The sequence below is a fragment of the Vicia villosa genome, linkage group LG6 (genome assembly GCF_029867415.1).
Source record: "Vicia villosa cultivar HV-30 ecotype Madison, WI linkage group LG6, Vvil1.0, whole genome shotgun sequence".
NCBI classification, from domain to species: Eukaryota; Viridiplantae; Streptophyta; class Magnoliopsida; order Fabales; family Fabaceae; genus Vicia; species Vicia villosa.
In genome coordinates this window covers 157761672-157905850 of record NC_081185.1, presented here as the reverse complement: position 1 = coordinate 157905850, position 144179 = coordinate 157761672, and the positions used below count along the sequence as shown (strand labels likewise).

The 144179-nt window shown below is 33.4% G+C and overlaps 7 protein-coding genes, 2 long non-coding RNA genes and 3 other non-coding genes across 34 annotated transcripts; 5 read left to right on the top strand and 7 right to left on the bottom strand.

Annotated features, from left to right (window-relative positions):
• Positions 1–4813: 4813 nt before the first annotated feature.
• Positions 4814–4887, bottom strand: TRNAI-UAU (transfer RNA isoleucine (anticodon UAU)). The gene has a single exon. It is a non-coding gene; the product is annotated as a tRNA-Ile (tRNA).
• A 25871-nt stretch (positions 4888–30758) lies between these two features.
• Positions 30759–31848, bottom strand: LOC131612945 (cytochrome b5). Its single transcript, XM_058884684.1, has 3 exons — positions 31631–31848; positions 31210–31276; positions 30759–31114 (listed from the first exon to the last, which is right to left on the bottom strand). Exons 1-3 carry the CDS (start codon positions 31712–31714, stop codon positions 30846–30848), a joined length of 420 nt encoding a protein of 139 aa, XP_058740667.1. The 5' UTR covers positions 31715–31848; the 3' UTR covers positions 30759–30845.
• Positions 31849–32505: 657 nt separating this feature from the next.
• On the bottom strand, positions 32506–33973 carry LOC131612944 (pollen-specific leucine-rich repeat extensin-like protein 2). The gene has a single exon (XM_058884683.1). It carries the CDS (start codon positions 33885–33887, stop codon positions 32733–32735), a length of 1155 nt encoding a protein of 384 aa, XP_058740666.1. The 5' UTR covers positions 33888–33973; the 3' UTR covers positions 32506–32732.
• Positions 33974–38749: 4776 nt separating this feature from the next.
• LOC131612943 (uncharacterized) lies at positions 38750–40618 on the bottom strand. Its single transcript, XM_058884682.1, has 3 exons — positions 40041–40618; positions 39300–39459; positions 38750–39105 (listed from the first exon to the last, which is right to left on the bottom strand). Exons 1-3 carry the CDS (start codon positions 40524–40526, stop codon positions 38927–38929), a joined length of 825 nt encoding a protein of 274 aa, XP_058740665.1. The 5' UTR covers positions 40527–40618; the 3' UTR covers positions 38750–38926.
• Positions 40619–49192: 8574 nt separating this feature from the next.
• On the top strand, positions 49193–51078 carry LOC131610767 (AAA-ATPase At2g46620-like). The gene has a single exon (XM_058882811.1). The coding sequence runs from the start codon at positions 49349–49351 to the stop codon at positions 50771–50773; it is 1425 nt and encodes a 474-aa protein (XP_058738794.1). The 5' UTR covers positions 49193–49348; the 3' UTR covers positions 50774–51078.
• A 4136-nt stretch (positions 51079–55214) lies between these two features.
• LOC131610768 (uncharacterized) lies at positions 55215–65100 on the bottom strand. Of its 15 annotated transcripts, none has more exons than XR_009286646.1 (7): positions 64123–64957; positions 63817–63937; positions 63174–63308; positions 59335–59573; positions 57671–57811; positions 57421–57554; positions 55215–55673 (listed from the first exon to the last, which is right to left on the bottom strand). It is a non-coding gene; the product is annotated as an uncharacterized LOC131610768 (long non-coding RNA). The 15 variants fall into 15 exon arrangements; XR_009286641.1 differs by lacking the exon at positions 55215–55673 and adding an exon at positions 62267–62388 and having other exon boundaries at positions 55680–57554; XR_009286635.1 differs by lacking the exon at positions 55215–55673 and adding an exon at positions 55680–57169 and having other exon boundaries at positions 57205–57554.
• Positions 65101–83213: 18113 nt separating this feature from the next.
• Positions 83214–96384, top strand: LOC131610766 (uncharacterized). 6 transcript variants are annotated; one of them, XR_009286631.1, is made up of 6 exons: positions 83380–84214; positions 84400–84520; positions 85029–85163; positions 88178–88416; positions 92861–92903; positions 93187–96384. It is a non-coding gene; the product is annotated as an uncharacterized LOC131610766 (long non-coding RNA). The 6 variants fall into 6 exon arrangements; XR_009286632.1 differs by lacking the exon at positions 92861–92903; XR_009286628.1 differs by lacking the exons at positions 88178–88416; positions 92861–92903; positions 93187–96384 and adding an exon at positions 83214–83373 and having other exon boundaries at positions 83524–84214; positions 85029–85942.
• On the top strand, positions 83283–83385 carry LOC131615275 (U6 spliceosomal RNA). Its single transcript, XR_009287699.1, has one exon. It is a non-coding gene; the product is annotated as a U6 spliceosomal RNA (small nuclear RNA).
• Positions 96385–96659: 275 nt separating the features above from the next.
• LOC131610765 (anthocyanidin reductase ((2S)-flavan-3-ol-forming)-like) lies at positions 96660–99157 on the bottom strand. 4 transcript variants are annotated; one of them, XM_058882810.1, is made up of 5 exons: positions 99052–99122; positions 98708–98874; positions 98419–98640; positions 97957–98339; positions 96660–97876 (listed from the first exon to the last, which is right to left on the bottom strand). In XM_058882810.1, exons 3-5 carry the CDS (start codon positions 98587–98589, stop codon positions 97714–97716), a joined length of 717 nt encoding a protein of 238 aa, XP_058738793.1. In that variant the 5' UTR covers positions 98590–98640; positions 98708–98874; positions 99052–99122; the 3' UTR covers positions 96660–97713. The 4 variants fall into 4 exon arrangements, with proteins under 4 accessions (XP_058738793.1, XP_058738790.1, XP_058738792.1 ...); XM_058882807.1 differs by having other exon boundaries at positions 96661–97876; positions 98955–99157; XM_058882809.1 differs by having other exon boundaries at positions 96662–97876; positions 98419–98637.
• A 3001-nt stretch (positions 99158–102158) lies between these two features.
• On the top strand, positions 102159–102231 carry TRNAE-CUC (transfer RNA glutamic acid (anticodon CUC)). Its single transcript has one exon. It is a non-coding gene; the product is annotated as a tRNA-Glu (tRNA).
• Positions 102232–102340: 109 nt separating this feature from the next.
• LOC131615118 (ATP synthase delta chain, chloroplastic-like) lies at positions 102341–109489 on the bottom strand. Its single transcript, XM_058886618.1, has 2 exons — positions 109263–109489; positions 102341–103217 (listed from the first exon to the last, which is right to left on the bottom strand). The coding sequence occupies exons 1-2, from the start codon at positions 109449–109451 to the stop codon at positions 102462–102464; spliced, it is 945 nt and encodes a 314-aa protein (XP_058742601.1). The 5' UTR covers positions 109452–109489; the 3' UTR covers positions 102341–102461.
• Positions 109490–138812: 29323 nt separating this feature from the next.
• Positions 138813–140157, top strand: LOC131612942 (ras-related protein RABA3). The gene is made up of 2 exons (XM_058884681.1): positions 138813–139253; positions 139423–140157. The coding sequence occupies exons 1-2, from the start codon at positions 139012–139014 to the stop codon at positions 139880–139882; spliced, it is 702 nt and encodes a 233-aa protein (XP_058740664.1). The 5' UTR covers positions 138813–139011; the 3' UTR covers positions 139883–140157.
• Positions 140158–144179: the final 4022 nt, after the last annotated feature.

Below are 144179 nucleotides of genomic sequence, written 5' to 3'. Positions count from 1 at the left end.
CTTTTTTTTCTTCATTTTATTTACAATACTGCCACTGCGTTATACATTTTTCATTTTTTCATATATTTTCCATATCATTGCAAATAAATACCTGATGTAAAATCTTTTAACAAGTATTTTTCACATCATATATTTTAATACCTGATGTAAATTCCTTTAAACAAATGTCATATTTTTAGTAGTGCAAGATTAAAAATTTGGATAAAAACGTGGTCCTGGATAGAACATTATAGAGGGAGCTGACATCACTTAGTGGGATAAGGCTTGGTCGCTATTTTTGTCAGATTTTCGATACCACTTTACAAACATGAGGTACTTGTTAGATAAACAATTTTTGAAAAAGGTGCCAAGAGACTTGACATTATTAGAGAACCAATTTTTAAAATTTTCTACAATTCCTTTTGGAATATCATAATCTTGAACTAATGTGTTCATATTATACCTATTGATCTTAATAGGGTCTTCATAGATAATTTTGAGGACGTCTCACATTTTCTTAGCAGTGTTGCAGTTAAATACATAATTGTACTCATTAATTCTTAATGCACTGAATATTAAGTACTTGGTTTTTTCACAAATCCATTATTTATGGAATGAGCATGAATAAAAAGACCATACTCAATAACATCCCCAAATTCAAAGGTTTTAGAAAATTTTCCATCAAACGGCGGCGGTTGTCTGGTCATGGGAATACTTCTATTTATAGAAGTGTTTGAATTTATTATTCTACCTCATGAAGTGATTAGTCTTATAATACAAGTAAAACTTTGATATGACTTGTTTACCAAGTGAATTCAAACACAATAAAGAGGGTGAGTTTTGTTATTTGGTTTTTGAAAATGTTTTTGCAAAACAACGGATTTTAGGGTTGGTTGATTTTAAGAAATGAGAAAAAGATGGGATTAAACAACGAAAAATGAATTATGGAAAACTAAAAGAGAGAGAAAGATAAAAATATTGCACCATGATTTATATTAGTTTTGCCTTAAATCACGCAGCCAAATATAGTTCCTAACAAGTTTCCCCTTGAGATTTCCACTAAAAAAACTTGAACTTTTACACTAGGATCGTCCCAACAACCATCCTTACACATAGTTTTTTCACAGGTTTAGCTTGTAACCTCAATGTAAATTATAAAATTTTATGAGAAATAGGTTCTTGATTTTACAATTACAACTCAAAATGATCAGACAATTGAGATACATAACTCTCAATATAAGCCTTTCGTTATCTCAACACTAAAGTAATGTATAGTGAGTAAATTCAATTTCTGCAGTGACAGTAAGAGAAGATAAAAGTGTGAAATAAAAAAATTATTACTTTGGAAGAGTGCACAATAATCCTTTATTTAGGAGGAAAAGTTAGCTCAAAAAGAAAATAATTAATGGGCTTAGGTTGCTCTCTAGTTGATTAGCCTGCAATGCTAATCGATGAGACCTAACAAATAAAGAAACACTTAATCCAAATTCACATTCTAATCAATTAAAAAAGTTCCTAAATGATCAGGTGGCGAGATCACTCATAAATCAATTATATAAAGTTCTAATCAATTAAACATAAAGACTTTTCTTTCCTAATTATTAAGGATTCTTCCTTAATCAATTAGGTAAAGGCCTAAATCATATTGTTAAGATATTTTCAAGCAGATGAAGATCTGTAAATACTTGTGTATGGGTGTGAGTGTTTGTTTGTGTATGTGTGTTTGTTTATTTGTGTATGTGGTGTGTGTGTGTGTGCGTGCACGTGCATGAATGGCATTAGTACCTCAGAAAATAATCTTACTTTACATATAACTGATATTTCATAGCTTCAATTCTTCTTGATGTTGATCTTTTATATTTGAACTCTTTTTTCTCTCAACACTGGAACTTGACCAACTTTGCTATTTGATTACTACTATATTTTATAATGATGATGCTTATGATCAAATTTTCTCTTTTGTCATCATCAGAGTCAAATATAGCTTTATAACCTACACAATACGTAGAACTACATTCTCCCTTTTTTGATGATGACAACGTATTTCTCATAGTGGAGGTAAGCCAGAAAAACTAAGATGAAAAGATTGGAGTTGTTAAATCAACATCAATAATAAAGAGAGTATACTCTACATCCTCTAAGATTATACTTCTCCTCTTTTGATACTGATAGAGTGGTTATTATTATTATTATTCTTAGTATTATTATTATTATTATTATTATTATTATTATTATTATTATTATTGTTATTATTATTATTAGTATTGGGCTTTAATTTTAATTGGGCTTTTAGTTTTATTATCCATTATGGAGGTTATATAATGTAGTGTCTTTGACACATTGAGATATCAATGAAAAGAAATGAAGTTTATTTTTTTAATTAGTTTTATCTTTCTCTTAGTTTTATAGCTTTTCATAGTTTTATTAGGTTTAGGGTTCTAGCTTCCTAACAATTGGTGCTTTCATCCTTGAACTTCAATCCTTCCATGGCAAATTCATACTATCAATCTTTCACTCCTCCATATGAAAGCACCAATTGATAGGAAGATTTTCCTATCAAGACTATAAAATTAGGGTTTCAACAATAAAAGAAAAAGACATTAAAGTAAACTAAGAAAATAGAGATAAAAGGATAAACTTTGATTTCTTTGATTGATTCCAAATGTCTCTATGAGACTACAATATATACTACTCTAAATGGATATTAAACCTAAAAGCCCAACCCCTATTAAAGGCCCAAATACAACTAGAATCCAATAACAATAATAATAATATTGTAAATATTATTATACTCCTCTATCAGATACTATCAAAAAATAGTAAAAAGAAGGAAGAAGAAGAAGAAACAACAAGAAGAAGAAATAAGTAAGTAACACACACACACACACACAATCACACCCACACCCTCACCCACACACAAAAACACACGCAAAACCCCCAATCTCTCCTAATTGATCTTATATATCTAACACATTTTTCTCAAAATAGACAAGTTACAAAACTGAATGTTACAAACGCCTAAACCCCTTGACCGTGTTCACAAAAAATCTTATCCTACTTAACCTAGTGAATCTTGCGAACTTCCTCACTACCCTCCAAAAACAATTTAAAACGAGACTCAATTTTAGAAAATGATACTTGAAGAAGCCTTGAAAAACAAAAGGAAGTCAATTGGAAGAGCGGACATGAAAAATCTATAAATAATAAGACGCTCACTCATAGGAAAATTAAATTTCTTCAACTAGAAATTCTTTTGTGAATCCTATCAAATACTTGATTTCAAAACTAAACTACTTTAGGATTGCCACCAATTGGTAACCCATAATATTTAAATGAGAATTTACCCCACTTATAATATAATAGAAAACACGCTTCATCAAACTAAGAATCATTAACATACAAACTAACAAGAAATCTTTTTTGAAATTTTATCCTTAAACCAAAGACCATTTCAAAATAGCACAAAAAATTCACTAAGAAAATTCGCTTTTAGTGTCCGAATTAGAGAACAAAAAAACTTTAAAATTGGTCACTAAAACATTTTCGACTGATTTAGCGACCATTACTTTTCGGTTGAAAAATACGAGTCGCTAAGCTTTTGTGACGAATTTAGTGACCGAATTTATGACTGATTTTAGAGACCGATTTTAGTGTTCTTTTTCGTAAAATAAAATTAAAACTTGTGATACCTAGGAATCAAACTTGTGTCCTCCATGTATTTTAATAAGAAATTGCCACTACACTCCTTAACATCTATTATTATATTTTATATTTAACCACATGTACATATAATTTTATATAAACATATTATATGTTAAAACAATAAATAAAATGAAAATTTTAGTAAAAATTAAAAATTGAAAAAGAATTAAAATCTTTTTAAAAAAATGGAAAAGAAATAGTAACATAATAAAGAGGATTAAAAATTGAAAAAAAAATATTAGTGACCGAAATTTCGGTCTCTAATTTTTTATACTAAATTAAATTGTATATAAAAACAATTTTTTCGTGATCTAATAGGTAGTCACAAAATTTTGGTCTCTAAATTAGTAGCTGCTTTATTTTAGTGACCAATTTAACGATCTTTTAAAATTGATGGTGATAAGCCATAAAAAAAATACATTACTCCAAAAATAAATTTTAATTCATGAGAGAAGAATAATTATTTATGTATGACATAAAATTATTTGTAGTTTCTTCCTTTAATTAATTATAATTTGTAACACATAAAATTTTAAAAAAGAGAAATACATAACTTAGATGATAGAAGTGAAAGGACATTCATTATCTACTTGCTCTATTTTTTCTTTGTCTAGAATCGCCTACAACATCTAGTGGTAAAAATTTAAAAAATTCGCTTTTAGTGATCGATTGAGTAATCCAATTTTTTTAATATATTTATCGAATTAGTCATTAAAATTTGATATTCATGCATCAAGTGGTTTTAACCTCCTCCCGATCGCAGTTGTGGGGATCGATCGAACCGTGGTTCTCCCTATCAAGTCTAGCGTCAATCACCACTAAACCAACTACTATATGTATGATACCACTAATATAATTAGTAAATATAAATACAGTCTCCTCATTTCTCATTTATTAAATATGATTCTTAGAGTCATGAAAAATAATATTATATATGTTAGAAATACTAAATAATTATAAATTTTAATCCATGTTACTTTTATACATTATGTATATTGTTTTAAAAATAATTGCATAACACTTTTTTATTCTCTTTTATGAGATAAGAAAACTCTAAAGTGGAGTCATGTATTAAAAATCATTTTTGGTCGGAGTCTTACTTATTGTGTGAAAATAAAGCTAAAAATAACAATGGTCCCGGCGGGGCTCGAACCCGCGACCTTCGGCTCATAAGACCAACGCTCTAACCAACTGAGCTACGGGACCTATGTGTTCACATTTAAATTCTATCAATGTAATTCTAGCAACCACTTACATAAAATGAGATCTCAAAATGGACTACATCTCAAAACCAACTATAAATTAAAAAATAATACATATTTGAATTTCAAATTACTCTTTTTGTTATTTTTGTAATTCATATCTATGAGTTATGGTTATATTCAATAAAAACCGGGTTAGATATTAGTTAAAAAGATATGATTAAAATAATTTTTTGTTGTTGAAAATCTAAACTACGATAATATAAGGCATTTATACAAATTCAATACAAAGTAACAGAAACCAGATGATAATAAAGGCCCATAACTGATTTGGCCCAAGACCTACACATTGAGACACCACCCAGGCCGAATAGTATCTATAAAAGGATCTACATTGGGATGAGTATAAGGTTAGAAAATTAGAGAGAGAAAGTTAGTAACAAGGAAGGTAGGATTAAATTGAGTTTGACGTGTCTGCAATTCCATCACCTATAAAGGAATACATCACAATTACGATTGAGTTGAGCTCTAAAGACTACAGGATAAGCGCTAGAGGACAAAAGTCTGAAAAAGTTGTTGCAAGTACTGCCACAGGCCGTCTAGAAGTTATTGTAGGTCCTTACCAAATTGTGTTGTCTCCTCAAGGCATTCCATATTCGTTGGGCTAAAACTATTTCTTAGACAAGAACCATTAATAATCATAAGGCCCAAGACCCAATCATTAAGACACCACCCAAGCTGAAGAATGCATATAAAAGGAACTGCATTGGTATGAGTAGAAGGTTCAAAATTTTAGAGAGAGAAAGTAACAAGGAAGGAAGGAATAACAAGAGTCACATGTCTCTACAGTCCCATCACCTCTAAAGGAATACATCACAATTTGATGTGACATTAGATGCCTCTTTCTGGCTAAAGGCTGCAAGTAGTTGAAGTGTAACTCCCAGGTTTATTATTTATTTATTTTTATTTAGAAAATTCCTACTTAGTACATTATTATGTTATATTTACTTTGCCTATCACGAGCTAAACTCCTTGTCTTTTGTCAATGTTAAGTTTAATGATATAGTAATCTTTTGTCTAACATGAAATGTTATTAGTGATATATTTTGTCCTAAGCATTTCCGTTATATATTTATTTCTTTGGATGATTGTATTAGAAATAGATAACCATTTATTAGTATGGAGGAATTCTCTAATAAATGGAAATCATGAGGAATATGGATAAAAATGCAAATAAGAATACTTCGCCACTTTAGTTACTTTAGGGATAAAGAGCTAGAGCCATAGGGCAATGTATAACATATAAAAGAAATGCAAGAATGATACTGTGAGGCTTAAGAATGGACTCCATAGTGAATTAATGCACATACTTTTACATTGTTGGTATACATCACTAGGTCGCGTTCTGGTATCATTTGCCACAACAAATCATATCATAATAATACATAAGGTTAAATCATCAAATTGATCATTGCTCAACATATTGTTCCATTATGTTTAAAATCTTTAGAACTTAATTGTTATTTCTTACACATAACCAAGTTATAACCATCAATTATTTAATATTTTTGCTCATGTTCTTTTCATAATTTCTTGGATTAAGAATAAATATATGTTAGTAGAATTTATGTGGGATTGATACTTTTAGTTTTAACACTTGCTACTAATTTTAACTGTGTATACTTGCACATAGAAAATAGCCAACAAGTTTTTAATGCAATTTCTAGAGATTGTGTCATTAACACTTTGTTTTTCATTGAAATTGTAAAACAGTTGCATTTGAGCTTTTGACATTTTCTATTTTCTCATGTCACGACAAATGCGTGGTTGTTGAATGCGCTTGTTGCTAACCGCTGAGCCATGAATTTTTTTCCAGAATTTTAAGGAGATATCAAGTTTCCAATCAATCCATGGGAACTCATATTCCCGCTCCATTATTTGAAGAACTTGTAGATCCTTAACAAGAAAAAGAAGAAAAAGACATGGCACAAACATATATCACCAAAATTGTCAACGATAGGGCTTTAAGTATTATAGACTATGTTGTTTTTTACCCTAATGTCTTAAGTATTGGTATTATAAGACCATTTATCATTATGGATTTGTTTGATTTCAAGCCAATGATGTTTCAGATGCTACAAGCTATATGCCAGTACTTAGGTGCTGTAACAAATGACCCACACATATATTTAAGGAAATTCCTTGAAATTGATAGTAAATTTAAGATTCCTTGAGTAATTGATGATTATATTTGGCGAATAATGTTTCTATACTCTGTAAGGGATATATATAAAAGTGGGCTCCATTCCTTGGAACCTAATTCCATTGCCACATGGAATGATTTGGCTGAGAAAATTTTAGCCAAATATTTTCATCTCATGAAAAATAAGGAATGGAATTACCTCATATAGATAAGGATAATATGAATCATTGTTTGATGCTTGGGAAAGATTTAAAAATATTCTAAGACAATACCCCCAATATGGAATTCCAACCTCCTTACACTTGGAAACATTTTGCAATGGTGTTATGCCATCATCAAGAAAATGATAGATGCATCCTCTAATGTTTCCTTATTTTCTAATTCCTATACTAAAGTTTATGATTTTATTGAAAGCATTACTACCAACACCTACGAGTGACCAGTTATTAGAGCTCCATCTACCATTGTTCAAAAGAAACTAGATGGTGTTCGTGAAGTCATTGAGATTACAACACTTGCTGCTCAGGTGGATAAAATTCACCTAATGATAAAGGCCATGATGGATGAACCATCCAAATTTCACATGGAGTAACCCTCACAATCAAATAAACCTCAAGCACAACTAATCCCTCTTTGTTTTTAGAACCTAATGAAAATGGGGCAACTAATTAAAATAACCCGTTGGAATCAATTTTGAAGTCCTGCATGCAAGAAACAAATAATCAATTTCAGGCCCAAGGAGTGTGTATAAAGAAATTGGAAACCCAAATGGGGCAGATTGCTATTGCATTAAGTTCAAGAATCATAAAAGCGATGCCTATCACTATTGAGTCACCCGCCTTTATCTCAGGTACCAAAATTATTGTAACATGCAAGGTTATCTCACTAAGAAGTTGAAAATAATATGAAGGACCAAGTCAAGAAGATCAAGATCAAAACCTACAAGGGAAAAACAAGATTACCCACTGAGACATGAAGGGAAGATAATTCTACAATTGAGAAAGAACCTCCCTAGGTGGAATAAGAAAGTAAAGAAAGGCAATAGTTTGCCCTAAACAAGAACAAAACTAATGGCACAAAACCTACTACTATAGAAGTGTTTTCTAACATGCCAAAATCCATCACAACAAAAATATTTGTGTAATAGAGAGAACCCATCTGGAATTTAATGGAGATTTTGAAACAACTCCACACTAACATCCCTTTGATTGATGCCATTCAACAAATGTCAAGTATTTCAAATTCATGAAATATGTGATAACAAAGATGAAATGAACGGGAGAGTTTGATACTATAGCATTAACTAAGAGTACAATCATCTTGTGCAAGAGAAATTACCTCAAAAACTGAAGGATAGAGGAAACTTCTCAATATTTTGTAATATTGAAGAAACCTTATGTGGGAGAGCCTTATGCTGTTTGAGAGATAGAATTAATATTTTTCCCTATCCATATTTAACAAGCATGGCATTGGAGATTCCACAACAACAACCATCACACTTAAACTAGCTGATAAAACGATATGTTATCTTCTAAGGAAAATTGAAGATGTCCTGGTAGTATTATATAAAATTATGTTCCCTGCTAATTTCATCATTATGCATTTTAATACTAAGTAGGGTACATACAATATGCTGGGGAGACCTTTTCATGCAATGGGGAAACCACTTATTGATGTGGATAAAGTATAAATCACCATGAGAGTCAATGGAAAACACTTAGTTTTTAATGTCTTAAATGCTTTAAAATATCCAAAAGAATTTAAGGTTCAATGAAACACAGAAAGGGGGATTGAATCAGGTTTCAAGATTAAAAGCTTTTTTGAACAACCAAACACAAACTAAAAAATAGTAAATGGATAAAGAACACAAGATTTTATCCTGGTTCACCGTTAACTAGGATACCTCCAGTCCACCCTACCTAGGTGATTTTACCTTATCAACAAAGACTTAATCCATTAATCAAATTCCCTTTAATTAAAACCTTAATGAATACCCATCAAAGACTTCTCGAGGATCCTGACTAAACCCTTAGTCCCCTAAGGAATATTAACCAACCTGGGCATAGTTGTTGGTTTGTCTTAGTTGAATTGTAACATTCAACATTCTATAGGATTATTGAAGTTGATAATTTGGGATTAGTGTATGAGATAAAGTGAGAGGGGTTCTCATATTTAGGGGAGTCCTAAATAAAATTTCACTGGGTAGTGTCAGAAAGAGGCATTGAACACGGGGTTGGTGTTAATAAAAAACTCAGTTTACTAATCTACTAACAATAATTTCCTTTCTTGGGTAGAGTTCCCTTTAGACCTAGGTGTTGTTTGCACCTAAATGGGTTATCAATATCTGGATTTATTTACTTTTTTTACATTGAACCGGTATTGTTGTCCATATGTGTCTTGAATCTGGTTAAACATGTTGGACCAATTGTTCTAAAATCGTGTTCAAGATATGTCTCCTCAGGAACACAATTTCAGAAGCAATTCAAGAACATGAGTTGTGGTAAGATATTCACCATATTATGCGATATTTTAGTTTGCTTCTAAAGTTGATAGTCTCCACATATTTTCCCTTCTTCAATCTTAATATTAGGTATGCCAACATTAACCTTCCTCATACTTCTTAGATTCAAGTGACAAAGCTTCTTGTGCCACAACTTAAGTTCGTCAACTTTACAAATTAGACAAGATTAAATTTGATTATTAGAATAAGTTGACCACATGTAACAGTTGTGAGTGCGGCTATCACCCTTCACGATTTAAGTGTGTTGTTTAAATAGAGTTTTTTAATCCACTTTACATAGAGTTTTTAAAGATTCATAAAGAACATCATCGAATAGTTCATCTTCAACACTTTTAGGCTCATTTTACTGAAGATAAGTATTAGCAATAGGAAATTCGAATTCCCTTCTTTGTCAGCCGCATCATCCGAAAAAGTGGCATCATAGTTTTTTCTTTGTTTTCTAAAAAAATCCCAAATTCTTTACATTCAACTTGAAAATGCCCAAATTCTTCACATTCACAAGATTGCATTACTATATAAATCATATTTCACATCAGTTTAAAAAAGGTTTTTACCATGGCTAGAAGGTCGAGGTAAGGTAGGGTATCATGGAAAATGTGCTACTTTTCTTCTCGGGCCACTACTAACTGAAGTGAAAAATGACATTGATCATGAGTTTGATTCCCAACAAAAACCTTTTCAAAATGGCGCGTTGGAATGAGAAGTAACTTTTCCCTTGGTTAGAATGACTTTTCCCATTGGTTGAGACTTTTAACCGAGGAGATAGATGTGAGGGGATCACTTTTCCACTCAGTTGAAAATTTTACTGAGAGGAAATCTAATGCTTCTTATGTAACTACTATGTTTCTACAAATTTTGGACTAAACGAAATTTATTTTGAAGCATAAACATTTATTTATTTTATTAATATATTTATTTCATTAAAACCTAACCATTTGTTCAACAAAGAAGAAATTTCATCATCTAGACAAAATATTGAAACCCATAAAGAAAATGGTGAATGGTAAAAAATCAAAAAGGAATCAACATACTATGTTGTTTCCTTTTTAATTTTTTTTACCATTCACCATTTTTTGTGTTGCAATATCTTCTCAAGATGATACAATTTATTTTTAGTTATACAAACAATTATGATTTTCTGAAAAAGATAACTTAATAATAAAAACAAATGCATATGATTCAAATTCAATTTCCCTGATTCATTATTGATTTGTCGAGCAATTTCATTTCGTTCAGCCTAACATGTCAATAGCACAATAGAGAGACAAAAGATACAGCCTATAGAAAGGCACAGTTAACTCCCTGAAAATTATAAGAAAAATTATCTATATATCATCTTGAGGAATACAAAAATATAACATATTACCTTATCATTTAACCATGTCAATTCCCTTATGAGATCTTGAATTATTTTTTTCACAATGAACTTGTGCAAAACTAATTACCCTGTACTTTGTGACTCAAGGCCAGTCCATGCCACCAACTTATAATATTGAACAAGTGAATAAAATATTATGCAAATATGATTTCATAAAAAAGTTGCACATAAACTATTAAAAAAGACAACTATAAAAGGACTTGAGTCTTCTCCTTGTTGGGGATCAGGGCCGTCTTTGAGGGCGTGCAAGACAGGCTACCGTACGGGGCCTCAAAATTTTCTCATTTAAATCATGGTTAGATAGGGCCTCATAAAATATTAATTATTGTTAAACCTTTGAAAAATAGGGCCTCTATTTATTATTTTATGGTTAAACCTTGACTAACCTACACAGGGTCTCCAAAAAGTTAAGACGTCCCTGTTGGGGATGTGTTATATCAACACCAATTAGAAGGAGTTGATTTAATCTCCTTGATGAAAATATGGGGTTGAAGATTAATGTCAAGGTTCAAGAAGACCATTTACAAGATATATTGAACTTTGACATTGATCTTCAAAGCTAAAATTTAAAGATATTGTTTTTATATCTTTGATGCTTGCCTTCACATACAACATTCATATCGTATAATGTTAACAACTTCCATCACAATATAGAATACTTAATATTTCTAACACAACAACAACAACAACAAAAAACCAAATAAAATCAATAGAATCATCAATCATTAAATCTCAACAACAACAACAACAAAAACAAAATAAAATCAATAGAATCATTAAACATTAAATCTCAACAACAATAACAACAAACAAAATCAATAAAATAATTAAACATTAAACATTAAATTTCAACAAAAACAAAAGCAACAACAACACAAAAAGAATTAATAAAATCGTTAAACCTTAAACTCGTTCGAGTTAGAAAAGAGATGATGGAGTTCCAAAACCCGTTAATGAAAGAAATGATATTTTCCGAGTTTAGCTTAGTGGAGAAATAAATTTTCTTAATGGAAAATGAAGTTTGAAGGTTGAAGATGAAGTTCGTCTAGGGCATAGAAGATTTCCTTCATACAAAAGTGAATGAACGTAGATCATTCTATATTATGGAAAAAATTGAGTGACTTTTCCCTTTGGTTGGGAGTTCGAATCGATGGGGAATGTAACTTACTTTTAATTTTAAAAAAAAGGAAGACATCACTTTTATTATAAATAAAACACAAAATTGCTAGTGTTGGGAGTCAAACTCATGACAACTGCAACTTTTCCCCTCGGTTGGAGAAATGTAATTTATTTTTAATTTAAAAAATAAAAAAATAGAAGGTGTCACTTTTTTTATAAATAAAACACAAAATTGTTGGCGCTGGGAGTCGAACCAATGACTAGTGCAACTTTCCCCCTCGCTTATAAATAAAAAGGAAGGCGCAAAATTTCAAAGGTTTCACTTCAGGCCTATATACAACCAAGGTAAAAAGCTTGTTATGAAATCTATATTCTGTTGTAGTGTTGGATTCCTTTGGATCTATTAGGATAGCTAGAGTTTTTTTCATTAATGGTCTTTACCTCGATGTTGAAAGTAACAACTTTTTGGAGCTTGTTGTTAATTGTATTTCACATTGGGAGAAACATTGTTCCCATGATTTTTGTAAGTCTTCTCATAACCCTGCTAAAATTCTTTGCACGCATAGAAATACATTCAACAATATTTTCATTAGTGACTTTTGATACCTAGTCTCCATGATCAAATGTATTGGCTTTAAACACAATTTCTTTGCTCTTGTTATTAGGTTTGTCATCAATAGCCTTATCAAAAGTGAGCAAAGAGGCGAAAATTTCATAAACTTTATGTATGGAAACATCTTGAGTTTCCTCAATGACGGTTACCTTCATGTCAAACCTCTTCGGTAGAGATTTCATAATATTTTTCATAAGTTTTTCTTCTGACATATTTTCATCAAGAGAAAAAGAGTTACTGACAATGTACCAGAGATGAAAATTGAACTAAATAATCGTTTTATTCCGAATCATCTTCAAGTTCTCAAATTTGGGGGTGAGGAGTTGAAACCTTGGAATCCAAATTTGGAAGTTCTCTCATGAGTCACTTTAAGAGTTTCTCATGCCTCTTTAGCAATAATGCAGGTGTTAATGATCCTACAATTTTATTGTCAACTCATTTATAAATAGAATTAAGGGCACAAGATTTCATAAGAGTGACTTCATATTAAGAAGGGTCCAAATCCTTGTCAACTTCACAAATTCAGAACCATCATCAGCTTTGACCATGGGAGGTGTCCATCAATGAATGACTACTTTCCAGGTCTTGTTTTCCATGGAATTAAGAAAAGTAACCATGTTATCCTTTTAGTTATAATAATTCTCTCTCTCCCTGATATTGGCCATCTAAACTAGAAAAGGTTAATCACACTATAACACGTCCAAAAAGAGCAAGGTACCCACTCTGATGCTAATTAAAATTTTGTTTGATCATAAAAAAGATGTCACACAGAATATTGAGTCAATGTATGAGACAAGATGGTATGAATTAATATATGAGCAATTAAATAGAGTAATAAATAAATGACACAAAGAATTGTTAACCCAATTAATTGAAATTGTCACCTCGTTTGGAGGCAAGTAGCCGAGTGGAAAAGAAATTCATGAATAAAATTTTAACTCAAGCTCCCCCTAAATTTGAGATCTCCTCACTTATACTCAAACACTCACTCAAGTGTATTCTAGTCTCAGTACTAAGAACGTGACAAACTTCATGAATACGAACCATAACTTTATCTCTCAATGAACGGTGGAAAATTAAAAAGGACGTAGTTTTAACTTAAACAATACACACCCCACAACTAAGGGAAACTAACTCTTTATATAGCTGTCAATATGGCTAGAAGGCTTATTAAGAGTTCCAAAAAAATTCACATCATTAGGGTTTCTAAAACAAATCCACAGCCAATATGATCTATTCCCAATAAGATCACTTTGAATAAGGGTCAAATAATAATATAATACATTTCTAATAAGATCACGCAAAATCTCAAACAAAGGACATATTTAATTAAATATCACACTCGTAAGATTCAAAATAACGAAGCCAAAATGTCTTAACAGCTTATGTGACAAGACAAGCGACATATTTGTTAATATTTTAACGACAAAAACAAGTCAATTCATATGTAATACCACTTTCCATAAATATTCATTATGCTACCAATTAGGTTATATCTTGGAAACTACTAATAGAGAATAATTACCAAATATAAAATACTAATACACAATAATATATAGTAACTATCTGTGACTATTACATAATCTATCTCACCATAGCTGCCGAAACGGGAGGGTCGTAAATGTTAAGATTGTTAAAAAAACCCTTAAATAAAACAAGGTGCAACCTCTTTATAAAAATATTCTCTATCTGATAACGTGATGGAATATGACGAACATAAACCTCTCCAGGCGCAACGTTTTCTCTAACTTAGTGAATATGCATTTCAATATGTTTTGTGCACTAGAGTTGAACAAGATACTCTAAAAGATAAATGTCACTCATATTTTTCCAATAAACTAGTGTAGTCTTTTGATTTTGAAAGTGAAGTTACAAATTATATTAGGAATCCAACATTGCTTAAAAAATTATCCACCCTTATGTACTCGACCTCTACACACTAGACGAGATATAGTAGGCTAATATGTTGACGACCACGAGATTAGAGTGGCTCCCAAAAAATTAAGATGCGGATTATCTAGTATCATGCCACCATCCCCAATCAATTTCAGCCTATATAGGAAGCAACACCTACAACAAAGGAAGGATAAAGATGTACACAGAGATGAAGAGTGTCCTGTACTCTAAACCCTAAATTTTATTTTTGCGATTTCAAGTACAATGTGATGGAGGATAAAAGTCTTCATAATGGTGACAGACAAGGCATGATGGGATTTTTTTAGTGGCAAAACATGGTTGATAAAGAGAATGAAAGGGGATAATGGCGAGATAAATAGACGATTAGGGTTGCAAAAACGAGAGTGAACCTTAGACTCATGATACCATAAAAGAATATAGTTATGTGCTATGAATATTTCATGATCAACCAATACTAAACATATAGTTGATACCAAAGTCATTCATTGGACTACTAATTAAGGTATTTCTTAGGTAACTACTAATACATAAATTGGGAAAATCCCAAGTCACACATTGGTTATAGATAGAGTATGAAAATAGTTTATGTAAAGTGACAATCATCACCTTACATGCCAATTTTGTATGGATGAGTTTGACCAAAGTCTTATTCTAATGTGGTATCAGAGTCTGTAAATCGAGTCACGAGACAGTCACTATTCTTATCCACACACCAAGTCCATTAGTGATGGGCCTGAGGGGATGTATTGAAAATCCCAATTCTCACATTGGTTACAGATAGAGAATGAAAACAGTTTATATAGAGTGACACCCCTCATCTTACATACTGATTTTGTAGAGATGAGTTAGTCAAACTCTAATTCTAACAAATACTAGTAATAAACAATAATATACAATAAATATTTATGATTATTTGTCAACAAATCCAGGCTCAACTGGAAATAAGTCGATATTGTAATATTGAATGTCAACACCAAAGTTCAAACTATGGTTTTAAATTGTGGTCTGCAGCCGCAATTAGGATCACGATATTGCTGATGCGATAGTCTCCGCAACTGTATCAAACCATAATTACACTGTGATTTTAAAACACACGTCTGACCGTATTAGGAACTCTATTACTAAATTTCATCCTTATTTCTTCAAGTATTTTTATTAAAACTCATAATTTCATAACCTCAATATTCAATTTACTTTTAATATAATAAAACAATATTAACATTAAATGTTTATTAATATTGTATTTAGAGCGCGTCTTAATCAAAATTCACGCCGTGACGACTACAATACATATTGCAGCGACCACAATGACCGTAACTACAATACTCATAATTGCAACTACATCCGCGGCCGCAATTTAAAACCGCAGTTCGAACCTTGGATCACTTTGTCTACATATTAATAAAGAAAAGAATATTTATGATCATTTCATAATCAATTAGAATTTCTATATTTTTTCTCCATATCACAAATAGCCGATGATACAAAATTTGTTGGGGAAAATCGAAGTGGCATATTAGAAACTTTTCATTTTATTTTTTTCTACTCCATAACAGATATATACATGAAGATAGAAATATATATACCAAAATTATATAGCCTAAAAGAATCTAATTGATTGAAGCCCTAAAGCAGCCAACAAGGTGATATTGGTGATGGATGGACCTATTCTCCATGCCTATCATGTGCTGAAGAATATCTTTAAACTCCTTCAATTGACAAGGTATACTTATGGTACCCTGCTGAGAAAAACCATATTCTTCCTCTGCCTCCTTTAGGAGATTAACAAAGAAAGGGTGATTTATGTAATTCACAGGTACTGTAAACCTTTGTTGCTCTTCACCATGACCCACTTTGATTGCAACACACCCTTTTGGTATATCAACTTGTCTTCCATGGTGATGAACTTGTTTGAAGCTCTTACTAAACATCATAACGATAGAGAAGTAGGAAAGTCGCTTAGTTTGTTAGGTTTGGTAGAGAAGAAAGATATGGTTATGGATGAATGAATACAAAGGAGGTAGAAGGGTTTTTATTGAGAAAAAGAGATGTATAGGAATAATAGTGGGAAAGTTCCAACTAAATAAAGCGGCTAAGAGCATTTTTATTAATGATTGTCAATAGTCAATACAACTCAATTCAAAAATAACTAATGGCTAGTATGACTTGCTCCAAAATGGATATTCTAAATATTATTTCCTTCATAATGATTTTCATATTTAATCATTTTATATAAATTAAAAAATAATAGTTAAATAATTTTTTTACTTAAATATTGATGTTATTATTAAGATTTTTTTATATTTTTCACCACATGTATCAGGCCATAAACTATCAAATCAGATTCGAAAGTCAGTTCTGATATCAAGTGCTTCTAATCCCCTTTTGATCGCAATCGTAAAGGATTAACTTGTGGTTCTCTCTACCAAGTCTAATGCTAATCACCATTGAACCAACTAACTATTAATATTTATAGTAAATATATTAATATTTATTGTAGTATGATCTCTTAGTTACCAAATTACATTCTTATTATTTTTATTATATATATATATATATATATATATATATATATATATATATATATATATATATATATAAATCTAAAAAAATATTTAAATTCAAGTTGGTATCAAGGTTCAAAAACCTAGTTTTTTCTTTGAGTTTGATCGCTGACAAAACCAATCCTAAATTAGTGTAGTGGCACCCAAGAAACACATTTGTCATCGGTGCCATCATTGTCTTATTTGATGTTGTAACTAATTATAAAGTAGGAGTAGGTCAGATCAACTAAGAAGGGTCTATGGTCGTTGGATGTGCTTTACAATTGAGATCTCTCGGGGTCTTTAGAGTGACTTTCTTCAACCATCTGGATGGTTCTTTGAGGGTCTGGGACCTTTACTGAACTGTAGGTTACCCCGTTATGACAAACTTGGATTTTTCGAGGGTTTTTTCCTGAAACTTCTTTTCTAGTTCGACAATTTCATTATCTCCTCTTCCCGTATTTCAATCCTTGTAATCGTAAAATTAGTGCGTTATGATCAAGAAATCACATAAAAGTATTAGAAAATCTTAAAAAAGATATTCCATCTTCTTGGATGGATCTTGTTTATTCTGCCACTGCTTCAGTTTTTGCCAAACCAGGTGGCTTTGACAATGTTTCCTTAGAGGTTGGTTTGTCTTCTAATTGAGGAATCAGGATTCCATCTAAAGAAGAAAGGGTGTACGACAAGTATGGTGCATGCGTTATCCCCTTTTATGAATATGCTTTCTCCACCGTAGGTTTTCGTCTTCCTTCGCATCGTTGAAGCCCTTGGAAATTGTGATGATTAATTTCGATGAAGATTGATGCAGTCGGTAGAACATGACTTTCACCGTTGTAGAAAAGCACAAATGCTCTTTGTATAGTAGAATATGGATCACCCGCAAATATTATAGATGAGTATATTCGTATCATTGAAAGCCCATCGTTGGAGTGCTTAGACATATTTGTAATGGATGTGTGTGCAAGATTTGGCGTTGAGTGCATAAGAAGACTAAACAATAAAGACATTGCTCATCTATTATAAATTCTTAATGCACGCAATTTTTCTAGGTACGTTGGGTTCAATTTATTGTATGCGTTGGGAATGAAAAATTGTCATGTTTTATGGAAAAGTCGATTTTTTATAGGTGATCATGGTGAATCCACAATCATGCTTGGAGGTGTTACATCCTAAGAATGTTTGATTTGACATTTATTTTTTTTGGAAATGCGGGTTCTAAGAACCACATTAATTTGTTAGGCACATCTGATGTATTTAACGATGTTTTGAACGCACAAGATCTTGAAGTGCAATAGTCAGTGAATCAAATCACATATCATATGAGGTACTACCTAGCAAATGACATATATCCTTAGTAGGAAACATTTGTTAAGATCACCCCATTACCATAATGAAAAATGAGAAAGTTATTTTCCCAAAATCAATACAAAAGGATCTTGAATAAGCATTTGGAGTGTTCTATGCCCGATTTGAACTTGTACGTGGTTCAGCTTGTGCTTGGCATGACAGTACATTGAAGCACATAATATTAGCATGCATCATATTGCATAAATTGATTTTTGAATATGAGCGAGACACGTATGATAGTACTTTTGATTACAACCATATTGATGATAATTTCTCCACAACTAAAGGATCTTCCGATCTTGATCTTAGTTTGACAACATTGCTTGAAAAGATATCACATATTTATCAAAGACAAAACTATCGCTAATTTCAACCAAATTTAAATGAGCATATTTGGGAAATGCTTGGTCATGAGAATAATGAAAGTTGGTTTTTGTCTTATTTTTGTATTTTAATAAAAATGCAATTTTATGTATTATTATTATTGTGTACTTTTGTATCATTATAATTTTATAATATTAAAAAAATTAAAATAATTATTATGCAACTTTAATATCTAAAATAATATTAAATTTTAATTAAAATTAATTATAAATAAAAATATGAATATACATAGTCGAGTTTTAATACTTATAAGTAAAAACAAATTAAATCAACTAAAAATTCTTTAAAATTTATGTAATAATATGGCCTAAAAAATAAATTAATATGTTCACTTTAATTTTTTATTATTCACACCAATAAAGTTGCTATTAGGTGTGGTAGAGAAGAAAAATATGGTTAAGGATGAATGGTTTTTTTTATTAAGAATAAGAGATGGATAGGAATAACCGTGAGAAAGTTTCAACTAAACAAATTTTGTTATTGATTGTCTACATCAATATAACTGAATTAAAAAATAATGACTTGCTCTAAAATAAAGATTCTAGTTACTCTCTTCATGCCACAATAACCATACTATTTAATTATTTCATACAAGTTAAAATATTATAAATATAAATTTATCTTGATAAATACAAAATGAAAAATAATAATAGTAATAATATTATTTAAAATATACAAATTAGGGCTGACAATGAACCAAACTAACTCGAAAATAGTTCGAAACTCGATTCGAAAGTTAAATCGTTGAACTAGGTTCATGAACCAAATGAGCTGAGTATGAGTTAAAAACTAAATTCGACTCGTTAGGTCCATGAGTCAACTCGATTATATAGGAGATAGATTATATTGTCTTTAAGAGTAAGTTTAAATATTTGCTCTAAATCTTAGTATCATATTTTATTTTAATCTAACAGTTTTAATTGATAATTTATATTCTCTAGTGAGCAAAATATTTCTACAAATAATTATACAAATAAAATTAACATCGTGTAAATTTCAATCTTATAACTTTTATTTTATTTCTATATTTTTTATTTAAAAAATATTAATTTAAAAGGTCAAATATATATAAAAAATAGACTTTAAAAAATTACTTTTAAGTCCGTGAAATAAGTGAGTTGAACCTAACAAGATAAACCTAACGAGCTGAATCGAGATGTCCGTGAATCTCTAACAAGTCGAGTTTGACCTGGAAAAAAAGTTCGAGATAAATTCGAACTCAAACTCAAACTCGCCCAATTCTTAACGAGTCGAGTTTGAGCTGAGAAAAAGTTTGTCATGAACTCGAACTCGAACTCGAATTCAGCCAATTCTTAACGAGTCAAACTGAGCTGAGGCGAGTTCGACTCGACTCATTTCCAGCCCTAATACAAATTATAAAAAAAATTCGTGATACATTAAAAAGTAAAGGCCAAATAAATAAAATATATATATATATATATATATATATATATATATATATATATATATATATATATATATATATATATATATATATATATATATATATATATATATATATATATATATATATATATATATATATATATATATATATATATATATATTAGTTTTATTATTAATGTAATTTTTGTATAAACAATTGTAAAATTTGTTTTTTCACAAAAAAAAAAAATATAGAATGATTCAAAATTATATCTAATTTTTATAATTTATTTTAAATAATCAATGCTCTAGACTTTAAATATTTTTAAATGGCAAAACAACTGAAAATAATCTAGAAAATGTAAAATATCCACTAATAGTATTCGAGCCAAATGCAAAATGCTCTAACAGGTTTGAATTCATGTATACTAACCTATGTAGCATCAATTCATACAACATGAGACCATGGTTTATTTGTCAATTTTATAAAACATTTATCTAATTATATAATTATATGTATTCTAAGGCCTCGTTTTTAAATATTTGGGACCTATTTTAAAGACCCAAAAATTTGAAGTCGATAGCTTCATTGACCTTGAACTTGGACCGCCCTACTTGTTGAAAGATATACTTATTTTTAATATTTACAATAATATAAAAATGATACTCAGAATAAATAATTAAAAGATGAGCAGGTTGTGACTATATAGGTGACAATAAGTCAATGACCTGGCCTAACTATTAATTAGCATGAAAATTTTGGTAATGGTTATTCATGTATTCAACACAACTAGTTAAGACAGTACTTTGAAGTCAAGACGATGATGGTAGCAAAAATGATCAATCCAATATGAATTGTAGCACCACTTTTCGCATGGGCTTTTTCAAAAATAAAAATTAATTAAGTTTACATAGTGAGATAATTACACAATGAATAAGATAAACAGTGAACAAGTCAAAATAGACGACGGGACAAAGAAGGTTTATGTAAGGAACTTTATCTATATGTGTTGGTGTTTCATTAAGTTATTCAATATTACTCCCTAATTGGTTGAATATGATATGTGTCTTGATGAGTTAAGAAATATTCAACATGTGATAAATGAATATTGGACTTCACACAGTGAGTGTGATGGAATAGTACAGCCTATAGTTGAACGGATTTAATTAAGATGGATAATACCATTGCTATTAAAGATGGACACACACATTACCCAAAATCGTGAAAACCGAGTGCTAAATTGGTCAAACATGCGCGTGAATACCCCTACAAGAACAATAATATTTTACATTTTGTTTTGAGACAAATTCTTAGGAAGTTTGTTGTTTGAATGGGTGATGAAACCCAAATGAGCTATTTATTGGTATATTTGAAAAGGCGGGGAATATGGCATCTCGTTTATAGCGTTTTTCTAATCGATTGTTACATAGTTCGAGCACTAATTTTTTGGATGAGACGCCCTCTTTCTAGATATGTTGTCCATGTCCTTAATAATTCACCCAAAACGTGTAATAGGGAGTGATGTGTCTTTAGTCTACAACGGTGTACAGTAAGTCGTGGGGAACCTAACCACACTCCTCTGAATAACTAGAGATTAACTATTCACTCCTACATTGTCTCAGGAGCACTTGTTATTTCCAAAGGTCTTAGGATTCGGGCTAATACTATTGAAGAGTAATTCAATATTCAGAAGATGGATTGATCTTCTGATGGTTACTCAGAAGATAGTATTGACCAGAAGATGTTATCTGGGTCCCATTAGCTTAGCTGTTTAGTAGTAAGGGTACTTTAGTATTTTTGTAGTACTGTACTGTTTGTACCTTAGACTTGTTCACTAAGTTTACTGTTTTAGGGCTTATGAGGCAAGATTTTCTTTTCTTATAAATAGTCTTGTAATAGCTATCATTAATAGTAGAATACAACATTTATTCTCTCATCTCTTTTGCGCCGTTATTCTATTATTCTCTTTGTCACCATCTTTATTCATTGTGCACCAACAATTGGTATCTAGAGCTCCGGTTCCAAACACAGGGAAACACGAGTGAACGTGAGTTTGTGTGACTGTGTGATTGATTTTGTTTCTGGGAAACAAAGTTGTGTTGAATCACATTTTTCTTGATTGTTTGTGGGTTGGGAAACACTGTGTGAGTGTGAGTGAAATCTGTTTTTGTCTGCACAAGTTTAAAGATGAGTGGAAGCAACTTGAATACCAAACTTCCAGTTCTTGATGGTAAAAACTGGATAAGATGGATGATTCAAATGCGTGTATTATTTGGTGCTCAAGATGTTTTAGATCTTGTCACTAGAGGATATGTTCCGGTTGCAGCGGATGCAACGGAAGAACAAAGAGAAGCGCAGAGGGAAACGAACAAGAGAGATCAAAAGGCGTTGTTCTTCATCCATCAGTGTGTGGATGTGAATGTGTTTGAGAAGATTTCTGATGCTATGACGTCTAAGGAGGCGTGGGATATACTGGTCAGGTGTTACGGTGGTGACGTATCAGTAAAGAAGGTGAAGCTTCAATCCCTGAGAAAGCAATATGAAAATCTCAACATGAAGAACAATGAGAAAGTCTCTGAGTATATCTCTAGAGTGATTGTGATCACTAATGAGATGAAGGCTTGTGGAGAAACTCTTTCTGAACAAGTAATCATAGAGAAGATATTGAGGCCACTTACTCCTCAATTTGATTATATTGTTGTATCTATTGAACATTCTAAAGATCTGGAAACCATGAGAATAGAAGAGTTGCAAAGCAGTCTAGAAGCACAAGAGTTGCGTCTGACTGAGAGAACTTCTGAGAGAGAAGTTGAGCAAGCTCTGAAGGCTTCTTTTGTCAAGAAGGACCAGAAGCATAGACGTGGTGATAGATTCCAGAAGGAAGCCTCAACTTCTGATGAGAAGAGATATCAGAAGGGAAAGGATAAGAAGAAAGTTCAATGTTACTGTTGCAAACAGTTTGGCCATTTTGCTAGAGACTGTTTGGCAAACAAAGGAAGGAGATCAGAAGAAGCAAATATAGCCAGAGGAGGATCAGATGATGAACCTGTGCTATTGATGGCTTCAGAGTCGGACAAAAGATGTTCGTCAGAATGGTGGTATATGGACACTGGGTGTTCAAATCACTTGACTGGAAACAAACAATGGCTGATAGACTTTGACTCTGAAAGGAGGACAAAGATCAGATGTGCTGATGATAAGTACCTATATGCAGAAGGTATGGGAAATGTCAAAGCCAAAGTGAAGAATGGAAAGACTGTTCTGATCAAGGATGTTTGGTATGTTCCTGGAATCAGAAGCAATCTGATGAGTGTGGGTCAGCTCATTGAGAAAGGTTTCTCAGTTGTTATGAAGAATAACCTCTTGAAGTTGTATGATTCCAATCAGAAGTTGATTATGCAATCTGAACAGGGAATCAACAGAACATTCAAGGTGAATGTAGAAACAGCTGAAACAGAGTGTCTGAGTGCTGAAGGCTCAGAAGGTGATAGTAAGCTGTGGCACAAGAGGTTGGGGCACTTGAACTATAGAAGTCTGGGGCATCTAAGTTCTAAGAAGCTCGTACGTGGCATTCCTAAGATTGTAAAGCCTGAGAAGTCATGTGAGGTATGCATGAAAGGCAAACAACCCAGATTGCCATTTGTATCAGAAGTTGCTCCAAGAGCAAAGCATGCTCTGGGAGTAGTGCACTCTGATGTGTGTGGACCATTTCCAGAACCTTCACTTGGAGGAAATAGGTATTTTGTGTCTTTTGTGGATGAGTTCACAAGAATGACGTGGGTAACTCTCATTAAGTTTAAGAATGAGGTGTTTACAGAATTCCAGAAGTTCAAGGTGAAGGCTGAGAAGCAGAGTGGTCAGAAGATAAAGATTCTCAGAACGGATGGTGGAGGCGAGTATAACTCTACAGAATTCCAGAAGTTCTGTGATGATAATGGAATTGAGCATGAAGTTACTGCTCCTTATACTCCTCAACACAATGGTCTTGCTGAACGTAGAAACCGTACTTTGCTTGATATGACGCGAAGTATGCTTAAAGAGAAGAAGCTTCCTCATAATCTATGGGGAGAAGCTGTTGCTACTGCAACATATGTGCTCAACAGGTGCCCAACGAAGAGGCTGAAGGAAATTGTTCCTTTAGAGAAGTGGACTAAAGAGAAACAGAGTGTTAGTCATCTGAAGGTTTTTGGTTCTGTGTGTTACAAACACGTTCCAGAAGCTAGAAGGAAGAAGCTGGATGATAGAAGCAAAGTGATGTTATTGGTGGGGTACCACAGTACAGGTGCATACAAGCTCTATTGTCCAGAGACTAACAAAGTTGAAGTCAGCAGAGACGTCATTGTGAAGGAATCAGAAGTTTGGGATTGGAGAAAGTCTCAACCAACTTCTGATGTAGAGATAACTTTTGAAGAAAAGTTAGAGTCAGAAGATGAAGAATCTTCTGAAGACGAGTCAGAAGATGAGTCAGATGGAGAATCTGATTCTGATCCAGATTCTGATGATGATCCAGAGTCTGGTGGTAGTCATGATTCTGGAAGGGAAAACTCTGAAGACATAAGGTTTGGAGGACAAGCTTCTGGAGATGTTCATGGAGGTGGTGACTCTGAAGTAGCTCAGCGACCACAAAGAGTCAGAACTATACCAAGAAGGTTTGCAGATTTTGACATGTTGCAAGACACAGAAGTTGACTCAGAAGGAGAGGTCATTCAGTGCGCCATGTTAGTAGATTCTGAACCAGTGAGTATAGAAGAAGCGCTCAAGAAGAAGGTCTGGCTGAATGCCATGAAAGAAGAACTTGAGGCTATAGAAAGAAACAAAACTTGGAAGCTAACAGAACTTCCAAAGAAGAAAGCCATCAGCGTCAGATGGGTTTTCAAAGTAAAGCTGAAGCCAGATGGATCAGTTGGTAAACACAAAGCAAGGCTAGTGGCTAGAGGTTTTCTTCAGAAACCTGGACTAGATAACTTTGAGGTGTTTGCTCCTGTAGCTAGACATGAAACAATCAGACTGGTGATTGCGTTAGCTGCAAACAGAGGTTGGTCCTTGATGCATCTGGATGTAAAGTCTGCATTTCTGAACGGTCCATTACAAGAGGAGGTATACGTGTCACAACCCCCTGACTTTGTGAAAAAGAATAAGGAAGGGATGGTGTACAAATTACACAAAGCTCTGTATGGATTGAAGCAAGCGCCCAGAGCTTGGAATTTGAAAATTGATTCATTTTTCAAGAAGCAAGGGTTTCAGAAGTGTGAGATGGAATATGGAGTTTATGTGCAACATTCTGGAAGCAATATGATTCTGTTGTGTCTTTACGTTGATGACATATTGCTTACGGGGAGTTGTCCAGAAGATCTGATGAAGTTCAAGAAGGTGCTGATGAATGAGTTTGAGATTACAGACCTTGGGAAAATGTCATATTTTCTAGGGATGGAGATTCTGTACTCAGAAGATGGTATCATTCTGCATCAGTTGAAGTATGAGTTAGAACTTCTGAAGAAATTCAAGCTGGAGAATTGCGAAGCTGCTGTTACACCGTTAGAAGCGAATCAAAAGTTGGACTCTGATTCTAAAGGTGAAGATGTTGATGCTACGGTATTCAAACAGCTGGTTGGTTCTCTAAGGTATTTGTGTAATACCAGGCCTGATATATGCTATGCAGTTGGATTGGTTAGTAGGTTCATGAGTAAACCTAAGTGGTCCCATTACCAAGCTGCTGTCAGAGTCTTGAGATATGTCAAGGGAACTCTGAAGTTTGGCATATTGTTTCCTTCTGGGAGAAAGGAAGAATCAGAGTTATTGAGTTATTCTGATTCTGATTGGTGTGGAGACAGAGTTGATAGAAGGAGTACTTCTGGATATTTGTTCATGTTTCTGGGAGGCCCTATCTCTTGGAGTTCCAAGAAGCAACCTGTTGTTGCTCTATCAACCTGTGAAGCTGAGTACATCGCAGGAGCTGTAGCTGCATGTCAAGCTGTGTGGCTTCTGAATCTATTAGAAAACCTGAAGATTAGGGTGAAGAAACCTCTGAAGCTGATGATTGATAACAAGTCTGCAATCAATCTTGCCAAGAATCCGGTGTTACACGGAAGAAGCAAGCATATTGAGACTAAGTATCATTTCTTGAGAAGCCAAGTCCAGAATGGAACATTAGAAGTTGTGCACTGTAGCACTCAGAAGCAAGTGGCAGATGTTCTGACGAAGGCGATCAAGACGGATCAATTTCTGCGATTGAGGGATGGAATTAGCGTTGTCAGCTTTGATTGAAGAATATGAATTAAAGGGTGGTATTGAAGAGTAATTCAATATTCAGAAGATGGATTGATCTTCTGATGGTTACTCAGAAGATAGTATTGACCAGAAGATGTTATCTGGGTCCCATTAGCTTAGCTGTTTAGTAGTAAGGGTACTTTAGTATTTTTGTAGTACTGTATTGTTTGTACCTTAGACTTGTTCACTAAGTTTACTGTTTTAGGGCTTATGTGGCAAGATTTTCTTTTCTTATAAATAGCCTTGTAATAGCTATCATTAATAGTACAATACAACATTTATTCTCTCATCTCTTTTGCGCCGTTATTCTATTATTCTCTTTGTCACCATCTTTATTCATTGTGCACCAACAAATACGACTGTAAATACCTCAATCATGAAGTTGAGAAAGGGGGACTAAACAGACACACAAACCCAGATATACAGTGTTTTTCACCTCTATACGTGAGGTAGCTCTAATCTTACAACAAACTCTAAAGCCTATAACGATCCTTAATCGCTAGAGGTGTCATGTATTGTATTTTTAACAAGTACAATTAGTGTCCGTTGTAGGACCCAATAAAACAAACATGTGCCACACTCATCGTTACTCATTGCTACTTTCACCATCTTCTCACGAGGATGTTTAAGTAAAACTCCCAGATTACCATCAACTCCATTGTCGGGGGTTTCACCACTGGGAAATAATCTACTTCCTCCCAGAGAAAGTACGCTCGACAGGTTTTTATGGCAAACTTTCTACTTTCCGATGTTTACCATATTCTTGAGCTTAAAAACAATTTATTATGCTTGGGATAACTTCAAGAGAAGGGATTAGATATTGTAATTCAAAATGGGACTTGAAAAGTGTTTCATCCTAAGATAGGTTTGATTATGCAAACTGATATAAGTGGGAACCGAATGTTTTTCTGTTAGTCTCCATGGAAACAAAGAGCTTTATGTGCTTAAAGACTGAAGGAGTGGCTGGCAAAGTAGCTCACATGTGGCACTTCCGGTTTTGGCACTTGAATCACAAAGGATTGAGAATGTTGTCTATCAACAAGATGGTAATTGGTTTACCTTTGTTGAAGCCTTCATAGAAAATATGCACCGCATGTTTGACTGGAAAGCAACATAGAGAGCCTATACCCAAGAAAAACTTATGGAGGGCATCAAAACTGCTTTAACTAATCCACCCACACATATGTGGTCCTATCACGCCAAGTTCTAGCAACAACAAGAGGTACATCTTAAGTTTTATCGATGACTTTACTTGTAAAACTTTGGTGTATTTCTTGCATGAAAAATTAGAAGCTTTTGTCACATTCAGAAACTTCAAGGCTTGTGTTGAAAAGGAGACAATGGCATACATAACATATTTGAGGACAGACAGGGGTTGTGAGTTCAACTCAAATGAATTTGAAGAATTTTGTCGATCACAAGGCATCAGTATGCAATTAACAACAACTTATACCCCCAGCAGAACGAGTTATCGAGAGGAAGAACATGACAATTATGAATTTTGTCCAATCCATGCTAAGTGAGAAACAAGTTCCGAAAAAAATCTGGCTGATGTTGTGCGATGGTGTGTGCACATTCAAAATCGATGTCCAATAACAACAGTTCAAAATACAACACTAGAAGAGGCATGGAGGGATAAGAAACCATTGGAGGAGTATTTTCGAATCTTCGGTTGTGTTTCACATGTGCATGTGCTAGAGAAAAAAAGGAACAAGTTGGATAATAAGAGCAAAAAAATTGTATTTTTAGGAGTCAGCAAAGAATCGAAAGCATGAAGACTATGTGATCTAGTTTCGAAGAGAATTATCATCACCAAGATGTAATTTTTTATGAAGAAAGTTGGGATTGGAGCAGAACAAACAAGGAGATCAAGGGAGATATATTAGAATGGGGTGATGGTATCACTAAAGATAAAAATGATCATCAAATTGAATAAGAATGTGGTGAAACAAGAAATTTGAGCAGCAACTCAAGCAGTAGTCCAATGTAGACACCCTTAAATGCGTAAAATCCGAGTACACCTAAAGTGCTTGACACATTTAGAGAATTAGTTGAAGGGAGGAGAGCACGAGAAAGAAGAGCATAGGGTTGGATGGCATATTATGAAACAAGAGAAGGACTTTCAGAGGAAAAGAATCTCAATGTAATACTGGCAGTAAGTGATCCAGTTACATATGGAGAAGCAAATAAAAGCAAGAAATGGGAGGGAATGAATGTCAGCAGAAATTGAGGCCATAGAAAAGAATCTAACCTGGGAGCTTACAGTATTGCGAGTAAAACCTATTGGAGTTAAGTTGGTGTTCAAGACTAAGCGTAATGAAGTTGGAGAAATAGAGAAATGCAAAGCAAGATTGTTTGCAAAAGGGTAAGCGCAACGTCATGGAATAGATTACACTGAAGTATTTGCTTCGATAACAAGTCTTGACATCATTCGTGTGATACTTTCAATGGCTGCTCAATTCAGTTGGGAGATCTTTCAACTCAATGTAAAGAGTGCATTTCTTCACGGGGAACTCAAAAAAGAAGTGTTTGTGCAGCAACCCAAGGGATTCATTAAAAATGGAGAAGAAGAAAAAGTCTACAAGTTGAGGACATCACTCTACGGACTGAAACAAGCACCATGAGCGTGGTATAGCAGAATTGAAGTCTACTTTGTGCAAGAAGGATTTGAAAGATGTCCCAATGAGCACACCTTGTTCACCAAGACAAAAGGAGGTAAAATTTTGATAGATAGCCTATATGTTGATGATTTTTTTTATTGGGAATGATATAAGCATGTATGATGAATTTAAAGCTTCAATGATGTTAGAATTTGATATGTCTAATTTTGGAAAAAAGAAATTTTTTTGGGGATAAAAGTTAAACAATGTTCAAATGGAATATTCATATGCCAGAGAAGGTATGCAAGAGAAGTATTAGCAAGGTTTGGCATGGAAAATAGCAATGCAGTCAAGAATCCAATAGTGCCAGGTACAAAGTTGTACAAAGATGAGGATGAAATTATATTTGACAAAACTTTATTGAAGCAATTAGTTGGAAGACTCGTGTATTTAACAGCAACTAGGCCTGACTTAATGTATGGTGTTAGCTTAATATGCAGGTTAATGACAAGTCCTACTATGTCACATTGGCTCGCAACAAAGAGAACTCTGAGGTACTTAAGAGGTACAACAGATCATGGAACTTTCTATTAAAAGGGGGAGAGCAACTTGAAACTTTTGACAGTTACGGATAGTGATTATGCTGGTGACTTGGATGATCGAAGAAGTACACATGCATTTGTATTTGTGTTGGGAGTTGAAGTTATTTCGTGGTCATCAAAGAAACAACCGGTGGTTGCTCTGTCTACTACAGAGGCAAAATATATAGTTGCGGCGATGTGAGGTTGTCAATGTGTTTGGCTCAGGAGGATATTGGAGAAACTTGGAATTGAAGAGAAGACTAGTACGGTGATCATGTGTGATAACAACTCTACCATCCAGTTATCAAAGAATCAGGTGTTCCATGGCAAGAGCAAGCACATTAATGTAAGATTTCACTTCCTTGGAGACTTGGCGAATGATGGAGTCATTAAATTGCGCTACTGCAACACTCAAGAACAAACTGCAGACATTTTGATAAAGCCACTGAAGTTAGAGCAGTTTCAGAAGTTTCGCGACATGCTTGGAGTGACTGAAGTTACAAAGGAAAGCTAAGATGCACTACTTTAAGGGAGTGAATGATAGACTTAGTGATTGTTTGTTTTTCAGTTTGTTTAATAAGTCCTAGTCTTTAGAATAACCTATTCTTTAGGAATTTATTTACTGTTTTGATTGAATTCTACTAAATGACACATATATCACACTCTGGGAGTATTGGATATAAAATAATTTCAGTTGGAAAGAGAACTTGGGTTCTTAAATTTAACTAATTAGCTTTCAATTATTTTCTTTTTTTCATTTCGTATGAGTAGTTACTAATGTTTGTGATTTTCATTTTAACTTAACAATTGCAGAAGTTGGATGTTGAATGCAAAAGCCAATGAAACAAAGTCAGAGTTGTACACATAACATGTAACAGACAGTGTATGCAATGAATCAGAAAATGCAGAAAAACTCTGAACATTCAACATTTGATTATCAATAATATGTAAACTAATCAATAATCATATAAAATCCATTTCAAAATATTCAAATACAATATATTAAACCAATTGAATCTAAATGATCAGCTAGTATGGTGTTGGCTAGAGTAAGGAATTCGATTGATACACAAAACAATGTTTGCCTCAAGTTCATATTTTACGCGTCGCTGACTTGTTTCTTTTTTCCATACTGCTGCATAGCAAATGCAAAGGCCAATATCAATAATGGCAACAGAAATTGCAATGCCTTTGAAACAAATCCGGATGATTGATCACGATCGTTGCGTGCTTGCGTAGGCGGATTGGGCTTAACTTCAGTCGGAGCGCTGTTCGACGTGTCAACCATCCCAATACAGTATTTGTGCATCATATCTATTGCAGAGTCACTGTGACCTACATCTTCAAAATCAACAGTAGCATCCTTTCCTATAAAAATACAAAATCTTAATGTTGTCAACCAACCAGATCGCTATAGTTCTTTCGCCACCCGAATCAATCATCAAAGAGAAGTTAATTATTACCTGTTGATGAAATTAAAGATTCATCACCACCTGGATGATCATCCAAAAAAGGGGTCACATCATACACCTGTAACACAACATTGGAATTGTATAGATGAAAATCATTGAAACAATGATATATCTATAGTCCGAATGAATTCTTCGTTTGATCCACGATAAAATTATTGTTATTATTCTTAACTAACGAATCTTGCAATGCAAGTAACAATATCATAAAAATGTGGTTAAATCTGAAACAATATTCGACGAAAAAATTATGCTGGATCTGTGCACATAAAATTGAACAAACATTTAGCATACATAACATTAATATTAAAGTGAAACAGATCGCCTGTCTCTCTGCAGTTGCGCGCAGATGATATTCGGTTTCTAAAAATAATTGAAACAGATCAACTATGAAAGAGAGAGTTGAAAAAGAGACCTTTCCATGGATCATAATCCAGCAATCTTTTCTGTTGTTGTGTTTGGAAACTTCATCAAAAGCAAAAGTTTTGGTTGAAGCCATTGATTTTCTTTGTCACACAATGTCAAGCAGGGATTATTAAGTCACAGATTATTCGTTCTATCTTGTAAAGAAGAAAAGAAAAGAAATGTGGAGAGAATAGTTCCGTGTTGGTTGGAATAAAAAGCGCACAAGTTGAAGAAAAATTCCTACAATGTGAATGTTTTATACACCAATGAAAAAAAATTCTTACATTGTAATATAATTTTAATACAAAATAGTTTTTGTAAATGTGTGGTTAATTTTTATTAATATTTGAAAAGCACCCTAAAAGATCCTTTATTTTATTTAGTGTTGACCATTTCAGATCAATTAGTATAAGAGAAAAAAATACGTTATTTTACACCTTTCTTCAATTGCTCTATTATTCTCATTACAATCAAATTACCTAGTGACTCTCACACCATATCTAAAATGTGTGGAATATCCAATTATGGATGGCTTTAGGTTACATATAGGATATCGAATTGCCTCAAAAATATTATTGCAACACTGTCATCATTTTATTTTACATCTTGTTTTTAATATCTATTGTGACGGTTGTCAACCGTCTCAAATGTGAAATTGTGACAATTCAAACCATCGCCATTTATTCTTTTATAAACATTTTGTATCCATCCAACAAAATAAACCTTTGATGGCTACTCAAGCATAAATAGTCCATGTTTTAGTATGTCATAAATGAAAGGTCAATTCTAAAAAAGAACATGGAATATTAGTATGCTCAAAATGATAGGTAAGGAATAAAAGTTCAAATCCTATAGTACTTGCAATATTGCAACATCAATCAACTCGAACAAAACACAGTTTTCAATCAATCAGAACAATTATATTTAAACATTATAGGACTTACAAACTTATTGCAAAACATACATAAATAGCTATAAAGATTATCAACCATACACAAAAGCAATGCATGCATGCATGCATCATACATTTATTTTCCACCAAAGACAGTGGACAGAATCTTCAACCTTTATTCACCATACCACAAACCAGAAACACAAAGAACCAACCACAATCAATTATAGCCACGACCATCGACACGTTCCTTCACATGGTAGCCTTCACCAAATGGCTTCTTTGAAAGAGATAGACGCACTCCTGGATCATGGTGTGAGCAAGAAGCATGAAACAGTAGAGAGTTATTCACACACTGCACATTGCTGTTCATGTATGCAGCCATTGGAAATGAAGATTTTGTTCTTCCCTTTTGGTTCTTATCTTTCTTGCTTATCATTTTTCCTTCCTCAGCACTTGAACTCTCTGATTCGCCACCATCAACTTTGATACTGTTTGATTTTAAGTTTCCCTTCTTGTGAAGATAATTCGGTCCGTGTTTCTTTTGGGATTGAACAAGTTCCATATAAGCTCCTCGGTTTTCACCTGCAATTGTTATCACTCTCATGCCAGAATCTTCAGAATCCGAAAACTTTCTCTCCTTCGATTCTCTTTCTCTGACAGTAACATGCTTGTTTCCATGATGAGAAGAATTGTGATGATTTTGTGTCTCCCTATGAAACTCGCCATTGCCGCTATGTTTGTTTCCATGATGAGAAGAATTGCTATGATTATTATGAGTCTCCCTATGCAATTCGTCGTTGCCATTGTGCCACGGCTTAGGCACATCGACGGTTTTCTGTACTAGCACAGCTTTAGGCTCAGCCTCCATTGGTATCTTAGAGCGTTCTTCTTCATGAGTTTTGAACTGAGAAGGTGGGAGAGACAGAGGAGAGGGTGGTGAAGCAATGGATTTTGCCTTTGGTGAATGTGTCGGGGTAAGGACATTTTGTTTAATGGTTTTCGGAGATTGAGTTGGAATCGGGACACGAGAAGAGTTGGTTTTAGTTTTCTCGGGTGAAGAAGAACTACTTGAATAATGTGTTGGCTTATGAATAGGAGAAGATGGAAGTGAAGAAGATGAAGAATTATAAGAGTTGGGACCTAGTGTTCTCTGAGGTGGAGATGAAGGTGCTTGTTCGGTTTTCTTTTCTTGAGGTTGAGTTTGATGATGAGGTGATGATGGTGCTGAAGAGGTTCTAAATGTAGGTAGAGACATAACAGGGCGAGGCTCGGGTGCAGGTGCGGGTGCGGGTGCAGGAGCAGGAGCAGGTGCGGGTGCGGGGCGGATGGAGGTTAATCGGAACCATGGTCGAACCGGGGGCGGATTGGCCATGGTGATTGTTTGTTGTTGGGGAATGTTGAAGCTTTTGAAGAGAAGTTTAGAAAAAATAAGGAAAGAAAAATGAGGATATAAAAAAATGGGAGAGGATGTGTTTTATTTATAGAAGTGTTTTTACAGGTGATAGAACAAAAGAAAGAATGGGGAAAGCATCAGATTCAATTGGCACTTCCAGCTGACTCAAGCTCACAAAGTAAGATTGGTATCTCTTATTGGAGTCTTTTAAGTTTAATTTTGTTTTGGCAACTACATGTTTTAGTAATGAAATAATTGTTAACAAAATTTTGTTATTAAATAGATTATTTGGTTGAGTGGCCTATTAGTTAATTCTCTTTAATAAAAGTTGTTAAAAAATGTACAAGTAGGGTATGATCATGGAGTCACTAGAATTAAAGATCTTAGTTAGATTGTATCAATACCGTAAAGCACAATCCATTTTAGAATTACACATTCGCGTTACAAATATTTTTATATGCTAGTAGGATCACTCGATTTTCAAAGAAAAAAATCGAAAGCCACTTTTCTCTTAAAAGAATATATTATTGATCCAAAACTGACAGAGAAGGCTCAAAAAACTCGACGAGAAAAGGAGAAAGAAAATATAAATTTAAAAAGTATCGAGTTTGATATGATTAGAGAGTTCAACGAAACTTTTTATTTAAATTAAAAATACTTATTATTAACTCGTAAACATACAATTCTAATTATTTAATCGCTATGAAATGAAAAATGATATGAAAAAACAAGAAGAGTTGATGTTGAAAGGTGTAGGGCATATGTTCGTTGAAAATATATATTTAAGAAATTTTACATCGCTTCGTGTTATAAAGGAAGATGAGTTTAAGATTATATAATAGATTCAAAAATTTTATAATAAAATGCATTACTTAAAATATTTTGTATTTGATGTTTTTTTTCTTTTCTCTTATAGTTTTATGTTAAATTGTAGTTAGATGTGATGTAGTTACTTTGAGTACATTACATTTACTTGCAAGTTTAGTTAAGGATTAAAAACTAGCGATAGTTATGAAATTGAGTGACTACACAACACACATTACCATTATTCAATGTTTGTCTTCCAATTGACTTTGCTTGGAGTGGTTGTGAGGTACTGATGCTCTTTTATTTTCATTGTTTTCGTTCTTTTCAAGATGCTTCATGTGATTTCCTTCCTTTAACCAACGTAAAAAGAGGTCCTAATGATGGAAACTATGCTGATTTAGCGATACACAAGAAAAGAACATATCCATAAACCAAGGTGGGACCTTAATTCTTGTCTTTCGCATCAACTTGTTTCTTTATTGGATGGTTACTATTCAAATGGCTCAATTTGTTTATAAAATACTTCCTCACAACTTCCACATTTATATTTCAATCATAAAATCAAGGTTGTCAGAATCGAGTTTTTACCTTAACTCGTTTTACCTAGGTAAAATCGAAACGTAAAATCGAAACGTAAAATCGAAACGTAAAATCATAGAGTTTACCTCATATTAAAATTATATTAAATTTATATATATATATATTTATATATACGACATATATACTAATATAATATTCTAAATGCATTAATTATTTAAAATTTTAACTTAATTATAAAACAAAAATATACCATGTCATTATAATAAAGTGCAATATTCACAAACATGTATCAAACTACATAAATTGTCCACCAAATCATAAATATAACATCCAAAAGATTATAAAAAAAAAACAATAGTTTCATAAGTTTTTCAAGTTCAAAAAAACAAATCTTTTCATCTTCTTCTTCAACTTAATCAAAAGTTCAATCCTTCTACAACATCATCTTCATTAATTAAAACATTCATATCCGACTTGATTAAATTCATTTCCAAATGTTTAAAAATTCTTTAGTATTATAACCAAGATATGAATGTGAATAAAATTAAAAATCCATAGAGAAAATTTATGGGCCAAAATATAACATGTGATTTTTAACTTTGACAAAAAAAAAAGTAAAATCAGGTCAAAGAGTAAAATCCAACGATTTTACATGATTTTACACGATTTCACCGATTTTAGAAAGATTTAAATCACGTAAAATCGTTCCAGAATACGATTTTACATAAAAAGGTTTTTACCTACGATTTAACACGAAATGCTGACCTAGAAACGTGAAATCTATAGAGTTTAGGTTTTAAATCGAGATTTTAACAACCTTGCATAAAACAATGTTTTTTTATGTTAATCTTGAGAAACTAGTTAAATATTAACAATGATGTTAGGAAGACACTATTTAACACAAACATTTAAGTATATTATCTTACTATATAACACAAATTTTAGTACATTGTCTTGGTATATAAGCTGGCAAATTGTCATATCCGTGCTGTTTAAATTTGTTCTGCAAAAACCTTCAAAAAAAATTGATATGATATGAAGGTATATTGGAGTATGAGGCCTAAAATATTAGTCTGTTTCGAGAAAAAAATGAGATGGGCCGGATATGTGGGACTTGCATCCTTAAAGACTAAAAGTTGTAAGAATTTATGTTAAAAGCGGGTATATTATAGGATATATGTCTAAAACCTCAACGCTCCCTGCAAAAAAATGCACACAAAACAGATATGTTCGATGGACGTGACCCATTTTGTCATCCCTATTACCTCTGAAATTTTATATTACCTCTGAAATTTTATATTTATGATATTAATGATGGGAGGGTTGAGTGGTGCATTTTTTTCTTTCACTTTTATATTTATATAGTCGGGATTAAAGTTTAAAAGCCTATAAATCATTCGAGCACAGTGTTTGGTTGCATATTGCTAGTAAAAAACTTAGCTACCAACAAAATTTGGGGACCAATATATATACTAAAAACATTTTGATAGTTAACTATATGGATAAAGGGTTCATTCGTTCTAACATTGAGAAGGGAAAATATTATAACTTTCAGAGATATTTCGGTGTAAAGTAGAAGATTGATATTGTGTTGATGTGAAGCTTCTCCGGTATAGGGTGCAAGTCTTTAGTACGGTGGAGCAAGATGTACCTACAAAGTTAACACTCTAGTTCCGATGTCAGTGAGGTTAGAGAGATGTAACTTTGCAAGAATAAATGAAATTATACATGTTATGGCGTATAGACGAGCTTATATATGGTTTACGGTTAAAACTACTCCATGTTGGGGCGACATGGATTGTGGAAGGCCGTTTGATTGTATCTCATGGCTGTAGATGATCAAGCGGCGCAACTCCGATGTGCATACTTCTAGCGAGAGTCCACTTGAACATCGATCTTCAGTGAAGGTGCTATAGATTAGAAATATGGTGTTGGTCCGGTCTTGCTGAGTCGTTTGGTAAGCCTGAAACAGTTGCCCTTAAATCCTAGTTATTGGGCATAGAGTTAGGTCTGTGATGGATATGGTGTCACTGAACTTCATATCGCTGCCACTATGAGTCATATGGCAACTCTTTCTAGTATATAAGAAAATCCATCAACCTCAAGTAAAATTTATTTAAGGGGCAGTTGTTTACATAGGAAATGAAATAAGGCACTCCGACATAACATCTTAATGAACTCGACCTCACCACAGCCCAATTGAGTTCAATGGAAATTGAGTTTGCGGGTTACGTACGGAAATCAGTGCTTCTTTTTTCCCTATCTTGTAGTTGGAGCGCTATTTTTATAGTTGTAAGAAGCTCTTTGAGAAACAAAAGTATTTGATGAAATGCGTGATATGGTTCTTAGTGAAGAGATAGGACTAAGAGAGTTAATATTCATCCTCTTCAGAAAGATAAATTTACCACAATCTCATAAGATTACTCATTTCCAAAGGTAAGCGTTACCATTGTTGTCGAGAATAAAATTCTTGAATTATTTTTATGGGAACACAAGATTTCCCCTTGTTTTACAAAGGGCATATTAAAGCACTACATTCTTCCGAGGTGGAAGAATTATTTGCCTTGTCCTTAACTTACTCGTCCTTTAATGGAATCTTGCACAAAAAATTTAATTGTCACATTTTTTCACATTTCTAATACTCGATAATTTTTAAATAGTGAGAATTGTGATGATTTTTATATTTAGATTGTATTTCCTTTTATTTATTGTGTCCATTTCTTCATGTTTAATTTCTCCCTCTTGAATCTATACACAATATTGAAAAATGATGAAGACTCGTCCACCTTGGTTCGTAGTCATGACATAAATAGACAAAGAACCAAACACATAGAAATAGATGGTCATTATGTAAGAGGCAATGTACATTTACTAAGTCTCTCAAGGGTTCTCAAGTGGATTACATTTGTAACAAGCTCGATTCATATGACATATATGATCCAATTTGAGGGAGAGTTTTCTCAACCTTAAATATTCATAAGCTTAAAATGAGCCTAAATTAAATTTCAAGAAAAAACTTCATTTTTCAATCTGCTTATTTCTCAGGGTCATTACAGATGCATAACCTATTATATCCAATGTTTTATTCTGTGCTTTGTGAACTTCTACACCATTTTCCAATGGTGTATCTTAATAGGCTCCTCACATTTTAACTTTCAAGTTTCATTTTTGCATTTTCTTTCCGGAACAACAACCATAAAGCCTTATCCCATTAAGTAGAGTTGACTACATGCATCAACTTCCGCCACAATGTTCTATCTTGAACCATATTTCTATTCAAATCATTAATCTCAACATCTTTCATAAACTAAAATAAAATAGTGTAACATTCTCCAATGATGTGTTTTAATCTTTGGATTAACAAAGAGCATAAAAAATATTTGCAATCAACGATAAAGATCTACGGATGCAAGAGATAAGTAAAGAAAGAAAGATTGCAGATACTTTCTTCCGAGTTGCATTTGATGAGGTTGGATCATTCATTTATGTAATAATTTGAATGAAAGAACATTTCTCTATATATACTACAGTATACAAAAGAATGGTGTAATACAGTTATCCAATACTCGACTGACACAATTATGTTACAATGCAAAAGAAAAATGTGCAAATTTTGCATTTATTGATTTTACGAGAATACTAAATACCTGTTATACATGAGAATCTTACATTCAAGGCCAATTTGTGAACTCAAACACTTTCCATACAATATCAAGTCCAGTGGGAATCTGCCATATAAAGAGCAGAACATTCAACGTATTCAGCGCGATATGGAGATTTCTGGCTGTTTCACTCCCTTTCTGCATTGGTGGTACTAGCGCTGCTGCCAGTGCCCATAAGACCGTAATACCTGTAGGGAAAACATTTCACTTTCAATCACCAAAAATAGAAGTTTGTTAAACTTCTGCTATACTAAATTGCTATGGCGCTGCTATGGCCGCTATTTCACAACACTTTGTATGAAATCGTGTATCGCGGAACAATAGTAGTTAACTAAAACTGATACGCCATAGCTGCTATTTGACAACATCGTTAGGTGTTTACCTGCTCCTGCGAATAAATGTGGACCAGGAAATAGCTTTCCTGTCCTTAACCATGTGTTGACTCCTCCACCAACAGCCTCAAAGACACCAAATCCTAGAAGTATAGATCCTGCATTGAAGTGTTTATCCCTATATGAACCTTTGATAAGCTCTTTCCTCTCCTGAAATTGGTAAACCAATAAATCAAGTGCTCATCAGATTCAGAACTCAATTCAGCGATCAATCACTGAATACTTCCATTGGTTACAAAGTACTAACTATCAAGTATCAACTAAAATCCAACATCAAGTAGTTAATGAAACTACCAAAGATCACAAAGCTTTTGTGCTTAGATTTGAAAAAAAAAAACAACGCAACAGCTGAAAGCCACTACATCACAGATTCACTATTGCAACCAAGGTCGTCTTTGAAGGTGTGCAAGATATCCTAAAGCATAGGGCCTCACACATTTTCATGATTAAACAATGGAAAAAAAAGTTCTTCATACACATATTTCACAGTTAATTTATGATTAAATAGGGCCCCTTAAAATAATTCACGACTTATCTGAAGCTAACTTCAGCTTCTTACACAAGGCATCTCAAAAGTTTGAGACGGCTCTGATTGCAACCTATTTTGATGTTTTGAAAACGGCTTTCAAATCTCTAATTGAAAATGCCTATAATTTATCACAAACTATACAATAGAGTAACCATGCTTCTGCAAATACAAAAAAGGTACTACTTCTACTACTATTACCTACCTCAGTAAGTTGCTGAATTTGGAGTTCAACAGGTGATGGTGAAGTTTCCAGTGCTTTACCATCAGGGGTGACAGGAGCAGGCTTGACTTGTTTCTTGAGTTCGTTAATCTCATTCTGAGTCGTCCTAACTCGACGCCATTGCCATCCCAAATAGCCTGCATAAAGGGTATAAAAGAACAAACCACCCAACACAATGGGGTGAATAAGAGCAAAAGTTCTTCCTTCGAATATCCCATACTCTCCACCAACAGCAAGTGCATCATTCTGTTCCAGCAAGAACGGTAATGTGATTGCTGTGAGGGAAAGAGAAGTGTGTTTGAGAGTATTAATGTTTTGATCTAGAAACTTTTGTGGGGTTGGGACAATGTTGAGTTTGGAAGATATGGATGGAAGTGGAACATGTTTTGAGGTTGTTTGGCGTGTCTTGGTGATGGTTGGAAGAATGGGAAGCTTGAGAAGACTGAGTGTGGAAGCCATGCTTTGCATATGGGAGTCACACTCAGAGAGAGATAGAGAGAGAAGAGGGTGAGATTGAAGATTCTACAACCTAGTAAAAGATAAGGTTCTTGTGCTTCCTATTTTGAAATGTTGGCTCTTTTTAATCCCTTGATTAATGTGTACGTGGAGATTAATGGCTACTCACCAATAAAAATGAGGTTTTTTTAAGTTTAAAAAAGTTACACAAATGAAGAAAAAAATGAAGGAAAATATAAGGCAAGAACCTAGCCCATCATTTGAAAATTAATAAAAATGAAAATTAGATAAATCAAGTTTATTCTTTATGAAACCATCTTTCACACAAATTAAGATGGAGTCTTGTTAAATCTCATCTTAAACGTATTAACGTGTATTCGAGATAATTGTGAGACACTTGGAAACATAATGACTTCATGATAATGGTGCGAAGATTGTTTTTTTCATTTTGATAGAAGTTTTCAAGGGACAATGATAGTATTGGACGTCATGGCTCACATGACCAGTAAGAAAAGAGTCACAGGTTTAAAGATTATCGAATCCCAATGGACTAAGAATCGATCTACCGGTATCTAATTGTTATTACGTAAATTTAAGGTTAGTAATCTGATTAATCAGGATTAGAGAGGAACTACGGGAACTAAAATCTAACTTAAATTATCAAAGGGGAATACCGGCTTGCAATGATCGGGCTTCGGGAATTTAGTAAACTATTAACGCAAGTCGTATTTTGTTAAAACATCTTTCGGTAGAAATCATTAATTTAAAAACCTTCTCACACTCCCGTGTTTATTGATTCAAATCTTATTATTAAACCTAAGTGAGCGTTCTCGCTGTATCAATTAAAGTCTAAAAATAATTTTTGAAAACAAATGAAGTCTAATTACCCTTAAAGCGCTCTCGTTGTATTTAAGGTTAATGTTTAATTCCTACTGTCTAGTTAAAATCTCAAACTCTAGTTTTTATTGATTCTAACTTCTATTCGCTTTTTACTCTCATAACAAAACAGTTGATGATTAATATTAGAAATTGAGACCAGAAAAATACTTTCATAACGAATACGCCAATAATGTTTACTAAACTCCCTAAGTTATGTGACCTTATATATCAGTATAATAAATTTAGCCGAACATAATCTTGAACAACAAACCAGAACAAAAATAACAGATTGACAACAACTGAAACATGTATTCAATAAATAATAGTAAACAATAATTATGCTGAAAATAGAAACCTGGAACTAAATATGAAATTGAAACGGCAAATCTTCTAGTACCAAAAGCACTCCTCCATAGACTGGTAGACTTTGCTTTGATCCGGAACACAAAACGGATTGCAGAAGTTAAATTGATTGATAAAACCTAAACAAAATTCTGAAAGTTGGGAAGCAAACTAAGTGGGGGAAATAGGTTTCCGGTGCAGAAAACTATTGCCAAAATGGTTGAGAAAAAGTAGAACTGAATCTGGAAAATAAAAATGATGTAATTTTGACGGAGAAGGAAAGAGCATTTTTTCTAATAAATGCCGACTATTTATAGTGCTCGAGTTCAGCTAGGTTGAGAAAATATAGGAGGAGATTTAGTTGCTTCCGTCTCCAGGACTTAGTTCACGGAGAGAAATTAGGAAGGCTGGAAAATAGGAGTGTGACGAGCGCGTCGGAATGTGTGACTAACGTCACAAACTTTTGAATGGGTGACGGGTGGCAAAGGGGAAGTGACGGTCGGCAAGGGCATAGTGACGGACGTCACCCCTTGCTGGATAGCGATTGGGCCTTGCGCTTAATAGCCAGCTGGACCTTGCGCTTTGGTCCTTCATATTTTGTATCTTTTCTCTTCATTTTACCTCCTTTTTGTCCATTTTCTCATGTAAGCCTAGAAATGTTAAATACCCGAAACATAATAAAAATACCGGCATAATACCAACATAAAGTAACATAAATAAAATAGAATAGGGAAATAATCTATGTAAATTAAGCAAAATATACGATGCATTTTCGTGTTATCATTTGTCCGCCAAGTTCTTAATAGAACAAGCCCAACGCTTCGCTCGTATCAAGGATATAAGTGCCTTCGAGGATATTTTCGCTCTGCTTATCTACGAACTGTTTTTGTTCCCCAACATTGACAACTTGGTTGACGTCAACGCAATCAAGATCTTAATAATCAAAAACCTAGTTCCTACCCTGTTGGAGGATGCTTACCACTCTATTCACTTGAAGAATTTAAATGCCGTAGGAATGATAACATGGTGTGTACCTGGGACCTAAATAATGGTCTTCGTTAGTCGCAAAAGATTATGTCTCTCACTCATTCTAACATCAACTGGTGTGATCGCAGCAACGTTGGAATCAAAATAATCGATAATTGTGGTAGCTATCCCAACGTACCCCTTACTGGAACTAAGGGAGGAATCAACTATAATCTGGTTTTGGCCTGTCGTCAACACGGCTACACCATGAAAGATATACCGAGCGGTATGCAGTTGGAAGGTCTCTTTTTCGAGAATGGTGACGACGAGAGTAAAATGCTGAGAAAAGAAATTATACAGGCGTGGCGCCATGTTCACAAGAAAGGAACAAAATCGTTAGGAAAAACATTTTGTGTTTCTTTGGAGCCTTACCTCCATTGGGTTGCGGTCGGCGCCCCGGTCGGGAAGGTATCTTTTCATCTTGTCGATGATGGAGATCTAGATGGCTTCACGATTGAACCGATCGAGGTATGCTCGCAAAGGTTCATCGGCCCACTGCACGATTTCTTCCAGGGACGTCTCCGATTTTGAGTATCGACGAGATGCAGTGGAGTGATTGGAGAATTGTGTTTTCATTTTTGCCCAAGAATGGATGAAATTTGGTGGTAGAATTTTATATCAAGTCATTGCGCCCTTCCTAAGAGTTGTAGGAAAGAGGCAGCACTTTATAGCTCCCCGAATGTTGCGATAGTCGAGCATGGCCTCGACGCTCTAGATGTGTTTGTCTGGATCATTTGTGTCGTCATAGAGGTCCATAGTGGGGGGTCTCTCCATTCCCTTTGGGAGCCGTGATCTCCAAATATCTCTAGAGAACGGGCCATGGGGTTCGTCCTCGTCGCTTTCTATTGGTGATGGTGTGTAGTCTTGGCGAGGGTGTCGGTGGCGGCGAGGAAGGCTCATGTCGACGATTTTGTGTTTCTTGCGAGGTGGAGAGAGTTGCTCCCTGCGTGGGAAGTGAGCTATTTTTCCTTGGTGTTTGTCGGCATATTTCGCTCCAGCTAGGGTCCTCTAACTCGGGGGCGAGGAGAAACGCTCGGAGAATCATGGTGCTTCCGCCTCCATATAAGGGTTCGGGACGACGTGTCGTCCTTCCGAGGAGAAGAGGTGTGATATATGGGTCGTCGGATCCTCCAAGGAATCGTCAGAGATCTTGTGGAAGATGGGGATCAGAGGCGTCTCTGCAGGGGAGAACGTGACTGCTGTCTCTTTTCCAGTGTGATGATCCGCTGGTTCTGTTGGAACAGCAGGAGGTTCGTCCGGTTGATGGCTCCGAGAAGGGTTGTCGTGACCGGATCAGTGTTGGGTGGCACAGTGATGTCCACATAGATGAGCTGGTTGTCATTCTGCTGATCATGCAGGCGCAAGGACGCTTGGATCGAGGAGGCGGCTTGTCTATCCCTTGGGTCAGTTTGGACGTTGGCCGCAGTGGCATTCGCGATCAAGTCGGTGAGATGTAAATGATCACCGTTGTTGTTGACGTCATTGTTGTTGTTATTGCTGGCCATGACGATCGATAGGATGATTGAGTTACTTTGATCTTGTGCTAGGAGAAGATGGGGAAGCATAGATTTCCCATAGACGGTGCCATTAATCGTACCTGATCAGACTGGATCGTCAATGACCTTCAACTTTAAGTGAATGGGGGTGTACCTGCAAGGTACTCCGATGCCAAAGTAAGAAATAAAGCAAAGGAGCGCAAGGTACCTGCTGGACTTTGCATTTTTGAAAATAGATTTTACAAAATCGTTTTTCAAAATATTACAAGTTTCTTTATATTCGTTTTTTCTAAATTGAAAGATTACTTTGGACATCTTATAACATAAATAAACATTATTGAAGACCATAACATAGTCAGAATCATAATTTTTTCAAAAAGTAATATTTCAAAAAAGATTTTTATGAAAATCTATTTGAAATAGCTTCAAAATTAAGTGATTTTTTAAAAAAAATTCAATAAAAAGATGAAATACCTAAAATAATGTTTTAGGAATAATTATTCGAACCAAACTTTTATTTGAAGTTTTTATGAAAAATTTCGTTGTAATTTTTTTTACATAAATTATATAACACTATAAAAATAATTTTAAAAAATAACAAAACAAACGGGTCATCAATCTCATCCAGAATAGTCAGAAGCTTTTAATAAATGCCCAAGCTTTGTTTTATATATCATAAAATGAATAGTGTCAGTCTTTTCTATATACAGAACCATTACCTGATACCACGATGGGATTATGTACGATATACCCAATGAAACGAATCATACATATTTTACATTTTAACAAATTAACTATTCCACCGCTCTTTAAGGGCTTCAGTATGTGAATACAATAATTGGTGACAATGGTGAGGCACAAGCAAATAATTGGCCACTACCTATTCAAAGGTGGCGGGTAATGGCTTTTGGTTGAATAATCATTAGTGGTTGAACTTTCGACTTGAAGGTAATGTCTTGACAGGTGAGGGACAATTTGCTTGCTGAGTAACAGGACGACTCTATGTCTCCACTCAGATATCAACAACTATAAAAGAAAGAGCAAAATAAAATGGTTACTATCCAAAACTTTGATCCTAGGTAAATTATGCAGCAAATAGCTCAACAATGGAAAGAAAATATGAGAATTATTTATGGAAAGGGAAATACAATGCAAATGTCAACATTAGATTCTGAGCTGATAGTTCTTCGAATTGTGCATAAGAAAGAAGTTGCATGAAAACACGTTGGAAACAAGCAGCAATGGTAACTCTGCCAATAAGCATGGAAAAATGAGTTAATCATCAAAACATTATTTTGGAAATACATGATACAGAAAGATGAGAAGAACATGCTTGAATCTTTTGTGATGATACACAATTTCAGGCACAATCCTAAACAACATGTCATATCGTCTCTTTCTTTCTTCTTTTCTACTATGTAATGTAATTCCGTGTTTCTATTTTTCCGATGTATCTTTCTTTTTTGCTTCTTAGTCATGTTACTAGTTACTCTCTTCTTCTTATCCATTTTAACTCCCAAATTTTTTTTTAGCAACACAACCACGAATAAAATGAAACAATACTTATCGGATAATATAGGTGATTTTTTCAAGGATTGGTAAGCAATTAGCACCACGATTCGACTGTAATAAATCTGTTAGGGCAAGAATCACAATTTAAAGCTAATTGAGCATTGTGAAGAGGGTGTGAGAGAATGTGGTAGAATAGAGAGAGTATTATTTCATTAAACTTTCAAGGGGTGTTTATACAACATAACACAAATGATTCAGCTAACCAACTTAATAGAAAACCAAATCTAAAAGGTGGTAACTAGTTACCAACTCGTGGTAATCTATTACCACAACTAATTATTGCCCGCCATGGTAATAGGTTACGTCAAAGTCATAGTCGATTACCCCTTTCTTTCACTTATGACAATCGGCTAGACCCCTGTAGTAACTGATTAGCCAACCTTTTTATCAACCATGATTAATTGATTTCAAATAATCACTCTCGTGTTAAAATAAAATATAACCACGAGTATGAATTTAATTAGTTGACAACACATATATTGTAAAAGAGAAGAAATATACCTCTCCATGACAGACATGCTTAGTAGCATGATCTACATAAAAATGAAATAAGAAGGTTTCAAATGGGCCTCGTGGTAAACTCTGCATTGACAACGACTTCCTTCTAGGCTTCAAGGGCTTTAGGAACTTCAGATTCTGCTGTATCATATGCCCGAGTGAGTCGGCTACGAGAACCAGATGGGTGGAAACCTCGTGGATGCAAATTAGATACACTATCAAACAAGTAATCAACAACACGTGGCCTCTTGGTCCTCGCTGCGACCCTCACGCCATAATGACGCGGTTTGGGACACACGTCTGAGCCTAATTCGATCGTGGTTTTTCCAACCATTGCACATGCGTTAGAAACAGAGAGAGATATAAACAACACGTCAGGAGAAATTCACAAATTCCACAAAATCAACCAATATTTTTCATGAGTTCAATCTAAATATGTATCTCCACAATGTAGAGCAAATCCGAAGATGCGTCTCTGGAAAAACCTGCGATAGTCTCCCATTGCAGAAACCCATTTTTTCCCCTACCAGTCCCAAAAAAACCCTAAATGCATGTTCTTTTAGCCTACTAATTTTGTTTACACTACTATCTAATGTACCTAAAACAACTAATGTAACTTAAACAACTAACTACAAATCAAAACATAAAAAAAATATTTTTTAAAAAACTTACCAAATCAAATTGATGAAAAGTAGAAGATTGAATGTTTGAGATGCTGGAAAGGTGGAGAAAGAGCTCCAATGATATAAACTTGAATGTAGGGGTGAGAAGCTTGAAAGTTGCAGAGCTCAAATGATTTTTTTTAGAACTTTTTAGAATGCAAATTAATTTTTTTTCTAACTATTTCAATTTACCAAGAAAATTAATTTTTTTTCTAACTATTTCAATTTACTATGCAAATTAATTTTTTTCAACTATACCTTTTAATTATTACTACTTTTATCACTTTCAATATACATGATAATGAGTATTTTTGATAAAAAAATATCATTATCTCTATTTCATTTATTATTTTTTTTAATATGTGTGAAATTATCAACCGAATCATTCATTATAAAATTTAAGAAATACCATTTAAGTAAACAGCATCAGTAGAATTTAAAAGAGACTTGGCACAAATAAATAAGGCATATAAACAACAATACACAAAAAAAAAAAAAAAAATTGGTCAAAAGAAAAATAACAATATTCTGTGTGAAATTATTTTTTAGAATTTCTTTATTTAATATTTTTTTAAAAAAAATTTAATTATTTTTCTGAAAAACCAAAAGTATTTTTTATTTACCAGTAGAAAAAGATTATTTTTATAATTAATTTTGTCATAATTATTTAAAACAATTAATTAAACAATTTAAGTTTATTTTTAATTTAAATTTGATTAATTAAATTATTCAATTTTAAATAGCTCAAAAATAGTTTTAGTTTATTGCATTTCAATGATATCCTCAACTATATTTTTGAACACCTTAGATAAAATGAATCATTTGTTAGTTTAAGGGGTTGCTCTTTCCAGCTTTGAATATTATCTCATCACCATGAAAAGTTCAGATTTACTGTGCAGGGATGCATCTTAGGATATATCTATTTTAATTAATTTTCAAACTAAATTGAAGAGACATATTTTTTATGTAAAAATTTAATTCAGATATACATCTTCGTATGCGTAAAAAGTGCTGAAAATGCATATCCTCAAACATTTTTTTTTCAAACAATAATGGATGAAATTAAAACAAAATTATTTTATTTTAAATTAAATTAAATTATAAAGAATAAAAATGAATTTTTATTAAAATAATAAAAGTAAAGGTGAAAAAAAAAATTATAAATTACAAACTATAAGATAAAACGCTATTTAAACTAATATTTAAAAAATAAATTATAAACTCGTGATAAAAAAATAATTACCAAACATATTTAAACTATCATATAAATTTATAAGCTCAAAAATATATATCTTATCTATAATATTCCCTCTTAAAATTAGAAAAAGATATACTTTTAAATTTTAAAAAAAGTTAATGTATCAGAACTATATAATCTAAATATATTAATTTTTAATAAATCTAAAAAATATATATTATTTTTTTATATTAAAGATCCGAAGAAGATTGGAATATGTTTAATTTAGATAATACTTTGATACAATTACTTAAATGACGTTATAGTATACCGGTCATATTTTTATTATAAATAGTATAAATTACACCAAATAAATTATTATTGGTAAGTTTTCTCCTAAAATTTAATAGAAAATAGTTAAAGAAATTGAAAAGGAGAAAATGGAAAGTTTAAAGATTGAGTTTCCATATGTATCAATGATATTACCAGTCAACACGTCATGTTTTTAAAAAAGGAAAATTTTGATAAACTTTTAATTATTATTTAATTTTAAACTATTTCTTTTTTACATTCCTACGTATACTATTCTTTCTTTTATAAAAATATTTAACTAAAACTTTATATTTCTTTATAAAATATATATTTTATCAACTATTTCCTTTTTATATTTACTCCGATCAAACATCTAGAAAACGTATCTCACTTTTTATTCATTATATATTTATTTATGTTTATTTACTTTTATTTATGAATAAATGAAATTAATTTAAAATTCAAAATAATCAAAGTTGTTCTACTATTTTAAATATGAAAATTGAAAATAGTCTTTTAAAACAAACTTTTTCAATAAAAAAAAAACTAGATTTTGAAAATTGAATCAAATATACCAATAAAGTAATTCTTAATCTTATACTAAAAATAGATATAGAAATTTTTATTAAAAAAATAAACATGTGTGATAAATTAGTCAAACATAAATTATATACCTAAAGTACTAAAGAAACCAAAATAAAATAGGGTTTAACTTTAAAGAGTAGGAGGTTTTGCTTGGCCGCAAAATACAAACAGAGGCTGAGACGAGGAATAAGTAGTAGCAGCACTACCAGTAACTTGACACACTCACTCACACAACCATGATCATGGAGTAACTTTGATTCTAGTTTTCAGTTTCATCAAACGATCATGGTTATCTTCATTTGTAACCCCGTTTTCTTCACTATCGCAATCCTCTTAATCTCAATTTGGGCGATACATAAATTTTTCGAAATTGAAACGGTCAAGAGACACTGGAGAAACATCGAAGATTTCTTCCACGTGTATCACGTGTTCAATGTTCCAGAGCTAAACGACAACATGCAGTACAACACTTTCTACAGAAAACTCTCTATATACCTTCATTCACTTCCTTCCCTCCAAGACTCCTACTCCAATAAACTAATCACTTCCGATAATAACCAAAACGACGTCGTTCTCAGCCTCGCCCCAAACCAAACCGTTCAAGACCATTATCATGGAGCCATTCTCTACTGGTTCAACCAAACCGAACCGAACCGGACCTTCATTCTCAAGATCAAAAGAATCGATAAACGACGAATCCTTCGTCTTTATCTTCAACACATTCACGCCGTCGTTGACGAAATCGAGAAACAACGGAAGCCTGATTTGCGCCTTTACATGAACGTTAATGCCGGTGCCGGTGCACGATGGAGATTTATTCCGTTCAATCACCCTTCGACCTTTGAAACAATCACAATGGAATCAGATCTCAAGAACAAACTCAAATCCGATCTAGAATCGTTCCTCAAAGGAAAACAATACTATCATCGGAACGGCCGTATCTGGAAACGAAGCTTCCTGTTATACGGTTCTTCCGGCACCGGAAAATCCACCTTCGTTGCCGCCATGGCCAATTTCCTCTCCTACGATATCTACCACATGGACCTATCAAAACTTCACACCGATTCAGATCTCAAATCTCTCTTCCTCCAAACAACGCCGAAATCGATTATTCTCGTCGAGGATCTAGATCGGTTTCTCGCCGTGCAATCTTCAACGGCGTTGAGTTTATCTGCGATGTTGAATTTCATGGACGGAATATGTAACGGAGAAGAGAGAGTTATGGTTTTCACGATGAATAGCAAAGACAATGTAGATCCGGATCTTCTTCGTCCGGGTCGGGTCGACGTACATATCCATTTTCCTCTCTGTGATTTCTCATCCTTCAAATTGCTTGCTAGTAACTACCTTGGTGTGAAGGATCACAAGCTATTCCCTCAGGTGGAAGAAACGTTTCAAAACGGAGCGAGTTTGAGTCCAGCGGAAATCGGTGAGTTGATGATCACGAATCGTAACTCACCGAGTCGGGCGATTAAATCAGTCATCACAGCTTTGAAAACGGACGGTGATGGAAGGGGGTGCAAATCAATCGAACGGCGCAGAGGGAATGATGGTGATGATGACGTGGGTGAGTATGCAAGTGATCATTCATTTAAAGAAAGAAAGAAACTTTATGGGTTCTTAAAATCGAGGGCTTCCAGAAGAAAATCCTGTTCGTCGTCGCCGAATAACAGTGCATTGGGAAGTCCGTTACGAATATGTAACTCATGACTGCGTTGGATGACACGTGGCAACTAATTGTTGGTCAATTGCACCTGATTCGGGGATTCGTACATTATTTTTCTCTTTTATTACTCGTACATTATTGATGGATTCTATTGGAATTTGGATGCAATGCACACACTTAAAAAAGTGTTTATATACTTGCCCTTTGACAAGTTGTTTGTTTGCGTGGAATATAGATCGGTGGAAAATTGAAAATTGATTGATAGTTAATAAAATATTGGAAATTGGTTTATATAGAGATAATTTCCCTCCAAATAAAATATCTTGTACATCCCTTGTAGTTTTGTTTTTTTTGGCCTTTGGCCCTCCTTATTATCAAAAAAAAAAAAAAAAAATCTTGTACAAGTGTTTCCCAAAAGGATAATCGAGTTTTTTTTTTCTTTGGCACATCTCCCTCCATTTTAAGTGTTTTATTTTAGTTATTGGCACCTAAGATATTAAATAATTATATTCATATTTCTTCATCTACTAAATTATGAGAGAAATTTACTTTTTAGATATTAAATACGTTAATTATTCAATGAATTTAAAAAATATATTTCTCTTATAATTTGTGACGGAGGAAATATTTTATTACAATAATTATATTAATTTTAGTAAAATATATTTTTATACTTGAATAAACTCTGCACATAGAACTCTCATCCCAGGCGTTCAAATTTAAATTAGATTTAAAATAATTTTTTTTTTAGTTATATGGTCACTTATGTTTATTCCTATAAAAAAGTTTATTCTTATAAAAAAAAGTTAAGATTTCAACTTTGAAATTTTCGGAAGTAGAGATGATATTGATCCACCAGTACCATCTCCTACTCCAACTGTTTTTCCAGCTACGTCACCCGAACTTGACCTTTCAATAGCATTACGAAAAGGTATTCAATCTCATAATCCAAATCCTAAATATGCTTGTGTTTTAAATTATGATCGTCTACCTACTTCCTATGTTTCTTTTGTGTCTGCTTTGGATTATGTGTCTATTCCTAAGTCTACTGATGAAGCTATGACTGATCCCAATTGGCGTCAGACAATGGTGGAGAAATGGTTGCATTGCATACAAATGACACTTGGGACATTGTTCCTTTACCTTCGGACAAAACTACAGTGGGATGTCGATGAGTTTATACAATGAAAGTTGGATCAGATGGTCAGGTTGATCGTTTCAAAACTCTTTTGGTAGCCAATGGATACACACAGATATTTTGCCTAGATTATGGTGACACTTTTCTCTAGTAGCCAAGATTAGTTCAGTTTTACTATTCTTGGTAATTCGAGAATTGTTTGCCGGCTTCATCGATCTCTTTATGGGTTGAAACGGCCTCCACGTGTTTGGTTTGGTCGCTTCAGCTCTACCTTGATACAGTTTGGTATGACTAAATGTGAAGCAGATCACTCTGTTTTCTTCCTTCACTCCTCCACCGGTCAGTGCATTTTTCTTTTGGTTTATGTTAATGACATTGTTATCACTAAACACGTTACAGAGGGTATCCAGCGACTCAAAGCTCATCTTTTCAAAAACTTTCAGACAAAAGATTTGGGTCCACTCATATACTTCTTAGGTATTGAAGTTGATCAGTCCTCGTCAGACATTGCAATTAACCAACGTAAGTATGCATTAGACATCCTAATTGAAACCGGTATGATTGACTGTCGTCCGATTGATACTCCTAAGAATTCAAATTTCAAGCTTCTTTCGGTTCAAGGAGAGTTGTTGAAAGACCCGAAAAGATATTGACATCTAGTGGGTAGACTCAGTTATCTTACTCTCATCATACCGGATATTACTTTTGTAATAAATATTGTGAGTCCATTCCTGAATTCTCCTTGTGAAACTCATTGGAATAACTATATATATATATATATATATATATATATATATATATATATATATATATATATATATATATATATATATATATATATATATATATATATATATATATATATATATATAAAGAATGCACCAAGAAGTCTATTATATGAACACAAGGGTGCAAGGGTGATGCTAAAGTCACTTGTTATTTAGATGCATACTGGGCAGGATCACCGTCGGATAGAAGATCCACTTCTGGATATTGTGTTCTTATTGAAGGAAATATGGTCTCGTGGAGGAGCAAGAAACAAAACATAGTTGCATTATCTAGTGTTGAAGTTGAATATCGTGTTATGAATACAATAGTATGATGTGGGCTTATCTAATCTAGATAAACAATGAAGTGTTCTATCTCTTAAAATAGGTTCTATGTGACAAATGAGAAATAAACATAAAAACAAATCAAGGTACTCATAATTAATGGAGGTGGAGAATATACACCCTAGAAGCTTGATAATTTCAAGGACGAGATGTGAATTCAACATGAGAACACTGCACATCACGACGTGATAGTTTGGCTTAGAGCAGGAACATGACCATTATGAACATGAAAAGGTGTATGATTAAATATAAGAAATTAACATAGATTACAGGGAGAGGTGGTACTGAAGGATGTTAGGTGCTAAATTGAAATTCCACAGAGATTAGAGAGAGTATTTGTAGGAATATGGTCGATGTTACAATCAATAAGAAGGAATGCTGGAATTAGAAAAGGTAAGTTGTTGCATCATATTAAAGTGTGCAATTTGAATTTAGTGATGATTAGGTGGAGCTTAATGCAAATGAAAAAGCTCCTAAAAATTAATAAACAATAAGATCACAGATAACTAGATTTCAAACTATAACTCTTCATGATTTTGATTTCCTTTCCATGACATGGTCACACCAAAAGGACATCTAGTGCACCTAGTACTATTTGTTGATGTAAAAACAAGAGAGTTGATCAATTCATGTTGCATAATGGCTATTCTAAATGCATAATGGAACATGAAATTATGTCAAAAGTTTGAATCAAGGAAATCTCAAAGTAGCGTATTTGTATGTAGATAATTTACTCAAAATATGGAGTAATTATGTTGAGATTAAAGACTTAAAATTGCATATAAATAATGAGTTTGATATGACATATTGAAGAGGGCCTTGAGTTTGTGAAATTAGAAAATGAACGGTGATTCATAAAAAGAAGTACAATATTGATATGCTAAAGATGTTAAACTGCAATTCAACATACAATTCTATGGAAGCCGAGTCCAAAATTGAGCAAAGTGAAAGAGGGAAAAGTACATGATAACACCTTGTACAAGCAGATGGTAAGATGCTTGAGGCATGCTTGCAACTCAACTTGCAATGCAGCAACTATCACATATGAAATGAGTAAAAAGAATAATTCGGTACCTCCAACTCCAATACATAATTGGTTTTGGACTTTTGGTGTGTTTTTTTCAAAAATATGAAAGGCAGAGATGCAAATTACTTGGTTTTTTTCATTCAGACTAGTGTGGTGAAAAAGTATAAAGGAGTACAATGGGATAAGTGTTTAAACTTTTCAATTCAACGGTGTTTTAAGAAACAAACCATTGTGGCATTGTTGTCATGTGAGTCTGAATACATCTCAACTTACAATGCAGCCTGTCAAGGTGTCTAGTTGCAGTCATTGCTGTGTGAAATAAAGATTGACAAAGAAGAAAATGCAGAGTTTATGGTAGAAGTGATTTATCAACTTTTATAAATATCTCATACACCTCATGGGAAAAGCAAGCACATAGAAACTAAATTCCACCATTTTAGAAACCAAGTAAGCAAATGGAAGACTGCAAAACTAATAATCAAATCAAAAAGTAAGAACCCTTTAAGATAAGATGATATTTTCTCCATGGTGAGGGAAAAAAGCAGGATGTAGATGAACCGCATACTGCAGAAGAATATCAACGATCGTGAATGAAGCTATTTGACAGTTTTCGCTGTAATATCTAATATTCAACTGCATTTTAAAACATGTATAGAAATTATATCATTATCATCTGAGGTTTGATGAATATTTCTTAAATTAGAAGATAATAGTAATACAGGTTTGAATCCACAAGTAGCAAGAAACTGTATTCTGAAAATTGAATTATTAATGTCAACAATCCTATATATATCCTTTTCAATAATTGCAGTCTTCCGAAGAAAAGTCTAGCAACATTGCCCTGCCAAGATATTCTATTATAAGGTGGACTGATAAAGGTTGTTTGATGATTTTTTTTCAGCTTACAAGAATAGTTTGTTATTTATCCAATTGATATATCAGCCACATTTTACGGTTAGATCAACAATGTGGCAATAGTCTGTCCATACAAAGTTACAGCAGCTTCCAAGAAGATTGCATGGTTTATTGATTGGATATCACTTGTCTTACAAAAACAAGAACAATATATTTGATGTGTTTAGAGCTTGTCTGAAATATATTAAGTAAGCTATCTCAGGTCTCTTTCATAGATTAATCTTCCAAAAGGTGGGGTATGTAATCTCACATTTCGTACAGTCTTCTATGAAAGCCTTCAAGACAGTACCATGTGATCATTAATGAGCAATGGCTCCCACTAACACCCATTCAATAATTCATTCACTATACAATTGGTTTTCAAAGTCTATATATATCCATCATTGAGTTTACAAGCAACACAAACCATTCATACCTTGAAGCATCAGAATCCAAGTGCACTTCTTTCTTCTACTACTTCTTTGAGATCATCCTATTATCAAGAAAAAATCACAAGAATGGGTTTTCATTTACCTAGTATTCGACGATCATCATCTAGCAAACAAGTGGAAGTGCCAAAAGGCTATCTTGCAGTGTATGTTGGAGAGAAAGCAAGGAGGTTCTTGATTCCAGTATCATTCTTGAACGAGCCTTTGTTTCAAGAATTGCTTAACCAAGCTGAAGAGGAATTCGGTTACTCTCATTCAATGGGCGGTCTTACAATACCATGCAAGGAAGATATCTTCTTACATACAGCTTCTCGCTTGAATAACCTATAATTAATTCATACAGCAAAAAATTCATATGAATGTTAACATAGGATAGTGTAGTAGACTAGTTGAGACCCTTTTTGTACATCCGGAATTCCTGTCAATTTTGATGTTTCCTCTTAAGTGGAAATCTGAAATGAGAATCTAATCAAACTATATTCTTGTGTTCGTCTGTTGTTTGTGTTCATCTGTTGTTTTTTGTGAATTCATCTAATCAAACTAATATTAATTAATACTAGAGATATAGTTAATTAAAGTCTAAATCAGAAGCTAAACTTATCAAATAATCAGCCACATACATACAAATAAGATAGCAGTTAAACATGAATTTCAAGTCAATATAGATACCAGAACAGAAGAAAACAATTACTTATTTGCATCCACATCACTTATTGATATCTAATGTCCATCAAACTGGTGATTCTGAATTTTCAATGGTATTTGAGTTAATTTAGATCAAGGAAAAACTACAAATAATTCACAGTTTTGCTGAATCATCGACTGAAACAGAGTTGTTGAGATCAGACAACTTCTCGGGACCTTTGAAGTTATATTCTGAAGCCAACTAACAGACAAAACAACATTTAACTCTCCTGCAACTTATGTTCAGTTGAGTGCTCTATCTAGATGAAGAAGCAGTTCGCTTACCTGGTATACGATCATCATTTAGTGCAACTAAATCAAATAAGTGGAAGTACCAAAAGGCTATCCTACGGCGTATGTTGGAGCGTAAATGAAGAGGTACTTGATTTCAAGAATTTCTAAGTCTAGTTGAAGAGGAATTCGGATACTGTCATTCAATAGGTGGTCTTTCAACTCCCCGAATGGAAGATGTGTTCTTATAGCTTCTCACTTGTACGACCTATTATTAGTTCATACTAAAAAAAAGTCATATGAATGATAACATAGCCCAATAGGATTGAAGAGTTGAGAAAACTTATATACGTCAAGAATTTCTGTTATTTTTTATGTAACTGCTGTTCTTGTATCATCTTAAATACTTGCTTTGCAGGCACAAACACAAGCCAAGCACTCTTTACCTTGGATATATTCAGAGGCCTTACAACAAAACTCAAAAGAAATAAATCTTTAAAGAAAAACACTAACCTATAAAAAATTTCGACTTGTTTTACACATGATAGAATTTTGAAGCAAGTCAGTAGCATTGAAATGAAATGAAGACAGGAATAATATACCAATAATTGAAAAAGGTGGTGGTGACCATAACCATATGAACTACACGTGCTCTTCATATGGATTGATGTCAAAGTTGCTGTACTATAACACGCCATAAACGGCGACAGAAACCATTTACTTTGAATTCCTAGCAGCCTCAATTATTCATAAAAGTGAATGTTAGCTAAGAGTCAAACCTAAACCAAAAAAAAAGGGTCAAATAATCTTCACAATTGTTTAAAGAGGGTCAAATAATCTTCACAATTGTTTAAAGGTAGGAACTCATCCATATTAGGCCATGATATCTTGCCTACTTATGTCTGCTTATCAATTTTAAACGAAGAACTTAAAAGCACACAGTATGATAGTTTGAAAAACCACACAAAGCATCAACAGTATGATAGTTTGAAAAACCACACAAAGACCTTTGCTGATCAGGTTTTCATCAGTAAATATTTTGTGATGAACAATCCTCCAAAATTGAGTAGACATTGAAGGAGGAATATAATTATGCCAAATAAGCTTGGCCCGAGAAAGCTCTTGAGGGGGAGGGAAACACAAATGATATGCATACCTAAAAGTAGGAGTTCCATTGGTGGAACGCTTCCATATGAAATGATCTTGATCTCAAATTGAAGAATGATAGCATCATGCAAAATATGGGTGATATCGGGGTAAGCCTGCTTGATAGTATGAGGAACAATCCATCTGTCATTTTGAATAAAATCAATAACCTTAGAAGTTATACGATGATGGTGAGCTAAATGCATATGTAACATGGCAACTAAGGAATCTTTATTCCCATTATCACACCAGAAATTCACCTTGTCACCTTTGCCAATCCGCCAAAGACTATTGTCCTTTGCCTAAGCCATTCTCATCGTAATATCACACGAGATGGAGGAATCAGTAAGATAAGCAATGGTCTCGTGAGCCCTAAGAACCCTAGCCCTGAGTAAGGTGACCTATTGATGATCAAAAGTCAGCAAATCTCAAGCCAGCTCAAGAGAAGCAACCTCATTAGTTAGCCTCAAGGATCTAAGACCAAGGTCTCTTTTTTTTAAAGTGCTTACTTTCTTTCAAGCCACAGTAACCATCTTCTCTGATTGATATTCTCAGCCCAGATGACATTTCTAATCCATTGGTCAACTTGTTTTTTCATAGAAACTAGCCAAATATAAATGGTAAAGCTATAGACAAACATACTTCAGATGAAACTTTTCACCAACTCACCGTCCCAGCAATAGAGCGTCAAGAAGCTTCCAAGCAAAAACCTTTACTTTGATCTTATCAGCAATGGCTGCATATGGTTGACTTTAGATTTTAGTTTGAAATTAGGAATCGCAAAGTAAAGGGCTATCTAATTTTACTTTCATATGCTCTCCAACTTAGATTTTACTTTCATTTGCTCTCCAACGTACTGTAAAGATAGCCCTTCAGCACATTCATAACTTTTGATGAAGTCTGGGTGCTTCTAAATGATGCCTTTCTAATAGTTGAAGGTAAAGGGAAACCCATTTCAAATATTTTGAAGAAACGGTTGAATTTGTCGCATATAATATAACTATATAAGAAAAATGTATCTAAGTTTGACTGTTTGAGTGATTTGTGATTGTTGTGAAGGAGGACACTATATTTATAGTTTCCACAGTTTCTTGAAATGCCTTTGGTAGAGAAAAGATTTTTAAAATGATGGGGGACATGAGATGAAAGATCACATGGTGTTGTCTAGGTGCCCCTGTCAAGGATCAATAAGTTCTATTAGAGTGCAAACCAATCTTCTGAATGAAACGCTTATGTTAAACTCATTGCTAGCTTGTACAATGCCTACTCATTTCTTTTCAGACATGCATTAGACATGGCACATATTCTCTTCACATAGACAAAACAGCTTAATGTTGACAAGAGATCACATGAAACTGTCTAGAGGTCTTTCTCAAAGATTAAATGAGTGATTTCTTAAGACTCGATGGTAATTAAATTTATCCAATTGATATATCAGCCACATTTTACGGTTAGATAAACAATGTGGTAGTAGTCTGTCCATACAAAGTTGCAGCACCATCCAAGAAGATTGCATGGTTTCTTGGTTGGATATCAAGTACAGGTAGATATCACGTGTCTATAAAAACAAGAACAAGATTTTTGATGTGTTTATAGTTTGTCTGAGTTATATTAAGTAAGTTACCTCTAGTCTCTTTTTCAAAAGGTGGGGTATGCAATCACACATTCCGTGATCCTCAATGAAAGCCTTCAAGACAGTACCATGTGATCATTAATGAGCCATGGCTCCCACTAACACCCATTCAATAACTCATTCACTATACAATTGGTTTTCAAAGTCTATAAATATCCATCATTGGGTTTACAAGCAACACAAACCATTCATACCTTGAAGCATCAGAATTCAAGTTCACTACTTTCTTCTACTACTTCTTTAAGATCATTTTATAGTCAAGAAACAAAACGAGAATGGGTTTTCGCTTACCTGGTATTAGACGATCATCATCTGGCAAACAAGTGGAAGTCCCAAAAGGCTATCTTGCGGTGTATGTTGGAGAGAAAGCAAGGAGGTTTTTGATTCCAATATCATTCTTGAACGAGCCTTTATTTCAAGAATTGCTTAACCAAGCTGAAGAGGAATTCGGTTACTGTCATCCAATGGGCGGTCTTACAATTCCGTGCAAGGAAGATGTCTTCTTACATACAACTTCTTGCTTGAACAACCTATAATGAACTCATACGCAAAAAATGCACATGAATGTTAGCATAGGGTAGTGTAGATTGACTAGTTGAGACAATTTTTGTACATCAGGAATTCCTGTCAATTTTGATGTTTCCTCTTAATTAGAACTCTGAAATGAGAATCTAATCAAACTATATTCTTGTGAATTCGTCAGTTGTTTTTTGTGAACTCATCTAATCAAACTAACTAAATTAATACTAGAGATGTAGTTTATTAAAGCCTAAAACAGAATCAAATTATACTCTGATGAATTCATCTGTTGATTTTTATGTCATCTTAAATACTTGTGTTACATGCACAAACACAATCCAATGAAGCCATGCCCCCAATTTAATGGATACTGTCTATTACATACTAATCAAAAGATTATCACAGTCTCCATTCATTTAGTATCCTTCTTAAATTAAAAATATATTTTTAGGAAAAATTACGAAACAATAAAAAATGCAGTTCACATGTTTCAGGGGCTAATTCCAGGACTTAAACAGAGTTTGAACAAAGCATATATTGGAGACACATATATTGGAGACACAGTAAATTAGAGACTAAAATTGAAGATAAACCATCAAATAATAGGGTTCAGGTTTACCACTTATTGACCAAATTATGAAAAGTTTTCTATTGCTAGTTCTCTGTGTTCAGCCAAAATCTACACATAAAATGGCAGTTAAACATGAATTTCAGGTAAATAACTTTATTCAAAGTTTTGCTAGACCATCAGTTGAAACCAAGTACCAGGCTCTAGCTTAGCTTCCCTTAATCAGAGTTTTGTTATCAAACAACTTCGCCAAACGACAAAACAAACATTTAACTGTGGTTCAACTTATCTTCAGTATATTGCTCTGCCTAGATGAAGAAGCGGTTGATAAAAAAGAATCATAAGGCGTGTAAAAAAATTAAACTTAGATACAAGGTAACTTTTCTCTCAGGGTGAATTTTTTCCTTCAAAACTAGTAAAATATTGCTGATTGGACTGAATTTAGATACAGTATATTTTCTGTTTTAGAATTTATAAAAAGAAGAATATAGAAACCCATTCAGTTGTTGAATATAATGTTTTATTATGACTAGAAATAAATAATAGCAAATAATTTGTTCCTGAATTTGTCATTAGATGGACAACTCTAACCCTTTCCAAAGGTAGGGAGAGGAAAAAATCTATAGAAATCTAAGTTGTGACTATTGTACAAAATGTCACTGCTAATCTAATGTCAGTCTCCTGCAGTTGTAGATTTATAGTCTATTGAAGCTAGAAGTAATATGTAAGAAAACATCTTCTGCACAAGGAATTGTGAGGCCGCCCATCGGATGATCATATCTAGGGATGGCAATGGATATCCATGGGTACGGATACTAGTCTTCCGTTACCCATCCGTTTAATAAAAGTGATATCCATATCCGCTCCATACCCGTGTGGATATCTGCCGGGTGGATATCCGTGATATTTTAAATATCCGCGGGTATTTATGGATACCCATGGATACGTTTTTTAATTGAAATTTACTAATTTTTTATATATTGAATATAAAATTTATCTTTTTATTAATAGAAAAGTATGTTTTATACATTTACTATATTAATTCAAAAGCATCTTATAATGAATATTGATGTAGAATGTGAGAAAATGTTAAAAGAATATTTAAGTATACTAATGTTGTTAAAAAGATATTCAAGTATACTAATTTTAAAAGGATATTTAAGTAATTTTAATCACTATTAACGGATATGGATACCCACGGATATGAATACCATCAAATCCGTATCCGTATCCGTAAGTAAACGGGTAACTAAATATCCGTTTATAATACCCGTGGATACCCGTTAAGCTATCCAACCCGTGCCCGTGACGGATTTTATCCGCGGATACCCGTGGGTATGGGTTTTTTTGCCATCCCTAATCATATCCAAATTCTTCCTCAGCTTCACCCAACAAGTCTTGAAATGAAGGTTGGTTCAAGAAAGACATAGGGATAACAAAGCGCTTCATTTTCTCTCCAACATACACTGCAAGATAACCTTTTGGCACATTCAAAGCTTTTGACAATGCTAGGCTACCTATAAAAGAAGTACGTCTAATAGAAGGTAATCGGAAACCCATCTTATAATGGTTTGAAAAACAAGCTGAATTCCTCAGATTTAAGAAAAGTGTATGTAAATTTGTTTGCTTGAGTGGTTTGTGATGTTGTGAAGGAAGATGGTGCATTTATAGTTTCCAATAGTATGTTGAAATCCATTTGTTTGAGAAATTATTGTTAAAATGATGGGGCCCATGAGACAATAGATCACATGGTACTGTCTTAGATGCCTATATCAAGGATCAATAAATTCAACAAGAGTGCAAACCACAGCCACTGAAAATCAATAGACATGCATCAGACATGGACATGTTCTCTTCATATTAACAACATAGCTTAATGTTGATATATGATCGGACAGTTATGAGAAATATCAATTATACTACACTATTTATGAATTGCACATATTTATTGTTCTTGAAGAGCCAAGTTGGAGATAATCAGACTGTGGTTCACAACAGATCACAAGCTACTTTCTAGAGGTCTTTCTCAAAGATTGAATAATTGCTTAAGAATTGAGAGAATAATTACACGTAAGTCCCGGAAACATGGTGACCATTCACAAAATGAAATTAGTCCACATAGATAAGAAAACCTACTCATTTTTAAAACGTTGCAATCACATGATTCTTGTGTTTCAGACATGCCTACATGTTAAAACATCTCAAATTTTCTTCACAAATAGATAGTTGCTACTAGTGAACCAGTCCCTCCACTAAAGCTGCAAAAATCATTTAAAAAATTACAGTTTTATTTTTATATCATATGCCTAGTTTTATGCAGAGGGACAAAAAAATGTGGGGACAAAAGAAGTAAATCTGGTGTTATATATTTTATATAATATTACAATTTACAAAATATGATTGTACAATGTAATCAACTTTGCAAGTGAAAATTCCTCATTAATTTTGAAGAAGATCTAACAACTACCGGGTGAAATAGAACACTGCATTTTCAATGAAGTAAATGTTTCAAGAATACAAAGTATGGCACATTATCTAAATCCTTCTAGTTCAGTGGAAGAGTGAATATAATGGGCGTTTTGAGATTGACCACACTGTGGAAGTGCCTAAAAATTAATGAACTTCAAGAAAGCGCAAACAGTGGTAAAAGCTCCCAGTGAGAAGTGCTTTACTCAACATGCATTTCAAGAGAAACTCTCACAAGACAAATTCTGAGCATGCATGCAACGGTACTGTCAATTACTCCACACTAGAGATGAATTTGATTACTGTTATCCAATGGAAGGTCTAGAATTCCCTCCAACGAAGATATGTTCTTACAGTTGGAAAGTCTACCATGCACCAATTTTATGGAAAGGGAGTATTCTTACAGTGTAGATATGGTAATGCAAGGCTGGTTATTATATTGGATACATTGTGAGGCCATATAAAAAAGCTCAAAAGAAATAAATCTATTAAAAAAAAAAAAATCAACTTGTTTTACATGTGATAGAATTTTGAAGAAAGTCAGTAGCATTGAAATGAAAAGAAGACAAGAATCTACCGACAATTGAAGAAGGCGGTGGTGACCATTATCACATGAACTACCCGCACTCTTCATATGGATTGAGGTCACAGTTGTTATCCTATAGCAGGCAGCTAATGGCAACGGCATCCCTTTACTTTGAATTCGCCTCAACTATTCATGAAAGTGAATGTAAGTTAAGAGTCAAACATAAATAAAAATGAAAAAAGCCATCACAGTTGTTGAAAGCTAGAAACTCATTCAAACTACGTATGCCATTTCAGTTTATCAATTTTAAATGGAGAACTTTGACTTGTTTGACACTTTAAAGATAGTTTGGCAGTGAGAGGGACTTATGAGTGTTGAACTTAAAAAAATATCCAGTATGTCTGCTGCTACTTGTGGGTTGAAACATGTACTATTAATATATTTTGACTGTTGACCGGGCCTTTGATGAAAGTTCCATGTGTTCCTGCCTCCCTACATTTATGATGATTTGTATCCAACTATGCATTATTGATATACATTAGAATTCACACAACAGCAGAAATATTTGTAGCTGGCTGTATATATGTCTGGCAGTGAGCGGTGATATCAACAATATGAAGAAAACATAAGACATGTCTAATGCGTGTCTACGAAAATACGAGTATCCATAATAAATCAAAGCATTAAGTCTAACCTAGCCACCTCATTTGACTTTGAATTGGGCTGTCTATCTAGTGGCCTTTCATTCAGAAGGTGGGGCCTTGAACCGTCCAAGACAATACCATGTGGTGATCCCTCATCTTATGGACCCCGTCCTATAACAAGAATAATTTATCAAGGAAATGGATTTGAAGAAACTCTTGCAGACTATAAATACACTATCTTCCTTCACAACCAACCATCACAGCCAACTAGTTCACATACTCAAATATAAAAAAGTAAGATACATTTGAGAACTTTAGATTGTTATTTGAAACATTTAAAATGGGTTTCCGTTTACCTGCAGCTATTAGACGTAGCAGCCAAACATCATCAAAAGTAGCCAAAGGGATGTCTTGCAGTGTACGTGGGAGAAGAAATGAAGCGGTTTGTGATCCCCATGTCATACTTGAACCAAGCTTCATTTCAAGAGTTGCTGAGTCAAGCAGGGGAAGAATATGGATATCATCATCCAATGGGCGGTCTCACAATTCCTTGCACAGAAGATGTGTTTTTGCATATAATTTCTGGCTTCAATGGTCTATGATACTGAACTGCAAGACAGTGACATAGATTAGTATTGACATTTTGTAGAATATGGGCATGTTGTAAGTATTTTCCTTTTCCCTTTTAGTGGGAAAATGGGTGAAAAGTGTATATATGAATGAGATAGAAACACAATTTGGCAATGTATTTATTTGATGTTTTATCTATCACAGAATTGAATTGAAAGCTATAATGTTATGTATATGGTGAATTTGATATCTATCACATAATTGAATTGAAAGCTATGATGTTATCTATATGGCGAACCAAATCAGAACAATGATTTAACAATACATAACCAAATCAGAATAAAACTGAAAGCTATGTTGATAGAATAAAATTTTGTATAATAACCAAATCAGAACAAGAACTTAACTCAAGATAATTATTGGTTGAAGTAGGAGTGAGTCACCCCCAATTTCAAAATCGTGATGAACACCACATACCTGCATTGAAAGAAAAACAAAACCCTAAACGCAAAATCAAAGAGAAAACGAACAAAACCCTAAACTAAAAACAAAGAGAAAAGGAAAGTAATAATGGAAAACGAAACCCTAATAATGTCTGATCAAAAAAAGTCAAAAAAAAATTTGGACCATTTCTCGATTTGTGCGTGTCATCCTTGCGCAGGGACAAACAGATGTGACTTAACTGTGGTATATAAACACTCTAAAAACAAAGAACGCATTCGATGTGGGACTAAAAGTAAGTAACAAACCTAACTAATACAATTATTTCTCCTCGCTCTGTGAAACCCGCTTCTTATTTCTCTTCTTCAATCTCCATCTATTTTTAATTTTATTTATTCATTGAATATTAATATTATTGTTAGCTACTTTTTACTTATTAATTGACTAGTATTATTATAAGTTGTTGTTTACTCATTAACCGATTAACCATATTCTATTAGCCAATTTTTTTTAAGTAATCTATTTCATACTCTTCATTAATAAAATTTTCTAACACTTAGTGAATTATTTAATTTAACTAAAAGTCTCCAACTCAATTTATTTTTTTCTATTTTATCTCTCAATTAGAAAATATATAAAAATTAAATTATACAAAAACAATTGCATGTATCTTAAAGTCGGATAAACATAAAATATAAACAAACTAGTGACAATAATATGGTCAATCAACACTTGGATATACCATGCAAAATCATCATAATATAATCGAAGTCTCACACTTTTGTGGTTCAACATTTAAACTAATATGTATTTGATCAAAGTATTTCATGCTTCGTCATCAAAAGGATACCGCAACACGCATAAACTTCTTCTATTATCATTAGGTTGCATCGCTTGATCTGCTGTTTGTATTGATGCTTTATCATTGTTCAACATTTGAACTTCTTCTATTATCGCAACAAATTTTGCTTTATTTCTTAAAATAAATTTCATTATAGTCAAGTTTGTTGTGAAAGACCCATTTGCTTCAAATCACTATCTTAGATGAAGGTTTTGGAAGAAGTTCTCAAACACTGTTTCTCTCAAATTGATTTAACTCATCTTGGATTGCACAAGATCAATGTTCGTCGATGAGAGCTTCATCAACTTCCTTTGACTCTAAACAAAATACATAAAGTGAGTATTGAGTTGTGACTTTCTTAGAAATATGTCTAACAACATCCTAGATTGGACGGTATTTAGTAGTTCTTCATTCTTTGGAAAGATCCTGGTGGTAAAGTGTGGTACATGTGTACATGTTTTCTCTTCGTGAATTGACTATTCCTTTTCATGTTTATATGTGTTTTGTTTCTGTGTGAGATAAATGGGAATAACATATATTTGTGTATAATAGAGAATAATGTTATGTTCAACATTAAAAGATACGAAATAACATGTAATTCACTTAGGAAAAATGATAAAATGTGTGTATTATTTGTTATGGCTAGTTAATGTGATTGAGATGTAATGATTGTCTTTCTTAGATGTGAACGAGTGTATTTCGAGGAATTGAGATGTAAATAACTCAAAAATTCCTCAATTGTAACTAAGACATATTTCGAGGAAGGTGAAGTCGATGTAAGAATAAGAAAGAATGAGTGGCCTACGTCGACATAGACGATAATGACCAGGCGTCGACACATGACAGTCTTGTTACATTCAGGGGACTTCTCCAGCGAATCCCCACAGAGTCGATGAACGGCTGTTTTCCTCCGAAGACAGTTCATCCATTCTCCCAGCCAGAACCGACGAATGGTAGTTTTCCTATGAAAACAGATCATCTCCATCCCCGCGGAGTCGGTGAATGGCAGTTTCCTTCTGAAAACAGTTCGTCCACCTTCTCATATGAAAGTCCCCATCGGAGTCAACGAATGGCAGTTTTCTCCCGAAGACAGTTCGCACGCTTTCTCATATAAGAATCCACGTAGAGTCAACGAATGGCAATTTTTTCCCGAAAACAGTTCGTTTGATCCTCAACATAAGTCGATGAATGGCAGTTTTCTTCCGAAAGTAGTTCATTAATTTCCCAGCTAATCAACGAATGGCAGTTTTCTCCCGAAAATAGTTCGTCCAATCTCCAGTACAAGTCGATGAATGGCAATTTTCCTCAGGAAAACAGTTCGTTAACTCCCCAGCTAGTCGATGAATGGTAGTTTTCTCCCAAAAACAGATCGTTCGCTTTTAATTTCAAGTCATTAGCACCTTAAAATTGTAATATATCAGATGGCATCTCCCGACGAATCTCGGCGAGAAGTCTGATAAAGAATCAAAACTTTGGAGATTTTCTCTTTATCTGAGATATCGTCCAAAAGAAAATTGAGACCAGTTTCGCGATTGGAAATCCGAAACGAGGGGAGGTTTATTTCAAGAAAACTAAGACCAGTTTCGCGATAAGAAATCCGAAACGAGGGGAGGTTTATTTCAAGATAACTGAGACCAGTTTCGCGATAAGAAATCCGAAACGAGGGGAGGTTTATTTCAAGATAACTGAGACCAATTTCGTGATTGGAAATCCGAAACAATGGGAGGTTTATTTCAAGATAACTGAGACCAGTTTCGTGATTGGAAGTCTGAAACGAGGGGAAGTTTATTTCAAACCTTACAGGTGGAATACATGCTAAGAAGAAATTAAGACCAGTTTCGTGATTGGAAATCCGAAACGAGGGGAAGTTTATTTCAAACCTTATAGGGGGAATACCTGCTAAGAAGAAACTGAGACCAGTTTCATGATTGGAAATTCGAAACAACGGGAAGTTTATTTCAAACCTTACAGGTGGAATACCTGCTAAGAAGAAACTGGGACCAATTTTGTGATTGGAAATCTAAAATGAGAGGAAGTTTATTTCAAACCTTACAAGTGGAATACCTACTAAGAAGAAACCGAGACCAGTTTCATTATTGGAAATCTGAAACAAGGGGAAGTTTATTTACCTTTTTTCTAAGAAAGACTACTTAGTCAAAGGAAGATGGCAAGCATGTTCTGCATTTCCATTTCATCGCTAAGAGTCACATAGCATGTCCCTAAGGGAGTCTGTCTCCTTATCCACCGTAAAATACAATGTCATGATAAGGTCATGCGATTCACAATCATCTTTCATCACAACATCCTTTGCAGATTTCAAGCTCTGCATCACATCATCACCATTCCGACATCTCAAGAGAGCTCCAAAATTGGGCATTCTTTTGTATTTAAGTCACTCCCATTCAACAGAGACCAAGATGTCACTCTTCATCCCGTTCGACGGGAGAAACTTAAATTGGGGCATCTCTCATACCCTAATTTTTGACCCCCCCCCCCCCTGAGATGTCACAACTCAATCTACTCCACTAATGCAAAATAGATACCCAAGGCAGTCACTTGTTTATTAAGTACTCAAATAAGGGTTTTCAAAGTCGGGAAGTTCAAACAAAGGAACAATAAATAAATGAATTGATCCTCAACACAATCATAGGGCTCAAGATGTTTCATCCATCCACATATGATCTTCAATTTCCAGGCATCATTCCCCAAACCTATCCAGGTCACCAGACTAGGGTTTTGGACTTAACAGGGACTGAAATCAGGCTCACATTTGGGGAACCTTACAAAGCTTCTAAGCATGATCCAAAAGGCCCAAGCATTTTCAAATGATTCCTATGTCAAATCCAATGGAAGTTGTACTTCAATTTGAGATCCACAGTCATCAATTTCATCTGGTCCACAATTAGGGTTTTGACCTAATTCACCTTAACAATTGACTTTTGACTAGAACAAGATCCCATGGATCAAATAATAGCTCAAGGTCCTCTAAAAATCCAATATAATCCATTCACATCATTCATTTGAGGAAGAGAGTTTGATTCATTAGAAATCTCCAGAAAAACTCAGTTTATCTAGGAAAAGTCAACTGTACAAGATCACCTTTGACTTTTTGGATTTTTGGTCAACCATGGACTTTTGAGGATCAAAATCATCAATATATGATTATTGAAGTCATTTGGCCAAGAAAAATCAAGAAAATCAATCAAGGATCAAAAAATCAAAGTTTGACTTTTTCCATACTTAGAAATTTTTCTAAGTGTTTATAAAGGATTTCCTTCAAACTTCAAAAAAGAATATCTCAAAATTTCAAATAAAAACTAAAGAAAAATTTCAACATGAAAGTTGTAGATTTTGGTCCAATAAAGAAATTTGTCACTAATCTAATTTCTTCAAAAAATCAACCATTTGAGAGATATAGGGCTTCAAAGTTCCTGCAAAATCCTAAAATGTTGAAAAAACCCTAATCTTCTCCAAACTTTATGGGCCATCTTCACCCATTTCCTTGATGATTTTGAGGAAACACAAAACTAGTGGATTGAAGTACATCCTTCAGGCTTTCCAAAAAGTATTGGATCACTTCCTAATTCAAATTTTTCAAGGAGTTATGCATGATAAAAGTAAGGCATCTAAAGGTGAATTTCAAGGAATGACCAACTTTGGTTTTGGTCATTTTTACACAAGTGCCTTCACTAATTAATGCATCTAAAATTTAGAAATATCATAAGGGATGAGATGGAATCAAATGCATCATTGTACTATGATTGGAGAATATTCCAAAAAAATTAAAACATGTGATTATGTGATGATTACATTTGAGAATTTATTGCCAAGTGGTGATTCATCAAGGGAACCTCTTCTAAGCCAATAGGAACACTCCTACACATCAGAAATGATCCATAAGTTCTGATAGGATCAATGGTTAAGGGCTGATACAAGAGAAATCAAAATTGCTCATCATTGCATTTGGATATTTTTGAAATTTCTTCATGCCTAAGCTACTAAAAAATGACATCATCTTGCTCACTTCATTCCCTCATCATCTCAGACCTCTTGCCAATAAATAGAGGGATGATTTTAGTTCAAAATTACACCAAAGCAACTTGATTACTTGCTTTCCACAATTTCTCTCTCATTCACTTGAAGAAGGCATTTCTTCACACCAGGGCTTAACCATTGAAATTGAGTGTTCTAACATCTCAAGGAGGGTAAGTAGAAGTGATCCAAGTCCTTGTTGGAGTTCTCAAACATCACAATCAACACTTCCATCTTCAACTTGGAGCTACATTAGTTGGAGTCGAGCAAGGAGTTTTAGAAGGTTTTGGCTCAAGCCAGGCATCTCACCACATACCTTGAAGTTCATAGGAGCTACCTGGATCGTCACTTTGGCTCTGTAACATCATTTGCTCAGAATTTGATTCTCACTTTGGAGGTAAGCTTCATAACTTCAATCTCTATGATTCATGCATCATAATAGAAACTTGAGGTACCAGTTGGTTTCTGCACCTATGAGGATCATTAACCCTCAATCAATTGCATCACATCATGTGCATATACGATTTCATGTTAAAATTCAGTTTTGGGGTTCTTCGGGTTCATACGTGTGAATTTTGAGTTACACTTAAAATAAATGAAATCAAAGACCAACATCAGATTCCTTGTCAAAAACAAGTAAGTTTCGTGTTTACTTTGTGGAAATTGGTTGAGAAACAAGAGAGTTTGAAAATTCAAATTCTTGAAGCTTAAGGTTGAAGATGAACATGGCGCGGAGGTTTTTGAATTTTTCTGGGGAAATTTGAAATATCACAATCAGAACACGTGTGTTATACAAACTGAGTGCGTAGCTCAGTTGGGCAGGTTTTGGGTTGTGAACCTCAAGGGTGTTGGTTCAAGCCCTTGTGAGACCAAACCTTCTTTTTTAATCACTATTTTCCTTCAAACTTTTTACAACTTCTCTTGATTATTTCACCTATCAAATTAAATCATTTTCACTTGATTTTTCACACACTTCTCATTTATTATACCTATTTTGAGAATTTCCAAAAAAATCACAAAAAAATATTTATTTGACATATTTTTATTAGGTTTAAAATGGTATATTTTTAAGTGTTTTTAATACTTTTAAAATATACCTTTTCCTTGATTTTTCAAAACCAAACCTTTTGTAAATATTTTTTGTGAACAAACCCTAATTAGTTAGGTCTTAATTAAGTATAGACTTTGTCTTTTGCTTTGGTTAAGTTATTCCATCTTTCAAAACTGTTTTCTTCAACTCCCGATTAAACAGACAGTTAGGGTTTTCAATCAACAAAACCCTACATTTTTCAAATCATTTTTCAACTGTTCTTCACAAGCAGTAAATCAATTCAATGGGCCTCTCCCTGAGTATAGGTCCCAACCCCCCTTTTAGTTCAAATCATTTTCAGTTCAAATCAATTACAGTTCATTTGAAATATTTTAAATCTCCTGGGCCTCTCCCTGAGTATAAGTCCCAACCCCTTTTTTTTCATTTTCAAATCAATTCAAGTTCAGTTCAGTTCAATTCCAATTCAATTTCAAACATCATTTACTTTCAACAGTTTTCATTTCAAACTTCAAGTTTCATTTTTTCAATTCAAACCTTCAACTCCATTTTTAAATCAAACATTAAACTATTTTCAAATAAAGCATTCAACTGCTTTTAAATAAAAATTTCAATTGAGGTTCTGTATATACATCTTTTGAGCCTCCTATTCACCCAGGTATGTGTTTATATCTTTCATTTACTGCTTTCATTTACTGTCTTCAATATACTTGTTCAATATAACCTGTAAATATATACTGTCTAAAACTTCGTCTGAGAAAAACCTTAGGACAGATAAACATGTATATATATTATAGGACTATGACCTAGGATTGAGATTGACTTCCCGGTGAAGACTCTTTCCTAATGGAATAACATAGTTTCCCCTCAAGATGAATTATTCCCGGTGAAACATCTTGAAAAAAGCCTTAGAACAAAAATAAGGCACATCCACCCAAGAGGAATTATTCCCGATGAAACCTCTTACCCCTTTGCTTATAGCCAAATTAGTCAAGCCAATATAGTTTCCTCTTGTGCTATAACAAGGACCCTCGATGACCCTCGATTGGCCTCCTATTGGGCTTACAATGCAAGGACCCACAAGCTTCTTATAAGCATCCCTTCAGCTTCCTCTTGAGCTTGTAAACAAAGACCCTTCAGGCTTCCTAAAAGCATAAGACAAGACTTTAGTCACCTTTACCCCTGTGAGAAACCAAATCCTTAAAATTCACAATCACAATCATTCAAGTGTTCAATCACATTCATTCAAGTATTCATACAATCTCAGTCATTGAGTCTTCTCCCCTGCAGAGTAATATGCATGGACAATGTAACACCCTTTTAAACCCCGCGGCAATTTTTAAACAATTATATCAGAGTAAAACATAAACACAAGGGTGCCACAATTATATAAAATAAATAAACCAGTCATGGTTAAGTCATGCTTCATCAGGAAACGGTTCACCAAATCATAATTATGTTTATCACAGCGGAATAAGAAACATTATCAAATACATCCAATGGAATCATAATCCAACACCAATAAAGTAGATTAATTTCATAAAAACTCTATAACTATCGTTCCCCAGTGTTACAGATCAGAGCATGACCGACACGACCCAACATAAACGGATAAACTCTATGAGTCATCCTCACCAAGCACTAATGCCGCTACTCCTCAATCTGAAAATGACAACATGTAAGGGTGAGTCTCATTCTCAATTAGTAAATATTATGCAATTCATAAGCAACAAGCATCATAATATACCGTTCACCCAATTATACATATTCAGATTCACATCCATTATTAATTCACACAATAATAGATTACAACACACACTACAGAAATCCATACAATCATATTATGACAGAATGCATATGACACAACTGACACTATGCATGTGGTACCAATAAACTGTGGAATCAATCCACCTAACCGATCTACGCCTCATCGAGATACGGCCCACCGACACAATTTCCACACAATGGGAAATATGTCCACCAACGATCCAAACATCACTGGGATCCAACATCAATGCATATGAATGAATGAAACACATATAACATACTTAAAACACACCGAATCACGATGAACAACTCATCTCAACACCACATCACCGAATAAGTATGTACATGTTTTACACATCATTCAAATAGTCATGCATCCATCACAATCATAATAACAAATCACAACCAATTCATCATCACATCAAACACATTGTCACACCTATCTCATATGCACACAATGTTCAATTCTCATCAAGTAATTAAATCTAGTTTTTAAGGAAATAAAGTCGGCTATTACCAATATTCATTATCCATCTTATAAAACATTTAATTACTTGCACAACGCCCAAAACGACACTAAGAAATGATACATGAATCAAAAGATACGTTATTTTGAAGTTTGGAAAAATTCACACACAGCAAGGTTCGCTCAACGGAGCAAGACAGAAGCGAAATCCTTCAGACCCCCGCTCAGCGGACCTCAAGCAACGTCAAACAGGAGCGAACTACGTTGGGACCTCCGCTCAGCGGACCTGCGATTTCAGCAAACCCCAAGTCTGCGACAGACCCTGCGATTTCACTCCCTTTTCACCCAAAAACGAATCCAGACATCACATACAGGCATATAATCATCATACATTCAATTATACACCATAAAACATCATCCAAACTCATTATTAACCAATTAGTTCACACAATTATCATCAATTCAATCCAATTATAACACCCTAACCTAACAATCCCAATATCTAATTGAACCAAACCATACATCAATCTACCTATCACCTAAGATCACATAAGAGATACTAAAAGGAAGAGTCCCCCCTTACCTCGATGAATTTCTTGAATGCTCTCCTTCCGGTTTCACGTTCTTGCCTCTTTCTCTTCTCTTGCTCTTTTCACGTGTTCTTCTTTTCTCCCCAAATGGTTCCTTTTTCTTATTTTATGAAAAATAAAATAAAATAAATTAACCACAACTTAGTAAAAGGCCTAACTAATTAGCACCCCTCTTTTACTATCACCACACCATAAGCCCAATAGCTCTTACTCCCTCATTTTCCAATTAAATCCAATTTAAATTCTAAAATTCCAATTATTTAATTTAAATCCAAATTAAATTAATAAACTGAAATTATAGGTGTTACAGACAATCTAAACTCTCAAACATCTTCATTCATCCTTAGTTCATTCAACCCTTAGGAATGAGAGACATGGACAGTCTCTGTCACCCTTCTCCTGCTTCTCCAAGCAAATTCCAGAGGATTTCAAACCTCTAAGTTCATTTCATCCAGCTTTATAAATCTTTGGATTTCAAATCCTCATCCGAGTTAGCCAAAACCTTGGGCTTTGTACAATGCAGAAAATAGAGTCTCCCCAGTGAGAGTTAGCCACAACCTTAGGCTTTGTACAAGGAAGATAAAATAGAGTCTCCCTAGTGAGAGTTAGCCACAACCTTGGGCTTTGTACAAGGCAGATAAAAAAACTCTTTCCCTGTGTCAAAAGATTCAAAACCTTTGGGTCTTTCCCCATAGAGGTAGCCAAAACCTTGGACTTTGTACAAGGCAGAAAAATCCCTTTCATATAACCAAAGGATTCAAAACCCTGAGGGTCATTCCTCAGCAAGAGTCAAAAGATTCAAACCCCCTGGAGTTTTCTTTAGTAAGCCAAAATGGTTCAAACACTTGAACTTTCCCCTGGCAAGAGATAGCCTCAATCTAGGGCTTTGTACAAGACACAAAAAACCTCATCTTTCAAACCATCAAAGAATCCAGACCATTGGATCTCCTCACCAGGAAAAACAATAATCCCTAGCAGGATTAACCTCAATCTTGGGCTTTGTACAAGAAAGCAAAACAACCTTCATACATGAACCCTTCAAAACCTCACAGAAACTGTCTCAATCTCGGGCTTCTTACAAGACGCAAACCATCAAACAACCTTTCAGATACACTCCCTAGTTGAGTCAGTCCCAACCTTGGACTTTAAACCAGAAACATTCATGCTCCCCTAAGGGAATTCATTCAAAAACAGGAGTAAGCTGGTCTCCTATAATCCCCAGAGAGTTAACCTTAACCAAAGGCCTCAATCAACCCTGTTCATATAACCCCTCAGAGACAACCTCAATCATGGATTTTCGTCAATAGCCCTTTGAGTCCATCCTCAGTGAGTCAGCCTAAGTTATGGTATTTTTACAAAACACCTACCAAAAACCTTTCCATCAATAGACCAAAACCCTGGAAAGGGCCAACCTCAATCTTGGGCTTTGTACAAGACAGCAAAACAACCTTCATACATGAACCTTTCAAAACCTTACAGAAACTGTCTCAATCTTGGGCTTCTTACAAGACACAAACCATCAAACAACCTTTCAAATACACTCCCTAGTTGAGTCAGTCCCAACCTTGGACTTTAAACCAGAAACATTCATGCTCCCCTAAGGGAATTCATTCAAAAACAGGAGTAAGCTGGTCTCCTATAATTTTTGAAGCAGTAGAGGGCAAGCAACAAAAGATTTGGAAATATTTATACGGGAATTATCGTGTCCACAGAGATTGGTTGAGAAAAACTGCCGTTCGACTATCTCGCGTTCTAAGTTTCATGATTTGGGGTGCGGAAAGGTAAATGCGGGAAAGGTAAATAAAAGCAGATAAACAATCTCAATAGTCTAAAAGAAAGAGTTATGGAATTGCATTTCGTTCTACCCGTCTAATACTTAAATCTGAAAATCTATCGCTCGACACTCACAATACGCATCAACATCACCGGGCATCAATTGAGACGCCACATCGGTGTCCATGTCTGCAACACCGACGAAAGCTCAACCGTACTATTCACATCAGCGATGTCTCCACCGACACAAACAACACAGAGGCATTAAACTCGATACCCACCATTGCGATTGTTAGTCCTAAATCCATGTCTACAATCCAGAAACTAACAGTTATCATTCCTAATCAAGATCTATGGTGTCCATGTATGCAACAACACAAATCCAGAGCATTTAAGCAAAAAGATCAAGAACAACAACAATGATGATTTGTAAAGCGAATATATAAACAATCCCAAGATCGACAAATGTACATACAAGAAGAGTAGAAATATACATACAACACCCACCATTGGAATGAAACAAAGGGAAGAGAGAAGATGAACCGGAAAGATCTCACCGGTACAATGAAATCGAGACAGATCCATGATCAATCCACATGGTGTAGCATCCAATGGTGTTTCCTCAACCTCTAAACTACCAAAAATGGATCAGAGCTCAACTTGTCAAGAAGAGGTGATAAAAACCCTAAAAAATGTGTTTTTACAACATATATACAAAAACTGAAGTCGCAGACCGCGCTAAGCGCGCCCACCGCGCTAAGCGGGCTATTTTTTATTGGTCTTAAGCCGCCAGACCGCGCTAAGCGCCAAAAACCCGCGCTAAGCGCCCAACTTTCTGCCAAACTTGTCAAAAATGCTCCCAGACCGCGCTTAGCGCGGTCAAGCCCGCTCAACAGAAAACTGAAATCTTATTTTGGCCATATCTTGAGAACCGTAACTCCGATTTGCGCTCGGTTCGAAGCGTTGGAAAGCTTATTTCGTGTTCTATCTAACAATGAATAAATATCAATGAAATTGATGATTTTTCTCATATTTGTTTTGAGCGCTATCCGCCGATGAATTGGTAAAATCGCATGCTCGCCGCCGTGTCTTCAACACTTTATTCCTCAAAGCATCAAACACGCATAAATACCTACAAAAAGACAACAAAACTATCAAACAGTATATATTTACACGAAAATGTAACAAAACACAAACGATACAAATATACACAAAAACGGGGAATTATTCAAACGGTATTAACAAAAAGTATCGATAAGTGCCACTATTTACATACACAAAATAACTACAATTTGGCACTTAACAATAATCCCCAAAGAGTCAACCTTAACCAAAGGCCTCAATCAACACTGTTCATATAACCCCTCAGAGACAACCTCAATCATGGATTTTCGTCAATAGCCCTCTGAGTCCATCCTCAGTGAGTCAGCCTCAGTTCTGGTATTTTTACAAAACACCTACCAAAAACCTTTCCATCAACACCTTCAATAGACTAAAACCCCTAGAAAGGGTCAACCTCCATCAAAACTTTCAAATGACCAAATCCCCTAGAAAGGGTCAGCCTCAATCATTCCTCCTTAGCAGAGTGAAATCCCCTGGAAAGGGTCATCCTCCATCAATAAATCCTCAATAGAGTAATATCCCCAGTAGGGTCAACCTCAACTCCAGACTTTCATATATCAATCCCTGCTCAATAAGAGGAAACTCCCCGGTAGGGTCAGTTTCCACTAATCCCAGCTTAACAAGAGCATCCTCTAAGGGTCAGCCACAATTCTAGGCTTAGTACATAACACATATTCCTTTCAGTCAAAACTTCCCCAGGGGAATCAAATCTCCAACAGAGTCAGTCTCAAACTGTCAGTTTAAGCCTCAAGCTTGGGCCTTGTACTAGCCAGTGAAGTTCAGATCTTTCATACATAAGATTAACATGATTTATCTCTACAAAGAGACATTTCTCCTATTTTCCCATATTCAAACATACAAACATTTTCAATTCACTTTCAAAACTTTTCTCCTATTTAGGTGACACATGAGGCATGCTCTGAGGAATACAAACCCAGACTTGTTGCCTTTCCCTAAACTGGTTGAGAATTTTTCTTTCATTCAAGAGACTGCGACTGGCATACTTGCTACATACAAGTAAGGTCCATTCTCTTATGAAATGAACCTCATTTTCTATCACTTCAAATGTTTGTGGTGGAATAGTAGAAATATCTCTTTGTAAAAATGACTACCTGTCTCTTTTCTGTAAACAGAGACCATTCAAGATTCAACCTTAAGCTTTAAACAAGTCACCTTCAAATTCAATCCATTTCCCTAATTGGTTCCCCGAACTACAAAAGCTCTGACTTCCATTAATGATATGTAGGCAAAAGGTTCACAAGGAATCTTTGCAAGCAAACAAAATCATCAAAAACATTCAGTTCACCTGTCATTCTTCAGTTCATTTCCTCTCCTAACACAAAGGAGAAACTTTCATAATAATCAAGCAACAAACAAACAAACATAAAATGCGTAGACAGTAGAAAGGTTCCTGTAGAGTACTACAAATACTTAGGGTGTTAATACCTTCCCTTAGTATAACCAGCCTCCCGGACCTCAGAAATCTCTATTAGGTGAAATCCACACACCTAGACAACTTAGGATAGATTGAGATATTTTTCCCCTTCCTATTAGCTTAGGATAAATTAAAAGTTCGTGTGGCTAGGAAACATTCCCCACAAGGAAGGATGGCTCTTCTTCCAAATTTCGTGTGAAGAATTGTGCGTGTCGTTTCCGAAAGAAAAGAAAAAAAGAGGAAGATGTTAATGTTCAAAAGGCATTATTATCAGGACATCTCTCCCATCACTCTTTTCACCGCTACAGAAAAATGGCGACTCTGTTGGGGACAAGTAATAACTTGGTGAATTGGAAGCATAATACATATATAATATTACTTTTATAATACGAGTCACTAGATTAGTAGAATCAGAACATATTGTATTTTAGTAGGACACAGTAAATCTGATTAACTGATATTTTAATAACAAGTAGTAAAGTTGGAATAGCAGAGTGGCAGTTTAGCAAATAATTAACAGGTTAATTAGTGTAGTAGAAATATGAATTTAGCATGGCAGTGATGAAGTTGAATCAGTAGGAATCAAATAACAGGAAGTCTTGATTAATTAGCAGAATTATGTTGAAAACAATATCGATTAGCCGAATTAGTAGATTTAAGCGGTATAATAAATTAACTGGAATTAGTTGGAAATTGCCGGAGTAAGTCGTGTATAATAATAGGTATTTTTGGTTGGTTCATTTTGTTATGATTTTGTCTAATAAGTTGATTTGCAGGTGCGATTGAATTGTCCCAATTTATGGACATGTTTGAGTTGTAGGTCGAACGACCAATGTTGGATTACGTTGATGCAATTTGTTGCATGTTCAAGTTGTTGTTTAAGTTGTTGTTGTTCTGATTTTGTTGTGATATTGTTGAATTGATGTCATCCATAACGTCGCATAACATTGCATTGATTAAGTTGGCCTTGATGGCACCCTGTTCAAGTTGTTGAAATGCCTCGATAACCTGGCATCTGTTTAAGTTGGAAGTTCTGCTCCGAATGGTACCACATGCATTTGCATAGTTGTGTCGCATTTTGAGTCTTTGTGAAGTTAATGTTGTTATGAGTTTTTGTTGATATAAGTTGTGTTGGTTTGAGTTGTGAAATAATTATCGTAATTATTGTGATAATTGTTGTTGTCGATGGTTGTTATAATTGTTGTTACATGTTGTTGCTAAAGTTGTTGTTATAATTGTTGTTACTAGTTGTTATTATAACTGTTGTTTGAAAGTGGTGATAATTGTATGATCTGATATAATATATTAATTATCATACTTTTGTTTATATTTATCGATATCTCACCCCTTCTGCTGATGTTTCCCCTACCATGGGAAACAAACAGGTACTCAAGATAGCGGTGGAAGTTTGAAGTGATTTTATGAAGTTTTTGGTTGTTGTTAATCGAGTTGGTGCCTTGCTCTGATACGCAGCGCTCGAGATGGGATCATAATTGTATTTGTTGTTTTGTTGATGTGTTATTATTATAGCTGTCGAATATCCAAGTTGAATAATAAGAAGTAATTTACTGTTGTTTAACTTGTTTTAAGTTGAATAAAAGTTGACAAATAATTATAAGTTGAAGTTTATATTTAGTTGAATAAAGTTGTGAATGAATTTTAAGTTTGAAAGTTGTATTCCGAATGCTATGTATCAATGATAAATGAAATACAGGTTGTTTGTGGTTTTAAGTTGAAAATGTAATGCCTCATGTTTGATGTTTAAAATTTTCCGCACTATGATTTTATTATAATTACCGGGTAGAAAATGGGGTGTTACAGATTTTGGGGATGCATCTTTGTTGTTGATGTGACTACGTATTTCTTGTTCTAGTCAAAAGTCAACTGTTAAGGTGAATTAGGTCAAAACCCTAATTGTGGACCAGATGAAATTGATGACTGTGGATCTCAAATTGAAGTACAACTTCCATTGGATTTGACATAGGAATCATTTGAAAATGGTTGGGCCTTTTGGATCATGCTTAGAAGCTTTGTAAGGTTCCCCAAATGTGAGCCTGATTTCAGTCCCTGTTAAGTCCAAAACCCTAGTCTGGTGACCTGGATAGGTTTGGGGAATGATGCCTGGAAATTGAAGATCATATGTGGATGGATGAAACATCTTGAGCCCTATGATTGTGTTGAGGATCAATTCATTTATTTATTGTTCCTTTGTTTGAACTTCCCGACTTTGAAAACCCTTATTTGAGTACTTAATAAACAAGTGACTGCCTTGGGTATCTATTTTGCATTAGTGGAGTAGATTGAGATGTGACATCTCAGGGGGGGGGGGGGTCAAAAATTAGGGTATGAGAGATGCCCCAATTTAAGTTTCTCCCGTCGAACGGGATGAAGAGTGACATCTTGGTCTCTGTTGAATGGGAGTGACTTAAATACAAAAGAATGCCCAATTTTGGAGCTCTCTTGAGATGTCGGAATGGTGATGATGTGATGCAGAGCTTGAAATCTGCAAAGGATGTTGTGATGAAAGATGATTGTGAATCGCATGACCTTATCATGACATTGTATTTTACGGTGGATAAGGAGACAGACTCCCTTAGGGACATGCTATGTGACTCTTAGCGATGAAATGGAAATGCAGAACATGCTTGCCATCTTCCTTTGACTAAGTAGTCTTTCTTAGAAAAAAGGTAAATAAACTTCCCCTTGTTTCAGATTTCCAATAATGAAACTGGTCTCGGTTTCTTCTTAGTAGGTATTCCACTTGTAAGGTTTGAAATAAACTTCCTCTCATTTTAGATTTCCAATCACAAAATTGGTCCCAGTTTCTTCTTAGCAGGTATTCCACCTGTAAGGTTTGAAATAAACTTCCCGTCGTTTCGAATTTCCAATCATGAAACTGGTCTCAGTTTCTTCTTAGCAGGTATTCCCCCTATAAGGTTTGAAATAAACTTCCCCTCGTTTCGGATTTCCAATCACGAAACTGGTCTTAATTTCTTCTTAGCATGTATTCCACCTGTAAGGTTTGAAATAAACTTCCCCTCGTTTCAGACTTCCAATCACGAAACTGGTCTCAGTTATCTTGAAATAAACCTCCCATTGTTTCGGATTTCCAATCACGAAATTGGTCTCAGTTATCTTGAAATAAACCTCCCCTCGTTTCGGATTTCTTATCGCGAAACTGGTCTCAGTTATCTTGAAATAAACCTCCCCTCGTTTCGGATTTCTTATCGCGAAACTGGTCTTAGTTTTCTTGAAATAAACCTCCCCTCGTTTCGGATTTCCAATCGCGAAACTGGTCTCAATTTTCTTTTGGACGATATCTCAGATAAAGAGAAAATCTCCAAAGTTTTGATTCTTTATCAGACTTCTCGCCGAGATTCGTCAGGAGATGCCATCTGATATATTACAATTTTAAGGTGCTAATGACTTGAAATTAAAAGCGGACGATCTGTTTTTGGGAGAAAACTACCATTCATCGACTAGCTGGGGAGTTAACGAACTGTTTTCCTGAGGAAAATTGCCATTCATCGACTTGTACTGGAGATTGGACGAACTATTTTCGGGAGAAAACTGCCATTCGTTGATTAGCTGGGAAATTAATGAACTACTTTCGGAAGAAAACTGCCATTCATCGACTTATGTTGAGGATCAAACGAACTGTTTTCGGGAAAAAATTGCCATTCGTTGACTCTACGTGGATTCTTATATGAGAAAGCGTGCGAACTGTCTTCGGGAGAAAACTGCCATTCGTTGACTCCGATGGGGACTTTCATATGAGAAGGTGGACGAACTGTTTTCAGAAGGAAACTGCCATTCACCGACTCCGCGGGGATGGAGATGATCTGTTTTCATAGGAAAACTACCATTCGTCGGTTCTGGCTGGGAGAATGGATGAACTGTCTTCGGAGGAAAACTGCCGTTCATCGACTCTGTGGGGATTCGCTGGAGAAGTCCCCTGAATGTAACAAGACTGTCATGTGTCGACGCCTGGTCATTATCGTCTATGTCGACGTAGGCCACTCATTCTTTCTTATTCTTACATCGACTTCACCTTCCTCGAAATATGTCTTAGTTACAATTGAGGAATTTTTGAGTTATTTACATCTCAATTCCTCGAAATACACTCGTTCACATCTAAGAAAGACAATCATTACATCTCAATCACATTAACTAGCCATAACAAATAATACACACATTTTATCATTTTTCCTAAGTGAATTACATGTTATTTCGTATCTTTTAATGTTGAACATAACATTATTCTCTATTATACACAAATATATGTTATTCCCATTTATCTCACACAGAAACAAAACACATATAAACATGAAAAGGAATAGTCAATTCACGAAGAGAAAACATGTACACATGTACCACACTTTACCACCAGGATCTTTCCAAAGAATGAAGAACTACTAAATACCGTCCAATCTAGGATGTTGTTAGACATATTTCTAAGAAAGTCACAACTCAATACTCACTTTATGTATTTTGTTTAGAGTCAAAGGAAGTTGATGAAGCTCTCATCGACGAACATTGATCTTGTGCAATCCAAGATGAGTTAAATCAATTTGAGAGAAACTGTTTGAGAACTTCTTCCAAAACCTTCATCTAAGATAGTGATTTGAAGCAAATGGGTCTTTCACAACAAACTTGACTATAATGAAATTTATTTTAAGAAATAAAGCAAAATTTGTTGCGATAATAGAAGAAGTTCAAATGTTGAACAATGATAAAGCATCAATACAAACAGCAGATCAAGCGATGCAACCTAATGATAATAGAAGAAGTTTATGCGTGTTGCGGTATCCTTTTGATGACGAAGCATGAAATACTTTGATCAAATACATATTAGTTTAAATGTTGAACCACAAAAGTGTGAGACTTCGATTATATTATGATGATTTTGCATGGTATATCCAAGTGTTGATTGACCATATTATTGTCACTAGTTTGTTTATATTTTATGTTTATCCGACTTTAAGATACATGCAATTGTTTTTGTATAATTTAATTTTTATATATTTTCTAATTGAGAGATAAAATAGAAAAAAATAAATTGAGTTGGAGACTTTTAGTTAAATTAAATAATTCACTAAGTGTTAGAAAATTTTATTAATGAAGAGTATGAAATAGATTACTTAAAAAAAATTGGCTAATAGAATATGGTTAATCGGTTAATGAGTAAACAACAACTTATAATAATACTAGTCAATTAATAAGTAAAAAGTAGCTAACAATAATATTAATATTCAATGAATAAATAAAATTAAAAATAGATGGAGATTGAAGAAGAGAAATAAGAAGCGGGTTTCACAGAGCGAGGAGAAATAATTGTATTAGTTAGGTTTGTTACTTACTTTTAGTCCCACATCGAATGCGTTCTTTGTTTTTAGAGTGTTTATATACCACAGTTAAGTCACATCTGTTTGTCCCTTCGGGGACATCCGATAAAATTGGAACGATACAGAGAAGATTAGCATGGCCCCTGCGCAAGGATGACACGCACAAATCGAGAAATGGTCCAAATTTTTTTTTGACTTTTTTTGATCAGACATTATTAGGGTTTCGTTTTCCATTATTACTTTCCTTTTCTCTTTGTTTTTAGTTTAGGGTTTTGTTCGTTTTCTCTTTGATTTTGCGTTTAGGGTTTTGTTTTTCTTTCAATGCAGGTATGTGGTGTTCATCACGATTTTGAAATTGGGGGTGACTCACTCCTACTTCAACCAATAATTATCTTGAGTTAAGTTCTTGTTCTGATTTGGTTATTATACAAAATTTTATTCTATCAACATAGCTTTCAGTTTTATTCTGATTTGGTTATGTATTGTTAAATCATTGTTCTGATTTGGTTCGCCATATAGATAACATCATAGCTTTCAATTCAATTATGTGATAGATATCAAATTCACCATATACATAACATTATAGCTTTCAATTCAATTCTGTGATAGATAAAACATCAAATAAATACATTGCCAAATTGTGTTTCTATCTCATTCATATATACACTTTTCACCCATTTTCCCACTAAAAGGGAAAAGGAAAATACTTACAACATGCCCATATTCTACAAAATGTCAATACTAATCTATGTCACTGTCTTGCAGTTCAGTATCATAGACCATTGAAGCCAGAAATTATATGCAAAAACACATCTTCTGTGCAAGGAATTGTGAGACCGCCCATTGGATGATGATATCCATATTCTTCCCCTGCTTGACTCAGCAACTCTTGAAATGAAGCTTGGTTCAAGTATGACATGGGGATCACAAACCGCTTCATTTCTTCTCCCACGTACACTGCAAGACATCCCTTTGGCTACTTTTGATGATGTTTGGCTGCTACGTCTAATAGCTGCAGGTAAACGGAAACCCATTTTAAATGTTTCAAATAACAATCTAAAGTTCTCAAATGTATCTTACTTTTTTATATTTGAGTATGTGAACTAGTTGGCTGTGATGGTTGGTTGTGAAGGAAGATAGTGTATTTATAGTCTGCAAGAGTTTCTTCAAATCCATTTCCTTGATAAATTATTCTTGTTATAGGACGGGGTCCATAAGATGAGGGATCACCACATGGTATTGTCTTGGACGGTTCAAGGCCCCACCTTCTGAATGAAAGGCCACTAGATAGACAGCCCAATTCAAAGTCAAATGAGGTGGCTAGGTTAGACTTAATGCTTTGATTTATTATGGATACTCGTATTTTCGTAGACACGCATTAGACATGTCTTATGTTTTCTTCATATTGTTGATATCACCGCTCACTGCCAGACATATATACAGCCAGCTACAAATATTTCTGCTGTTGTGTGAATTCTAATGTATATCAATAATGCATAGTTGGATACAAATCATCATAAATGTAGGGAGGCAGGAACACATGGAACTTTCATCAAAGGCCCGGTCAACAGTCAAAATATATTAATAGTACATGTTTCAACCCACAAGTAGCAGCAGACATACTGGATATTTTTTTAAGTTCAACACTCATAAGTCCCTCTCACTGCCAAACTATCTTTAAAGTGTCAAACAAGTCAAAGTTCTCCATTTAAAATTGATAAACTGAAATGGCATACGTAGTTTGAATGAGTTTCTAGCTTTCAACAACTGTGATGGCTTTTTTCATTTTTATTTATGTTTGACTCTTAACTTACATTCACTTTCATGAATAGTTGAGGCGAATTCAAAGTAAAGGGATGCCGTTGCCATTAGCTGCCTGCTATAGGATAACAACTGTGACCTCAATCCATATGAAGAGTGCGGGTAGTTCATGTGATAATGGTCACCACCGCCTTCTTCAATTGTCGGTAGATTCTTGTCTTCTTTTCATTTCAATGCTACTGACTTTCTTCAAAATTCTATCACATGTAAAACAAGTTGATTTTTTTTTTTTTAATAGATTTATTTCTTTTGAGCTTTTTTATATGGCCTCACAATGTATCCAATATAATAACCAGCCTTGCATTACCATATCTACACTGTAAGAATACTCCCTTTCCATAAAATTGGTGCATGGTAGACTTTCCAACTGTAAGAACATATCTTCGTTGGAGGGAATTCTAGACCTTCCATTGGATAACAGTAATCAAATTCATCTCTAGTGTGGAGTAATTGACAGTACCGTTGCATGCATGCTCAGAATTTGTCTTGTGAGAGTTTCTCTTGAAATGCATGTTGAGTAAAGCACTTCTCACTGGGAGCTTTTACCACTGTTTGCGCTTTCTTGAAGTTCATTAATTTTTAGGCACTTCCACAGTGTGGTCAATCTCAAAACGCCCATTATATTCACTCTTCCACTGAACTAGAAGGATTTAGATAATGTGCCATACTTTGTATTCTTGAAACATTTACTTCATTGAAAATGCAGTGTTCTATTTCACCCGGTAGTTGTTAGATCTTCTTCAAAATTAATGAGGAATTTTCACTTGCAAAGTTGATTACATTGTACAATCATATTTTGTAAATTGTAATATTATATAAAATATATAACACCAGATTTACTTCTTTTGTCCCCACATTTTTTTGTCCCTCTGCATAAAACTAGGCATATGATATAAAAATAAAACTGTAATTTTTTAAATGATTTTTGCAGCTTTAGTGGAGGGACTGGTTCACTAGTAGCAACTATCTATTTGTGAAGAAAATTTGAGATGTTTTAACATGTAGGCATGTCTGAAACACAAGAATCATGTGATTGCAACGTTTTAAAAATGAGTAGGTTTTCTTATCTATGTGGACTAATTTCATTTTGTGAATGGTCACCATGTTTCCGGGACTTACGTGTAATTATTCTCTCAATTCTTAAGCAATTATTCAATCTTTGAGAAAGACCTCTAGAAAGTAGCTTGTGATCTGTTGTGAACCACAGTCTGATTATCTCCAACTTGGCTCTTCAAGAACAATAAATATGTGCAATTCATAAATAGTGTAGTATAATTGATATTTCTCATAACTGTCCGATCATATATCAACATTAAGCTATGTTGTTAATATGAAGAGAACATGTCCATGTCTGATGCATGTCTATTGATTTTCAGTGGCTGTGGTTTGCACTCTTGTTGAATTTATTGATCCTTGATATAGGCATCTAAGACAGTACCATGTGATCTATTGTCTCATGGGCCCCATCATTTTAACAATAATTTCTCAAACAAATGGATTTCAACATACTATTGGAAACTATAAATGCACCATCTTCCTTCACAACATCACAAACCACTCAAGCAAACAAATTTACATACACTTTTCTTAAATCTGAGGAATTCAGCTTGTTTTTCAAACCATTATAAGATGGGTTTCCGATTACCTTCTATTAGACGTACTTCTTTTATAGGTAGCCTAGCATTGTCAAAAGCTTTGAATGTGCCAAAAGGTTATCTTGCAGTGTATGTTGGAGAGAAAATGAAGCGCTTTGTTATCCCTATGTCTTACTTGAACCAACCTTCATTTCAAGACTTGTTGGGTGAAGCTGAGGAAGAATTTGGATATGATCATCCGATGGGCGGCCTCACAATTCCTTGTGCAGAAGATGTTTTCTTACATATTACTTCTAGCTTCAATAGACTATAAATCTACAACTGCAGGAGACTGACATTAGATTAGCAGTGACATTTTGTACAATAGTCACAACTTAGATTTCTATAGATTTTTTCCTCTCCCTACCTTTGGAAAGGGTTAGAGTTGTCCATCTAATGACAAATTCAGGAACAAATTATTTGCTATTATTTATTTCTAGTCATAATAAAACATTATATTCAACAACTGAATGGGTTTCTATATTCTTCTTTTTATAAATTCTAAAACAGAAAATATACTGTATCTAAATTCAGTCCAATCAGCAATATTTTACTAGTTTTGAAGGAAAAAATTCACCCTGAGAGAAAAGTTACCTTGTATCTAAGTTTAATTTTTTTACACGCCTTATGATTCTTTTTTATCAACCGCTTCTTCATCTAGGCAGAGCAATATACTGAAGATAAGTTGAACCACAGTTAAATGTTTGTTTTGTCGTTTGGCGAAGTTGTTTGATAACAAAACTCTGATTAAGGGAAGCTAAGCTAGAGCCTGGTACTTGGTTTCAACTGATGGTCTAGCAAAACTTTGAATAAAGTTATTTACCTGAAATTCATGTTTAACTGCCATTTTATGTGTAGATTTTGGCTGAACACAGAGAACTAGCAATAGAAAACTTTTCATAATTTGGTCAATAAGTGGTAAACCTGAACCCTATTATTTGATGGTTTATCTTCAATTTTAGTCTCTAATTTACTGTGTCTCCAATATATGTGTCTCCAATATATGCTTTGTTCAAACTCTGTTTAAGTCCTGGAATTAGCCCCTGAAACATGTGAACTGCATTTTTTATTGTTTCGTAATTTTTCCTAAAAATATATTTTTAATTTAAGAAGGATACTAAATGAATGGAGACTGTGATAATCTTTTGATTAGTATGTAATAGACAGTATCCATTAAATTGGGGGCATGGCTTCATTGGATTGTGTTTGTGCATGTAACACAAGTATTTAAGATGACATAAAAATCAACAGATGAATTCATCAGAGTATAATTTGATTCTGTTTTAGGCTTTAATAAACTACATCTCTAGTATTAATTTAGTTAGTTTGATTAGATGAGTTCACAAAAAACAACTGACGAATTCACAAGAATATAGTTTGATTAGATTCTCATTTCAGAGTTCTAATTAAGAGGAAACATCAAAATTGACAGGAATTCCTGATGTACAAAAATTGTCTCAACTAGTCAATCTACACTACCCTATGCTAACATTCATGTGCATTTTTTGCGTATGAGTTCATTATAGGTTGTTCAAGCAAGAAGTTGTATGTAAGAAGACATCTTCCTTGCACGGAATTGTAAGACCGCCCATTGGATGACAGTAACCGAATTCCTCTTCAGCTTGGTTAAGCAATTCTTGAAATAAAGGCTCGTTCAAGAATGATATTGGAATCAAAAACCTCCTTGCTTTCTCTCCAACATACACCGCAAGATAGCCTTTTGGGACTTCCACTTGTTTGCCAGATGATGATCGTCTAATACCAGGTAAGCGAAAACCCATTCTCGTTTTGTTTCTTGACTATAAAATGATCTTAAAGAAGTAGTAGAAGAAAGTAGTGAACTTGAATTCTGATGCTTCAAGGTATGAATGGTTTGTGTTGCTTGTAAACCCAATGATGGATATTTATAGACTTTGAAAACCAATTGTATAGTGAATGAGTTATTGAATGGGTGTTAGTGGGAGCCATGGCTCATTATTCATTAATGATCACATGGTACTGTCTCGAAGGCTTTCATAGAGGACCACGGAATATGACATTGAATACCCCACCTTTTGAAAAAGAGACTAGATATAGCTTACTAAATATAATTCAGACAAACTATAAACACATCAAAAATCTTGTTCTTGTTTTTATAAACAAATGATATCTACCTGTACTTGATAATATCCAACCAATAAACCATGCAATCTTCTTGGATGCTGCTGCAACTTTGTATGGACAGACTACTGCCACATTGTTGATCTAACCGTAAAATGTGGCTAATATATCAATTGGATAAATTTAATTACCATCGATTCTTAAGAAATCACTCATTTAATCTTTGAGAAAGACCTCTAGACAGTTTCATGTGATCTCTTGTCAACATTAAGCTGTGTTGTCTATGTGAAGAGAACATGTGCCATGTCTAATGCATGGCTGAAAAGAAATGAGTAGGACAAAACCACGTGATCTTTCATTTCATGCCCCCATCATTTTAAAAATCATTTCTCTACTAAAGGCATTTCAAGAAACTGTTGGAAACTATAAATATAGTATCCTCCTTCATAACAATCACAAATCACTCAAGCAGTCAAACTTAGATACATTTTTCTTATATAATTATATGTGACAAATTCAGCCGTTTCTTCAAAATATTTGAAGTGGGTTTCCCTTTACCTTCAACTATTAGAAATGCATCATTTAGAAGCACCCAGACTTCATCAAAAGTTATGAATGTTCTGAAGGGCTATCTTTACTGTACGTTGGAGAGCAAATGAAGCAGTTTGCGATTCCGATGTCATATTTGAACCAATTTTCATCCAATGGTCAGCCTCACAATTCCTGGCACAAGATGTTTTTGTGCATTTAACTTCTAGCTACATTCAATTTCACATTCATTCCACATTTAATTTGGAAGAGAATGACTTCCACATTCTATATATGCTCGTTATCAGTTTTACATATAACAAATTCAGAATTTAAGTTATCAAATTTTCATCTACTACTTCTTTGAGACCATTCTACTACTTTTTCATCTATCCACGATGACAATTTGTTGACGGATTTTGAGGATATTTCTAACTAGTTGTTTTTTCATTTTGAGGAAAATTTCACTACCGATAATAATTGCTTGGATAATAGTTTAGTTGCGGAAACCATTCCTAGCCTTGTTTATGGACAAGACAATAATATGCTTTCTAGCATTTCCAATAAAGAGGAGGTGAGAAATGCCATTTTTGCCATGAATACTATTCAGTATTTTTAGGACATTGTCTCCAATGACATGTTTGAGGCTTGTGTTCAATTTTTCCCACTGACTGGATGCCTCCTAACTACAACAAATAGGTTTTATTGATGGTGCACATTAAGTGGATCATTATACGACAGTCGTGGTCATTTTAAGTTTAAGATTATCACCAAAGTGCTAGCTGACAGACTTGCTACTATTTTGCTTGGTATTATTTCTTCTCAACAAATAGGTTTTATTAAGGGAAGAAATATCACTGACAGCATTTGTCTGCTTATGAGGCTGTTAATATGCTTCATCATAGATCTTTTGAAGGAAATATTTTCTTGAAAATTGACATTAGAAAAGCATGTGATACTATTGATTGGAGATTCTTAATTGAAGTTATGCAATCTTTTGGATTTTGCTCCAAATTCTGTAATGGGATTGAAGTGGTCCTTAAATCTGCCAAATTATCTATTTTTCTTTTCTTGCAAGAGAGAGGTGAGACAAGGGAACCCCTTACCTCCTCTTTTACTTTTGCCTTGCAGAAGAGGTCTTAAGTAAAGCAATTTTTATTCTGGATGATTATGGTCAGCTTGTTTTGATCAAAGGTCCAAGAGGATACCACATCCCTGTGTCTTAAATGTTGATGATGTTTTGATTTTTTGCAAGGGAACCATGTCTAATATGAGGATTATTCAAAATTTGTTTACCAGATATGGTCATAAATCTGGTCAACTCATAAGTCCTCGAAGTTTGTGATGTATGCAAGCTCCATTCCTCCATTACAAAGGCAAAATATTAAGAATTTCTTGGGCTTTTCTTTTGGTACTTTTCCCTTCATTTACTTTGCGATTCCTATTTTCAAACTTATGTCTAAAGTCAACCATATGCAGCCATTGCTGATAAGATCAAAGTAAAGGTTTTTGCTTGGAAGCTTCTTGACGTTCTATTGCCGGGACAATGAGTTGGTGAAAAGTTTCATCTGAAGTATGTTTATATACAGCTTTACCATTTATATTTGGCTAGTTTCTATGAAAAAACAAGTTGACCAATGGATTAGAAATGTCACCTGGACTGAGAATATCAATCAGAGAAGAATACGATGGTTACTGTGGCTTTTAAGAAAGTATGCACTTGAAAGGAAAGAGACATTGGTCTTAGATCCTTGAGGATAACTAATGAGGTTTGCTTCTCTTGAGCTGGCTTGAGATTTGCTGACTTTTGATCATCAATAGGTCACCTTACTCAGGGCTAGGGTTCTCAGGGCTCACGAAACCATTGCTTATCTTACTGATTCCTCCATCTCGTGTGATCTTAAGATGAGAATGTTTTAGGCAAAGGACAATAGTCTTTGGCGGATTGGCAAAGGTGACAAGGTGAATTTCTGGTGTGATAATTGGAGTAAGGATTCCTTAGTTGCCAAGTTACATATGCATTTAACTCACCATCATCATATAACTGCTAAGGTTATTGATTTTATTCAAATTGATATAGATCGACTGTTCCTCACACTATCAAGCAGGTTTACCCCCAGTATCACCCAGATTTTGCGTGATGCTATCATTCTTCAATTTGAGTCTCAAGATCATTTCATATGGAACTCATACTTTTAGGTATGCATATCAATTTTGTTTCCCTGCCCCTCAAGAGCTTTCTTGGGCCAAGCTTATTTGGCATAATTATATTCCTCCTCAAAGTCTACTCAATTTTGGAGTATTGTTCACAACAAAGTAGTTACTGATGAAAACATGATCAGCAGAGGTCTTTGTGTGGTTTTTCAAACTATCATACTATTGATGCTTTTAAGTGTGAGACTAGTCAAAGTTCTTAATTTAAAATTGATAAACAGACATAAGTAGGCAAGAGATCATGGCCTAATGTGGATGAGTTCCTAGATTCAAACAATTGTGAAGACTATTTAAGCCTTGTTTTTTTGTTTTGGTATAGGTTTGACTCTTAGCTAACATTCAACTTTGACCTCAGTCCATATGAAGAGCACATGTAGCTCATATGATTATGGTCACCACTGCCTTTTTCAACTATTGGTATATTATTCCTGTCTCCATTTCATTTCAATGCTACTGACTTGCTTCAAAATTCTATCATGTGTAAAACAAGTCGAAATTTTTTATAGGTTAGTGTTTTTCCTTATAAAGATTTATTTCTTTTGAGTTTTGTTGTAAGGCCTCTGAATATATCCAAGGTAAAGGGTGCATGGCTTGTGTTTGTGCCTGCAAAGCAAGTATTTAAGATGATACAGAAACAATAGATACATAAAAAAAAACAAAAATTCCTGATGTTTATAAGTTTTCTCAACTAGTCAATCCTATTGGGCTATGCTATCATTCATGTGACTGTTTTTTAGTATGAATTAGTAATAGGTCTTACAAGCGAGAAGCGGTAAGAACACATCTTCCGTTTGGGGAGTTGTAAGACCATCTATTGAATGACAGTATCCGAATTCCTCTTCAACTAGGCTTAAAAATTCTTGAAATAAAGGCTCGTTCAAGAGTAATACTGAAATCAAGTACCTCTTCATTTACGTTCCCACATACGGTGTAAGATAGCCTTTTGGTACTTCCACTTATTTGTTTTAGTTGCACTAAATGATGATCGTATACCAGGTAAGCGAACAAATCCTTCTTCTTCTAGACAGAGCAATCAACTGAATGTAAGTTGCAGGAGAGTTAAATGTTTGTTTTGTCTGTTAGTTGGCTTCAGAATATAACTTCAAGGGTCCTGAGAAGTTGTCTGATCACAGCAACTCTGTTTCAGTCGATGATTCAGCAAAACTGTGAATCATTTGTAGTTTTTCCTTGATCTAAATTAACTCAAATACCATTGAAAATTCGGAATCACCAGTTTGATGAACATTAGATATCAATAAGTGATGTAGATGCAAATAAGTAATTGTTTTCTTCTGTTCTGGTATCTATATTGACTTGAAATTCATGTTTAACTGATATCTTATTTGTATGTATGTGGCTGGACACAGAAAACTGGCAATGGGAGACTTTTCATTATTGGGTCAATAAGTGGTAAACCTGAAGTCTATTACTTGATAATTTTCTCTTCTGATTTAGACTTTAAATAACTATGTCTCTAGTATTAATTAATACTAGTTTGATTAGATGAATTCACAAAAAACAACAGATGAACACAAGAATATAGTTTGATTAGATTCTCATTTCAGATTTCCACTTAAGTGGAAACATCAAAATTGACAGGAATTCCTGATGTACAAAAAGGGTCTAAACTAGTCTACTACACTATTCTATGCTAACATACATATGAATTTTTTGCTGTATGAATTAATTATAGGTTGTTCAAGCAAGAAGCTGTATGTAAGAAGATATCTTCCTTGCATGGAATTGTAAGACCGCCCATTGGATGGCAGTAACCAAATTCCTCTTCAGCTTGGTTAAGCAATTCTTGAAATAAAGGCTCGTTCAAGAATGATATTGGAATCACGAACCTCCTTGCTTTCTCTCCAACATACACTGCAAGATAGCCTTTTGGTACTTCCACTTGTTTGCTAGATGATGATCGTCGAATACTAGGTAAATGAAAACCCATTCTTGTTTTGTTTCTTGATAATAGGATGATCTCAAAGAAGTAGTAGAAGAAAGAAGTGCACTTGAATTCTGATGCTTCAAGGTATGAATGGTTTGTGTTACTTGTAAACTCAATGATGGATATATATCGACCTTGAAAACCAATTGTATGGTGAATGAGTTATTAAATGGGTGTTAGTGGGAGCCATGGCTCATTAATGATCACATGGTACTGTCTTGAAGGCATTCATAGAGGACCACGAAATGTGAGATTAAATACCCCACCTTTTGGAAAATTAGTCGATGAAAAAGAGACTAGAGATAGCTTACTTAATATAATTCAGACAAGCTCTAAACACATCAAATATTTTGTTCTTGTTTTTGTAAGACAAGTGATATCTACCAGTACTTGATATCCAACCAATAAACCATGCAATCTTCTTGGAAGCTGCTGCAACTTGTATGGACAGACTACTGCCACATTGTTGATCTAAGCGTAAAATATGGCTGATATATCAATTGGATAAATTTAATTACCGTCGAGTCTTAAGAAATCACTCATTTAATCTTTGAGAAAGACCTCTAGACAGTTTCATGTGATCTCTTGTCAACATTAAATTAAGCTGTGTTGTCTATGTGAAGAGAACATGTGCCATGTCTAATGCATGTCTGAAAATAAATGAGTAGGCATTGTACAAGCTAGCATTGATTTTAACATGAGCCTTTCATTCACAAGATTGGTTTGCACTCTAATAGAACTTATTGATCCTTGACGGGGGCACCTAGACAACACCATGTAATCTTTCATCTCATGCCCCCATTCATTTTAAAAATCATTTCTCTACCAAAGGGATTTCAAGAAAATGTTGGAAACTATAAATACAGTGTCCTCCTTCACAACAATCACAAATCACTCTAGTAGTCAAACTTAGATAAATTTATCTTATATGTGACAAATTCAGCCGGTTCTTCAAAATATTTGAAATGGGTTTCCCTATACCTTCAACTATTAGAAAGGCATCATTTAGCAGCACCCGGACTTCACCAAAAGTTATGAATGTGCCGAAGGGCTATCTTTACTATACGTTGGAGAGCAAATGAAGTGGTTTGCAATTCCGATGTCATATTTGAACCAATTTTCATCCAATGGTCAGCCTCACATTTCCTTGCACAAGAAGATGTTTTCATGCATATAACTTCTGGCTACATTCAATTTCACATTCAATTTGGAAGAGAATGACTTCCACATTCTATATATGCTCGTTATCTGTTTTACATATAACAAAATTCATTCTTGCACTGAAGCTTCAGAATTCAAGTTATCACATTCTATTATTGTTTATGGACAAGACAATAATATGCTTACTAGCATTTCCAATAAAGAATGCTATTTTTGCCATGAACACTGATGGAGATCCAATATCAGATGGGATTGGTGCTAATACTACTCAGTATTTTTGGGACATTGTCGGCAATGACATGTTTTTGAGGCTTGTGTTCAATTTTTCCAACTGACTGGATGCCTCCTAACTATAACAGTAACATTGTGGTCCTTATTTCTAAAATTGATGGTGCACATAAAGTGGATCATTATAGACATAGTCGTGGTCATTTTAAGTTTAAGGTTATCGCCAACGTGCTAGCCGACAGACTTGCTACTATTTTGCTTGATATTATTTTTTCTCAACAAAGAGGTTTTAATAAGGGAAGGAATATCACTGACAACATTTGTCTTGCTTTTGAGGCTGTTAATATGCTTCATCATAGATCTTTTGGAGGAAATATTTTCATGAAAATTGACATTACATTAGAAAGGCATGTGATACAATTGATTGGAGATTCTAATTTGAAGTTTTGCAATCTTTTGGATTTTGCTCCATATTCTGTAATTGGATTGAAGTGATCTTCAATCCACCAAATTATCTATTTTTCTTTTCTTGTAAGAGAGAGGTGAGACAAGGGAACCCCTTACCTCCTCTTTTACTTTTGCCTTGCAGAAGAGGTCTTAAGTAAAGCAATTACTAATCTGCAAGGGAACCATGTCTAATATGAGGGTTATTCAAAATTTGTTTCCCAGATATGCTGGTCAACTCAATTCCCTCTAAGTTTGTGATGTATGCAAGCTCCATTCCTCCATTACAAAGGCAAAATATTAAGAATTGTTGGGCTTTTCTTTTGGTACTTTACATTATTGGGTCAATATGTGGTAAACCTGAAGTCTATTATTTGATATTTTAGCTTCTGATTTAGACATCAAATAACTATGTCTCTAGTATTAATTAATATTAGTTTGATTAGATGAATTCACAGAAAACAACAGATGAACTCAAACAACAAATGAACACAAGAATATAGTTTGATTAGATTCTCAATTCAGATTTCCACTTCAGAGGAAATATCAAAATTGACAGGAATTCCTGATGTACAAAAAGCGTCTAAACTAGTCTATCTACACTATACTATGCTAACATTCATATGAATTTTTTGCTGTAAGAATTAATTATAGGTTGTTCAAGCGAGAAGCTGTATGTAAGAAGATATCTTCCTTGCATGGTATTGTAAGACCGCCCATTGAATGACAGTAACCGAATTCCTCTTCAGCTTGGTTAAGCAATTCTTGAAACAAAGGCTCGTTCAAGAATGATACTGGAATCAAGAACCTCCTTGCTTTCTCTCCAACATACACTGCAAGATAGCCTTTTGGCACTTCCACTTGTTTGCTAGATGATGATCGTCGAATACTAGGTAAATGAAAACCCATTCTTGTGATTTTTTCTTGATTATAGGATGATCTCAAAGAAGTAGTAGAAGAAACAAGTGCACTTGAATTCTGATGCTTCAAGGTATGAATAGTTTATGTTGCTTGTAAACTCAATGATGGATATATATAGACTTTGAAAACCAATTGTATAGTGAATGAATTATTGAATGGGTGTTAGTGGGAGCCATTGCTCATTAATAATCACATGGTACTGTCTTGAAGGCTTTCATAGAAGACTGTACGAAATGTGAGATTACATACCCCACCTTTTGGAAGATTAATCTATGAAAGAGACCTGAGATAGCTTACTTAATATATTTCAGACAAGCTCTAAACACATCAAATATATCTTGTGTTTGTAAGACAAGTGATATCCAATCAATAAACCATGCAATCTTCTTGGAAGCTGCTGTAACTTTGTATGGACAGACTACTGCCACATTGTTGATCTAACCGTAAAATGTGGCTGATATATCAATTGGATAAATGAACTTTGATATATCAATGTGGCTGATTTATCAGTCCACCTTATAATAGAATATCTTGGCAGGGCAATGTTGCTAGACTTTTCTTCGGAAGACTGCAATTATTGAAAAGGATATATATAGGATTGTTGACATTAATAATTCAATTTTCAGAATACAGTTTTTTGCTAGTTGTGGATTCAAACCTGTACTACTATTATCTTCTAATTTAAGAAATATTCATCAAACCTCAGATGATAATGATATAACTTCTATACATGTTTTAAAATGCAGTTGAATATTAGATATTACAGCGAAAACTGTCAAATAGCTTCATTCACGATCTTTGATATATTCTTCTGCAGTATGTGGTTCATCTACTTCCTGCTTTTTTTCCTCACCATGGAAAAAAAATATCATCTTATCTTAAAGGGTTCTTACTTTTTGATTTGATTATTAGTTTTGCAGTCTTCCATTTACTTACTTGGTTTCTAAAATGGTGGAATTTAGTTTCTATGTGCTTGCTTTTCCCATGAGGTGTATGAGATATTTATAAAAGTTGATAAATCACTTCTACCATAAACTCTGCATTTTCTTCTTTGTCAATCTTTATTTCACACAGCAATGACTGCAACTAGACACCTTGACAGGCTGCATTGTAAGTTGAGATGTATTCAGACTCATATGACAACAATGCCACAATGGTTTGTATAATATGGTTTGGTTCACTAACCAAACATAACTGTTCGGTTATTTTAACTTTAGTTTGATTGGATTTGGCGATTCGGTTTAGTTCATGATTTTTTAATTTCATTTCTTGACAATAATCACCGGAAAGTTTATAATCAAATCGTTTTTTTTTTGTCAGAATACTATTTTGAATATAATGCACAAACTTCAGAATCTGATATGAGTGAGACAGTTTCAGCCACATCTTCATATACCGATTCACTTGATTTGGTTGGATATCTTGCTAGATAGATGGGATTTTGGCACTGATTTCCCTTTCAACACACCTGAATAAGTTTTCACCTCAATATTTAAGATAACTGTACTTTTATATTACAAATTAGATGTATATATATATATATGGAGACTGAAGATCACCCATCCTTCTAGCACATTTGATACAATCATCCAATATCATCCTAGCATCATATTTATATACAAATCCTTTGTCACATAGTTTTGTTGACCCCCACTTCATATCCTTCTTTGGCCCATCTGCATATCTGAAATTTAATTTTCAAATTTCAAAACATTGATTTGAACCAAAACTCACCATTTCTTTTCAAAACAAATAGCCACTTACTCTTGATTAACAGTGAATTCTGGATAATGAAGAACGTAATGATCAGCGATCTCTTGTATCGAAACATAGGAACTAGCACATAAGAATCTTCCATTGATTGAGCTACTTTCCATGCAGAACATATGAGCCTCACAAACATCATCAACATGTACAAGAGGGATTTTCCCAAGAAATTCCTGAACAAACTCCAATGATTTGTATCCCTTTGCATTTTCTGTAATCTGTGAGATACATATTTCCACACTACTAGGTGTGAAGAATTGAAGAGTGTCCCCTCCTACAACCCCACATAGAAGAGTAACCACCTCCAACCCTCCACCATTTTCATTGTTCCCGCAACTCAACATGTATTTCTCTGTCACTGTCTTTGAATAAACATAATCCTTTAACAAAAAACAAGATCATTTCAAAAAAAATTGTAGTCTCACAAATCTGATACAAGAATAAGAGTTGAGAAGTTACCTTAACATAAGCATCATGGTATAAATATGAGAGTGAATCATTGAGAGGAGTCCAACAAGTTTCATCCATTACATCTTTGAAACCAGTTCCATCTTCTTTCATGGGAGAAGCAGATACAACAGATCCGGTGTAAATGAGACGCTTCACCGTTCCTGCTTTCTTACAAAACATTGCAATGCTTTTTGACCCAGCAAGTGATGCTTCCGTAATGTCCTTGAACTGCTATGTATGCATATTATATGATTCATTCATCAAATAACATACAGAAGGATATAATCAAAAGGCTAACCTGAGATTCAGGTTGATGTATCAAGGGTGTGGCAACATGAAAGACAAATTCACAGCCCTTAATTGCATGCTCAAACTCAACTGAGTTGTAAATATTTGCTTCAAACAAGACCAGTTTTTGTTGAGATTGTGGAAAGCTTTTCAAAAAGTCCACCTTAGATTGATCCTCTGCAATTGTAATTGCGAATTCTAAATCAAAGTTGACAACATAAGACAAAGATTTATGTGTGCAGAGAAAATAAAAGTACTTAAGTTTCTGAGAGTTGCATGGACAGTGTAGCCTTTAGCTAGGAGCTTGTTGATGAGCAAGGAAGCAATGTAACCAGAAGCACCTGTGACACATACCTTGCAGCTTGCATGATCCATCACCTTCTCTTTGCAGGTCAAAAGGTACAATAATTGTGTTTGGTATAACTTTCTTGTCTTTTCTTTCTTGTTTATGTTTAATTTATAATAATTAATCACACACAAATCATCAATATACCTACAATATATATTTTCAATATAATAGATATTTTTAAGTGAATAAGCCAAACACACAAGTCCCTTGTTTAAGACAAATGATATTTACCAGTACTTTAAATCCAATCAATAAACAATGAAATCTTCATGAGAAATTATGCAACTTTATGTGGACAAGCTATTGCTATAAATCATACATCAAAAGCTGCTAGAAATTAATTTGCTATAATAGGAGGTCAGGAATTTTCAGAAATATTCAAGCTAAACATGTGCATGCCATTTTCATTTTCTGAATGCTTACAGTGTTGACACAACTTTATAATCTAGGATATGAATTTATTTACTCATTTAATATTTGAGAAAGACCTCTAGATAATTTCTTGTCAACATTAAGCTGTGTTGTCTATGTGAAGAGAACATGTGCCATGTTTAGGAGCAACCGAACATCATCAAAAGTATTGAATGTGCCTAAGGGTTATCTTTCACACTACATTGGAGAGCAAAGGAAGTGGTTATCTTTTACTACCTTGCAGAAGAGGTATTGAGTAGAGCCAATACTAATCTAGATGATAATGGTCAATTTTTTTTTATCAATTGCCCAAGAGGAAATCACATCCTTGTAGAATGTAGATGTTTTATATGTTGACGATGTTTTGATTTTTTGGGTAAGTAAACCATGTCTAGTACGAGGGATATTCAAAATTTGTTCACTAAATCTGGTCATATATCTAGTTAACTCATAAATCCCTCTAATTGTGTGATGTATGAAGGCTATATTCCTCATTTGCAAAGACATAATATTAAGAATTTGTTGGGTTTTTCTTTTGTTATTTTTCCTTCATCTACTTAGTTACTTAGTGTTCCCTATTTTCAATCTAAAATCCAAAGTCACGCGTATGCAGCCATTGTTGTTGGAACAACTAAGATTTTCAAGAAAGATGAGAAAGAAGAAGAGAGAAAACTTTATTTTGAATTTGTGAAATTCTTATTACTAAAGTTGTTAAGTGTGTTCAGTATAAAACTATTACAATAACATATATCTGATGAATTCATCTATGAAAGTTAAGAAATAACAATTACCTCCATTCGAGCTTACTTCAAAAGGTCCACACACATTAGAGTGAACTAGCTCTAGCTTTTTCTTCAACTTCATTGGAAAGTCTTGCTTGAATTATTTCCTAGCCTGCTTTGATTTGCAACATTCCTCACACACCTGACTTGGTTCCTTCACATGAGGTGAGCCATATACCATATTCTTTGGATTGATCATACCTACACTTCTGAAGTTTAAATGTCCATACATGTGGTATCATAGCCAATTCCTGTCTTCTTTTGTAGTTGAAGCAAGACATTTGTGATCAACCGTGTTGATATCTACTTTGAATAAACCATCCTTCCGTGTCTTCTTCTGCCAACAGATCTTTCAAAATCAACCTTTCATCACCATTATACACTTTCACCTGCTTCTTTTCTAGCTTCATGTTGTACCCTTTTGCAAGTAATTAACCTATACTTATCAAGTTACTTTTCGACCATCATTTCTAACCACATATATCACTACAAGAAAAAAGAGGATTTACGACACCTGAGTTGCGACAGTTATCACAAAACTGCCCTTATTCCTGGACTGTGACACCTGTCACGACAGTCATGGCCAACCGTCGCAGTTTTATAAGCATTTTGAGCAAAATAATTGCGACAGTTATCGAGAACCGCCCTGTTTTCATATCTGCGACTGTTAGGGCGAACCGTCGCGACTATTTTAGCTACTTTTTTTATTTATTTTTTACACTTTATTTTTACTAATTTTATACTCGGTTTCTACTAATTTTGCCCTTGATTTTGTCTAAAAAATTTGCCATTGATTTTGTCTAAAAATTTTGCCCCCTATTTTTACTAATTTTGCCCTATATTTTGTCTAAAAATTATTAATTTTGCCCTTGGTATTGTCTAAAAATCGACTATTAGGTGGGGGAGTATACAACGAAAGGAGGGGTTGAGCCCGGGCGCGTGCCCGGGCTGGCTGGGCTATAGATCCGCCCCTGCTGCTAATACATTACGTAATTTATAATTATGACGGTAGAATACACATCAGAAGTGTGGAAAAATTGAAATGAAGTTTCGCCTGATTAGAAAGTTGTATTTTTTCCTTAATTTTATTATAGTGTAGTGTTACATAAAGCTAATTTGATATACAAGATTGGTTGGAAGCCACCTAGTCGAAACATGATGAAATTAAACACATGTGGTGTAACTAAGGAAAAAATGTTGCTAGATGTGGGGGAGTTATTAGAGACGATAAAGGTTAGTGGGTACGCGATTTCACATAATTTTCGAGGTAGTGCAGTGCATTCATTACAGAGTCTGGAGTGTTTTTTAAGGTATCAAACTTACTAGAGATCTAGGGTTAAGGAGGATTGAGATTTATGTGGATTCAATTATTAGGGTTCAAGCTATTGAGAAGGGAAAGACTGAGTATGAGGGAAGGTTTGACATTAGTTTAACAGATTTAAAGGTCAACCGAGGTGCTTAAGGTGGTGCACTCTTTTCGAGAAGCGAATAATGTGTGGATGTTTTAGCGAATGTCAACTGCTTTTTAGATTTAAAATTTATTTGTTTCAATTTGACGTTGCAGTTTCATTCAAGTCTATTAGAAGATAGTATTAAAGGCATAACTATCATAGGGTGACCTGTTATTTTTTTTTTTTTTGTGTATTTGGGCTTAAACCAACTCTATTATAAAAAAATCAATTAAATTAACAAACATAAAAAAAATGATTGTAAATATAAGAGTCCGGTTTGATAATAAAAAGAAAAACATCACTAATAGCGCTAGATTGATTTAAGAAATGATTCACACAATAATATATTACATAATTTATGATGGTTGCATATTGACATCAATAGTGTGTAAAAATTGAAGTGAAGTTCAGCTTGAAAACTGAAACATGTTTTATTATATAATTTTATTCAAAGCAACATAACATCAATCCGTTGTAGTCTAGTTGGTCAGGATACTCGGCTCTCACCCGAGAGACCCGGGTTCAAGTCCCGGCAACGGAATTTCATTTTTAATTTTAAAGCTTTTTCACGTCATGCACAGTATTTTTGATTGAACTGAAAAGTTTGATACAATACAGGCACAGCTATTTTCACGCATAGTTTTTTGATTGAATTGAAAAGTTTGATACATAGTTAAAACATCAGAAAATGAGGCAAAATTCTGCAATTTTTGTTGTTTGATAGATGCACATAAAAATCAAGTCAGGATAATATGCTCTACCAATTGCAATTCAGTTTTCAACATTTGCATTACAAACTTTCACACATAACAATGTTCTAATCTTGAACCATTTGTCAAAAAAAAAAAAATCTTGAACCAAATTCCTAACCCTAACCCTAAATGCTCCACTAAGTTTGTGCACACTTTTTGCAATTCCAAACATTTCATCTTTTCCAATTTCTGTTTTTGATGAAACCAACACAACTTGAGTTCCACACAATTCATCATAAATCCTCTCAAACTCTTCCAACACTTGCCCAACCATTCCCAATTTCTTCTTCTTCATCAACATCTTCACCAACCCAACCACATGCCGCTCAAAATTCCCCTGTTCCACCACCTTCCTAACCGCTGAAACATCAATGATACCACCATCTGATTGAAGCTTCGATTTCCTGAGGAATTTCAAGAGTCGAAGAACATCCCTTTGAACTGCATGAAGCGTGTTGCTGGTTTGAGCTACATCTATGACTGCAGCAGCATATCCAGTAGCAGGCTTGTGATGGAATATTGGAGAAGATTGTTTGAGTATGAGAGACGGGGTTGTTGAAGAAGAAAATGGTAGAGAGTGATTGTTGTGTACGAAATTTATGATTTTTTGAGATTTTGGTTTTGGAGGCCGGTTAGGGATTGGATGAGGAGTTCTTGTGAAGCGATGGAATTCACGAATTGGTGTTGATGTTGGTGGTGGAAGGGATGAGATTTTGAGATTTGAAACAGAGTTTGGTAAAGTTTCCATGGAAGAAGAAGCTGTTACGTGAAGAACCTAAGACCACTTGGTTTTGAAACTAACCCTTTGATTTTTATATACAAGATGAGATGAGTGAACGATGATAAAAATAATTTTTGCATATAATTTTTGTTCTTTTTTTATTGACATAATAGTCAACTCATGTTTAAATAAATTATTAGTGTGAATAAATCAATAGTGTAAATATTGATCTCTTATTTTTAAATTAATAATTTCATTTTTTTATTTTGTAAATTAACAATATTATCTTATACTAGCACTTATTTTATAATATGTACATAAATATCTCAAGAAACAAAGTATATCTATTACATTTTTTTTTTATTAATTTCTAATTTTATATTAACATTTTTTTGTTTAATTCAATGAATATTTTGAAAAGCTTTTGTCAATACCAAATTTTTCATTCAAACTATTGAATTTATAAGAAGTAAGTATCTAATTTTACTAATTTTTAAGTTTTTATCCGATTTTTTTGAAAAAATACATGCATTTTTATCGGGTTTTTAAAATTGTGCGGTAAAACTTTTGTTTTTCTTGTTTTCAAAAAACCGATAAAAATAGATGAGTGAGTGATTATAATTTTATTGTTGCTCTTTTATTAATATACTAGTAACAAACCCGTGCGTTCGCACGGGTTCTGGTACGGGACGCGCATTTGATTCACATATATATTTTTTAATAGAAAAAAATTAAATTAAAAGTAATTAACATTTTGTGGAAAAAAATAAGAACAATTAACATTAAATTGTGTCTAAAAAAAATAAGAAACAAAATTGAAATCACCAAAATTAAATTGTGTCTAAATAGCCTTTTGTAACTTCACGTTCCGTTAATAATCAATATTTTGATCAGTAACTTCATGCTCCCATTAATATTTAATATTTTGCTCAGTAACTTCGTTCCCTTTAATTTCAAAATATTTTGATCAGTGACTTCATATTTCCGTTAATATTCAATATTTTGATCAATAACTTCGTCTTCATATTAATATTAAATATTTTAGTCAGTAACTTCAAGTTCACGTTAATATTCAATATTGTGATCAGTAACTTCATGTTCCCGTTAATATTTAATATTGTGATCAGTAACTTCATGTTCCCGTTAATATTCAATTTTGAATCAGTAACTTCCGGTTCCCGTTAATATTTAATATTCTGATCAGTAACTTCATGTTCCCGCTAATATTCACTATTTTGATCAGTAACTTCATGTTCCCTTAATATTCAATATTTTAATCAGCAACTTTAGGTTCCCGTTAATATTCAATACTGTGATCAGTAACTTCATGTTCCCGTTAATATTCAATATTTTAATCAGTAACTTCAAGTTTCCGTTAATATTCAATATTGTGATCAGTAACTTCATGTCCCTGTTAATAAAAAATATTTTAATCAGTAACTTAGGTTCCCGTTAATATTCAATATTGTGATCGATAACTTCATGTTCCCGTTAATATTCAATATTATGATAAGTAACTTCATGTTCCCGTTAATATTCAATATTATGATAAGTAACTTCATGTTCCCGTTAATATTCAATACAGGGCTGTCTTTGAGGGCGTGCAAAGCGGGCTACCGCACAGGGCCTCAAAATTTTCAGAATTAAACTATAGATAAATAGGGCCTCATAAAATATATGGAAGGTTAAATCATGAGTACATAGGGCCTCTAATTATTTTTTATGGTTAAATTGCGGCTAATCTACACAGGGCCTCCAAAAATTTGTGACGGCCTTGATTCAATATATATTGTGATAAGTAACTTCATGTTCTTGTTAATAAAAAAATATTTTAATCAGTAACTTCAGGTTTCCGTTAATATTCAATATTGTTCAGTTAGACGAATTTGGATACATAATTTATTTTAAATAAAAATGTTAAAAAAAATAGAAAAAAGTTAGATAATTAATTGATTATTTCGTATATAAAAATATTTAGATCAATAATAGATTTTCTCCCGTATACCATTTTTGGATTAAAAATATTTAATCATAAATACTATTTCTCGTATATAAAAATATTTAGATTAATAATAGATTTTTTTGTCCGTATACAAACTTCATTTTTGTTTATGTATCATTTACAAAAATATTTGGATCAATAGTAAATTTCGTATATAAAAATATTTAGATCAATAATAAATTTTTTCCCGTATACCATTTTTGAATAAAAAATATTTGAGTCATAAATACCATTTTTCGTAAATAATAGATTTATTTCCATATACAAATATTATTTTTTTTAGGTATCATTTACAAAATTATTTGGGTCAATATTAAATTTTCGTATATTAAAATATTTAGATCAATAATATATTTTTTTCCTTATACAATTTTTGGATCAAAAATATTTGATCATAAATATCATTTATCGTATATAAAAATATTTAGATCAATAATAGATTTTTTTCCCCGTATACAAGCCTCATTTTTGTTTAGGTATCATTTACAAAAATATTTGAATCAATAGTAAATTTTGTATATAAAAATATTTAGGTCAATAGTAAATTATTTTCCCGTATACCATTATAGAATAAAAATATTTGGATTATAAATACCATTTTTCGTAAATAATAGATTTTTTTCCATATACAAATATTATTTTTGTTTATGTGTCATTTACAAAAATATTTGTATCAATATCACATTTTCCTATATAAAAATATTTAGAAAATAATAGATTTTTTGGCCTATTCCATATTTTGGATAAAAAATATTTGAATCATAAATAACATTTTTCGTAAATAAAAATATTTAGATCAATAATAGATTTTTTTTTCTCGTATACAAACTTCATTTTTGTTTAGGTATCATTTACAAAAATATTTGGATCAATAGTAAATTTCGTATATAAAAATATTTAGATCAATAGTAGATTTTTTTTCTGTATATCATTTTTAAATAAAAAATATTTAGATCATAAATACCAATTTTCGTAAGTAATATAATTTTTCCGTATACAAATATTATTTTTATTTAGGTATCATTTACAAAAATATTTGGATCAATATTAAATTTTCGTATATAAAAATATTTAGATCAATAATAGATTTTTTTAATAAATTTTTCCTGTATATCATTTTTGACTAAAAAATATTTCGATCATGAATATCATTTTTCGTATATAAAAAATATATATCAATAATAAAATATTTTTTGTGGAAGAAAGAAGTGAGAAAGTGATGAAAGATAAAAAAAATAGAGAATGGAGAGAGATTTGATAAGTTTAATAAAATATAAGAGTTGTATTATTTTAATAATAAAATTAAGAACTTTTTGGTGCAAAGACCAAAAAACCACAATTTTAATGTGGTGTCAAAAAGCTAAATAAGAGTGTTTTTGACTTTTTCACAACCATTAATTTTCTTATATTATAGATAGTAGTCAATTAATATTTAAATAAAGGGAAATTCTTGATTACTCCTTATAAAAGAGTGTAGGTAATTTATCCCAAATGATATGAATCAATGAAATCATGCCATATAAAAATAAAGTTTTAAAATCAGATATTTATGAGATTTTTTAACAAATTAGTTAGTTTTTAAATTTTACTATATTTTAATAAATTTATATTATAAGTCATTTTTCTTATCAACTATCAATCAATTATCTATCCATTAAAAAAATATGCTTTCAAACTATCAATAATACCTTTTACTTAAAATTTAGTCATAATTGTAATTCCGGTCCCTCTACTATTTATTTTTTTTGGATTTTGATCTCTCTATTTTAAAATTCGGAATTTTAGTCCCATTATTTTAGTTTTTTGAGGATTTTGGTCCCTCTGCAAATTCGAAGACAATTTTTAATAAAATAGAACTCACATTGATGACATGTTCAACATAAATCTTAAATAAAAATAGTTTTTTTTTGAAAAAATCACTGCTGAACTAGCACTAACACATCATTAATAAGAGCGTCATTTCATTTAAAATTGTCTTTGAATTTGCAGGAGACCAAAATCCTCAATAAACTAAAATATAGGGACTAAAATTCTGGATTTTAAAATAGAGGGACCAAAACCTAAAATAATAGATAATACAGAGACCAAAATTGCAATTAAGCCTTAAAAATTTTAACACATGCAAAAGATTAAAATAGTAAAAACATAATCTCTCAATCAATTCACATTATTTCAATTAAATGCTACCAAGTGTCAAATTCTTATTTAATACTTTTTCAACTTTCACTTTTTCCTACACTTCTCACTCTTTTACTCACTATTTCTCTTTCCTATTCTTTGTCACTTTCATTTTAATTTTTTCTTTCCCTTTTTATTTTTCTAACATAAATAACTAAAAAAATAAATTGAATCTTGTAAATTGAACAAGATCAAGTGATCAACACATAAAAATTTATTCAATCGAAAATATAATTATTTTATTATTATTAAAAAAATTAAGTGTCAAAGTTTTTTTTTTCTTGTGCTACTATGAGCAACATATCGATTTTATTGTCCTTATTTGAGACAGAGAATTCTTATTTTAAAATGTCAAAATTTTAGTTTTTCTCACGATCCACTATCAACAAAATAAGTATTTTATTTTAACTCACATTTATTCTTATTTGACACACAAAATTCTTATTTTTAAATGTCAAATTTTTATTTTTCTCGTGGGCCACTATCTGCAAAATACCTATTTTATGTTAATTAACAATTGTCTTTATTTGAGACATAAAATTCTTATTTTTAAATGTAAAAATTTTCTATTTTTTTCATAGGCCACTATAAACAAAACACTTATTTTATTTTAACTAACAATTATGTGAGACACAAATTTTTTATTTTCAAATGTCAAAATTTTTATTTTTTTTCGCGGGCCACTATCAGCAAAATACATATTTTATTTTAATTAACAATTGTCTTTATTTGAAACACAAATTCAAATGTCAAAGTTGAATTTATATTATTATTATTATTATTATTATTCATTTTATAATAAAATAACTATTTTCAAATTTACATGTATATTTAAATAAAATTTATATAATATCAAATAACTTTATCCGTGCGGACGCACGAGGCATATCTTACTAGTTGAAAATATTATTGTTGATAAGTGATATTGTGCCGTTGTTATATGTCTTTCATATTTTACTCCACTTCTTTTACATAATATTTTTCTTCATGCTTTTTCTTTTATCTGAGATCCTTATTTCAATTTATTTTCTCACATCTTGTTTCTGACGTGTAAGTAAAATTTAATTTTAAGTTATATTTTTATATATTTTTAATTGTAATTTATTTAAAAATTGTTGTGTCTGATTCGGTTTGTTGACGACTATCTGTTGAATTTTTCTTCACCTTCGTTTGATTTTAAAAAGAATATGTTAGGTTAATTATATTGTAAATTTATATGAATTTTAAAAATTCAGAAAAAAAAATATAGAAAAAGAATTAGAAATAATAAATATTTTTAAGGAAAATCAATTATTAGAATTTTGAATCAAACTTTAAATTTACAGATATGATTTGTGATAATGCATTATTGAGATTGTTTGATTCATGAATATAATTCATATTCAATTTTGACGAAAGATTAAAAAGTTAAGATTCTGCATTTTTAATTCATATTCCATATTATAGTACTCTTACTTAAGTTTTTATTTTGTTTTGATTGTTGTAGAACAATATGACACATGACTTTCGAAGTGATAATTTCACGGGTAGTGTTAGGAAAAGAAACATTGAACTATGAGAGTTTAAATTAGGCTAAGTTATACTTCTGACTAATGAGAGTGAGCTTTCTTTCCTTAAGTTAACGCCTTTCAAACGTAAGTGGTTTTACATTGAATTGAGTTACCAAATCACGAGTTATTTTATTTACTGCCTTTATTTTGCTGATTATGCATTACATTTGTCATACACATTGTTACGATATTGTGTATGACATCTTAGTATCCTGAGAACAAAATTTCACAGAGGAGTACTCTTTCCAAGACCTTTCTTTATCTTATGTAGCTATTTAATGATACACATGCTATCTGCCAAGCAAAAGTAAGCAACAATTAAAAAGGGACAATATGCAATGTTGGAAACAAATACAAAATTAATTTCTACCCCACACCAAAGACCTTCTTCATTTCTTCTTTACTGACCACTTCTACAAGAAACTGTGTCTCAATGTACCGGTTAGGGATTGGATGAGGAGTTCTTGTGAAGCGATGAAATTCACGATTTGGTGTTGATGCTGGTGGTGGGGGTGATGAGATTTTGATATTTGAAACAGAGTTTGATAAAGTTTCCATGGAAGAAGAAGCTGTTAGGTGAAGAACCTAACCAGGGGATAAGGTTAAAGCCACTTGATTTTCAAACTAACCCTTGGACTTTTATATTCAAGATGAAACGAGTGAGTGGTGATAATTTTTTTATATGATTTTTGTCAATATTTTTTTGTTGTTTTTATTATTGATATGGTATCGTTTGACCGAGTTTTTTCTGTTATAAAAGTTACTTTTAAGTTGAGGTTGAAAAAAAAGAAGCTTTATAAATAAAGTTAAAGTTGTTTGGTAATATTTATAATTTTTCAACTTTAATTTTTTTTAACTAAATCGTTTGATATATATCTATGAAAATATTTTATTTAATTTATAGATGAAATAATTTTAAAAAGTGAGAAAATAATAAAATATAATTTTCCGTCTAAAAACATTGTTTGATGTAAAATATTTGCGAGTGAAAGTATTGGTTTTTGTTCATACTTTTAAAAACAAAAAATATTAGATATATGTGTAGAAATGTTTTACTAAAAAATGGATACAAATTAAAATAAAATACTACTATAACACTAAAAGATATGAAATATGTTAAGAAAATTAAATGAATAATTTTTTATAAATATTTGATAATATGTAAAGATAAAGTTGTCACGTGAATGAATTTTTTATTTGAATTACATAAAATAAAATAATATGGAAGGAATTATAAAAATGTACGATGGAAAAAATAATAAAAAATAATTTATAATAATGTGATAGTATAAATTGTGTTCAATGAGATTCAAAAATAAAAATATATAATTATATGTACAACTAAATGTTTTGAAAAGTTATTATAAAGTTACTTTCAAATGCTTTAATAGAAACTCTTTAAATTATATTTTTATTCATAAAATAAAAGTCGTTTTTTTTATAAGGAGGTTTTTCTAAATATTGTTTGACCCAACTTCTCCTTTAAAGTAAAAATAAATAAAAGTCAGGCCAAACGGTACCATAATAGTCATTATTTAAGGGTTTAGAATTTTTGTTTCCTAATTAATATAGGATGTTAGATTTTTCTTTAATTTACACATTCAATGTTTATGCAAACGATATTGATACTCAAGGGTTTTACTTTTACTGTCAGTTGATAAAAGGCCTGTAGCTAAAAGCCTATTTTCCAATGAATAAAGCATCGAAGTATTTCCTATGCATTGTTAATACACCGTGTTACTGTTTGGAACCTATATAAAACAATTCTAATTCTAATTGTTTTTCCTGTCTTTCTGCAGATTGTTGGAGTTTTCTGCCCTCAGTTCTGCGGACTTGTTAAAGTTAATGTGTTGTAACCACCACTATTACTAAGCATTATGAAAGAAGTGTAATCATCACATTATAATAATTGTCTTTATTTAGATTTATGGTAGGGTTGTATCATTAAGATTGAAAGAACCAAAGAGTCCTCATCTTGATTATCAACCTCTTTGTATTCTATGTCAATTTTGATTCAAGCCTATATAAAGGCTTTGTCATGCTAAGAAAGATATAAAAGTGAGTGGTGAATTCAATAAAATCAGCAGTTTTTTCAATGGTCATCCACCAGTAGAAGTATAGTGCAGAAAGTAACGAAAAACAATTTTCCTCTGCAGAATCCTGCAATACTATAATTTATAACATACCACCTATAGAATACCACCAACAGAGTGGTATCAGAGCTGCAGATCCTTGCAGGTGCAGCAAAAACAACAAAAGTTATGGCTTCTACAAACAACCCTTTCGCAACTTACAGCAATGTCAAAGTTCCTCTATTTTGAAGGAGAGAACTATGATTTATGGGCTATTAAAATGGATATTCTATTCACATCTTTGGATGTTCTAGAGTATGTCAAAAACGGGTACGAAGAACCGGCACCAAGAAAGGCTGAAAAATCAAAAGAAAAGGCTGAAGAATCAAGCCAACAACTTGATGAGTTGAAGAAGAAGAAGAAGATCACAGATGCTGGAGTTCTTGGGATGACTAAAAGAGGAGTCTCTCTATCCATCTTCCCAAGGATTATGAGAGCTAAATCATCGAAAGAAGTCGGGAGTATCCTACAACAAGAGTTCGAAGGAGACTCAAAGGTGCTAACTGTGAAGCTTCAATCTCTTAAGAGAGATTATGAAAATGAAAGGATGAAGGAGAACGAAAGCCTGAACGAATACTTCAACAGACTCTCTGAGTTGGTGAATCGGATGAAGTTGCATGGTGATACGATAGAAGATCGCAGAATTGTTGACAAAATTCTGATTAGTTTGACAGCGAGATTTGACCTGATGGTGGGTGTGATAGAAGAAACCAAGGATCTATCAAGCTTGCCTGTTCAAAGGTTGATGGGGTCTTTGAGATCCTTCGAGCAAAGGATGTTACGACATTCTGAAAAATCAATTGAGAATGTCTTTCAATCGAAACTCAACATTCAACCCAACAATGGTGAAAATAAGCCCCAAATACAAACTAGAGATGAGTCTTCTAGAGGTGGCAGGTTTGGAAGAGGCAGAGACAGAGGTCGGAACTCACGTGGCAGATCTGGAAGAGGCGTAAATGGAGGAAGATGGATTGAAGCATCAAACAAATGGTGCAAAATTTGTAATAGAGACATTCATGACGAGAAGGACTGTTGGAACAAAGGCAAACCGCAATGTCACAATTGCAAGAGATTCCGGCACCTTCAAAAGGATTTTCGTCTTGCAAATCAGCAACATGCTTCGTACGCAGAAGGAGAATCTGATGAAGGAAATTTGTTTTTTGCTTGTCAAAAAGCATTGCATGAAGAAGGTAAAAATGTTTGGTATTTGGACAGTGGCTGTAGAAACCATATGACCGGACAAAAGGAAGCATTTATAAACATTGATTCTTCATTCGACTCAAAAGTTAAATTAGGCAATGGAGAACATGTTAAAGTGAAAGGGAAAGGAAGCATTGGAGTCACCACGAAGCAAGAAAGCAAAGTCATACATGACACGCTTTATGTGCCGGGATTAGACAAAAAAATTCTTAGCATTGGACAACTTCTGAAGCATGGCTATTCTCTAAACTTTGAGAATAGAGAGTGAAAATTTTTTTACTCAGAAAGAAGAAATGTTGTCGTTGTGAAGATGACTAGCAACAGGAGCTTTCTACTATCTTTCAAATATGAGAAAAATGTAAGCATGATGGCCAGAGAATAGAATGACTCGTGTTTATGGCACAGGAGACTTGGGCATTTGAATTATGAAAGTCTCAAGTTACTTTATCAAAAGAAGATGGTGTATGGGCTGCCAAGAATCAAAGAAAAATCTGGTGTGTGTGAAGGATGTGTCCTTGGCAAACACCACCGGCAACCATTTCCAAAGGAAGGTGCATGGAGAGCCAAACAAGTGTTGGAACTTGTACACATAGATGTGTGTGGTCCTATGAATACTTTGTCTCATGGCAAAAACATGTACTTTATCTTGTTTATTGACGACTTTACCCGCATGACTTGGGTATATTTCATGAGACAAAAATCTGAAGTGTTTGTAATCTTTAAGAAATTTAAAGCATTAGTTGAAAAACAAAGTGACAAATTTATAAAGATGCTAAGAAGTGATCGAGGGAAGGAGTACATCTCAAATGAATTTCACAAATTTTGTGAAGATGAAGGTGTTGAAAGACAGCTCACTGTTGGCTATACACCTCAGCAAAATGGTGTATCTGAAAGAAAGAACCAAACCATGATGGAGATGGCGAAATCTATGCTACTTGAGAAAGGTTTGCCTAAAAACTTTTGGCCCGAGACCGTTAACACTGCTGTGTATTTGATGAACAGGTGTCTAACAAAGGTCGTGTGGAAAAATACTCCATTTGAAGCCTGGAGTGGAAGAACACCGTCGGTGAACCATCTTAAATTTTTTGGATGTGTTTGCTATGCTCAAATTCCTAAACAAAAGAGAAAAAAGCTGGAAGAAACAAGTGAAAGATGTGTCTTTATTGGCTATAGTTCCATGTCAAAGGGCTATAGACTTTACAACTTGAAGAAAAACAAGGTGATCATTAGCTGGGATGTTGTATTTGATGAGAACGCTTCTTGGAATTGGGAAGAAGACAAATTGAAGGAGAAAACAGTTCGTGCAATCATATTACAACAAAATTCAACAGCTGAGAATGAGCAACCAGCCCCATGTACACCAAGTTCCTCATCCTCTCCAAGTTCAAGTTCATCATCTCCCAGCTCAACTCCAATAAAATTGAAAGATTTGAGTGATATTTATGCAAGATGCAACTATTGTGTTGTGGAACTAGAAACTTTTGGCGAAGCAATCAAAGAAGATGTTTGGAGGAATGCGATGCAAGAAGAGGTAAATGCCATTGAGAAAAATAAAACATGACAGCTAGTTGAAAAGACAAATGACAAAGAAGCTATTGGAGTAAAGTGGGTGTACAAATTGAAGCATAATCCAGATGGGTCAATTCAAAGAGCCAAGGCTAGATTGGTAGTAAAAGGCTATGCACAACAGCCTGGAATTGACTATAGATAAACTTTTTCCCCAGTTGCAAGATTGGATACTGTACGAACAATTATTGCATTAGCAGCTCAGAAAGGGTGGAACCTGTACCAACTTGATGTGAAGTCAGCTTTCCTGAATGGGGAATTAAAAGAAGAGGTATATATGCAGCAACCTCAAGGCTTTGTGACTAAAGGCCAAGATGAAAAAGTTTACAAGTTGAAGAAAGCTCTCTATGGATTGAAACAAGCCCTAGAGCATGGTATAGTGAAATTGACAGCTACTTCATTCAAAAAGGATTTCAAAGAAGTCAAAGTGAACATACCTTGTATGTGAAGCATCAAGGTAAATATGATATCCTTCTTGTTGCCCTTTATGTTGATGATTTGGTGTATACGAGTAACAACAAGAAAATGGTTGAAAATTATAAAATAGAAATGATGAAAAAATATGAGATGAGTGATCTTGGCTTGCTGCATCATTTTCTTGGTATTGAAGTTTACCAAGATGAATATGGAGTTTTTATTTGTCAAAGGAGATCTGCTGAAAATATTTTGAAAAAGTTTGGGATGAATGGCTGCAAACCTGTTGATATTCCTTTAGTGGTGAATGAAAAATTAAAAAAGGAAGATGGTGGAAGATTATTAGATGCAAGCATGTATAGAAGTTTGGGTGGAAGCTTGTTTTATCTAACAGCTACACGACCCAATTTAATGTTCGCTGCTAGTTTACTCTCAAGGTTCACGAGTAAACCAAGTCATTTACATCTTAGAGCAGCAAAAAGAGTTATAAGGTATGTCATGGGAACCATGGAGCATTGAATCAGGTTTGAAAAGAATTTTAAACTCGAAGTTAAGGGCTACTGTGACAGTGATTGGGCTGGAAGTGTTGATGACATGAAAAGCACTTCTGGTTATGTGTTCAGCCTGGGTTCAAGAGTAATTTCTTGGTGTTCGAAGAAACAAGACACTATAGCACAATCTTCAGCTGAACCATAATATTTGGCAGCTAGTTTGGCTACACAACAATCATTGTGGTTGAAAAGAATACTTGAAGATATTTGAGAAAAACAAGAAGAAAGTCTGCTGCTTCACTGTGACAATAAATCAGCAATAGCCATGGCGAAGAATCCTGTTTTCCACAGTCGAACAAGACATATTAATATAAAGCACCACTTCATTCGAAGTGTGATCGAAGATGGTGATGTGCAATTAGTGTTCTGCAATTCACAAGAGCAGCTTGCAGACATTTTTACTAAAGCACTAGGGAAGATTTTAGCAACTTAGAGAAACAATGGGAGTTAAAGAGCAACACATTAAGGGGGAGTGTTAAAATTAATGTGTTGTAACCACCACTATTACTAAGCATTATGAAAGAAGTGTAACCATCACATTATAATGATTGTCTTTATTTAGATTTATGGTAGAGTTGTATCAGTAAGATTGAGAGAACCAAAGAGTCCTCATCTTGATTATCAACCTCTTTGTATTATATGTCAGTTTTGATTCAAGCCTATATAAAGGCTTTGTAATGCTAAGAAAGATATAGCAGTGGGTGGTGAATTCAATAAAATCAGCAGTTTTTTCAATGGTCATCCACCAGTAGAAGTATAGTGCAGAAAGTAACGAAAAATAGTCTTCCTCTGCAGAATCCTGCAACACTATAATTTATAACATACCACCTCTAGAATACCACCAATAGGACTTTTGATAGAACTGGATAAGCATTTCATCTCTAAGTTTTACAACTCTGATCAACAAAGCCTTGCGGAATTTCAAAATCTTCAACATTTATTAAACTCCCTAGAATTTTCTCAGGTCTCCATTGACACAATTCTCGCCACCCCATCATGGGCTGGAGCAATCCTAATATTTGTTGCAGTTTTTTACGAAGAAAACAGACCACTGGAACCTATTCGACCAGTCTTTTATTTTTTCTCCAATGACCCAAGCTACTTTATAAAAAGTAATATCCTAAGGATACACAGCAGCGACCTACCTCTTGATGATGCAAGGCTTCCACCTCTTGTCAAACAACTTCCCTTCAGTAGTGTTAATGCACTTTTTTGCAAGCGAAATTTTGAAGAAGCCTAAGGACAAAAGTGATGCTAAGGAATAGCCATTGAAACATCATAAGGAAAAACGTGATCATAATGATGTAATCCTAATTATTTTTCTAGGTACATTTTATTCTGTATCACCACTTTAATATAGTGCTAATCCTAAGTTGTTTTTCTGCAGATTGCTGAAGTTTTCTGCCTTCAATTCTACGGCCTCTTGATGGGTCCCGATAGGCATCTCATGTCTCATTTTATACAGAACATAGTTCACTTGTGTTACATGATGATGATGATATTGTTGGGTTAATTAATATATTCATCAAAGTTCCACATAACAAGTAAATAAAATTTGAGTAATAATATAAATAGATGTTAGTTTGAGTTTTCAACAACAAAATGTAGTCTTTTGGGTGTATTTTTAGCGGGTTTTTTATTTTTTCGTTCAAAAATTGGGTTTGCAGTTTTTCCGTCCAAAAACTACAATTGAGACAGAGTTTGTAATTTTCCCAATCAAAACTTGCAATTGAGAGAGTTTGCAACTTTTCTATTCAAAAGTTGAAATTGAGAGAGGGTTTTCAATTTTTTACTTAAAATTGCAGTTTGGAGGGTTTGCAATTTTCTCCTTAAAATTGAAATTACATGAATGGTTTGTAATTTTGTCTTTGAAAAATTAGAAGTTGAATTATAATTTATAGTTTTGGTTTTAAAATTTATTTCTTTCCTTCCTTTATAAGTATGCTTTCGCTAGAGTAGTATTTTTTTTGGTCATTTTTCCAACAAGTGGTATCAGAGTTAAGGTTTTGATCGAGGGAGGAAGAAAGTAACAAAACATTTCGATCAAGAGAAAAAGGAAGAGTAACAAAATTTTGATCAAGGGAGGAAGAAGACAAAATTATTGAAGAGTAATAATTTTACAAATGTGGCTAATCATTATAATTATAATGATCGTCTTGATAAATTTAGCTAGCTGAGGTGTTTCCTTAGTTTTAAGAGTATTCTGTTTTGATTCTGTTTTGATTATATTTTATAAAAGGCTATTTAAAAGCCTATTTTCCAATGAATAAAGCATCGAAGTATTTCCTATGGATTGTCAATAGATATTGTGTTAATATTTGGAACCTATATAAATCAATTCTAATTGTAATTGTTTTTCATGTGTTTCTGCAGACTGTTGGAGTTTTCTGCCCTTAGTTATACGGACTTTTGATAGGACTAGATAAGCATTTCATCTCTAAGTTTTACAACTCTGATGAACAAAGCTTGGCGGAATTTCAAAAGCTTCAACATCTATTAAACTCCATTGAATTTTCTCACGTATCCATTGACACAATTCTCGCCACCCCATCATGGGCGGAGCAATCCTGATATTTGTTGCAGTTTTTTGTGTGAAGAAAATAAACCATTGAAACCTATTCGACCAGTCTTTTATCATGATGATGATGATACTGTTAGGTTAAATAATAGTTCACTTGTAGTAAGAAGTAAATAAAATTTGAGTAATAATTTAAATAGAGATAATTAGTTTGAGTTTTTAACAACAAAATGTAGTCTTTTGGGTGTATTTGTTGAGATGGTTTTCTATTTTTTCGTTCAAAAATAGTTTGTTGAGATGGTTTTCTATTTTTCCGTTCAAAAATAGTTTGTTGAGAGGGTTTTCTATTGCAATTATATTAGATTGTTTGTAATTTTGTCTTTATAAAATTAGAAGTTGAATTATAATTTTGAGTTTTAGTTTTAAAATTTATTTCTTTTCTTCCTTTATAATATGCTTTCGCTAGGGTATGAATTTTTTTTTGTCATTTTTCAACAAGTGGTATCTGAGTTAAGGTTTTGATCGAGAAGGAAGGAAGAGCAACAAAAAATTTCGATGAAGAGAAAAAGGAAGAGTAACAAAATTTTGATCAAGGGACAAAATTATTGAAGAGTAATAATTTTACAAATGTCGCTAATCATTATAATTATAATGTAGTTTAGATAAATTTAACTAGCTGAGTTGTTTCCTTAGTTTTAAGAGTATTCTGTTTTGATTCTGTTTAGTAAAAGGTTATTTAAAAGCCTATTTTCCAATGAATAAATTATCGAAGTATTTCCTATGCATTGTCAAAAGATATTGTGTTAGTTAGCAATCCTAATATCGGTTGCAGTTTTTTTGTGGGAAGAAAACAGACCGTTGGAACCTATTCGACCGATCTTTTATTTGTTCTCCAGATGGCCCAAGCTACTTTATAAAAAGTAATGTCCTAAGGATTCACGGCGCCTACCTACCTCTTGATGATGCAAGGCTTCCACCTCTTGTCAAACCAATTCCCTTAAGCGAATTTCTGAAGAAGCCCAAGGACAAAAGTGATGCTAAGGAAGAACCATTGAAATATTATAAGGAAAAACATGATGGTAATGATGTAATCCTAATAATTTTTCTATGTACATCTTATTCTGTATCACCACTTTAATACAATGCTAATCTTAAGTTGTCTTTCTGCAGATCGTTGAGGTTTTCTGCCTTCAGTTCTATGGCCTCTTGATGGGTCCTGATAGGCCTCTCATGTCTCAATTTTATAGTGAACTTAGTTAACTTGTGGTTCACACTTGTAGTAAGAAGTAAATAAAATTTGAGTAATAATATAAATAATGATAATTAGTTTGAGTTTTTAACAACAATTTGGGTAGTTGTGTTTCTAGAAGGGATGGTAAAATAATGTGTTGTGATGGTTTTCTACGTTCAAAATAGTTTGTTGAGATGGTTTTCTATTTTTTTCGTTCAATAATAGTTTGTTGAGAGGGTTTTCTTTTTTTCCGTTTAAAAATAGTTTGTTGAGAGGGTTTATAGTTTTTCGTCCAAAAATTGCAATTGAGATAGAGTTTGCATTTTTTTCTGATCAAAAGTTGCAATTTAGAGAGCGTTTGTTATTTTTCCGTTCAAAAGTAACAATTGAGAGAGGGTTTGTAATTTTCTGCTTAAAAATTGCAGTTTATAGGGTTTGCAATTTTCTCCTTAAAATTACAATTATATGGGATGGGTTGTAATTTTATCTTTATAAAATTAGAAGTTGAATTATAATTTTGAGTTTTAGTTTTAAAATTTATTTCTTTTCTTCCTGTATGAGTATGCTTTCGCTGGTGTAGGAATTTTTTTGTTGTCATTTTTACAACAAGTGGTATCAGAGTTAAGGTTTCGATGGAGGGAGGAAGGAAGAGTAACAAAAAAATTCGATCAACAGAAAAAGGAAGAGTTACAAAAAGTTACAAAATTTTGATCAAGGGAGGTAGAAGACAAAATTATTGAAGAGTAATAGTTTTACAAATGTCGCTAATCATTATAATTATAATGTAGTTTAAATAAATTTAGCTAGCTGAGTTGCTTCCTTAGTTTTAAGAGTATTCCGTTTTGATTTTATTTTGTAAAAGGCTATTTAAAATCCTATTTTCCAATGAATAAAGTATCGAGATACTGTGTTAGTTTTTGGAACCTATATAAAACAATTCTAATTGTAATTGTTTTTCCGGTCTTTCTGCATATTGTTGGAGTTTTCTGCCCTCAGTTCAACGGACTTTTGATAGGACCGGATAAGCATTTCATCTCTAAGTTTTAAATCTCTGATCAACAAAGTCTGGAAGAATTTAAAAGCTTCAACATCTATTGAACTCCCTAGAATTTTCTCAGGTCTCCATTGACACAATTCTCGCCACCCCATCATGGGCGGAGCAATATCAGGGAGCAATCCTGATATCTGTTGCAGTGATATTTTTTGTGGAAAAAAAAACAGACCATTGGAACCTATTCGACCAATCTTTTATTTTTTCTCCAGATGGCCCAAGCTACTTTATAAAAAGTAATATCCTAAAGATATACGGCGGCGACCTACCTCTTGATGATGCAAGCCTTCCACTTCTTGTCAAACCAATTCCCTTCACCAGTGTTAATGCACTTCATTGAAACATTATAAGGAAAAACGTGATGGTAATGATGTAATCCTAATTATTTTTCTATGTACATTTTATTCTGTATCACCACTTTAATTTACATGATGATGATACTGTTGGGTTAAATAATAGTTCACTTGTAGTAAGAAGTAAATATAATTTGAGTAATAATATAAATAGAGATAATTAGTTTGAGTTTTTAACAACAACAAAATATAGTCTTTTGGGAGTATTGGGGATTTGGGTAATTGTGTTTCTAGAGGGGATGGTAAAATAATTTGTTGAGATAGTTTTCTATTTTTTCGTTCAAAAATAGTTTGTTGAGATGGTTTTCTAATTTTTCGTTCAAAAATAGTTTGTTGGGAGAGTTTTCTATTTTTCTGTTCAAAAATAGTTTGTTGAGAGGGTTTGTTTCCGTCAATTGAGACAAGGTTTGCAATTTTTCCGATCAAAAGTTACAATTGAGAGATGGTTTGCAATTTTTCCATTCAAAAGTTGCAATTGAGATAGGGTTTTCAGTTTTCTGCTTAAAAATTGCAGGCAGTTTGGAGGGTTTGCAATTTTCTCCTTAAAATTGCAATTAAATGAGATGGTTTGAAATTTTGTCTTTGTAAAATTAGAAGTTGAATTATAATTTTGAGTTTTAGTTTTAAAATTTATTTCGTTTCTTCCTTTATGAGTATGCTTTCCCAAGGATAGGAATTTTTTTTTGTCATTTTTCCAACAAGTGGTATCAGAGTTAAGGTTTTGATCGAGGGAGAAAGGAAGAGTAACAAAACTTTTGGATCAAGAGAAAAAGGAAGAGTAACAAAATTTTGATCAAGGGAAGAAGAAGACAAAATTATTGAAAGAGTAATAATTTTACAAATGTGGCTTAATCATTATAATTATAATGATCGTTTTGATAAAATTAGCTAGCCGAGTTGTTTCCTTAGTTTTAAGAGTATTCTGTTTTGATTCTGTTTTGTAAAAGGCTATCTAAAAGCCTATTTTCCAATGAATAAAGCATCGAAGTATTTCCTAAGCATTGTCAATAGATATTATGTTAATGTTTGGAACATATATAAAACAATTCTAATTGTAATTGTTTTTCCTGTCTTTCTGCAAATTGTTGGAGTTTTCTGCCCTCAGTTCTATGGACTTTTGATAGGATTGGATAAACATTTCATCTCTAAGTTTTACAACTTTGATCAACAAAGCCTAAGCTTCAACATCTATTGAACTCCCTAGAATTTTCTCAGGTCTCTATTGACACAATTCTCGCCTATAGATGATGCAAGGCTTCCACCTCTTGTCAAACTAATTCCCTTCAGCAGTGCTAATGCACTTTTTGTGAGCTAAATTCTGAAGAAGCCTGAGGACAAAAGTGATGCTAAGGAAGAGTCATTGAAACATGATAAAGAAAAACGTGATGCTAATGAAGTAATCTTAATTATTTTTCTATGTACATTTTATTTTGTATCAACACTTTATACAATGCTAATCCTAAGATGTCTTTTCGCAGATTGCTGAAGTTTTCTACCTTCAGTTCTATGGCCTCTTGATGGGTCTTGATAGGCATCTCATGTCTCAATTTTATAGTGAACCTAGTTCAATTGTGTTTCATGATGATGATATTGTTGGGTTAAATAATATATTCCTCAAAGTCTCACATCAGGTAGTAAGTAGTAAATAAAATTTGATTAATAATATAAATAGAGATAGTTAGTTTGAGTTTTCAACAACAACAACAACAAAATGTAGTCTTTTGAGTGTATTGGAGATTTGGGTAGTTTTGTTTCTAGAGGGGATGGTAAAATAATTTGTTGAGATGGTTTTCTATTTTTTCGTTCAAAAATAGTTTGTTGAGATGACTTTCTATTTTTCAGTTCAAAAAAAGTTTGTTAAGAGGGTTTTCTATTTTTCCATTCAAAAATAGTTTGTTGAGAGGGTTTGCATTTTTTCCGTCTAAAAATTGCAATTGAGACAGGGTTTGCAATTTTTCCGATCAAAAGTTGCAATTGAGAGAGGGTTTGCAATTTTTCAAAAGTTGCAATTGAGAGGGGATTTGCAATTTTCTCCTTAAAAATTGCAGTTTGGAGGGTTTGCAATTTTCTCCTTAAAATTGCAATTATATGAGATGGTTTGTAATTTTGTCTTTGTAAAACTAGAAGTTGCAATTTTTTTTTGTCATTTTTCCAACAAGTGGTATCTGAGTTAAGGTTTTGATCGAGGGAGGAAGGAAAAGTAAAAAAAAAATTTCTATCTAGAGAAAAAGGAAGAGTAAAAAAAAAATCTATTTAGAGAAAAAGGAAGAGTAACAAAATTTTGTGGAGGAAGAAGACAAAATTATTGAAGAGTAATAATTTTACAAATGTGGCTAATAATTATAATTATAATGATCGTTTTGATAAATTTAACTAGCTGAGTTGTTTCCTTAGTTTTAAGAGTATTTTGTTTTGTAAAAGGCTATTTAAAAGCCTAGTTTCCAATGAATAAAGTATTGAAGTATTTCCTATGCATTGTCAATAGATACTGTGTTAGTTTTTGGAACCTATATAAAACAATTCTAATTGTAATTGTTTTTATAGTCTTTCTGCAGATTGTTGGAGTTTTCTGCCCTCAATTCTACGAACTTTTGATAGGACCGGATAAGCATTTAATCTCTAAGTTTTACAATTCTGATCAACAAAGTCTGGCGGAATTCAAAAGCTTCAACATCTATTGAACTCCTTAGAATTTTCTCAGGTCTCCATTGACACAATTCTCGCCACCCCCGTCATGGGCGGAGCAATCCTAATATCTGTTGCAGTTTTTTTTTGGGAAGAAAACTGACCATTGGAACCTATTCGACCAGTCTTTTATTTTTTCTCTAGATGGCCCAAGCTACTTTATAAAAAGTAATATCCTAAGGATACACGACGGCGACCTACCTCTTGATGATGCAAGGCTTCCACCTCTTGTCAAACCAATTCCCTTCAGCGGTGTTAATGCACTTTTTGTAAGCGAAATTCTGAAGAAGCCTAAGGGCAAAAGTGATGCCAAGGAAGAGTCATTGAAACATTATAAGGAGCTTTTTGCAGTGCACTTGAGTTACTTGTGTAGTTTGTGCTCATAATTTGAAGCTCACTTGAGCAATTTCTTAGGAGCTTTTTGTGTACACAATTAGAGGCGATTAGAGGCCCTAGGACCTGTAGTTTGAATTTTTTAAATCATATTTTATTGCCTTATTTGAATTTTTCTTTTAACATGACAAAAGTTATTTTTTGTTTTAACTTGTAACACAAACTTGTTGTCTTGACTTGTAAAGTTGTAAATTATTTTTGGTATGATACCTTGAATGTATAGACACCTCTTAGAGGTACTTACTTTACGACTTTGATTAATTTCTTCCATGTTAATCATGCTCCTAATTGCATCCATACTTTGTTACTTATTTGACCTAATGCACTTGTGTTTGTGTAATGAGTTGTTTTGGTTTGAACTAGTTGATTAACTTGAGTTATCATGAGATTTAGGATCCATAATATGTGTGCTGTGGCTGCTTATACTTGATATCCTTTTAGGTTTCATCTTTTCAAATCTTCTTCTCTTTTCAAGTAAACCTAGTTAAGAAATCTTTTGTGAAGCATGTTCATTGTTTAGGCATAGAACTTAGGAATACTTTCTCTAAATGATTAACATGAATTGATGTGAGGTCTTAGACCTATAAATGAGATGTTATGCTGCTGACCCTTGACCTATGTCCTGTATTTGTATTCTTTTTGCTTTGACTAATTGATATACGTTTGCTACCCGTTTAAGTAGCGATGCACGCAATACTTTGACAACTTCTTGTGGATGTTTTTGTGTGATGCTTCAATGCTTTGGTTTTTGGTACACATAATTACTTTGTTTGCTACTGCCCTAGAGCTTCTTCCTCCATCTCCATGTTTTACTTCTTCTCTCATACATGAATTATTGTTAGCTTAAATGGTGATGAATGTTTGTTCTCCTTCCACCTTTTGTGGATTGTATTCTTTGGGGTTCTTTGGTGTGGTATCTCTTCTTTTAAGAGTAGACATGTATCAACACTTAGGTGATTGAGAGGAGTGTTAGCTCCATGCTTCTTTTTTGCTTATCTCTTACCGTTTACTTATCATGTTCTCTTAGGGTGGTGACTTCAATATTCATTAAGATTAGTTACATAAAACAACTTAGGTTGATATTCCATGCATGCTTACAATAGGTAGAGATTTCCCTTTCATCCTTGACCTTAGGGCCACCATTGTATGATAACATTAGGATAGAGATGTCCCTTTGTTAGTTTTTCCCCCTCTTCATCTCTTTTTCTCTTTCAACTTTAAAACACCTAATAAATATTGACGCGGATCATGCTACTACTTCTTTTTTTAGTGGAAAAGAAATGATTGGGGTGTAGACCCTAGTCTATTCCTTTACTACTTAGTGGGAGAGAAATGATTGGGGTGTAGACCCTAGTCTATTTCTTTACTACTTAGTGTGAGAGAAATGATTGGGGTGTAGACCCTAGTCTATTTCTTTACTACTTACTTTAGTGGGAGAGAAATGATTAGGGTGTAAACCCTAGTATATTTCTCTACTACTTAGAGGAACGAGTGAGGTGTAGACCCTAGTCTGTTTTCCTACTATTTGCAAACTCTTTTTGTATGATTCAAGTCACAAACTAATTCCCCTTAAAAAACATCCAACCAAAAACACTTAATAAATATTCAAATCTTAAGAAAAGTAAGGAAGTGATGCGAGGCCTAGTAGTGGGTCTCAATCATCATGAATTTACATCAAAAAGTACAAACAAATGCAATTTCTTTTGCTTCTAAGAGCATGTTAAGTTCTTTCCATACTTAGGCGTATAAGTATCCAAAGGTCGAGCATCGTTGGAATGTGATCTTAACCTATGTTCACCTAAAAAACACAAAACAAATGGAAATTGTTGAGCCAAACTACGGCGCTCTGAATCCTGGTAAGGGATATGTAGGCATTGGGTCGCGGGGCCTAAGCGAGCACAATCGTAAATATTCCGTCTTTTCCCCGTGTTTCTTTTGCATGCATTCTCATTAGGCTTTAGACTTTAGACACACCCTTTAGATAGAAACAAACATAGGTGGATCCCATCGAGTACGACAGATGTGAGGGGTGCTAATACCTTCCCCTCACGTAACCGACTCCCGTACCATGTTCTCTGGTCGCAAGACCTTGTTCTTATTCTTTGGTAGGTGTTCTGATATTCCTTTCCCTCGATAGGATAAATATATTAGTGGCGACTCTGGTTATTTTTCCGCGGTAGCGACAACTATCAACAAAATACTTATTTTATTTTAATTAACATTTGCCTTTATTTGAGACACAACATTTTTATTTTTAAATTTAAAAATTTCTATTTTTCTTACGGACAACTATTAACAAAATATTTATTTTATTTTAACTAACAATTATCTTTATTTGAGATACAAAATTTTTATTTTCAAATATCAAAATTGAATTTATATTATTATTATTATTATTATTATTATTATTATTAATTTTATAATTAAATAACTCATTTTAAATTTATATGTATGTTTAAATAAAACTTATATCGTACTAAATAAATTTACCCGTGTGAACGCACAAGTATCTTGCTAGTTGATAGGATAACAAACCAACCACACCCTTCTTAGTTAATAGGATTTATTTGCAGAATGCCCTTAATTCTCATAACCAACCACCCTCTCCCTTAAACTGAATGCTCATAAGCAATCCGTTTATTTCTTAAACTAACACATGTCAAGTAATGCCCTTAACTTCAAAAAAGAATAAGCTTTCAGAGGTTTCGTAAAAATGTCGGCGATTCTCCGTGTACACTTTACCTCTTCCAAGATTCTTCTAAGCCAAATATCTTGACAAGCATATGCTGCAGCATCTATAAATTCTGCTTCAGTTGTAGATAAAGTCACAACAGGATGTTTCTTTGAAGACCATGAGATCCTGCAGCTCCACTTAAGAGAAAGACATAACCAAATGTACTTTTGCGATCATCCAAATCATCAGCAAAATGACTGTCACTGAAACCAACTAGCACATTTCAATTCTTTCACTCTTCTTATAGAACACGCCATAGTTAACGGTACCCTTCGAGTAGCGAAGTATTTTTTTTACTGCTTGATGATGGAGTTCAGTTGGTGACTCCATAAATCTACTAATGAGGCTGACATGATACATTAAATCCAGTCGAGTAGTCGTCATGCACATTAGACTTCCAACCATATACTTGTAGGGATTTGAATTGGATTACATTCGTCCATTTTAAATCTTTCCAATACCTCTTGAGCATATTTGAGATGACCTTGAGTCTTTATCAAATTAACTTGAGATCTTCAGCAAAGTCAATGGCCCAATGCATAAATACTAAGCTAAGTGACAATTACTTTACTTTTAACGGATTAATATCTAGTGTTTCAACTACAGCTTGCAAAGTCAACTTCACTCACATCTTAGGGTTATTATAATTATATGGATGAGACAACTAGAAAAATAAAGGATGATAGCCTTGTCCTTAATAATAGTGGTTAGATTGTGCTTAACATTGTGTTTGCAAGAACTAAATATGAATAATTATACACTCCAACAAAATATATTAAATATCAAATAATGAATTGGAGATAAGTGAAATACAATAATTCCCAAAATATGAAAACTCTAAAAGAATGATTTTATTCTTATCTTCATAGATGATTTTTCTAATTCCACAAATACATCCAAGTTATGTGTTTTGTATAGTTAAGGGTGTGTTTGGATTGGCGGTGGACAAAATTGATTCTGGGAAAATTGAGTTTGATAGAATTGATTTCAATAGAATTGAGTTTAGAAGAATTGATTTATGTTTGGATACAATGATGTAGAAGTGATTGTTATCAATTAATATTGTTTGGATATTTTTAGTAAAATTGATTTTGAATTGTATAATTACCAAAATGGTAATAGATTCTAATACAAATCAAAAAGAAAAAAAGTAATTGATGAAAATTAAAGAGGATAAAGAAGGAAAACTTTAAAAAGTTGTAATAAATAATATATAATAAATGTAGAATTGATTCTACTAAACTCAAAAGTTAGGAATTGTAGCTTCTAGTAGAATTGCTTTTGGAGGAAGAGAATTGATTTTGGAAAAGTATCCAAACAAGAAAAATAACCAATTTTCAAGTTGAAGTGGGTTAGAAGTGCTTTTGGGGCTTGTAGAAGTCAATCCAAACATGTACTAATTAGATGATGATATATAACTTTATATGCAATATTTCATACAATTATGTTACAGAAATATTTTGCAAACAAAATGGACCGAGGATGGCCTTAATAACATCAAATTCAGACACCTATATTAACTCTTTATATGAAACGAGAAGGGAATGTACAACTCAGACAACTATGCTCCCCCACTTAACTTCTTGGATGGATGAGGACTTCCTTGACAATTTATATTTGAGAAAAATACATTAGATACTCTACATGGGCTGCATTAAGTCATAAAAATTTGAGTAATAATACCCACTTCGAGTGGTTGACAGCATTAATTCGGTCGCGAGAGTGGCGGCGTTGGAATTTTTAGCTTGCGATATCCGGCTTTTACTTGATAGTTTTAAATTTGCTTCTGTTATGTATGTTAATCGAGATTGTATTGCAGATGCCCATAACCTTGTTGGATTGGGTAGGATGCTTGATTCTAAGTCTTGGCTTGCTGAGCCTCCTGATGCTGCTTCTGTTGTAATTTTTCCTATGGGCTTACTGGTTTAATGCAATCTTTGTTTTCCCATAAAAAAAAAAAAAAAGAAGAGTTTGTTGTTTTTTTATTGTTCATGATATGGTAAGGAGAATCATTTATCAACACTCTTATGTAATAATTACATAAGAGCCCGAGATTGATTAATATCTAATCAAGTTAATAAATTTAAATACTAAAAAAAGTTAATTTCCCACCAACTACGAAGTTTTTATGCACATTTGCTAATGAGTTTTCATCTAGATTGGTACATGTTTCTGTTATACAAGATTATAATATGGATTTCTCATCCAAGCTCCAACGCTTGGCTGGGTAAGAATTTCGGACCCCAACCTCATCAGTAAATTAAATTCCTCCTTCAAGCTCTTAAACTTGATTGAATCAGAATTTCAGCCCTCAATCTCAACAAGCTCATACTATTATTCAGTGAGAATTTCGGCCACCATCTCAAGCAAGTTGAATTGCCCCTTTCAAGCTTCTACGACTTTGTTGAGTAAGAAATCTGGCCTTAAGCCTTACCAAGTAAGACTCTTCCTCTAAGCTTCAAGCTAATACGTTACCAAGTAAGACTCTTCCTCTAAGCTTCAAGCTAATACGTTTGGTTGAGTGATAACCTCGACCCTCGGCTTTTCTCTCTAAGCTCATATGATTGACTTAATGAGAACTCTGACTCTTAATTCTCCAGTACAACCATTTCTATGCTAACCACTAAGTCACTTAGGTAGTGAATCCCCCTGCACCTCTTCCTTGGGGTAGGGACGTGTTCTTAAGGGTGTGTTTGGTTCGAGGTAGAGCGAGGGGAGGGGAGGGGAGGGAATATTTAAAATAAAATGTGTTTGATTCAATTTTTAGGAGGGGAGGAGAGGGGAGCAAAATCCCTCCAAATGACATTTTTTGCGTTCCCCCGAATCGAGGGATTCGGAGGGGAGGGGAGGGGATCTGAGTTTTAATATTAATTAAATTAATATATTTACTAAAATATCCCCAGTTTTATTTTATTATTTTAAAAATATTATTTTCTTTCATGTTCCTACTTTTTTTTGTGATTTTTTCTCTATTGCTTTCATCAACTTATTATAATTATTCTTCAACTTCAAATTATTTTTTATTTTTTTATTTAATAAAAATTATAATTACTATAATTTTTTTATTATAATTTATTTTATAATTCAAAAGTTGTTATTAACGCATAATTTATTTTGTGTCGAGAGTTATAATACGAATCAAGTGTACTCAATTTTTTTAATATTATGCGATAAGTTATGACTTTTTAATCACTCAGTTATACAAATATTATTTCCAAGAAAATATTTATGAAATTTTTACAATTGAATATCATATCACTTATATAAAATTACAAGGATAAAAATGTAAATTATTATTAAAATCCCTCCCCTCCCCTCGTGAACCAAACATATTTTTAAACGAAATCCATTCCCTCCCCTCCCCTCCCCTCGTGAACCAAACATATTTTTAAACGAAATCCCTTCCCTCCCCTCCCCTCCCCTCCCCTCGTTTGAACCAAACATATATATAATTACAAAAAATCCCTCCCCTCCCCTCCCCTTCCCTTCCCTCCATTAAAATCCCTCCCCTCCCCTCCCCCTCATTTGAACCAAATAGACCCTAAAGATATTGGGATATTAATAACTTCTGACACCAAAACAAAGATCAAAGCAAAACCTTAAAGAGAAAGAGTCATGTATACTCTAAGATGGTAACACGAATGTAAAAACGCTTTAAAGCCAAACAGTTAGGGTGTGTTTGGTTCAAATGAGGGGGGGAGGGGAGGGATTTTAATGGATGGGGGAGAAAGGGAGAGGAGGTGAGGGGATTTTTTTTAATCACATGGGTGTTTGATTCAAACGAGGGGAGGGGAGGGGAAGGGAAGAGAGGGATTTTAATTAAAAATATGTTTGGTTCAGGAGGGCAGGAGAGGAGTTTTATTAATAATTTATATTTGTATCCTTATTATCTTATATAAGTGATACAATATGATATTCAAATGTGAAAAATTAAACTAAGGATATTATAGTAATTATAATAATTTTTAAAATATTAAAGTTGAGATTTCATCCCCTCCCCTCCAAATCCCTTCGATTTGAAGGAACGCAAAAAGTGTGTTTTGGAGTGGTTTTGCTCTCCTCCCCTCCTCTCATAAAATTTGAACCAAACACATTTAATTAAAAATATTTCCTTCCCTCCCCTCCATCTACCCCAAACCAAACACACTCAATGGAGCACGAAAAATCCAATGACAATAGTCCCAACAATAAAGTCTTATTTAATCATTTACGAACCCGAGGAAATACAACACTCAAGTCATCAATTGAATTTGTTAGCTAAATGCTTTAGGATAACTGATCCTAACTGAAATTTTTGATAACTCAAACCCAATACCACATCTTTAAGGCAATATAAGTCTCATATCATTATATGTCAAGTTACGCATTATTTTAATATTAAAAATCTCATAATTACGGTCGTAGCTAACAAGATCACAAAAGTATTTGCAAGTACACTCCTACCAACCAGGACAAACGACAAAACTTCAGACCAAACACCATCATCACTCGATAGTCGGTTAGCACCTCGTGACCCAAATTCAATATCAAAATTTTCTTGATATTATTACTAATTTCTTTATAAAAAAAATACTATTTTTCAAAGTACTTAAAAGTATTTTTTTTCTCTATTATATTCTATTATATTAATAAGTGTAAAGAAAAATATATTGAAGTAACACAATTTTTTCATAAACTTATTACTAAAACTACTTTTTTTTATTACTCGTTAATTATGTTTGATGATTTTATAATAATTAAGAAACGAGTGAGCCCAAATAAAATGTGATATTGTGGAGGATCTCATTTTTGTCGGTGCAAAAAGTGAAAACCCTAACTTGTGATATTGTGTTAATTTCTCCTTGGCAATATTGAAATTAAAGAATGTTCTTTTATAACATTTGTGTATGTAGTATTGCTCCTATGGTCACTACAATGGGACAACGAATTTAATTTAGACCTGTCATGTGTGGCTGGATTGAATTTAATGGTATGGTATGGTAGGCCATTCTCATGCTGCACAATTATATCATCACTGGTCAATGTGTTTTCTCTTCCCATGAATAAAGAAAATACAATTCACATTGCTAAAGAAAATTATCACCTTACATTGAAATGTTTCTCTACATTTCACATCAATTTATCCTAGTAAAAATTTAAGATAAAAAATATGCTGTCTCTAAGTTTTACATTTGAATCCTCACAATTTTTATGTTGGGTCAATTTCAGTGAAATCTCCCTTAGTGGACGGTATAAATAATCCATCAAATTAGTCGGTTGATTCTAAAATTACATATAAAAAGAAAATTAAAATATAATTTTTTAAAATGTGTTATACTATTTTCTAATAATAAAAATATGATAAATATATAATTCTTCCTATATAATTTTTTCTTATTTTCATTTTCGTATATTTATCATACTTTTATTAAAATAATATAAATAACAACTAATGAACTGTATCTAAATTTTCTCCCCTATGAAAACACTTTATTAATAAGCGGATATTTGGTTTCAATTTGGTTACAATAAAAAAAATCAATTTTAAAAGCGTAAAATAAATATTGATATGCTTGATTCTTCAAAAGTAAGATTGACTCTGTTTCTAGAGTTGAATATTATTTGGTCTATTTTTTTATATCATCTAAACGTGATTTTTATTTTAAAGTTTATTGTTAAATTTATTTTTATATGAATGTTTCAAAAAATAAAGTATTTTATCTTCAATTCAATTCTAATTATAAATAATTTTATTTAATTAATTTTTTTAAAAGCAATTTTCATCCCTTTAAATCAATCAGACGTTACATGTAGGGCTGAGGGCAAGAAGTTTTACTGTGAGACAGATAATTCTCAAAGCCGCTTCAAGTAAAATGGCTAATCATTAGAAAACTGTTAAGTGAAAAAACAGTAATTCAAGTGTTGTAATCGGTTACATGTGTGTGAAAATTCAAATAAGCTAATAAAAAGTGTTTCTGTAGTTGGTGTAATTGGTTATGCATTCGCAGTAATCAGTTGTTGTAACCGGTTACCATTGTTATGGAATTGTTTTTGTTTCAACTATAACCAGTTACAAGTCAACTTGTAATAATTTAAAGGGTTAATACTACTTTACCCCCCTACCATATAAGCGAGATTCTTACCCCCCTCTAAAAAAAAACTTATTGGACAAACCTTGCAAAATAAAGATTCCATCAAATTTGACCCTGATCAGTTTTTTTGGCCAAGATTATTAGAATCTTGCCTACGTGACATTTTTGGTAGTGCTGACTGTACAACACATTGCTTATGTGGCACAGTCAGCACTGCCACGTGGAATTTATTTTTTTAAAATTTTTTTTTTTTGAAAAATTTTTTTATTAATTTTTTTTAATAAAAATTTAATATTTTTTTTAAATTTTTTTTTTAATTTTGTTGATTTTTTTAAAAAAAAAAAATTTTAAAAAAATTAATATTTTTTTTACGTTTTTATTATATATAAATTATAAAAAAATTGAAAAAGAATTATAAAAAATTGGAAAAATTAAAAAAAATTTACGTTTTTACGTTTTTATTAATTTTTTTTCCTAAATTGTTTTACTGTTTTTTTTATTATTTTTAAAATTTATTCTTATTATATATAAATTCGTAGGTATTTTCAAATCCGTAGGTAAATCCACAGGTATTGTCAAATTCGCAGGTAAATCCGCATGTATTTTTAAAGGTAAATCCGCAGGTAATTTTAAATTCGTAGTTAAATCCGCAGGTATTGTCAAATCCGTAGGTAAATCCGCAGGTATTTTTAAATCCGTATGTAAATCCGCAGGTATTGTCAAATTCGTAGGTAAATCCGCAGGTATTGTCAAATTCGCAGGTATTGTCAAATTCGTAGGTAAATCCGCAGGTAAATTCCCAGGTATTGTCAAATTCGTAGGTAAATCCGCAGGTATTGTCAAATCCGTTGGTGAATCCGCAGGTATTTTTAAATCCGTACGTAAATCCGCAGGTACTGTCAAATATTTTTTAAAAACGTAAAAAAATATTAAATTTTTTAAAAAAATATATTAATTTTTTTTTTTTTAAAAAATATTAATTTAAAAAAAAAAATTAAAAAAAAAAAATTTCTTTTTTTAAAAAAAAATATTAATTTTAAAAAAATTTCAGAAAAAATAATAAAAAAAAATAAATTCCACGTGGCAGTGCTGACTGTGCTACATTGCTTATGTGTTGTACAGTCAGCACTACCAAAAATGCCACGTAGGCAAGATTCTAAGAATCTTGGCCAAAAAAACTGATCAGGGTCAATATTAATGGAATCTTTATTTTGCAAGGTTTGTCCAATAAGTTTTTTTTTAGAGGGGGGTAAACCGAATCTCGCTTATATGGCAGAGGGGTAAAGTAGTATTAACCCTAATTTAAATACCTTGGAGGTATTGTTATAAATGTTAACGAAAATATTCTCACCCTAAATTATTCTCTCTCTCCATTTCTCTCTCCCCACACATTAAAACCCTCCATTTTCACCAACCAAGTGATTCCAAGTGTTAACATTTAGCATCAAGAGTTTGGTTCGATTCACCAAACACCTAGTGTGTAATGAATTATGTCTCCAATTTGAAAATCCCTACATATAGACTCATCCTTGATGCGAAGAATTATGACAAATGGCACAAGTAAATGAAAATGTTGTTTGGCTACCAATATGTTCTTGAAGTGATCAAGAACGGGGTGAATCCTCTTGTTGAAGGTGCAACAAAGGCACAACGAGCAACACATAAGGAAGAGAAGAAGAAAGATTTCAAGACGTTGCTTTTGATCCATCAATGTGTGGATGGTGACAACTTGGATAAAGTTGGTGATTATGAATCGTTGAAGCAAGCGTGGGAAATCTTGGAAAAAGCATATGCACGGGCTGACAAGGCGAAGGTTATGAGGTTATAAACTCACAAACGTCAACTTGAATTAATTCAAATGGAGGAAAAGGAGACAATCAACGATTATGTGACGAGAATTACTCGATTGGTGAACTAAATAAAAGTACGTGGATAAACGTTTACGAAGCAGAATGTTGTCGCAAAAATCTTGCGTTCTATAATGAAAAGATTTGATAACATTGTAGTGGCAATTGTGGAATCGAAGGATCTTGTGACGATGAGCAAAGAAGAGCTACAAAGATCTCTTGACGCTCGTGATCAAATGATGGGGGTGAGAAATAATGACAAGGCAGAGGAGGAGATCACTTGGCAAGCTTGTTTCAATGAGAAAAACAAGAAATTGAAAGGAAAATGATCCATGAAGAGTAAAGAGAATTTTCAGAAATTTGGTGGAAGAGAGTCCCTGAGTTCCAAGAATTCGGCTTTTCAAAAGGGTGAGAATAGCTACAACAAGAATGGTGGTTAAGGCAACTTTAGAGGTGAAACGGGAAAGATTGAAAAAAGCAACTACAATGCTTTATTTGTCAAAAGTTTGGCCATTTTGCAAGAGAATGCAACGCGAATAAGAAAGAATCTTAAGGGGATAAAGCCAAGGTGAAAATACAAGAGTTTTATAAGGAGAACACACTCTTGGCCATGATCACAGAAAGGGAATGCAACAACAACAGGCTACGGGACATCAACAATAGCAATTCTGGGAATGCTGTAGAACATGATGTAACCAGTTACGTAAAAGATGTAATCGATTACAGGAAACATAAAGTGTTATGATGAGTGCGTAAAGGGAGTTCAGTGCAACAAAGAATGTTACTTGGATTCTGGTTATTCTACTCATATGACAGGAGAAAAGATTGGTTTTGTTAAAATCAATTGTGCTATGAAGAACAAAGTAAAGTTCGCGGATGACACTACTCTAGTGGTTGATGGGATAAGTTAGTGATGGTTTGATCATGAGAAAGCATGGTGGACATTCCTTGATCAAATATGTATTTTATATTACAGGAATTAAGTGTAACCTTCTAAGTATTGACCATTTGCTTGAGAAGGGTTACAAGATTCACATGGAGAACAAGGTGTTATGCTTTATGGACGCAAACATGGTTTTGGTCCTAAATGTTTCTATGGCTGACAATAGAACCTTCAAGATTAAGTTGAAGGTGATAGAGCATATTTGTCTTGCTATAACGGCTAGTCAAGAAAAGTGGATATGACACTATCATCTTGGGCATCACAATTTTAGAGATCTCATTGCTTTGTAAAATAACGGAATGGTAACAGGGTTGCCATTGATCAACATACCAACATAAATTAATGAAGAATGTGTGCAAGCGAAGCAACATAAGGGTAAATTCAACAAGGATGCAAGTTGTAGAACCAAACATCACCTTGAGGTGGTGTATTCTGATGTTTTTGAATCGATGCAAGTTGACTCGATTCGTGGCAATAAATATTTTGTCATATTCATCGATGTTTATAGTAGAAATCTATGGACGTACGTAATCAAGAAAAAATATGAGGTATTCAAAGTGTTTAAGAAGTTCAATTCCATGGTTGAGCTGCAAAGCAGTCACAAGCTTTAAGTTCTCAAAATGGATGTGAAGGTGAATACGTCTCAAATGACTTTGGGAGGTTTTGTGATCAAGAGGGGATAACACGTTACGTAGTTCCACCCTATACACCGCAACAAAATGGTGTTGCCGAAAGGAATAATCGATCGATTTTCAACATGGTGAGAAGCATGTTGAAAGGGAAGAACTTGTCGAAAGAGTTATGGGGTGAATCGACATTTAGAACTTGCTTAATATGTGTCTAAAAAATAAGCTTGAGAAGATAACACCGGAAGAGGCATGGTGCAAATTCAAATCGAATATGAACCATTTAAGAGTTTTCTGTTCTGTAGCCTATCCACATGTTTCGGGGAAACTTTGAAAGAAGTTGGACGATAAGGGAGAATTGATGATACATGTTGGGTATCACTCCACCAGAGGTTACAAGATATATGATGCAGCAAATAGAAGGGTTGTGATCACCAGACATGCCATTTTTTGATGAAATAAAGGAGTTGCAACAAGTTACGTAAAAGTAGTAACCAGTTACGTAAAAATTGTAATTGATTACATCATTGAAAATTCATATTTTGCATAGTTTGAGAGTGCAAGACCAGCCCCTGTCGAAGCCCGTATTAAAGAAAATGCGAGAAGATTAACAAGAAAAAGATGTTTGCCTCAAAGACTCCAAGATTGTGAGTTGTTCCGAGACAACGACGTCAATGATGATGGTGATTTCATCCATTTTTCACTTATGGACGAAAACAAACTCGTTAAGAAGGAAGAGGCCTTGAGTGATCCTAAATGAATTTGTGCTATGAATGAGCAGCTAGAATCGATTGAGAAAAACAATACTTGTGAGTTTGTTGATCTACCAGAAGGAAATAAGTCGATTGGTGTAAGATGAGTGTATAAGGTCAAGGCAAATCCCAAGGGTGAAATAATCAAGCATAAGGCTCGATTAGTTGCAAAAGGATTTTTACGAAGAGAAAGCATAGACTTTGAAGAGGTATTTGTACCGGTTACTAGAATTGAAACCATTAGAGGAAGTTTATGTAGAACATCCCCCTGATTTTGTTGTGAAAAAACAAGAGTCAAAGTTGTACAAGTTAAAGAAAGTGTTGTACCATTTGAAATAAGCTCTAAGGGCTTGGAACAAGAGGATAAATGGTTTCTCAAAGAAGATTGGCTTCAAGAAGTGTATATTCAAACATGGCGTGTATGTGAAGTGGGAAACAAATGAAGGGGTGATAATCCTTTGTCTATACGTAGACGATTTGTTGATGACGAGCAACAACAAAAAGTGCATTTCTAAGTTCAAAAGTGAGCTTATGAAGGTTTTGAGATGACCGAGCTTGGCCTCATGACATACTTCTTTGGTATTGAGTTTCACAAATTCAAGAAGGGAATAGGGATGACAATGGGTCGAGTTGGGTGCGGGTTTCACACTATCCAAACCCGCACCTAAAATTGCCACCCAAACCCAAAGGTTGTTCGGGTGGCAAAATAACACTCACGCCCACACTCGTTGGGTTCGGGATTTTTCACCCAAACCCGAACCCGCAGTAAAATACATAAAATACATTTTTCCTGCAATTTTCCTACAACTTTCCACAATATATACATAAGCAAGGGTGATTTCGGGTTTCGGACGCGAGTTTCACACTACCCAAATTTGCACCCGAACCCAAACCTAGTCAACTCGGGTTTTCACCCGTTGACTCGAGTTCGTGTGAGCCCCATGGGTTTGGCTCTACATGCCATCCATAGAAGGGAATGCTCATGCACCAAAAAAGGCATGCACTTGAGATTTTGAAGAACTTTGAATTTGAGCATTGTAATGTTGTCATTACTCCAATTAAAATGAGGCTACACTTGTCAAAGAATGATGATGAGTAAGATGTTAATCCAACTCAGTATAGGATTCTAATTGAATCCTTGTGTTACTTGTGCAATACACTACCAAATTTGGCGTTTAGTGTCGGTATTGTGAGTAGATTACTAGAGAGACCGAAGCTATCTCACTTGGAAGTAGTCAAAAGGACTCTAAGATATGTCAAAGGATCTATTGATTGCAGAATTCTCTTTCCTGCAGCGGACACATGCAGAAAATGCAATTTACTCGGTTATACTGATTCCAATTGGTGCAGAGATAAATATGGTTGAAAATCTACACATGGATACATCTTTATGGTCGGTAGAGCACCAACCTTCTGGTGTTCAAAGAAGAAATCGGTAGTAGCACTATCGTCTTGTGAGGTTGAGTATATTACTGCTTCATTGTGTGTGTGTCGAGCCGTGTTGCTAAGGAATCTATTGAAAGAGCTAGGCAGCGATGATGGTGACATTGTAACGCTCTTGATTAATCATTTTCGCTATAAACCTAGCTAAAAACTCAATTGCACATGAGAGGACCAAGTGAAGACCAATGGGTTGATTTGTTGACTAAGAGAATCACAATTGAAGTGTTCAAAAGGTTGAAGATGAACATGGATGGGCATGGAAGACTTGAATCACTTGAATTAAGGTTGTGTGTTAAGGAAAAAACAGTAATTCAAGTGATGTCACCGGTTACCATGGGGTGTAACAGGTTACAGGTATGTTAAAAAGTCAAATAAGCTGAGAAAAAGTGATTCTAGAGTTGGTGTAATGTAGGAAGGCCGGTTGCACGTATCAAAGAAGTAGCCGCCCGTCGAAACGGTTCGGCAGGATTTGCGCAAGTTTGGCGTGACCATAAGGATTATCTTTCATCATAATAAAATCCAAAGTTTTTTTTGGTGAAATCCAACTTATCTAACAGGTTTTTAGCTTGCAACCGTGTGTTTTGTTCTAGGTTTAGCGCTTGTTATTTCTTTCGAATTTTTGACTGCGTCATGGTGTAACCGATTACGCGTTTGCAGTAACCAGTTACTGTAATCGGTTGTTGTAACCGGTTACCACTGTTTATGGAATTATTTTTGTTTCAATTTGTAATCTGTTACAGGTTTAGTGTAACCGGTTACAGGTCCGAGAATATTTTTTTCCAGTTATTTGATGTTTGTAACTTTGTCCCAATCCACTTGTAAGTGTTTAAATATCTTTGAGGTATTGTTATCAATGTTAATGAAAATATTCTCACCCTCAATTATTCTCTCTCTCATTCTCTCTATTTATCTCTCTCACTCTCCACATTTAAATCTCCATTTTTATCAACAAAATGATTCCAAGTTCTAACAAAAACGTGTTGTCATAGTCAATATGTTTTTATACCATTTACTTTTGACACTTTTAATTTTATAACGTTGAAGTTTATTGTTTGTTTATCTGCTATTTCTATATAATGTTGATGTTATTTCTATATAATTTTGATTATATTATTTGAGTGAAAGTTTATATAAGAAAAATAAACATTCAATATCATATCCATGCAACTAGAAAAACTAATTCTTAAAATAAAAAATTCAGCAAAATGCTGGCTCAAAAATATTATGTAATTATAGCACAATTTTCAAAATTATCTTACTCTTCAACCACTCAATAATTCACAATTTCCAAATCCCCTTTCAAAGCATCACAATCTCCGGAAACTTTGATTAATAATCTAATAAAAGCAATAATATGATATCTAAACAATATCACCATATATGTATACTATATAAAATATAAATATATATGATGCAGTACACTTAATTTGGTAAAAGCATTAAAGGGAGACAATTCCATTGCCACTGGTAATTCAACAACCGTTGTTGTCCAGTTCATGTTTTCTTACAACCCTTTTCCTTTTCCTTTACTTTATTTATTATTTCTCCTACTTACCTTTTCTTCTACTATATATCTCTCTTGAACCTCTTTTTGATCTTGACAAGAAAATGAATCAAGAAATGAATGGAGTAGAAGCTGAGAAGCTTCATGAAAAAATAGATTATGTGTTTAAGGTTGTTGTGATTGGTGATTCTGCAGTTGGAAAGACACAAATATTGTCAAGGTTTACTAAGAATGAGTTCTGTTTTGACTCTAAATCAACCATTGGTGTTGAGTTTCAAACTAAAACTGTCACTATTAATGGTAAACTCATCAAAGCTCAGATCTGGGATACTGCTGGCCAAGAAAGGTTTTCTTTTCATCCTATAATCTCATATCTATATTTTACTTACATTATGTAGTAATACTAATATTCTCTGCAGCACCGACACTACAGAAAAAATATGTGTCTGACTCAGTGTATGAAACAGGCACAGACACAGACACTTGTGATTACATCTAATTTATTCATTTTTTAGGTATAGAGCGGTGACGAGTGCATACTACAGAGGAGCGTTAGGGGCCATGCTAGTTTACGACATAACGAAAAGGCAAACATTTGATCATGTTGCTAGATGGGTTGAGGAACTAAGATCACACGCCGACGGTTCGATCGTGATCATGTTAATTGGTAACAAAGGTGATCTTGTGGACCAGAGAGTTGTACAAACTGAAGATGCTGTGGAGTTTGCAGAGGATCAGGGTCTCTTTTTCTCAGAAACTTCTGCTTTTAGTGGTGAAAATATTAACTCTGCTTTTTTGAAGTTGCTTCAAGAGATTAATAAGGTTGTTTCTAAAAGGTCTTTGGAGTGTAGTAATGGGATTAAGGGAAATGGTAATCATGATGTTGCAGCACTAAAAGGGGAGAAGATTGATATAATTTCAGGTTCTGATTTGGAAATTAGTGAAATGAAGAAATTGCCTTCATGTTCTTGTTGATCTAAAGAAGATAAAGAAGAATCAAAAGTATATATTACAAAAAAAAACATCAAATGTGCTCAGAATTGAAGACTTCTTAATTGTTTTGTTTCAGTTTGATTGAATTACATTAATGAATTTTACATATTGTTTTTATTTTTTAGATCCTAATTCTTTCTCACTGTATCTTTTTGTTTAAAGATTTTATATTGAGTTTAAATTGTTTGTCTAGTTGTTTCTGCATTTTAATTATATTTTAAATTTTAAATGCGGGACGAGGTGTTGGGAAGCTTCTCTAATACGGTGGTGGAGTTCTTCGATGTGATGAAACGGGTTAGTCAATGAGGTCAAATAGATTTAACTTGCAAGAGTATGAGTGAATGAATACATGTTATGATAAAACGGGTTAATCAATGAGGTCAAATAGATTTAACTTGCAAGAGTATGAGTGAATGAATACATGTTATGAAGCGTGGCAAGTTTATAAATGGTGAGCGGTTAAAAGTGCTCCCGTTTGATTCGGTGAAGGATGCGGAAGTCGTTTGATGGGATTTGACGGTTCAAATGAACCAATGGCTCGAACCAGGTGCAAGACCTTCCAACACGTCTCCGCCTCTTCATCGTTGAGGATCCTTTGGGCTAGGCCTCCATATTTGGGTCGATCTCGTTGGGATTTTGGTTGGCCCAAAACAATTGTCCTCCAAGTCTTGTTGTCACGTGTGTAGTTAGAAATTAGAATTGAGCTGAAGCTTTTAGACGAACCTTGAGACCATCCTTCTTCACTGTTTTAATTACTTGAGTCTGTTCGTATTCCATAGGGGATGACCAAGAAAAAGTTTGTTGAGTGGGAGTATGTTTCCTCAAGAATACACACAATTAATGTTTGTCTTGTAAATGAAATGTCTCACTTCATAACTCTCCCATATGGCTCTAAGTTCATAGGATAGGAAGTGGTGACATTTCTTAGGGTACCCGAGTCTACTTGAGGGTTATTATGGTCTCAAGGTTAATATTGAGTCTTTGTTCCTATCTCATTATCTTCTTTCTACTCTCGATTGTCAGCTCTGTTTTTCGTTTGTTTGTATAAATAGATATCTTGCCACTATTTGTTCTTTTGCTTTCCTATCGAGACGTTCTACATTTCCTTCTTCATTAACTATCTTTTCTTATGCTCATGCAATATTCATATTGGTTCGTTATCAATTTTTTTCTTATTTCATCTTTGCATCTGAGTAGTGTTTTTGAGTATTTAGGAACCATTCCACGCCTTGTTCGTCTTCAACTTTGCAATTTCTTCGAGGTAATATCTCTTTCCTATCGTCCTTACCGTTTCTCCCATTTATTGCTTAGTTATGGAAAACACAAGGAACTCAAACATAGAGTATGTGGATTTCTCTAGTATGGATAATATAAATGATTCTTCTTCGCATACTGGGATGGATGATCCTAAGATATTAGACGTGGTCCCTTTAGCGGTGAAATCTCCTCCCATGGACTTCATATAGATTAGTGACAACTCTTATTCTAGGGAAAGCTCTAGAGGTGACAATGATAAATTAGGGGACCACAAAATGAGGAGAACCTTAGGGTGCTTATGGAGGAAGATAGGGGAGCAAACCTTTTTAGGTTAGACATTTCTAAGGTTGATCATGGTTTTTCCTTTTCTAAAATAATCACAGTAAATTTGAAGACGGTAGGGGAATATCAAAACGACTTAAGGGCACAGATTTTTATTAAAGCTTTTAGGGGTTTGAATGGTTGGGAACCTAGTGATGATGAGGTTAGGCGGTATCTTGAATCTCGGGAATATTATATAATCTCATTTAGACTTCTTTTTAATGAGTTCAAGGTAGAGGTCTTGAATCACTTGAGAATTTTCCTTTTGCAACTGCACCTGGTGTGTTGGACCTAGATAAAGGTATTTTAGTATTGGTGAGAGTATAAGAACAAGGTGTCGAATCTAGAATTATTTTTCAACTTCTTTGATGTTAACGTACTTTTGCCAAAGAGGACCAGGAACAAGTAGTGCTTTTGTTCTGTTCGACAAAGAAAAATGTTTATGTCTTCATAGATAGTTTTAAAAAAATTTAAAGACTGATACTTCTTAGTCATTCCTCGGAGTTGTGAAGCTCATGAAAGTTTGTGCTTCCTTCTATAGGGTTACCCATCCTGCTCCTCTACTTTGGAATCGCCGAGATGTGGGGATATATTCTCTAAATATTGAAGTCATGACCACTTTTTGAAGACTCTGAACATGTATGGGTACAAGGCAGAGGATATGTCACCCGAGGAGGAAATCTTGAGGGCCGGGCTAACCACATTCTGGGAGGGCCTATATCATGCAGATGGAGCTAATCCTTCAAACTGGCTGGAGACTCAACATAGAATAAGGTACATTGAGACACGACCTCTTATAGAAGTGGTTAGTAAAGAAGAAAGGAAGAAGGTCTTTGAGGGGGTAAAAATTAATTTTTTACTTGTTTCCAGCATTGCATGCTGCCCTTTTTTTAAATGTTGCTTTCTTTTGCTTGGCATATAACATATGTATCATCAAATAGCTACATAAGATAAAGAAAGGTCTTGGAAAGAGTACTCCTCAATGAAATTTTGTTCTCTGAATATTAAGATGTCAGACACAATGTCGTAACAATGTTTATGACAAGTGTACTGCATAATCAGCAAAATAAAGGCAGTAAATAAAATAACACATGAATTGGTAACCCAATTTAGTGTAAAACCACCTACGTGTAAAAGGTGTTACTGTTAACCTAAGGAAAGAAAATACACTCTTAATAGTCAGAAGTACAGAGTAGTCTGATTTAAATTCTCATAGTTCAATATCTCTTTTCCTAACATTACCCGTAAAATCATCACATCCAAAGTCATGTGTTATATTGTTCTACAACAATCAAAGCAAAATAAAGACTTAAGTAAGCATGCTATAATAATGAATATGAATTAAATTACATAATCCAGATTTTTAATCTTTCATCAAAATTGAATATGAGTTATATTAATGAATCAAACAATCTCATAATTAAACAATAATGCATTATCACAAATCACATCCATAAATTTAAAATTTGATTCAAAATTCTAATGATTGATTTCCCTTAAAAATATTTATTATTTCTTTTTTATTTCTATTTCTATTTCTTTTTCTATATTTTTTCTTTTGAATTTTTAATATTCATATAAATTTACAATATAATTAATCTAACATGTTCTATTTAAAATCAAATGGAGGTGAAGAAAAATCGAATAGAGAGTCATCAACAAATTGAATCAGACACAACAATTTTTAAATAAATTATAATTAAAAACATATGAGAATATAGCTGAAGTAAAAATTAAATTTTACTTATACATCAAAACTGACTGAAGAAGCAAGATGTGATAAAATAAATTAAATTAAGGATCTCAGATAAAAGAAAAAGCATGAGACATGTAAAACTAGTAAGATACCCCTGCAGAAAGCACGGGTAAATTTATTTAATATTGTATGAAACTTAATTAAATACGTATAAATTTAAAATAAATTGTTTAATTATAAATGAAAAATATCATATAAATTCAATTATATTAAATAATTATATAAAAAAAGAAGTTTTAATATTTAAAAATAAAAATTATCTCTCAATTTATAGTAATTGTTCACTAAAATAAAATAGATACTGTGTTGATAATGACCTGTGAGATAACAATATTTTTAATTTTCTTAAAATTAAAATAATAAATTATTTTTTAGAGATGATAGATAAAAAAATTAAAATGAAAGTAAGAAAGTGTGGAATGAAAATTTGAGAGAAATTTGAAATTTTAATTAAGATAAAGAAAGTGTGTAATGATCGATTAAAATAAATTAAATATTATATTGTTAATGACCCGTGAGATAAATAAATATTTAATTTTAATAAAATTAAAAAAATAGATTATTAATAATTTTTGTGATTAAATGGAGAATAATTAAAATAAAAGTAACAAAGTGTGAGAAAATGAAATGTGAAAGAAATTTGAAATTTTAAATAAGAGAGAGAAGAAGTGTGTTGGGGAGAAAAAGTTGAAAAGTTAGTTATTGAAAAGTTAAAAAGTTAGATCAATGAGAGACCAACAATTGGCGATTGGTTATTAAAAGTTGAAAAAGTGGTATGTTATTTTGTTAGTTAAGAAATTGTCATTTTTTATGTGTAAAAAGTTTTTTTAGCAAAAGACATATTAGTCAGATTGATCAATCTATTAGTAATTATAAATAATATAAATAGATAAGTAGAATAACAGGAGTAAAATATGAAAGACATATGGGGTATGTTTGGTAAAA

Bases quoted from the DNA above. Each gene is read 5' to 3' on its own strand.
- LOC131612945 (XM_058884684.1), bottom strand. From the start codon at position 31,714: ATGGCTTCAACCAAAACTTTTGCTTTTGATGAAGTTTCCAAACACAAC. The intron at 31,277-31,630 runs GTCTCTTTTTCA...GTTGTGTTACAG, and splicing joins GGATTATGATCCATGGAAAG to GTGTATGATGTGACCCCTTT. The intron at 31,115-31,209 runs GTAATAATTAAC...GTATTTTTATAG, and splicing joins ATCTTTAATTTCATCAACAG to GAAAGGATGCTACTGTTGAT.
- LOC131612944 (XM_058884683.1), bottom strand. From the start codon at position 33,887: ATGGCCAATCCGCCCCCGGTTCGACCATGGTTCCGATTAACCTCCATC.
- LOC131612943 (XM_058884682.1), bottom strand. From the start codon at position 40,526: ATGCAAAGCATGGCTTCCACACTCAGTCTTCTCAAGCTTCCCATTCTT. The intron at 39,460-40,040 runs GTAGGTAATAGT...TACCAATTTCAG, and splicing joins AAATTCAGCAACTTACTGAG to GAGAGGAAAGAGCTTATCAA. The intron at 39,106-39,299 runs GTAAACACCTAA...TTTTCCCTACAG, and splicing joins ACATTTATTCGCAGGAGCAG to GTATTACGGTCTTATGGGCA.
- LOC131610767 (XM_058882811.1), top strand. From the start codon at position 49,349: ATGGTTATCTTCATTTGTAACCCCGTTTTCTTCACTATCGCAATCCTC.
- LOC131610765 (XM_058882807.1), bottom strand. From the start codon at position 99,072: ATGGATCATGCAAGCTGCAAGGTATGTGTCACAGGTGCTTCTGGTTAC. The intron at 98,875-98,954 runs GTACTTTTATTT...TTACAATTGCAG, and splicing joins TGCAACTCTCAGAAACTTAA to AGGATCAATCTAAGGTGGAC. The intron at 98,340-98,418 runs GTAACTTCTCAA...TTTTTGTTAAAG, and splicing joins ACCATGATGCTTATGTTAAG to GATTATGTTTATTCAAAGAC.
- LOC131615118 (XM_058886618.1), bottom strand. From the start codon at position 109,451: ATGGAAACTTTATCAAACTCTGTTTCAAATATCAAAATCTCATCACCC. The intron at 103,218-109,262 runs TAGAAATTAATT...AAGTGGTCTTAG, and splicing joins AGAAGGTCTTTGGTGTGGGG to GTTCTTCACGTAACAGCTTC.
- LOC131612942 (XM_058884681.1), top strand. From the start codon at position 139,012: ATGAATCAAGAAATGAATGGAGTAGAAGCTGAGAAGCTTCATGAAAAA. The intron at 139,254-139,422 runs GTTTTCTTTTCA...TTCATTTTTTAG, and splicing joins GATACTGCTGGCCAAGAAAG to GTATAGAGCGGTGACGAGTG.